Source organism: Vespa crabro, chromosome 7, assembly GCF_910589235.1.
Source record: "Vespa crabro chromosome 7, iyVesCrab1.2, whole genome shotgun sequence".
In the NCBI taxonomy this organism is placed as follows: Eukaryota; Metazoa; Arthropoda; class Insecta; order Hymenoptera; family Vespidae; genus Vespa; species Vespa crabro.
This window is the reverse complement of record NC_060961.1, coordinates 8,684,903-8,821,556: the sequence shown is the minus strand read 5'-3', so window position 1 is coordinate 8,821,556 and position 136,654 is coordinate 8,684,903. Positions and strand designations below refer to the sequence as shown.

Genomic DNA, 136,654 nt, shown 5'->3' with positions numbered 1-136,654 from the left:
AATATATATTTATTAATTAATATATATTTATAAAATATATATTTAATCTTCAAATATATACAATATAAAATATATTATATATATTTAATTTAAGAAAGTATTAGAACTATATAGATTTTTTTCTTACAATATTTTATTTAGAGCCCATTTATTTCTGTTTCTTGAACATCGGTTAACATAAAATACTAAAATACATGTATTTAATTTTTACGATAATTGGCACATTTAATCCGGCAAAATATTGGAATTATTTAAATTTTTCTTCGCGATATTTTCTTTCAAATATTTTCATCTCAATTTAAGCTTATATTCAAAAAGTAGTATTCTTAATTTTTAAACATCGAATAAAATAAAATATTAGAAATCGAGATGTATACATAAATCCTTATTTGTACAAAAATTAAGCATATTCATACAATCATTTAGTTTTTCAAATTCTTACATATCGATTCAGGTTTATACTCAACGAGTAACATTCCTAATCTCTAAATATCGAATAATACAAAACATTAGAAATAAACACATATACCTATATAAATCCTAATTGATACGATACCAGTTAGTTAATATAACAAAATGTGAAAATAACTTAGATTTTCATTCGAGATAAACGAAATTCATAGATATACGTAAATGATCTATAACGCTAGATCGATAGATAGATCATCCGTTTACGTTACCGACAAAAGAGAATAATTTCCATTCGATTTAATGAGAATAATGGGAAAATAAAAGTATATGGAAGTAATATTTCATGATAGATAGATCCAATAGATCGATATCGAAGATCCTGCTATTTTCCATAGCTTTATACTATCTCTGCGCCAATTAACAACAATATATCTCGACAAAGAATAATAAATGCAACCGGAACCTGGGTTCTCGTTAAAAGGGTGAAGAGAAATAAGAAGGAAAGAAAAAAAAAGAGAGTAAGAGAGAAAGAGAGAGAGAGAGAGAGAGAGAGAGAGAGAGAGAGAGAGAGAGAGAGAGAGAATATCGATCGCACGTGGTACACAGAGTCGAGCAACCAATCGGATAATGTATTTCGTAATTTCTTTGGCGCAACTTTTGCCTTATGTTAGGCATTGCATACGCACGACAATTCCCTGATTCACGCGTGTTTATGAAGGCGTAACGATAACGATAAATTACACTTGGATGTCTTTTGTATATATGTTCTATTATATTATCATCTTCCAATAGAATCTGCTTTAAAGTCATTAAATAAAAATGCCAATGGAAAATCAAATCAATTTAAGTACTAAGAATAAGAATCGTTTTTATTTTTCAAAAATATTTTATTAATGTTGCCGATGTTGAAGCAATAATAAGTAATTATAAAAAAAAAAAAAAAAAAAAAAGAAAACGAAACAAGAATAAAATATTTTTTTTGCTATTTATATTTATATATATATATGAATGTAAATATATATTCATCATATTTATTATTATTTTATATTATTTAATACATATAATTTAAAATGTATTATTATATTTTATATGAATATATTAGTTTTATATTATATATAATATTAGATATATTATTATATTTTATACAAATATGTTATTATTATACTATATATAATATTAAATACACTATTACATTTTATATGTTGTATTTTATATTTTTATACAATATGTTATATTATTTTTAGATAACTATATAATTATATGAAAATATATAGTTGTAAATGATTTAGATAAATAGTTATATTTTATATATATAAATATAAAAATGGACGCTAATTATTTATTTCTATAATATGATAAAAAAAGATCGACTTTCCTAAAAAAAAAAGCAAGTACTTACATTTTTCTACGTCAATCAACCTTATCAGGTATCATTATAAAAAAGAAAAATCAATATTTCGTCAATTATTTTTATTTGTCTTTTTAAATCGTACGATGGAATTTGAAGGTGACAAGAGATAGGACCAACGCCCACACGTTCCGAATAACGTTCCAGCTATCGATCATAACTCATAAAGCGCCAACGACACTGACGCAAGAGTTCCGCCTTTTTTTTCTATGAACAGATATTTCGAGTAGAGAATGAGATTGATATGAATCGCTTAGTGGCCTTACACCTTCCGTGAATACAAATGATTTATTTTAATTAACTTTATTTGATGATCAAGTTATTCTTAAGCTAACTAGATTTATATATAGCATAATGTTTTGAATGATTTAATATATATATATATATAAGTGCATTTATTTATTTAAAAATCTAAAAATCTACCAAAGAATAGTATGTTAGATAAAGATAACATTTTCATAAAAAAAATAATTATTTATACAATTAAGGAATTATTAAAAATTACACTATAATTTCGTAAATAATATAAGACATATTATCTGTTAAATGTCTTAAATGATTATAGCATACTATCTTAAATAATATAGTATACTATCATTAATTTAATTAAAAACCTAAGAAAACATTGCATGTTAGGTAAAAACAACACCGGACTCGATTTATTACGAGATCTATTATATTTTGATAACCGTAACCGAAAACAATCGTTAGGTAATGAACTTTACGGATCGGAATGTGTCCTTCGCTTTCTTAATTGGATCGTACATGATAACACATACAAAGATCCTAGCAAAGTATAAATAGAAACGAACAAAATATTTTCTTTTCTATATTTCCCTCCCTCTCCTCCTACCCCTCCCCATGTAATACTTTTAATATGATAATAATTATTTTTTTCTTTTTTCTTTCGTGTGGATCTTTTATATTCTTCTAAGTCCTTTTATCGAACGTTTGATACGTTTTCTAAGACAAAGACCACGCCCTCTTTGTAATAGACTACCCCCGATCTGTTGACCACCTCGTGTGAACGTATGTGTGTACCGATAGGCGTGTATATATTTTTCCATACACGTGAATCCACGTTTCTTCCACATTAATACCAAGGTTATCTTCGTTAACTTTGATGAATTGATAGTAATGAATAGATAATGATTATTGAATCAATTTTAAATTATTTTATTTTACAATACAATTTATTTGTCTAATCATTGTATTAAAAGTGATGTAAAATTATTTATATATTATTTATAAATTATTACACATTCATTGTATATAATAATAATATAACACTAACGAAGACAAGAATAAAAATATATAAATGTATTATATATTTTTATTGTAGATAATAATTGTTAAATAATTTCATCACTTATTGTAAATAAAAAATATAAAAATATATATTATCATATTTTATGCATAAGATTACTCTAAATATATAATCAAAACAATCTAAAAAAAAGAAACGTTATCAATAATTTATGTTTCTTATTTATAACGTCCATTAAACACATATATAATTGAACCTGATCTAGATCGTTTGTAAATTCAAGTGAATTTATAAGCTCCGTTAAGAAACTCGTAAGATAACGATTATGAAGATTGGTTTGATTAAAAGCAAACGAATTAGAGTGCGTGACGGTATGAATAGAAAGGGGGAGAGAGAGAAAAAGGCACGAATGTGCTAGCAGGTAACATTTCGTAGTAGAAACCGAGGTTTGCTATAACGATAAGACCAAACGCGCTCTTTTCATACATCTTAGCATTTCACTTCAGTTACCCTACTGTATTATGGAACTACATTGAAAATAGAATTACTTTTGATACTTTAAAAAAAAGGGAAAAAGATAGAACAATTCTTTTCATTTCATTAATTTTTTTTATATTATATTATTTTATAAAAGATGAGTGTATTATTAGTAAAAATTAATAATTAATTGTTAACCGATAACGCTATAAAGAAAAAAAAATACCACGATTTATTCTTATTGTACGTGTTTATACATTTTCTTTTTGTTTACGTTACAATAATATCAAAGAGTCAAATTCGCTCTTTTATTATCATTTCTTTGTTTCTTTAAATATACATTATGATAAAATTATATAAACATTCTTCTGGTCGACAAATTGAACACCTAGTATACATCATCATTTATAAAATAATTTCTCGTCGTTGATAAAGTTAGGTCGTGTGAGGGGGCAGGAGGGTCAGGGAGAAAATGAAATAATAAATCAAGATAAAATATTCCAAAGAGACACAGAGTGAGAAGGGGAGAGAGAGAATGAGAAAGAGAGAGAGATAGTTGATAGTTGTGGAAATAAGGAAAGAAATAGTAGCGGCACTTTAGGACCGAAGTGATAGCGGTTGGCCTTCGATCGCGGGGGAGTGTACATGTTGTATGTGTATCGCACATTAAATATACATATATCGGTGGCATTTACTCTTGCAAAAGCGTTCCGGGATTGACGTACATTAATTATAGCGGTTCGTTTCACACTGCCTGCCTGCTTGCTTGTTTGCTTGCTTGCTTGCTTGCTCGCTTGCTTGCTTGCCCAAGTTACTTACTTGCTGAAGTATATTTGTATATTGAGCACTCCGTTCTTCTTTCGTATTGATTCTATGAACACCTCTTCTTTTACGAAAGTTGCATTACTATTATGTATTGTACACGAACCAGCACCTATCCTTACGAAATACAAAAGGATGGAAGAATGAAATGAAATGAACGATTCATGCATAAGGTGCTTCGCTCGATCTTCAGTTTTAAATCAATAGATCTTAACGTTCGCTTCATTGCATTTCGAAAGAGATATTTAAATGATTTCGTATTTACATGATGAATGATAATTTATTTTGATGATTAAAATTTAGTTATTTTTGTCTATACTTACTTAAAAAATGTTACAATAACTTACGTAAATTTTAAATGGACATTAAATGAAATTGAATTTTTCATTGTAATTGTAAAGATTGCAAAACTATAGAATTGCAAAATGATATATTTTTTTATTTTTAATTTATTTTAAATTAAATAATGTATATATAAATTTAATTGAAGTTACTTATGACAGATTAAGAATAAGGTAATGATAAAACAACTATAAACAATTTAAAAAATAAACAATTTAGATATCTTGATTTATTAAATACAATTTAAGAAATAAATATATCTCAGCATATTAAGTGCAATTTAAAAACTAAACAACTTATCTTGATTATAAAAATATATTCAATGTTAATTTTTTATTAATATAAAAATTAATATAATTTGACTCATTTTTAACTAATAAAAAATCTTACGTTACTAATTATAACAGTATAATATTTATTCCATTATTTTGCATTCATCATCGTATTTTACTAATGTTTAATTTAAATTTAGACAGTTATAGACCGTATATGTATCTTTAAAGCGCATCAATCGTATTATGCAAACACTCAAGAGAGAACAAAGTAGATAGTCAATGCTTAATAAATCACCGACTCGAAGCGAGATGATCCGATTTCTTGCGCTTTATATAATCGATTTCTTTCTTTTTTAAAGTTGAAACTGTTAAATATGTGTATATGTCTGTATACAGATATCTTTTAAACATATATACCTACGTTATGTAGTAAGAATTAAGAGATAATGAATATACTCATGTCAAACAGAATATATGCAGCTATATATTAAATTGAATTAAATTATAAAGATATGTCAACTAGCTTTTTAAAAGATCAATAACTTTATTGCTCAAATTCATTGATATTATTAATGATACTTTAAGCAGTTAATTGTATTTAATGAATATACTCGTCATACGATAAAAAAAAATTACTTTTTACTCTTTATACGACAATTTTAGTGAAAACTAAAAAATATTCGTAAATTTAAGATTTATAAATATTTTGAGAAAACGAAATAAAAAACAAAGTAAAAGAAAATTAAAAGTTCACTTGAAGAATAACTGCACACAGTGTGAACAAGAAAATATTTACAAAGAAACTAATAGGATAAGCGTATACAAGTGGTCCTAGTACCAATTTTTGACACAGGATAGAATAGATCATGCCACAGAATGGACTAGATTATCCTGTACTCTCCCTTGTGAGTCACAATGTTGCATGATCCACCATTGATTCACGATATGAAAATTGCATTATATATGATAATTATGTATCAACTGATATTCAGAAGCACTTCATAATCATATTTCATTTTACATGAAATAATCACAATAATTTGAATAAAAAATCCAGCCAATAACCCACACGGTTATTGACACGTTTATACATTAATCTGTGAAACCATTAATCCTTTATTCTATGAGTACATTAATATATTATTCTGTGAATACATTGATATCTATTTTGAGATATGTTAATACTTTATTCTGTGAATCTATTAATCCACTATTCTATGAATATATTAATATATTATTTTGTGAATCTGTTAATTCATTATTCTGTACATCCATTAATTCAATATCCTGTGCATCCGTTAATTCATTATTCTGTCAATACATTAATCCATTATTCTCATAACTTATTTTATTAATCCATTAATTCATTATTTTGTGATTTTTCTGCATCACTAATAAACAATAACCATATTGATAATCATAAAAATTCATTTGTTTAACAAGTATAATATTCATACCATTACATATAGGATCAAATTTCCATCTCTTTTCTCCAAATGCAATTAATAGCTGTTCAATATATTATCGCTTTTAATAATATCGCTTTGTAGACGCATTATTTGAATGCTTCTTCTTTTGTTTTGTTCCACGCACCAAACATTTTGATAAATTAAATAGTACTCGCATGACTATTCCATCTGTAATTGTTGATCTACTACGTGTATACACTACGATTTACTGCATTCGTTTACGTAAGTAGTAATTTTATTATTTGTCTTTCAAGCTGCGGTTTTTCTTGAAACTGTTTTCCACTTTTTACTCATTTCTATAAAATATATTATCAGTCGGTAATACCATACTACTTTATCAGTCGGGATAAATAAGATTTAACTTACAGATACGGCACATAGGAGGTACGTATAAAACTTCAGCATCTAGATATTCCATCATTACCGCCAAATAAATTGACACTCCAGCTTCAACGCTTTAACCATAATTACATTTTTTTTTTTAAATATTGAAACTCCTCAAAAATATAAATTTATAGAATTGTAACAAAAACACTTTGCGAAATATTTTCTAAATTTTTAAAATAAAATTATCAATTGTTGCAGAATAAATAAATTTTTCATTATATTATCTTTGGATATGTATACAAATTTATTCATTCAATATTTTATGAATGCTAAAGAAATTTACCAATCAGAGTCGACTATTCCCTTTTATATTTTTCAATATAAGACGAAGCTCTGAAAATTTTCGTAAGGCTTGAAATTTATACGGTTTACGTTTTAAAAATCAATCATATGTCTTCCCGCATTTAAACTTGATATTTGAAATTTTATGAATGCACGTCACACTAACTCAGTACAGATTTTGAGGTTATGTATCTTACTACATTTCGATTGAAATTATCAAGAGCATGTGTTTTAATATAATAAGTGTTTTAATATAATATAAATATAATGCAAAAAAGAAGATGTAACAGCACTTGACACTTAAGAACTATGTTTTCGCGTAATTTCTCCGATGATGACCGTGATTGGTCAAAGCTTATAGCTACGCGATCGTATGTGATGGCGCTTAACATTATAACTTATAGTTTACGTCTTACGTCGATGCATATGTCGAAGTCTTTAGTTCCCTGAATTTAAAGTTGGTTACAATAACCGTAACCACTATATAGGAGTTTGTACTAACGTTTCGTAACACATTGTTACCATGACAACGTTACCACGACGGATTTGACTTCATTTGCTGCGATATATGTTATAGGAGTGAATTGTTCAAAATATTTAAAAAATATTTCGTAAATTTTAAGAGTAAATTTATCAATTGTGGAATAAATAAATTTTTCATTATATAATATTTGTCAATATCAAATTTCGCAATCTGATTGGCTCTCTATAAATACTGTAACATGAATTTTTTGACTGCTATTGTTATTGTCAGCGGTTAAATCGAGCAAGGCAATTAATCGAAATCTTATTATTCTAAAAAACATAAATGCCCAGCTAACTTGTGGCTCTATTCTATAAGTCATTTGCAATGTTATGTATGCGTATGATTTTAATAGAAAATGTGAATATGTATCTGATACGATAAGCTTGAACATAAATGTATAATATTCGTAACGAAGAACGTATATACTTTCCGTTTATATACTTTCATATTTAATTTTATACTAATTGATATTGTATATCAATCACGTTTTTTTATACGAATATTGTACTATATTGCAAATGTATAATCAATATAGAAAAAAAAGACGTACAAATATTACACATGAGTAAAGAACGTTGTTATTAAAATACGTGAATAAAAATTAAGAATTATTAAAAGGAAAGTTAAAATTTTTGTTTAAATAAACAGATTCTATATGTTAATATAATAACTGATATTTTAGATGCTGCAAATGGCATGAAAAAAGATTGGAAAGATTTGGCTTTTTATTAAGTCAAATAAAATAAGTTCATATAACACCAAATAAATAATCATAAACATAATTTGCATGTTTTTTTAACTGTAGAGAATCATTTATATATATATATATATATATATATATATATATATATATATATGTATATATATATATATATATACATAAATGTAACATTAAAAATAAAGAATATTTTCATAATCTATGCGTTTATTATATCTTCTGAATCCAGTTTTAAAAAGATTATATATTTTTATATGATATTTGATATTTATTTTTATGCATTTATTTTTGTTTTTTGTTATATTTATTCAATTATCATCACCGAACGTATGATATAAACCATCGTACATGAAAAATAGCATGTACGTTGCACTTGGGACTGTCAAGAATATTGTTTTAGGAATTTTTCATTGCGATTATTTGCAATTTTCTTCATTTTTCTTTTCATATACAACTATTTTAGGAACAAAATCGCAGAGACTCTGTTAGTGCAGAAATAGTAATCTTGATAACAATTGACAATAACTTTCAAAAACCTGAAGGTTTTTGTAGATTTTGAAAAACCTTCAAAAACTTCAGAAAGGGAAAATAATGCATTTCTTTATGTTTCCTAAAAAATATTCTTTTCGTAGTTCCTTAGGCTTTAGTTGCTCTGCAATTAGAGTCTAAGTTTCCAAAACCTACACTTATCCTAATAATAATTGTATGAACCCTCATGAAAAGTAATATGAATTTGTCTATGTACAGAATTAAACTTTAATAGAAGATTATGCAGAAAGTAATTTTCTAATACCTTAATGAATGAGCAAATTAATACGATTAAAATTTTATAAATTAGAGAAACTATATATAAATTAATGTGACTTGTTATTAATTTTATTTTAGCTACTATATATATATACAGTATATATAAATATACATATATATATGTATATATATATATATGAGGATTGTAAGATATCTGTTTGTTAAGGATAATTTTTGTAGGGTGCAATTTTTAGGAATTTGTTCTGAAATCTTTGAAGGGATTTGATATGTATTTGAACAGCGATTGCCCAGATTTATGAGGCATATTAACAGAAAAAGTTTTACACAAGCTTTGTAGAGATATAATTTGAATTGAATTTTTAGAGAGTTATTTCTGTTAATTAAAGAAGGTATAGGGTTTTGAATATTCCTTGACATTTGTTGATTCTTAATCATATTTCATAATATAATATGAAATCTTTAGATAAATCTTCTGTCGATCTAGATACCTGAATATTACATTTGAAGTGATCATAAGATGTGTGTTGTCTATGGAGATGTTTGGGGAGTTAGCTATTATCTTTTTTATTAATTAGGCTGTTTCAGTCTTGTCTATGTTCAATTTAAATTTCCAAAGGTCCAAATATTATTTTATGTCTATTAAACGTTCATTGATGTTTTTGATGACGTTATCCAAATCTAATAAGATGAAGTAGATGATTGTATCGTATGCATATAAGACCAAATTAGTTTTAGAATATATAAGGAAGTAATTTATACATATGTTGAATAAGATAGAAACTGGATGAAGCCTTGATCTCAATTAAGTTTGGCATTATTTTAGATGTAATCCTATCTACCTAGCCTTAATTATAAAGTTTCTATTGTTAAAATAGCTTTTTTATAATGTTGACTGTGTTGCGAAATTTTAGTTCGGTAGTTCATGGGAATGATCTGTGCGTCAAACATATCAGTAATTTTAAGTAAAGTATTTAATACCATTAATTTCATAAAATTTCGTTAAAAAAGAAATTGAAAACAATTCTACATATAAAAAATAAAATTCGTATATATCGAAGATATACTTTTGTTTATACAAAATTATTAGTAACGTAATAGAAACGAGATAATTCCTTAAGAAAAAACCATTCTGGTGGCCCTAAAAAGGACCGTTTTTTCTTTATAGATTTTTAATTATGCTTTCTTTTCTGTCTTCTTTGGGAGCAGAACAGCTTGTATGTTTGGCAAGACACCACCCTGAGCAATAGTCACACCAGACAATAGTTTATTCAATTCTTCATCATTTCGAATCGCTAATTGCAAATGTCTTGGAATAATTCTAGTTTTTTTGTTATCGCGAGCTGCATTTCCGGCCAATTCGAGAACTTCAGCAGCTAAATATTCCATCACTGCTGCCAAGTAAACTGGCGCTCCAGCTCCAACGCGTTCGGCATAATTACCTTTCCTTAAAAGCCGATGAATACGGCCAACTGGAAATTGTAATCCAGCTCTATTCGATCGTGACTTTACCTTTCCCTTCACTTTACCACCTTTTCCACGTCCAGACATATTTAAGTTCTTCGAAAGAGAAATATTTTAATTTATAAAATCGTAACACAAAGAAATCCTTCAAGTTCTGTATCAGAAATGATGCTTAACCGAATCGTATGTATTTATATAATTCTTCATACTAAGAAACAGACCAATAGGATTATTCGAAAGATTCTTGAGTTTCTGTAGTGCTCCAATTGGCCGAGGGGTGAGCCACGATGCACTATATAACGGGAGACAAGTTTTCACCGGACTATTACCCACAAAGTTATTCGTGAGAGTAGATATCAAGCTTCTGACTTCTTACGGAATATAATACGAAGAGAAAAAATTGTCTTTATATACAATCTGAGCATTATCTGCCGCATTTTGTCGGACAATTACTAGCTGTACATCTTTAAATTTATTTTTTATTTGATTTGCAATATTTACACTAAAGGGTATAATGGAAGATACGGCAACTAATAGTGTAAATACAACGATTGAAAGTAACACCGAGAACGTGAAGCCTACTCCGAAAAAGGATGCAAAAGCGAAAGCACAACGATCGAAATCGTCGCATCCTCCAACCTCTAAAATGGTTACTGCAGCTATTAAAGAATTAAAAGATCGTAAAGGCTCGTCGTTGCAAGCTATTAAAAAGTATATCGTTGCTACTTACAAAGTTGACGGTGAAAAAGTAGCACCGTTTATAAAACGATATTTAAAGACTGCAGTATCATCTGGTTTTGTTGTACAAACTAAAGGAAAAGGTGCATCAGGATCCTTTAAACTTTCAACTGAAATCGCCAAGCCGAAACCTCAAAGATCTCCTAAGAAGAAAAGAGCTACGGATAAATCTGTGGAGAAAAAGAATGCTGTAGCAAATAAACCAGTCAATAGTAACAAAAAAGCTAAAACGAAAAAGACCCCCGAGACTGCAAAGAAACCTGTAGATCAAAAGAAAGCTACTAAAGTAATGTCTCCTAAATCTGGTGCTACTAAAGCCGGTGTTAAGACCATTGTTAAAGCTGGTGTTAAAACAGCTGCAGCTGCTGCTAATGCCGCTGAAAAGAAAACAACGAAAAAGTCGGCGGCACAAGCCAAAACTATATCAAAAACAAAGAAAACTGCAAAGGCACCAGCCGCTAAAACTAAAACTCCAAAACCGAAAAAAGCTACAACCAACAAAGCTACTGTTAAGAAATAATTCTTCAGACATAAATACGGAAATGGTCCTTTTCAGGGCCACAAATATTTTTTTTGAACAGGAATAATTTCGATGTTTCACTTATTTTTATAAAATGTTTTTTATAAATTTCTCCTTAATTTTTAACAATTACCATACCTTCGTCAATAACATAATCATATTGCTGTTTAATTTTCAATTTAATTTCTAAAAATAACAATATATATATGTAAAATATTTGAAGCTATATCATGTTTAAGATATAATTTTAAAAAGTAGTTAAATGCTTTTGCATTAGATTAACATGACGTGATAAATTTCGGTATAAACTAAGACCTATTAAAAAAATATGTATAGTTTATTTTTGTTCATTTTACTTTGGTTTACGGTGGAACTTCAATTTATACGTTCAATGGATAAAAATTAATTACATTTGAACGTGAAAAAGCTATACAAATTACCTATTATTGTTCGTACACATTTCCACCTTTCCTTTTCTAATCAATGGTAGTATAGATTTTGTGAGGACTGTGCTATGTCTATAACTCACACGAACTCCTCAAACATGCTCTTTCGCTAATTCCTTTCTTTTTTTTTTTTCATCTTTCCCTACTTGACGATTTACAATTATCCTTGAGAAAATATACCGTAAATACATCTATAAAAACAAGAATCGAAAAGCAAAATTGAAGAGTAATCCTACTAATTCTCAAAATGACAAAAAATTAATTGAACATAATATGAATCCTCAGAATTTTTTTGATTTTTATTTTGCAAAAAATTATCAATCCATAGAAAAATTCTTACATCATTCGATTGTTGAAACTAATAAGCAACAGTTCCATTTCAGGTTTATAATTATTTTATAAATAATTACAGATTATTGTGATTAATATATGATTTATTTAGATTTTTTTTCGTGCAATCAATATTGAAAAAAAAATTGTTGATAAAAAAATATATCGATCAAAAGCGAAAAAAATTAATTAATGGCTAAAAAAATTAAGGATTGATAACTTTTCTATAACTTGATCAATTAATATAGTAATTAATACAGATATTTCTTAAAAAATTTTTCAGAAACGAACGTTTTAGCTACAGATATAGAATTAATAATTATATGACGATTCCAGGTAGAGATGCAAATCTAAACTCTTTCGCTGAACTTTTTTCAAATTTTCAATGTTTATTCTGGATTCTTACGTCTATTTATATTTCTTAAATATTTTACTTGTTATACAACATTTTTACTTGTGATCTCTGATGGAGATATTACAAGTAAATGGATGGATGGACGCTCAAAAAAATATAAGACAAATTTTTGTCAAAACCAGATTGGGATTTTGTTAAAATAGGATAAAGATGTGATAAAGACAGATTATATTCTATATTGCTGTATTTTTGTAAGTGCAAATAATAGTACAAATCTAATAGTACAAGTAAATTTCACTTCTTTCTTGCTCTTTTACTTTTACCTGAATATGTTCTGCGTTGCTGTCCTTTGCTTATGTTTGTATTAGTATTATACAAGCCTATTTAGTTTTCCCGTTCTTGTACTTACCTGGATATATCCTGGGTTGCTATCCTTTGCTTATGTATAATTATATTATACAAGCCAATTTCACTTTCTCGCTTTTTTACTTTCCTGGATGTATCCTCCACTATCGTCCTTTGATTATAGTTCTAATATTATCATATAAGTACATTTTACTTTCCTGCTTCTTTATTTGTTCGAATATATCCTGCATTGTCTTCCTTTGTTTATGGTTGTAATAGTATTATACAAGCCAATTTCACTTTCCTATTCTTTTATTTACCTAATTATATCCTGCGTTGCTACTCTTTGCTTATGGTTTTAATAATGTACAAATAAATTTAAATTCTTCCCTAGTTTTTGCCTACGTGAAATATTATTTAATCAAATGAATATGAATGAAACTGAAAATTTTTTGTTAAATTAATATATTCATTATTTTCAAAAGGAAAAAAAAGAATCTTATACTATTAAATGACTAATTCTTGTATATTTGTATAATTCTATATTTATTAATTTTATCTTGAAAACAAGTTTGAGAATTTTAATGAAATGTAGGCGAATCTACAGTTTGTAGATGCGAGAAAATAATTTAGCTAGCTCTCGACTTTGAGAAAATTCATTTAGGACAGTAGTTCCTAACTTGGGATACGTACTTGGTTTTTAGGAGTATTAGAAGAGTACGAAAAAAATTAAATAATACAGAATATAACTATTTTTTTAATGTTAAAGTAATATAACTTAGAAAAATTTGCTGTCAAGTAGTATGAAAGTCAATAATGGTCGGGAACCACTGATTTAGAAGATCAAATAACCGGATAAAATATAAGTGATTTTTTTATTTTCTTTACACACTCTTGTTGGTCTGACGTAGAAAACATTGATTATAACTTTGTTAATAAAACTGGTACCAAAATAATAATAACTTTTTAAAATCTCTTCTTACAATTATCTCGAAAATTGTAATAATAAAATAGGAAAAAAAAGTTCTCGAAAAAATTACCGTTAAGTGTAAATAAGATTAGCGATATTTTTCAAATATTTCAATTTTTACAACTATACAAAGGTACAATCGAAAAATAGCAATATAATATGGTAATCGAAAGAAACAAATACAATATTTTATATTTTGATAGGTGACTTTGTTTAGATCCCGTTATGTGAGTACATTGTTGCTCGAACAATAAAATTGACAAAAGACTCAAGACTTATCAAGACTTATGTCAATAATCTTAGTTTGAAATTCTCGCTCGTCACTTGTTTTAATTCGAAGAAATTCAAAATTTTTCATTTTTAATTTCTTACATTAAATATATTCATATATTGTTGCGATTTTTATATATTTGTTTGCTAATAATATAAGCACGGATCCAAAAGAAAGATGCCAAGCCTATTTAGTCAATCAATATGCATTATCGGTAAGTAATCTTATTAAAAATTTTTAGTTTATCCATGCAGTGTCTTTTTACAGTTTTGTGACGATGAATATACAATAACATACAAAATTTTTAATTCCAAAAACAAAAATATTCAAATTACGAAAGAAAATGGAAAAGATATTATCTCAATGTAAACTCATAATAATAATACTATGAACTTGTTAGAATAAATAACATAAAATAAATTAAACAGATATTATTAATATTATTAATCTTTTTATTTAGTTAATTTTAAATTAGCCAATAAATTTTTGAAATAATAATAATAATAATAAATAATAATAAAACAGATTTAACATAATATGATAAAAAAACAATACGTGGCAGAATGTATATTCGTTAAAATTTTATTTATTGTTTAGATTAGATTGTTAGGTTATTAGAAAAGATCATTTTCATGATAATTTTCGAACAATTTTGCTAAATGGAAATGTTTTTATCGTTAGTGAAATGTTTTTTAAATTATTGACCACAGAAAACGAATTCTGATTACAATATAGAATTCTTACTGGATTGCTACATTCTCTGATTGGTGCGTTGCATTTGGTGGGAGTAGACTAGTTGCCTAGTATAAATACGACGAGCAAGCAAAGGAAGTCATTCCAGTGCTCACTGCACAGTCGCGGTCGAACATTGGGACGAGTAAGACGTGTGTTATTATCCGTCATATTTGTTATGTGTAGATCGCAGCTACGGGGTGAATTTTCTCCACGTCACATGACGTCACATTACCCCCACTGCCAGATAGGTCTATGTGACATGAATTATGATACGTCGTCGCACCTACCTAACTTAACCTACTCTCTCCAATTTTGTGCTGATAATAATTTATATAATATAAATAATTTAAAAATAAAACAATAGTAGAATATTAAATAATATTTTATAATATATTTTTTTGCCAGATTTATTATTTAGAAGAAAATATTGATTTATCTGGCAGTATTTATACAAACATGAAACGTTATTTGTGAAATATGGCCATTATCTTCAGTCATGGTTTAGTTCTCGTAGAATATATTTCGTTCGCATTAAAGTCTTATATACATCTTTAAATATGGAATATCAAAGGAAGCATTTCCGGCATATAATGGTTCATTGTTTCAAAAAAGACTACAATGTTAAATATACCACAGCTGAGATTTGCATCGTATATTGTAGTGGTTCTATAAGTATTCAGACAGTTCGCTTTTGGTTTAAGAGGTTTGAAAAGGATAATTTTAATTTAGAAGATGAACGCAGCAGCCGTCCTAGCAATACGGATACTGAACTAATCAAGCCCGTTGTTAATGAAAATCTGCGATATAACATTCGTGAATTGCCAAATATTTCAAACATTTCGCGAACAACAGTGCATAATCATTTTTTAGAAATCGGCTAGTTCAATTTCTCTGAATTATGGATTCCGCCTCAGAGAACAATCTCGAGTGTGTTTTGAGCTGTGATTTTCTTCTTTAGTAAAATAAGATCGATTCATTTTTGGTTAGATTGGTTACTGAGGATGAGATGTGAATTACATATGAAAATATACGTAAATGACCTTCGTCCAGTGATAATTCTACGGTAACAAGATCTGATCTTCACCTGAAGAAAGTTTTGATGTTCATTTTGTGGGACTGCAAGGATGTCATTATGAACTGCTTTCACCAGGTGAAACAATTAATTCAATGAAATATTGTTCCTAATTGGACAAATTGAAGGAAACAATCACTACAAAAAGGTGAGAACGAACAAATGAAGCCGTTGTTTATCAGTAACGCCAGGCTTTATGTATCTTCAGTCATTAGAAACAAATTGTTATCATTTGATTGAGATGTTCTACCTCATCCGACATATTCTCCGGATACTGCCCCGTGTGATTATTGCTTATTTCTTACATTAAACCATTCTCTTTGCGCTAAACAATTGACTACAATAAATGACAAAAGTGTTCCTAGAACGATATTTTGATAGCAAACCTCAAAAGTTTTAGAAGAATGCCATTCTGCAGCTTCTAGAGAAATGGAGAAAGGTAATCAAGAAAAATGGAGAACACATAATGCAGATATAAAATAATATAAAACAAAAAAAAATTGGGACAACTTAATATTTCCAAACGTATCGAAGATTTAAAAGTTGCTAAGTTGAAAAGAGAATCAGCAAAGCTTTTGTGATTCTGAGCTTTTGAAGAAGATTATATTTGAAATAGAAAAATACAATAAAGTAGGTACCTGTAAAGTCAGCGAATATCATAGACCCTATTAATATATTTATTTATATGCATATATAACATTAAACAAGCATTTAGGAATGACTTTTCTATAGGATTATTACAGGATCTAGAAATTGTAATTTCTCAAGATGCAAAGAGAAAAAAAAGTGAAACCAATCGTAATTAATATTTTTCCAATATGGCTAGTTTCTTAAAAGCAAAGAAACTTTGATGAAAATGCTCAATATATTTATTATATATGAGACGTGAGCTCGCGTGTGTGTGTCTTACATTATATACGTATTTTTGCTACAATGGAAAAGAAACTACAAAAAAGGCAATGCAAGAACTATACTTATCAAAAACGAAGAAAATTCCAAAAGCACTAACCACTAAAATTAAAATTTCAAAACCGGAAGCTACGACTAACAAAGTCGCTACTGAAAAATAATTCTATTAGGTATTATATGAATATATTCAGGTTATATATAGTTATTTCAGGAAAACACATACAAATGGCTCTTTTCAGTGCCACACATTTTCTTTCTTCAAATAGGGATAATCTCGGTTCGCCATCTATTTTTACAAAAGTTTTATTTAATAAATTGCATATTAATTTCTATCATTTATCATACCTTCATTAATAACATTGCTGTTTAAATTGTAATGGGATTTCTCTCAAAGGAAAGTATTTTGTATAGTAATAAACGATCTTGAAAGAAAGGTCTAACGGATCATCAATGGAAGATATATACTATGCATGCCATATATTCAGGTATGGATATAAACCAGCGATTCTTAAATTTAATGAGTTCGAAAATTCCTTTCATATGATTTTGTCGGATTTCTAACTATTAAGTTTACACTTTTGCTAATTACAAAATAACACAATATTTTCATGTATGTAAGCTATTTATTTTTCAATATACAAATTATTATGATCACAAGTTTAGTTTAATAACTTTGAAAAAATTATTTATGTTCAAATAATAAACAAATTTAGAATTAAATATGTTTTATGAAATATAAAGTATATTTATTGTTGTTTCTTATGAAAAAAATGGTGCTGTTTTTTTCTACTAGATGTGCTTCAATGTCTAATTAAATGTTTGAAATATGTACGAGTTAATTTGGTTTGACATTCAATCAATTTCGATAAGTTTAGAAAAGACTAGTAAAACTAACATACTTAATTTTGTTTTATAAACGTTCTTTTTTGTTAAAATTAATTTTGATTGATTATATTTCGTATACACACTCTATCACTACACACAGTCTAACATCGCTTTTTTTATCTTTACTTTTTACATTACTAGTAAATTTATTTACAGCAAAGGTCTGATTAATGATGTATGATTCCAGGAAATAATGTTTTGAAAAATAAATCCGTACTTACGATTTAATTGACTTGTCCAATCTAGACAGATTTTGTGTTAAAATACAATTTTCCAGAAACGCTATTACAATTAATAGTTGAAGCAAATAAAAAAAAATTCTAAAATTCTGAAAGGGAAATTTTGGAACATAAAATTTGTTAAGAGGTCACATCCATCTAAAATTTTTTTTTTGAACTATCTAAATGGTTCAAAATGTTAAAAGTATATCGTCAAAATTGTACTTCAGTATCCATAAAGTTATAGAATTCCGAGTAAAACGTATTCGAGTGTTCAAACATTTGAGCTTTGTGCTACCAGGCTTTGTGTCTACGCAAAACTCACATTATCATTATTTTGAGTACTATCTGCCGTTTCAGAAATTGGTCAAGAAATATTCTTTTTATAACTTTGATTAATGTTCATAAAAATATGTGATATACGCCAATTGTTTCGAAAAATCTAGAACAGCAGTAGATTGATCATAAAAATTGCGACAAATATTGTTTTATGCATTTTCAATAAAAATGCCACGCTACATGTTTGCTACTGATGCAAACGTTAAATATTGATATTACAGTCGAAATTGTGTTACATGCTGTGAGTACACCAAGCCTGAAAGCGTATCGATGTGTAACTGATATTCAAACGTAAAAGATCACACTTGAAGGGAGATTTTTTTATAGATGTCAACAATTCCTTTCCATGAACATGCAATTGTTGCTGAACAATTGCATCAATTCCAGAATCCTACTCCATATATTTCTCAAAAGAAATAAAGTCAACATAGTCTTGAAATTGATGACCAGAGAAAGTTAAAAATTCTTTACTTACATAACAATAGTATCATATTTGAAATTTCAAATGCTCTATTTTCGGTGCGTTGTTTTCGAACTCGCTAGTCATGACATCTGAAAAATTACTCGATGGATCGTTTTCAAATTTACAAGATACATTTAGAAAGGTTTAGAAGTTTTACTTTTACAATTTTAACTTTTTCTGTTTTTAATAGATTTTCGTTTTTTAATAATTACGTAAAACATGACTTTTCTCATAAATATTTCATGTTTCAAATCGTCGCCATATCATAAAAAAGAATCAATTTTGAAAATTGCTGGTCGTCAAATATTCATTTTTAATTTAAATAAACCGTTTCGTTTTTCGATTTCAAATGAATCGTTTCAGCTAGAGTATTCAGCTCTGAACATCTCAAAATAAAAATTGTCGTTTACCTCTGGTCATATTTTTTTTGTTTTCCAATATTTTTAGATGATTTTTTTATAAAGTTTCGCAATGTATGTGCATTGAAATAAAAAATATTTCGTTCCATTTGTACTTTACGTTTCTGAGAACAAAAATTCCGAATTTCAACTTTTTTTTCGGATCTGTAAATGGATTTGTACAGAATTTTATATTAGATTTTATATGCATAGAAAAAAGACATTTGTAGTGAATATAATATAAAAAAACATGATTTAAGAATGAATAAGCTACCTTGTGCAAATAAGATTGGATAGATTTAAAAAGCCATGATACATTAAAAATATTGTAGAAAGTTTAAATACAATACCATTTCTATTTTTAGGCAAAGTGACATTTAATATTTATGTGAGTATGTATGAATGTTCCACGTTATGTAAAATTATACTGTATTATGCAAATACTGTGTACAATTTGTAAACTTTGTATCAAAACTGCATTTATAAATGTCGCATTAAGCAAGTGTTACATGTAAGATAAACATGATATCATACGTGGAGATAAAAAAAATTCAATAACTTGCAAAAATTATAATAATCCACCTGAATTCTGTAAGTAAATTTTTTTGAATTCATCTGTCGATGTTCTTGAAACGAATTAAATTATTTTTCATAACTAACTTATTTATTAATTGGATTATTTTCATCTTAGGTATGTAGAAGAGGATGTATATGCATACGGGGACATATATTTAACAACAAAAGAAAATGTGTTTTACCCAGTAAATGTTAATCTCTCATCTCAGTGAAAAATGTACTTGGAGAAGTTCTGTGAAAACATCTAATTTAACCAGGTGGAAAAACCCACATATGTGCTGGAATAAAATGTAATTATGGTATAATTCTTGAAATATCTTTTTCTTACATCTGAAATTTGTTTTATTTTCATAGATATATTACAATGTTGATAGTTTATCGATAAAATTGTCATTTATTTATATAATCAATTATTTTGATTGCACATTTTAATAATATATTATTTACAGTGATTTTTAATTCACAATTATTTAATTTGTTAATTTATATTATATTTACTAAAGTATATGTATGTGTATGTGTTTGTATAAGTTATATAGGATAATACCGAATGAGAAGGTTCTGTAGAAAATGACTTTATCTCATATATTTTAAATTTGGTCCGATTTTCAGATATTTATGGTGGTAAAAGATTATTACAAGATTCATTAATGGTACTCTTCATTTGTTTTCGATTGAGAAATTAGTTATTTTTCATATAGAAATTAAATGTTCTGAAAAATATTCTGATTATTCTTTAAATTATAATTTTGTATTAATAACTTATCAGAAAATAATTATTTTTTTGAATACAATACAGAGAAAAAAGGAAGAAATAAAGATAGAAGTAGAAGAAGTAATAGAATAACAAGAAGAAAAAGAGTTGGAGATATCGGAGAATCGATGCAAGGATAGATAAAAATGATTTCCAAGGTGGCAAGTTTTCAAAACTACGGATCTTCGTTACATATTGGCTTTTCTATCCATATCCCAATTCGCTGTTTGGTCTCTCAATAAACAAATTGTCGATTTCACGAAAGTTGTATCGGAGATTCTAGAAAACGAATGAGAGAAAACGAACATAAGGGAGGAGAAAGATCAAAAGAGACAATCAGAAATTGATAGAGAAACAGAAATAAATGAGGAGAAGAGGAAGAAACCAAAACGAAGCATTGCGATGTTACGAGCGATAACAAAATAATGTTCCTTTTGATTTACTCTCTCTCTCTCTCTCTCTCTCTCTCCTTCCTCCCCTCCTCTCTCTTTCTTTCTTTTTCTCTTCCCGCTCTCCTCTCTCTCTCAAGTTTATCTGCAATTCGTGCTATGAGTATATAAGGACCGATAGACGCTTTGTGCACTTAACCCTTTCGCTCCGACGGGCGTATATATACGCCTTCGAAGAATGACCATTCGTGTACGAAGAGCGTATATATACGCTCTGAAAAAGTGGGCGCTCGGTTACAAAGAGCATAAATATATGTTCATACCATATATACTTTGATTTCATACTTTACATGAGATACTTTTGTTAATCGAGTATTTGGCAACGCTGCATGCAAAAAGAAAGAGCCGTTGACAAAATTGATATGGTTTTAAAATCTGTTGAATGTATTCGTAAAAGTTTAAAATGGTACAAAAAGTATTTTTTTCAGGTACTAGACATGGTCGTGTGGAATGCATATTGTTTATTCCAATCAGCAACTGCGATAAAATTACCGTTTGCCAAATTTCATTTAACTCTTATACGACAATTATTGCAAACGTACGGGAAACATAAATCAGATATGAAATGTTCAATTGCACGAAATAATAATAATCCTAAAAGAGTTACTGAAAGGCATTTTCCGTCTATATATTCTAATGAGACGCCAGAAACAAATCCAGTTCGAAAATGTGTCGTCTGCAGTAAACAAGGAAAAAGATGTGAGTCGAGATACTATTATTCACAATGTAATGTTGGATTATTTGTGGTTCCATGCTTTAAAATTTACCATACCAAAGTTGATTATTAATATTATGTTCGGCTTTAAATACTTTAGTAATTTCGTTGTATTAAAAAATATTACATGAACATTATAATATAATAATAAAATATTAAAAAAAAATAAATTTTGATTATACATTTTTATATTTTAGAAAGTAAGATGATATTACTGAATATAATAAATGTCATTGTAAAATTTAGAGAACAAGAAACGACTTATAATTACTTCGTAGCATTCCGTATTTCAGTTTCAACTACTCAGTAATGCGGTCCGTTCACAGCGATCACATTGTGGCGCAAGCGCTCCATAGCGAAAGGGTTAACACGTTCGATATTACAATTGTTCAGCATTTATTTATGCAAGACGACTTCTTTGGTGGAAAGAGAAGAGATCCCTCTTTTTGAGGCAACGAATGAACAAACGATGACGAATAAAGAAAAAGATTTTTCTAAGAGCAATTCGTCCAGTTCCAAAGTAAAGATAGTCGTCCCCGATCCTGGCATAGATACGAGGTCGCTTACGGAGATTGTAATTCTGGAATCATTTGATATCAAATACCAAATAAATATAATAATACAAAATACACATAATAATAGTATATATACACAATAATACCATAATCGGTAGGATGGTTTTAGAGAGATAAGTTTGTTGACGCACATGTGCGTCTCTCCATTGTTCAGGGTAGTTCGTTTTAATGGTTATATATCACCATTGGAAATATTTATCCGCGGGAACCTATTGGATATTAACTAACAAAGCGCATAGGTAAAAACACGTGGCCACCTTCGTCTGGGCCTAGACATTCTTAGTAAAGTATCTAGGTTTTGATAATATCAATCCGCCCAATAAGTAAATAACGAAAGTAGACGCCTAGGCGCGATAAGCCAAGGGTTATCTGGCTTCTAGCTTTGTAATATCCATTGTCAATCTTTAATCACAAACCACTAGAACAAAGGGACACACATGGAATGTTTAACATGTTGATTGCCGCGCGAATTTTACGTGACTTGCGCAAGGTGCCACCATAAATTTTTTAGCATGCGATGCATATTATGTTCAAATATTATTTACAGCAGATAAGGTGTAAGGAGTTGTATAAATTTGCATGTCTTATGTAATTTTCGTGGTGGGGGTTACCGGTGACCCCCTAGGCACTGTGGACGATTTTGCTCGTATGAGAAACCAAAAATGGTATTAGATTATAATTTAGGGAAATCTTCAATTGATTTGTCTGATCAAATGACTGCTTATAGTTCACCATTGCGAAAAACTATAAAGTGGTATAGAAAATTGGTAATAGAGCTTTTGCTGAATACTTGTGTTGTAAATTCAATGATGTTATACAATCAAGCAACTTGAAAAAATATTTCAGTCACTAATTTTAGGATGAAGTTAGCGATGTATTTAGTGAAATGTTTTGATGATGAAGATTCTATTTCATCAACAAATTGCGTACAGAAAAAATGTCGTCATGAACTTAAAAGGGAACCGGGAAGTATGAGAAATGTAAGGCGATTTTGCAGAGTGCTACAAAAAAAATTTAAAACAGATGGGAAGAATGAGAGCAAAGAATTGCATTAAAAAAGTGGCGACATATTGTGCCGACTATCCTAGTTCACCTTTTCTTTGCCTACCGTGTTTCAATATGACTCATTGTTATGTGCACAAATAATATGTATATTTTTTTTGTATTAATAAAATTATAATTACATGTTCTGTACGGTATTAATTTCTTTGAACCACTGCGGAATCAATGGTATTATTTAAAAAATTTATTGGATCGATGTTTACCCTAATTATATATTTTCACTATTCGTCGCGTCGCCGGTCACCGGTGACCCTCACGGCAGTCAATATGTTAAACATTCCAATGAACTATCCGTGACCAATGGGCATTTATTCTTTTCCTTTCCATATTTCAAACTCCGCCTTTTACCAATCTTATTTAAGTTTATGTGGATTGTTCAAAATAGGCCAAAGGGCAGTCAAGTTACATTTTTTAGACTCACAACGTCTAAACTCTTAAGTCCCCTTCAGAATCAACTACTACAACTACACATCATATACGAGACACACAACAATTGTAACTTATCTGATTAAATACATGGTGAGATTTACATAGCGCGCATCATTTAATATCGCGCATTTACTTCTTCATTTCTCACGGGATCCTTTAAAAGAACGTGCGTACTCCCATTAATTTGTGGGAACGTGGCGAGCGGTATTTTGTTGACTGCCTACAACGGTATTCTAGCCTAGTGCCGCTGCCCTTATTCATCGCGACCAATGGGTCTATAGCTCGGACAACAAGGACAAGACGGGGACATTTCCTCCGTGTGAATCGACTATCATCGCTGGTCCGGTGCGAGATGCGCATTTAAAAACGCTCTCGTTAACAATCTACAAAGTTCATTATTGTAAGAAAATAAAGGATAAAAAGAACGACGACGACGGTGCTGAAGATAGCAATAGTTCATTCAGTGACGATGATGACAAGTATAAGAGTAAAGACGATGACGATGACAATGACGATGATAACGCTAAGAAGCGCAGAAATACAAGAAAAAAAATTGCAAAGACGATGACTACGATAACGATAGCAACGATCGAAAACATAAAAGAGAAGATCTTTTGAACTAAGGGCGGAAGAAAAAAATTTGTTATTCGAGATGGTAAAAGTATCCTCCTTGAAATGATTTCCGAAGCATCGTTGAGTGATTCGATATTCAAGGAAAAAGAAGAGCATACGCAACGGTTGCAGTCTTACTACAATCTTACACGAGAAGAATACAAAGAATTTCTTTATTATAAATTCTCTCCGTTTAACTTTATTCAAGATCGATAAAAACTATGAACCATTTTTTTCTTTTTTTTCTTTCTATGGAAAGAGAGCAACAAGTGAGTTAGTCGACGTATACGTATTGGATTTTTGGCCGATCGCCGCAAACGCGATGTGACATGGCACAGCATGGCACAGAACGTCATAGCCGAGCACTTGACTGTATTTTTGTTTCCTCAAGGTTATCTCATTTGAGATTACTCTATTCCGGTTGTTAAATTATTAAAATTTGTCTCGTTTTTGATTCCAGGATACGTTATCAACTCGTTTGCTCATTTTCATTTTCTCATTCTCTCCCCTTGATTTCTTCGGTCCATAAAAAGTAATCTTTCACCCTTTCTAAAATCGCCGCTTAACGCCTTCATTTATATATTTGTAGACCAAAGATAGGTCATTACAAATCTTTATTCCGACAATTTAAGGCTCATCTCAAGCAAATGTTATGCAGATAATGTAACAAAAATAGATCATTTTAACCGTCGTATTTTTTGGAAAAAATTGTCTTTAATAAGTCTCTGACCCGATAAGTAATATATATTAAGTATCAGAAGAAACATCATTAAAAAAAGACTAGGCCTATATTAATATGCAATGTGGGAATATGATGAGGTAGATCTAAAGATAAGATGAATGACTCATTAAAAATATTCTAGAAAATATAACATATTCCCTCACAAAAAAGTGACATTTAATATTTATGAATATACCGCGTTTTGTAAAATTGTAAAAATGCATATACTATGTACAACTTATGAACTACGTTTTATCAAAACTTCATTTATAACCATTATGTTATACAAGGGTTACATATAAAACAAATAAAATAAGCCATATGCAAAGATAAAAACAATTCGCAGATATAAATTGTAGCGCATGAACGACATTCGCAACAGTTTCAATTTTAAAATAGCTCTAGAATTTGGAATGGTTTTAAATCGTCATGTTTCGCGCTTCAACAATCATTTTTGCCTTCGCTCTTTACATCCAATGTAAGTTCTACAATATATCGATTTAACAATAAACAATGATAATTACACAATAATTCATATGATACTGCTATCATATACAGATTCGTTTGCGGACTAAATGCGGTTTCTACAAACTGTGCGAGCCCTTGTCCGTTAACTTGTGAAAATTACCAGAATCCTCCTGAAATCTGTCCTACTACTGTAAGTAAATTTTTCTGTATTTATCTATTCATCGATGTTCTTAAAATGAATTAAAATATTTTTATAACTTAACTAACTTATTTATCTATTTTGTTATTTTCACCTTAGTACTGCAGAGCAGGATGTTCATACGTAAACGAAACTGTACTAAATAGCAAAGGAGAATGTATTTTATCCTGTGAATGTTAATCTCATGATAGTAAGAAATGTGCCCGGAAAATTTCGTATAAATGTCTAATTTAACCGGGTCGAAGGACCCGCACATGTGCTTCAATAATAAAATATAGTTATACTGTATTTTTTGAATTATTTATTTTTTTCATCTGACATTAATACGATAATTTATTATAATGTTAATATTTTATTGACTAAGTAGTCATTTGACTAAGTATCAGAAAAATGTGACATTATAAAAATCGCGTTCAGATTACATACAAATAGTCGGCTATATATCAAAAACGATTTCTTAAAGAGAAAATAATTTATTTATTCATTTAATTAAGAAAAAATATATTTGTATTTATTTCAATTGTTTGCGTGTACCAAAATACGTATCATAAAATAACAGTATTAATAAAATTTAAAATTGCATATAAATTTAATTCATTGAACAAGAAAGTAATATATATATCTTAATTACTGTTGTCTTCAAAAATAACAATCTTCAAAAATGCCGATATTCTTTCCAAATCAGTGTCCAAATTCTTTGTTATTTGAAATTTCTTGAAAAGTCATGTTATAAACCGTCATGTTAAAGTGTTATTTTCAAGAATGTAATTATATAATAAACAATTGAAATAAAATAAAAAATTCTAAAAGGGAAATCTCGATACATAATATTAGTTAATACAACATTGTGTATGTGCACAGAAAAGAGATGTTTTTATTGCAATATCAGAAGAAACGTGACTAAAGGCTTAAAGCCGTTTATTAATCCTGGTTTTATAATGGTTTATACCGTCAATGAGGACTAATTCTTGACTGATTTTGATAAACCATTATTTTAAAGATTAAGGTTTAATCTAGGATACATCTTTTTCGAATTTTTGAAAAAGCTTTATTTTTTTTGGAAAAAGTCGTGTTAAAAAAGGATATTTTTTCGAGAATAGTTTATGCACAAATGAAAAATTTTTTCAGAAATTTGAAGAAGATGTATCCTAGATTAAACCTTCTTCTTTCAAATGAGATCTTATTCATGAAAATTGGTTAAGAATTACTCTTATTCTTATTGTTGGCATAAATGAAGTTTTTAACATTTTTCGTGAAGAAAAAGCTTTTTATTGTGGCGTCTCTCGAAATTTTGCAACAAAAGAGAAGAAACTCGTATCTCCATTATTAATTTTATATAAACATTTGAATGGTGTATGTTTTATATTTGTAAGTAGCGATTGCCTGCTTGTTTGTGTGCATGAATAGCTAATGCTCAGATTTCCTGATCTATGTCAAACATAAAGGAATACGTTTCACGATCCTTACACGGAGAAACTCACTCAGGTATTTTAATGAGTTTTGGACAGATAATTTTATGATAAAAATAAGGAAATACGAGAAATGCAGAAATTTTATAAACAATGAGTAGCATATTAGCAAGCATTTAGATTCAAGAATCGTAGATTCCAGATAGAATGATTTCGCCAGTTTTTTTTATTATTTCGATGTAAATGAATATAATTAACTAATTTATTTTTTGTCCTTATTTAATAGTTTATTAAAGCGTTATTATTTAATTTTGTATTTTTTTTTCCTCCACTGTTAGTTGACGTACAGATCTATGTTAGATAGGATACACTAACCGTACAATTTTGTTTGGTGATAAATGCATATAAAGTATATATGCATATATACATTTATTTATTATTTTATTAAAAATAATTAGCGAATGTATACTTACATATTACAGAAATCAAAACACGAGTTCGTTTCAACACTATCTACGAGGTCTTTTTTCCCAGTGCTATTTTTTATAGTATCCTTTATAGAAGTAATCCATTTTATATTATTACTATTACTATTACTATTACTATTATAATAATAATAAGAATAATAAAAAGAAATAGAAGAATATATTTATATTATATCTATCATGTACACATATAATGATGATAATTTATAATAATAAAAGAAAAAAAAAAATCATCTCACATAATGATTTCTCGTAGTTATCATATGCGTCAATTATATTTATTATTCTCTATAAATTTGTCGCAAAACAAATACATATCATTGTCGTATCTAGTATGGATCATTTGCTATTATCAGAAAAAGATATAAATACAAGAGACTGAAAAATGTGACTTTACAGTTTACTAATACTACCTATTTTAACTATCTGAACTTGATTGTTATATACAATAGAATTATAACAAACTTATACACCGATACAATAGGCGAATGATGAGGACAGTGTATCCCGCTTGCGCTTGTACTTCATATTTTGTCCATACATGTCACTGAAATCACACATGCGAAAAATGATGAATAGATTCAATGGCATCATTTAGTATATTTTTTACTTTGCAAATGGTTTTCGGTTTATCTTGATTGAATGTAAATATTCAGTTAACTGAAATATGTGTGGACAGACTGTTTCAAATAAAATTCATAAATGAACATTAACCAACAAATATTTGTCGAGTAATTGAATATTCATTTACGTATACGTGAAGCCGAGGTTATCGATTATTAGCTACCTAACAATGAGAATAAATATTCTCGAAGTTGCTTTCAAATGAATACAAGTACTCAATAAGAGTATTCTCGAGAACAACTATTGTAAAAAATTCAAATGGACATACTAATATACTCACAGCGTGGGAATAGGGTGAAATGGATTTAAAGAAACAATATAACATATTAAAAGTATTCTAATAAATATAAGTACAATGTATTTCTATTTTTTGATACGAACAATCAAAAAACAGATACTTTATATTTGTATAAGTTAATTAATGATCTGATCTAATCTGAAACTACTGATTGCGTTATGTAAATATTGAGTAGAATTTATAAACCTCGTTGTACTTAAATCACATTTATAAATATTGCGTTATACAAAGGATATTTAGATATAAAGTGAACATGATAGGCCATATGCGGAGATAGAAGTAATTAGTGAATATAAATTGAAGCGCATGAAAAATGTTTCCATTAATCTTAGTTTTAAATTTGAACTAGTTCTAAATTATTATATCTCGAGTTTCAATGATCATTTTGATCCTAGCTTCTTGCGTCGCATGTAAATACTACAACATATCGATTTAATTATAAACAATGATAATTACATAACAATTCGTATGATATAGCTATTGCATGCACGCTAAATTGCGGAACAAATGTAATTTTTACCAGATGTAGAAATGCTTATCCATTAACTTGTGAAAATTACAAGAAACTTCCTGAAGTCTATCCTGGTATAAGTAAATTTTTCTGTATTTATCAGTCTGTTGACACACACGTGCGTCTCTCTATTCTTCACGGTACTTTCTCTCAAGGATCATAAATATAATACCATTGAAAACAGTTATCCTTGGAAACCTATCGACTATTAACTAAACAAAACGCATAGATAAAAAACACATGGCCATCTTTGTCTGGGCTTAGGCATTCTTAGTCAAGTATCTGGGTTTCGATAATATGTCAACCCGGCCAATTAATAAATAGTAAAAATAGAAGCCTAGGCTCGATAAGCTAAAGGCTATCTGCGCTTAGACTTGAAATATCTATTGACACTCTATTATCATAAAGAGCACTAGAACAAAGGGGCACACATGGAATGTTTAAACATTCCAATGAACTATCTGTGACCAATGGGCATTTATTCTTTCCCTTTCCATAGGTTAAATTTCGCCCTTTACCAATCTCAGTTAAGTTTACGTGGATTGTTCAAAATAGGTCAAAGGGTAGTTAAGTTACATCTTTCGGGCTCACAACATCTAAGGAGTCTAGTTACACTTTCAGACTTACAACGTCTAAGCTCTCAAGTCTCCTTCAGAATTAACCAGTATAGCTAACTACACATCATATACGAGACACATAAATAATTGTAACTCATCCAATCAAATACACGGTGAGATTTACATATCACAATTACTTCTCCATTTCTCACAGGATCCTTTAAAGAACACGTGTTCTCCCATTAATTTGCGGGAATTCGGATAACAAGGACGAGACGGGGAATATTTCCTCCGTGCGAATCGACTGTCATCGCTGGTCCGGTGCGAGAAGCGCATTTTAAAAACGCTCTTGTCAACAATCAACACAGTCTATGCTTTTTAAACAAATCAAATTAATTTTCGTAACTAACTTATTTATTTAATTATTTTCATCTTAGGTCTGCGTAAAATGATGTAAATGCATAAATGGAAGTATATTCAATAGCTAAAGAGATTGTGTTTTATCCAGTGAATGTTAATCTCTCATGATAGTCAGAAATATGCTCGAAAAGTTTCGTACAGATGTCTGATTTAATCGAGTCTAAAGATCCGCATATGTGCTTTAACAACCATTCTGATTGATATAAACGAGGTAAGGAATTAATAAAATGACTTTCGACTATTCCACGCTATATTTCAATTATTCTTTATATGTAAACACGTGTTTATATTTGAAATTAATTCTAATTGATTAAGAAGATGTTTGGTAAAGTGTCTTTGGTAAAGAAATTTAATATGTTTCATATTAATTTAATTAAGAATACATTAATAGATACAATAAATATGCAAAAAATCGTTTAAAAGATTATTCAATTCACGTCAATCATTCATTGCAAATGTAATATCAAAAAATATAGCATTTTAAACAATTTTATTCGATTATATAGATACACATATACATATGTAATAACGTATGTGTTTTTAATACATCGTGATAATTAAAGTTCATAGAAAATGAACGATTCTTTTTAAACAATTCTTTTTTTGTTGTTGTGATTAGTACACGTTACAATTTCCGTAAAGGCCATAAATCGAAATATTTCAAAAGTATATAAATATTTACATGCGTACTTTCGTTTAATGAAAAAAAATGTGTTATACAAATGTTTGAAGTTATTAATATAATGAAGAAATTCTATTTCAATTTAAAACAGTGCTTAATAATGCAAAAACTTAGGTATACTTAAGGGTATTTCTATTCAGTTAAGAAATTACAAGCATAATATATAAAAATTCATTGAAAATGAATATTAGTATAATCGTTAATACTTTGTGAGTGCTCATTTATGATTAACGTATTCCTTTATAATATCTTTTAATACCGTCCTTTCTTTTTAATAAATATTGCAAAATTCTGACAATTCCATTGACTGGATGCAATCGGGATATTATCGACATTTTCTTCCTTTTACGAGCAAAAATATATCTTTCTACAATCAAAATTCAAATATTAAAAATGATACGAATTAAGATAAGGAAGATAAGGGTTATTACGCTAATTATGCGAACCGGTTAATGCTTGATCATATCATCAGATTTCTTTTCCATATCTCTTATTCATTCCATTGGTTGAGAAATTTCTTTAAGCTGGAATAAGCTTTATGATTTAACAAATGAATATTAACATTATTTTTTAATTGTGTACTCACTAAAAATTGATGAATGGATTGTGTTTAGATAAAATGATGCCAGCTGCATTTAAATGTCTTTTATCGACCAAAACAATATTACATGGCGGTTTACTAATTACAATATGTTTCACTAGCTTTGACGTGTAGATTGTAAATTTATGATTTTTATAAAGGAGTATTATTAATAAAACCATGTTTACATATGTATATGTATATATATATATATATAAATAAATTATTTATTTACTATTATTTATTTACTACATTTCATCATAAATCTTTTGGATATAGTTAGTGGCAATTTTTCATCGTACAAAATCAAGTTCATTTCCTTTTCAAGCGGATCATCCGAATTCTACAAATAAATATTATTATTCATAGGAACAACTTAATAGTAGGTATCATACTCACTGCAAACATGTCATAGTCAGCCGTACTGCGAAGGACGGAAAGTTGATAAATACCATCTTTAACGAAGCCTTCTAATGAGCGAAAAGGTAAGACGCTGATACGAATCGTAAAAAAGCTCAAAGATGCAGAATATGCGGCCAATAAGACCAACCGTACAGCCAAAAGCAATGTAGAAAAGTAAACTATTTTTAATGGAAATCTATCAGGAAAATTTAAATCAATGTTTATACTTTGTATAAATATAACTGTTAAAATAGAAATAAGAATAATCAAAAACAAAAATGAAGAAATATCGAATAATACCTGACAGTACCTATTGATAAAATATATCCTAAATCTTCAGAAAATTATTGAATAATAATTGTCCAATGCTATAATTGTTTTTATCCTTTATTTTTAGAGAAATCAGTAAAATCAATCCAACGATTAATAACCTAAATATAGCGATCCAAATAGATCTAGAGAAAGTCAAAGAAAAAAATTCATGTATGTTAACGTACGAAAAAAAGAAAGAAAAATAATTCGATTGAAAGTTATCGTATTATAAAAAAGATATCCATTTAATCTCAAAATAAGATATCCATTAAATCAGCATTTGTCATAATAAATGATGAAAAACAAATGTTTGCAGAATATAATTCACCCATTATACCAATCCAAGAGTTTTCTTCTGGGTTTCAAGATAACTTTAAATCTAAAATTCAAAGTAGCACAAAATTCTCTTAACACTCTACCTGTTAACCCGTCTAATTCATCAGCCTCGTTTATGTATTCGAACAATGATAATAAAAAATCTAATAATAATAATATATAATAATAATAATAATACGAATCCAATCGAATGGAAAATAGATAATATATTTAGATCGAAACAATATTTTACCTTAACTAAAATGGATCTCATGGTCAAACGCTTTAAATTATATCTTCTTTTGTAAAGAGGACCTGAAACTATTTTAATTTCATTACTTAATAATTGAATCATTAATTTAGTAATTCCTTTCTTTAGCTACTCCAAGTACATCATCGATCTCTGTTAATATATTCGTGTTAATAGAATATTACTCACATAAAATATTTTCCGTATTGCAATGTACCAACATTTCTGAATCAAATCTTAAATGAAATACATATGTATTCCTAGGGAATGTGACAATAATCGGGATCATGTCCCTCGTAAATGAATAAAACTAGCCACACTTCAAAGGATATGTCAGTTCCATCGATATCTTTTTCTTTTACGTGCAAAAATATATCTTTCTATAAATAGAATAGAAATATTGTATTTTAAATAATACCAATTAGAATGAAGAAAATACGGGTTATTACACTGGTTATGTCAATCGGTTGATGCTTGAGCATATCATTTGATTTATTTTGGAACAACTCGTTCTTTAAACGATTTATCATTCCATTGTTGATAAATTTCTGCAAACTTAGTTCGTACTTGAATATAGATTAAATTAAAAATAAATTTTATTGAATAAATTTGTACTTACTGAAAATTAATTACTTCGGTGAATTGATTTTTAAGATAAAATCATCGAAAATATGTCGACACATTCTGTTTCAACGGGGACAACGTAGCATGGTATTTTATCATCTACATTATCCTTTAGAATGTCAAACGTATAAAATGGTAGTTTATGATTTTTACAAATCTATAATTTAATAACTTGTATGTAACAATGAAATTATTATTTATTACATTCATATATAAATAGAAACGTTAAAATTCATTTTTAATGTATAACACTTTATTATACTTTTAAAAATTCTTCCAGTACATTTATTGTCAATTCTTTCTCCTCCAGCATCAACTTCATCAATTTCTTTGCAAGCAGATCTCCCAAATTCTAAAAATAAATATTCTCATTGAATAGGAACAACGTCGATAATACGTATCATACTTATTGCAAATAGATCATATTCAGCCGTATCACGAGTGACGAAAAGTTTAGTACTATCTTCAACGAAGTTCTCTAATGATCGAAAGGATAATTTACGAATAGTGGACGTCAAATAGCTTTTACTGGTCTGCAATGAAATCCTCCTTCAAATAAAAATTTTATGAATATGGAGATTTTAACCTGCTGAATGTACATTTGCTTTCTATTGTTTATTATCACGTATATATTCTTTTTAATGATTTTTTCTCATTTTTCAAAATTCAATATCTGTTGTGTTTCGTTTTTGTATTAATGCTACTTTAATCCATTTAAATCGTATTTGTACATACAAAAACGATTTGAACTGATGGAAAGATAAAAAAGGATATCGACTGACGTTATTTTTACACCAATGCGCATGAGCATTTCTTGCTGTGACTCCATGGCGCTTAGTACATTAAAAAGTTGTATAGTGATTGTTTCTATTTTAAACCGGATATTTTGGTAAGTTTTGCATAAAATTTATATTTATTCTCTATTACAGAGTAAAAAAAGTCGCATATTAAGAATGTTATGATTTGGATTAAGCAATAACGTATTAACCAATAAAAATAAAAAAAAAATAAAACTATGGAAATATGAAGTTGTTAGTTGAAAAAATTAAATATTCACAGTACTTATGGAACATTTGTACTGATCTAAAATTTGTAGCAATGTTAACCGGACTGCAAAGAGATTACACAAAATTTTGTTGTTTTTTATGCGAATTGGACAGTCGCGCAAGAGATGAACACTACGTAGTAAAAAACTGGCCACGAAGAGCGATCTTACTTAGATTTCTTTCCCCAAAACTTGGCGCAGTATCTGATGAACATGGACAAAGATATTATATTGCACATAGAGAGACGAAATAACGGGAAATGGTCAGAAGCAATGCCGGTAGATTTTTGTTAGTTGATTCACCGCGAAACTTCAATGGAAAATATGAAAAGGAAGAAAACTACAAAGTGAAATGCTATTAATATATAACTAGTTAGATTGTTTTAATGATTTGTAGTGTTTTGGAACGAATTATAACTTTTGTTGTAAATATTGTTGCTATCATTAAATTTATGATTATAATTTTAAATAAAATAAATTGTAATGGATTTATATAAAAAATCCATTACAAAAAAAAGTTTATGTGACACATAATTCTTATTACCATATTTCGATTTAGAAGTATTAAATTTATAATAATCAGCAATAAGCACAGAATTATTATAATCACATTGTATAATAATAAGAAAGTATGTTATTTTTAACGATGATCTATGTGAAAAGTCTAAAATATAAACGAATAATTTTGCGTAAAATATAATTATTAAACTATAATTATTCAATAAAAAAGAAACTAAATGAACCGAAATATCTAAGTAAAACCTTCTAGTCCCTGTTGACAGAATAAATCCAGAAAATTGTTGCATAAGAAATGTCCAATTAGTTTCAATTTTGATTGTAAAAATATCAATAATATCGTTACTATAACCAATATTCCAAATATAGCAATCAAACAGAATTAGAGAAGATCTAAGAAGAAGTAAGAAATTTTTTTAATTCGTTAAGTTTAACGCGTGAAAAAAGGAAAAAGAGAAATTTCGATTACGAATTATTGTACTAGGAAATAAGATGATCATTTATATGAAAAGAAAATGAATATAATGCCGATGTAAAAATGAAATTTATAAGAATTATTAATTACCTTTCATTGATTTGGAATATAACAAAATTATAGACTTCGTTCGATATAATTTGCAAATGTCGATGATGAGAGAAAAGTGTACATCGTCGATAAAGAAAATTCGTATATTTTTGCGATCTTCGGAAAAAAAAAGAGATAGAGTATCTTTAAACGTACAAGAAACGTCATTTCTTGTTAAATATGTCGGTTGATGATTAATCAAACATTTTAATCCAATTTTATGAATCGACGTGTACGACGTATGTAACGTAAGAGAGGATCATAAGAAACTAAATTTTTAAACTAATGAGATTAAGTTATTACCACTTCGTATATTGTGATTGTTGTACGAATACAAATATATGTATGTATGTGACATATGTGTATATGCATATTCTTGAAAATAATTTAATGAGTTCTGGCACTGGTCTATTAACATCGATTTTAATTTTCTATTTTTCTTTTCCCTTTTTTTCTTTTGCTATGTATGCAAATATATATATTAATGAATACACATACGCTTGTAACACATTTACACGCATATATACATATATGCAATTGTATTTTAAAAACCACATTATACATCCACATATACTTCCATTCCAATAATTTAATAGCGATTCTGATCGATATAAATGAGATAAGAGCACTTGATAAAATTATTTTCGATCAATACACGCTATATTCCAGTTATTCTTTATGCGCAAACATGATATTATAATAAAAAATTATTATAGTCGATAAAAAAGAAAGACGAGGTTTAAATATTTGGTTATAATGTTAAATTGATAATATATTTCGTATGATAATATTAATTCGGAATATACAATAAATGGATATAATAATGATGGAATAATATCGTTTATAAGAATGTTTAATTCAAGTCAATTATTTGTTGCAAATGTAATATCAGAAAATTTTTATTCGTGGCTGTTTTTATCGATATAATTTGACAATATGATTTCCAAAATTAAAGCGTTAGAATAAATATACTTAATCATTATATTCTAATTTAGAATTTCTTAGCACATGATCCGCGATCAAAATATTCAACAACGATTAAATAATTATAGGACGCTAAATAATAATTGCTACCTTAGAAAAGTTTTCGTCAAACGTTTTTACGAAAAATCTACACATTTCGAAAGAATTAAAATATGCGTACACGTGTAATCGATCAAAGAAAATTTGTCATATACACAGGTCCACACGTTTAATGTTAATGGAAAAAATTCTATTATTTATAATTTAAAACTGTGCTAAATAATGCAAAACCATAGATATGCTTACAAATGTTTCTGTATTCCATTCGAAGAATTACAATCAGAATATAAAGATTCATTAACAAAGAGAATTATCATTGTTGTGATTAATTCACGCGCGTACATGTACGACTTCTCTTGCCTTTTGCAATATTTTTTATACTTTTCTTCCTTTTCGCATAAAATCCTGACGATCTTTTCAATAATATACTATGTACAATCGACATCTTTTTTCTTTTACGAACGAAAATATACTTTTCTATGATTAGAACGTAAATACTCGTTATTATACCAATTAGAATGAAGAAAATGAGCGATACAACGCTGATTAAGTGGACCGGTTCGTGGTTCAACATAAAATAGTTCAATTTCTTTTTAAATGTCGTATCTTTTAAGCGATTCATCATTCCATTGTTAATAAATTTCTGCAAACTAGAATGATCTTATAGTTTAATGTACGACAAAAGTAACTTCGCATTTGTGTCTGTCTACTTACTGAAAATTGATGACGTCAGTGAATGGATTGTGCTTAGATAATATAATAGCTAAACTTTCTATACGTCCTGCACTAATAGGAACCACATTGCATGGCGTTTTAAATCTAATAGCTTCCTTTTTTGCAATTGACGTGTATAGTGCAATTTTTTGATTTTCACAAATCTGTAATTTAACATAACTGATATAAACAATAAAACTATATATATATACACACATATAAATTAGTTCTTTTTTGATTTTGTTTAATATTCCATCGTACGCTTCTAAACCCTTCCTTGATAGTGAATGGCAATTTTTTTTCTTCCGGCATTAATTTCATCAATTTCTTTGCAAGCGGATCTCTTGCATTCTACAAATAAAAATTTTTTAATTTATTTTCGTATAATTATTTTATACGATTGAACAACGCATATAAATATGTATCATACTCACTGCAACTATATCGTAATCAGCCGTACCACGAAGGACAACAAATTGATAAGTACCGTCTTCAACTAAGCTCTCTAACGAATGAAAGGGTAAGACGGGAATAGCGGATGTTAAAAAGCTTATCAAAGCGGCGGAATAAGCGGCCGATAAAACAACAGCCGAAAGAAACATAGAGAGGTATGCTAATCTCAACGATGATCTATCTGGAAAGTCTAAAATTCAAAGGAATTCTTGTAATGTACTTACATACTTAGGTAAATATATAATTATTGTATATATATTATATATTGTGTAAATATACAATTATTAAAAAAAATATATATATAATTATTAAATATAAATAATTATTAAATATATAAATATATAACTATTAAAAAATAAATATATAATTATTGTATATATATATTATATTGTGTAAATATATAATTATTAAAAAAAAACTAAATGAAAAAAGAAATAAAACTGAGTAAATAATACCTGCCAGTCCCTGTTGACAGAATATACCCCAAATCTCAAGAAAATTATCGGACAATAACTGTCCAATGTTACGATCAGTACCAATTTTTATTTTGAGAAAAACTAATACTATCATTGCAAAAACTAATATTCCAAACATGGCAATCCAAACGGAATGGGAGAAAGTCTGAATAGAAAGGAAAAAAAAAAAATAATAAACTACATCTTATTAATTCACATACTTGAATGAATGACAAAAGAAAACATAAAGAAAATCGATTTTATTTAGTAGTTTTATCTTACTTGAAAATAGGATGACCATTTGATTGCGAATTTGCTTGGTTCTTTAATGAAAATACAATTTTTCGAGAAAACAAGTGGAAAGGTGAAATCTACGACATTCAATCTTGCACTAGTCATAGAAAAATCTGATATAGAAATGTCAGCACGTCCGGCATATATTTCTCCGATTGCTCCTGACCAAGTATTATCATTAGGAATCCATCTTCCATACTCGTCTACTTTCGAGACAACCTTTAAACTAAAATTAAGACTTACGCAAAGTTCTTTTAATATTCTGCCGAACACTCCCTCTAATTCGTCATTCTCATTAATATTTACGAACGATGATTCCTGTGAATTTGAAAAGAGAAATAATAAAGTACTAAAGGAAATGCAAATCTTTTTTTTTCTTTTTTTAATAAAATAAAAAAAACATTATAACGAAAAATATCTCACCTTGACTATAACGGCCCTTATGGTCAAACCCTGCAAATTATATCTTCTGTCGTAAAGAGATTTCGGAACCACTTTAATGATTCCTTTCTCTAAACTCCAAGTTGCAAAATCATTGATCTCGGTTCGATTCTTATAGATCGAATACCATTCACGTAAAATATTTTCCGTACCGCAATGGACCAACATTTCCGTGTTGAATTTCAAATGGAATATGTTACCTGGTGGATTATAACAATAATCGAAACCATGTCCCTTGTAAATAAATAATACTAGCCAGGCAGCAAAAGTCATGTCGAATGTATTGGTCGCTAAGGAGAACTCATTGATAGCGTCATAATTAGATATAACTGCGATGTAATGCGGTCGAACGATTCGTTTTACGTAATACGATGATTCGTGCATTTGCGAAAAGTACATATTCGAGGTCGTAAAACCTTCACGAGAAAGTGCACGCGTCCATTTAAATATCATCATTGTCATTTCCATTTCTGTGTAAAAAAAATAGAATAAGAAAATGAAGATTAAATAAAAGGAAAGAAATTACATTGTGAAATAATTATCGTACCTTTTATCGATTCCCCATATAAGAATATTATCGATTTAGTTTCGTATGATTTACAAATGTCAATGATGAAAGGAACACTTTCGTCGCTGATAAACAATAATTCATACAATTTCCCAACTTTCGGAAGTAGCAAAAGAACGACAAGCGTCTTTAATCCCCCAACGAAAGTCATTTTTCTTTTTCTTTTTCTTTTTCTTTTTTTTTTTTCATATACGGTGAACTATTTTTGAGATTAAATAGATCTACACGTTTTAAAATTAATTTGTCGAAATATCTCACTCTGTGACGAAATACGTCTCTCACAAGATCAAATTTTTAAACAGTCGAGAGGAATTATTTTCATTGCGAATATTGCGATTGTCGCAACAGATCTGAATGCACGCTATGTTTCTGGGTTGTATACTCGTGTGAAGAATATGATTTTATGCCTATTAACATTGACTTGTCGTCGATCCATTAGTATATTTTATTTTGATGAATATTTCTTTTCTTCTTTTTTTTATTTTTTTTCTACCGCGATGTTTGATTGTATTATTGATAATTCTATAAAAATAGGAATAATTTCATACTGCTCTCTTTCACATTCCTTTCAATAATATATTTTACAATTGGCTTACGACAGAAAACAAGATGTGTTATTATTCTTGCAAAAAACATTATCAAATATCTTACAATTTCGTGAATATTTTTTCGTTGCTTGAAAAAATGTTTTTGGGGAACTGAGATGTAATTAGAAATTATTAAAAAATAAGTATTACAAACTTTAAATTTTTAAATAAGAACTAATATTTTTTTTATTAAAAAAAAAGAAAAAGGAGATGAAAAAATATTTTTGACAAATGTGGTCCAAAATTTACTTATTAATACTAATAAGAGTACTGAAAAGTTGATTGACCTAATTAACACGGGCTCAACATCAAATCATGTGAGATCAAGATCGAAGAAAAATGGCGGGTCATTAAACTTATTAACATACAACACGCGCTATCATCACTTCGGACTGATTCATTCAAACCAAAGTGAATATTTCGTTGAGATGGCATATGGCAAGCTAATAAAAATAATTTTAACTTCGTAGAATTGAGAGAATGAAAACTTGGGACAGAGTTTTTTTTAGAGAAATTTATCAATAAAATAAAATTAATAAAAATTAAATAAAATAAATAAAATAATTGTATCGGTTATTAATCGACGTATGTATGTAATGTAAATTGTTTGGTTATAATACATTAAAAATTGCATATAACTCTAAAACTATTTTCCTAATTTTGCGTTTTAATTTGAATCTTGGGCTTTTGACACGTCAAAAAACAGTGCATTTCTTAATAACGAAAATAATTTTTGGAAATAAATATATTACTTTGTCAGCATATTATTATATACTCACTATATGCTCAAAGTTATTATTATCTTTCTTTTTATCGAAAATATAATTCAAATTAATGTTAATAAAATCATAAAACATTAAGAATCATAAGAAAATTTCCTACTATTAAAGAATTACCCATATACATACATCTGTATTTTCGTTATTATATAAACACGTAACACGTTAATATCACGATTATAAAATGCAATATCTTAAAAACAACATAACACTTCGATTAAAATAATAAAATAGGCGCTCTAATCGATATAAACGAGGCCAAATATTTAAAAAAATGATTTCCAACCATCGCACGTTAGAATACGCACATATATATCTAATTATTTTTTATGCACATACGCGAACTTATTGTAGAAAATTATTTAATCGATTATATATATATATATATATATATATATATATATAAGTTAATATTTAACGAAGTATAAATATTTTATAATAACCTTCAAGTAAATAATATGTTTCATATGAATTTAATTTATAACCAATATAAATTGATACGATAAGAACGTAATAATATCAATTAAAAAGATTTTAATTTCACCTCAAATTATCCATTGCAAAATTAACTTTTAACGAGATCTATATATCTATTTCTATAAATAATTTCATTTTATAATATATACTATATATAATTGTTTATTCGAGCGATGATACATTGTGATTTCTATCAGGGGACAAATTTACGACGCTGGTACATGCAAAATTGATAGTTCTACATCGGAAAAAAATATATTCATTGAAAAAATTTCTTGTTCAATAATAATATTCTATCACAACTCATATATAAAAATGGCAAAATAATACTTTTTTTAAAACTATGGTAAATAATACAAAACCATAAATATGCGTACAGGTGTTTCTGTATTTAATACAGAAAATTAAAGCAGAATATTAAAATTCATTGACAATGATAATTAGCCTTGTCGTAAGTAATTCACGCGCGTATACGTGCGATTTCGCTTGTCTTTTGCAATATTTTTTATACTTTTTTTCTTTTTACGTAAAATTCTAACGAATTAAACGATGGTATACGATTGTATATACCATCAACATGTTTTTATTTTTACGAACGGAAATGAACTTTTCTATGATTAGAATGAATGTACTTAAAATGATACCAATTAAGATGAAAAGAATAAGCATTATATCAATGACTATCTGAACAGGTTGGTGTTGCATCATACTTTGGAAATTCTTCTTAAATATCGCATATTTTAAACGATTCATTATTCCGTTGTTGAAAAATGTCTGCAAGCTAGAACGAGATTGTACTTAAACGTACAATAAATGTAAAATTTAACAATATTTATTTCTTATTTACTGAAAATTGATAATAACGATGAATGGATTGTGCTTAAATGAAATTACAAATAAACTGTCTTTTCGTCCTGTTTCAATAGAAACCACATTACATGATATTATAATACTTAGAATCTTTTTTATTTCGTTGGACGTGTACATCGCTTGTTTCCGATTTTTACGAATCTGTAATATAACAACGGGCATTAACAACAAAACTACATGAGTATACAAAGTTTTCCTTCTCTTTTTTTTCTATAGTAGTAGTTTTTTTTTCTATTGTAGTTTTTTTTTCATTGTACATCACAGTTGCTGAGTTACGTAGTTTTCTAGGAATTCTATATACCTGGGACGCATATGAAGCGAGATCATTGAAAGCTTCTTATTTATGGTCGAAAAAATGGGAACCCGCTTACTTCGCAACCACAATGAGTAGAGATAAATTTACAGAAATTCTGAGTTTCATACACCTTGACAAAAAAAACCAACGATCTAAAAGATTACAAACAGATAAATTTGCGCTGATATCCGAAATATGGAACAGATATATAAGTAACAGCCAGGCTTGTTATAAGCCATATGAAAACATATCGATAGATGAACAATTATTTCCAACGAAAGCCCGATACAGGTTTACGCAATATATGCCAAATAAACCTTATAAATTTGGCATTAAGTTTTGGTTAGCAGTTATCCAAATAAAATATATTTTGAATGGTTTCCCTTATATGAGAAAAGATAAAACTCGATGCTCAAAATCGTTGGGCGAGTTTGTAACATTAAAATTAGCTGAATCATATCTAAAACAAGGCAGAAATATAACAACTGACAATTTCTTTACATGCATTCCGCTAGTAAAAATTGCTTGCAAAAAAAAACAATCTTGATTGGGACCATCCGGTCTAATAAAAAAGATCTGTCAAAACTAACGAAGGAAAAAAAGGACAAGATAACTTTATTTTCCTCACATTTATATAAGTGAGAAAACTGCACGCTTATCGTATATAAAAGTAAACCTAAGATAAAAGTCCTTCTTCTAAGCACCAAACATACAAGTGTACAAATAGAAAACAATTATAAATGTGTTTCAGAAACCATTACTTTTTATAATAATACAAAGTTTGGTGTGGACGTCATTGATCAGATGACACGCAAATATAGTGTGAAAGCAAGGAGTTTCCGATGGCCCCTTCAAATTTTTTTTGATATTTTAGATTTGGCAGCGATAAACGCGTGAATATTATATAAAGAATGCATCGGATCGAAAATATCCGGAAAAGAGTTCATATTTTGTTTAGCCGAGAAATTACATGAAAAAGACAAGAAAATTTATCAAAGATCAGACGCTTCATTTCTGTCACCTTCAACGTTAGAAGTGCAAAAAAGTTGCCAAGTGGGCTACTGTAAAAAAAATAGAAGCAATAATTATTGTATATATTCCAAAAAGATCGTATGCGGAAAATGCACACACAAAATTCAGTATATTTATAAAAAATGTGCTCAATAAATATAATTACTCTATACCGTTAATATTATTGTTATCATTTCCGTGATAATTAAAAAAAGAGGCTTTTTACTTATTAATAATTTATTTAAATGTGAAGCCTAATACTGTTCAATTCAGACTTAACTTGAATCTATCAATTTTTTGAAGGAAATGAGTATTTTCGTTTACCCGTCAAATTGACGGGTGCTCGTAGAGATAGGTATATAAGGAACACAAGTAAACCTAGTGCTAACGATGATTTTCGTGGAAAGTCTAAAATCCAAAAGCAATACTTTCTCTAAATATAATAATTAAAAAAAGAAAACTATATTGATCGAATATCATGAAACATTAAATTAAATATAGGAGTCCCAAATATATCCTAAATTTCAAAATAATTATCCGATAATAAATATCCTATATTACAATCGATTTCGTCTATTATTTTGGGAAAAATTAGTAAGACTGTTGTAAAAACTAATACTCCCAAAATAGCAATCTAAATGGAATGAGAGAAAGTCTTAAAAAAAAGATAACATTTTTTTATTTCTTTTTTCTGGTTTTGTTTTAATTCATATAATAAAAGAACGTATAACAAAGAAATAGAGAAAAATGACAAATTAGAAATTATGCGTACCAGAAAATAAGATGACCATTTAATCTCGAATTTCTTTGGTTCTTTAATGTATAGACAGTTTTGTGATAGCAAAAAAGGAAACATAACATCAAAGACATTCAGTTAGGCACTGATCATAGAAAATTCTAAAAAGGAAATGTCAGCCTATCCAGTATATTCGTAATTCTTTGATTGCTTCGAACCAATTATTTTTTTTTGAATTACATATTCCATACTCTTTTGCTTCCGAGACAATATCAAAACTAAAATAGAGAGTCACATAAAGTTCTTTTAACTTTCTATCGTATATGCCGTCCAATTCGCCATTCTCGTTTGAGTTTATGAATGATGAATCCTACATTGAAGAAAGAGAAATAATCAAAAATTAAACATATACGATCTTATTTTAAATTGAATATATAAAGAAAAAATATATTAGAACGAAAAAAACTTTATCTTAATTATAACAGTTGTCATAATTAAATCCTGTAAATTGCATCTTCTATTGTAAAGAGAACCTGGTGCAATATTAATAATTCCTTTCTCCAGACTCCAAGCTACAAAATCATTGATCTCCGTTCGATTCTTATAGATCGAATACAACTCTCGTAAAATATTTTCGTCACTACAACGGACTAGCATTTTCGTGTTGAAATAAAATATGTTGTCCATTGGACTGTGACAATAATTGGTAATATATCCTTTGTAAATGAATAACAAAAGCCACGCAGCGTAAGGCATGTCGAAGTTTCTGGTTGGTAGGGAGAACTGATTAATCAGATTGCAATTAGTTATAACTGCGACGTAATGCTGTAGTCCGATTCGTTTTAGATAGTACGATAATTTATACAATTCTGAAAAGTACATGGTCGAAGTCATGAAACCTTGGCGAAAAAGTGCATGCTTCTATTTGAATAACGTAGTTGCAACTTCCATTTCTGAGAAAAAAGGGAAAATAAAAATAGTAAAACTAGAGAAAAGATACATATCTTTGTGTATGTATATACATATCTTACGATCTTCTATCAATTGGGCGCATAAGAATATTATAGATTTTGTTCAATGTAACTTGGAAATGTCAATAATAAAATAAATGTATTCGTCGTTGTAAGAACATCATAATTCAAGCTCGTAAGATTTCGCCATTTTCGGGAAAAATGTATAAGAATAAGAACGAGAACGAGTATCTTTAATCGCACAAGGAACGTCATTTTGTCTTTTCTTCTTTCTTTTTTATTATTATTATTATTTATTTAATTTTTTTTAAATTTAATTCAATAGAGCGAACCAACGATAACCGTGGATGCAATAATATTGGCGGACAAATATTTTACGCCAATATCATTTTTTTCAACAAACAAAAGTACGTTCGGTTGTTCCGTATCTTTTTTGGAACGGAATGAAACCGATGGTTGTTTACATATTCATGCGAAAAATAAAAGAAGAAAACGAAAAAAGAAAACTAATGTTATATATTAGTATTGATTTATTTACGATCGATTAACGAACGTCCTTTTCATTTTTCCTTATGTTCTCTTTTCTTTGTTGATATAACGCATATATGTCAAAAGTATGTATATTTAAAAGTAGTATATGTAAAAGTATATTTACGTATCCACATAAACACGTTTATGTTATCGTTTGGTTCATCGTAAGGATTGTAAAATATAACATAATGTAAACAACATTGCAATTCCATTGAAATAATTTTAATAGACATTCTGATCGATATAGGCAAGATAATCATTTAACAAATTGATTTGCGGTCATGTGTCTGAACAAATATATACGAGGATCGTTTAAAACAGCGTTTCTCAACCTGTTGTATTCATTAAACGATAAGTAATAACTTAGGCAGAAGCGAAAAATGTGATTAATTTGAAAGAGATTTCTATAATTTCCTCGCGTTAAATAATCATATCTTTGAAATAATACATATCAATTTATCAATAAAAAATTTTAAAACATTTGAGCAAATGAGCTGGATTGCCGAGCCGGACATCCGAAAGATTGAGAAATGTTGATCTTGAAAGTAATAAGTCTTTACATAAAGAAGCTGTATAAAACATTTGTTTACCCGAGGATTATTTATTTATAGATTTGCTCATACGTTGACAAAAAACGGTTATTTATAAACCTTATCAGTTTGTGGATACTGTGAGATGTAATTACGGTCCGCATTATAAAGCACTGTTGTTTTACTGTTGTAATGAAAAATTCATTTTGATTGCATGATATTTTTATTATATTTCTTTTAAAAATAATTTAAATGAGAAATCAACTTTCAGTTAAAAAAAAGAAAAAAAATATTACTTACAGAGTTCTAATCATTAACTCGCGGAATACAAATGGTTTAAGAATTTAAATACGTAAATCATAATAAATTAAAAAAATAAATATTAAATTAATTAATATTGCCATCGCTTATTGTGTTTTCAAAATGCAGATAAAATCTGAAAATCCAGACGACAATGAGATGTTATATTTACCCTTTCCAGTTAGCTTGAAAAAAAAGGTCATCATCGACTTGCAGCTGCGTATAGAGGTTGCATATTACAAGGCACAAAGACAAACGACTCAGCCCTTTCTTCTGAAGTCGCAGTGTTCAATCGCAAAAATGCTTCGACTCGGCTGACTCCAATGATCGAAAATATTTTTATAATACTTAAATTGAACAATACCAGAACATCCTGTCCAAAATCTGAACTTGGTTTCGAGCGACCATTATGTTTTTCCAAAATAGAATGAATTCTCGACGTGACGTTGTTTCTCACGAAACGATGATTTAAAGTACGTTACAATGCAACAATGCTCACGCTGACATGCTGCAGAAGTATGTATGGACATATTGTATCAAACATAGGCGTACGCAGAAATTATATATTGAAATGTACCTGAGTGTGTATATGTATATATATGTATATGCTAGAGATAGAAACAAAAAGGAAACTTTTTTCAAATACACGTGCATTGTCAAAAATTTTAAAACGTGGTTAATGCTCTTTTTAAGAACCTTGTATTTATAAACATATGTGTGTGTGTGTAAATGTATTTATATATATAAATAAGTATATATTAACAATAATAATCGTAAATATATATATATAGGCATTATATTATAGTTATCATTGTTGAATATTACTAAAATCGATTAAAAACATATTTAAGGGAATATACGAAATTGTTTATAAGATTAAAAAAATAATATATTTCACGTAAATACATACATCGTACCTAGTTCGTGTAATGACGAAGAAATCGATACAATTCGAAAGAATTCATATATATGTATATATGGGTGTATTCGATAAAATAAAGAAAATGCATCATACACATGTCTGCAATTTAATTTTAAATGAAGAAATTTTATTTCTATTTAAAACCACAATAAATAATGCATGCACGTGCTATTATGCTCCAATAGAAAATTACAATATAAATATTCGTTTCGAACGAACATTGTCGTTATCGTTAATATTTTAACCGATGACATTAGGGATTCGCGTGATAGTTTACAATATTTTTCATACTTCTCTTCGCATTCAAATCAAATTCTAATGATTCGATAGGCGGAATACGACCAACAATCAACCTTTTCTTGTTTTTACGAGCAAATATACACTTTTCTATAATTAGAATAAAAATACTCAAAATGATTCCAATTTGAATGAAGAAAATAAGAGACATTATGCTTGTTAAGGAAACTGGCTGAAGATAGTTCGGCATATCGTTGAATGTCTTTTGAAATGTCCTATCTTTTAAACGCTGTACCATACCATTGTTGATAAATCTCTGCAAGCTGGATCTTTGCCATTAATCAACGATAAAATGAAAATTTACAATATTTAACTTGTACTTACTGAAAATTTATGACACCAGTAAATGGATTGTGTTTAGATAAAATTATAGATAAATTGTCTATGATTCCTGTGTCAACTGCAATCACTTTACATGGTATTTTAAAACTTAAGCTTTTTTTTATCCGGTTATACGTGTAGATAGCTAGTTTTTGATTTTCGCAAATCTATAATTTAATAACGATTATTAATAAAGAAAATATACACGCACACATATATATACATCAGAAAGTTATTTTATTTTTTCTATATTTTAATTTATTTTTTATAATATCTCAACGTACTTTCATAAATCCTTCCAATATAGATACTGGCAAATTTTCCTTTTTTATCATCAACTTCATTACTTTTTTTGAAACCAGATCATTTGAATTCTGCAAATAAATATTTCTCTTCGTATATCCTTATAATTAGTACATCGTAGATAATACGTTCAATACTCACTGCAAATATATCATAATCAGACGTACCACGAGAGACAGCTAATTGGTAAGTACCGTCTTCAGTGAAACCCTCTAATGAATTAAAGGGTAAAATATGGATACCGGACGTTAAAGAACTAATAAAAGCCGCAGAATAAGCGGACAATAAGATCAATGACATAAAGAATATGGATATATATGGTATTTTTAAAGATAATCTCTCAGGAAAGACTGAAAAGCAAATACGAAAATATGCTTTCTGTTTAAGTAACTACGAAAAAGAATAATAAAGAAAAAAAAATTGTGAAACGTTTTATCGGACCTGGTAGTCCCTGTTGACATAATATACCCCAAATTTCTAAAATAACATCAGACAATAAATGTCCTATGTTACGATTGGTTCCAATTTTTATTTTGACAAATATCAATAAGATCGTCACAAGAACCAATACTCCAAACATGGCTATCCAAACCGAACGAGAGAAAGCCTAAAAAAAGGTAGCTATTATTTAATTCATAAAGATAAAACGCAATAAAAATATATAATAACAAAATATATTGATAATAAAAAAGATATAAATAGAAAAAAGAAATAAATAAGCTGATTCTGTGATTATCACTTGATATTATACGACACAAAAGTGAAACTTCTTTAGTTATTTTAATTTAATTTAATTTAATTTAGTTCATCAAATTTAGTGTCCTCAAATTTCAATGAAAAAAAAAGAGATAAACAGATAAATATATTTCGAACAGCTATAGATAATATTGAAAATATTGAAAACAATTTATTTGTATAAATGTATTGTTTCATTCTATCTGAGATTTGGTCATTTTCTAATACGAAACATGAAAAAAGAAAATAATCGGTTCGAAATTATCGTACTAGAAAATAAGACGACCATCCAATCGCGAATGCCCGTGGTTCTTGGATGTATAGACTGTTTCTTGAGATCAAAAGTGGAAACGTGAAGTCGACGACGTTTAATCTGGCACTGGTCATAGCAAAATCTGAAATAGAAATGTCAGCACGACCAGCATATAATTCTCCCATTGCTCCGGACCAAGTTTTTTCTTTAGGATTCCAACTTCCATACTCTTCTACTTCGGAGACAATGTCGAAACTAAAATTGAGAGTTGCACATAGCTCTCTGAATATTTTACCGAATACGCCATCCAATTTGTCATCGTCCTTTACATTTATGAACGGTGAATCCTGCGTAATGCGAAAACCAATGTAATTGTGTTACCAAATGTATTGTGAATTATTCTCAAGTAGAAAAAAGGAAAAAAATAAAAAAAAAAAAAATATCTCGAACAATAATATTTTACCTGAACTATAACAGCCTTCATGATCAAACCCTGCAAATTATATCTTCTGTCGTAAAGGGATTTCGGAACCACTTTAATGATTCCTTTCTCTAAACTCCAAGTTGCAAAATCATTGATCTCGGTTCGATTCTTATAGATCGAATACCATTCACGTAAAATATTTTCCGTACCGCAATGGACCAACATTTCCGTGTTGAATTTCAAATGGAATATGTTACCTGGTGGATTATAACAATAATCGAAACCATGTCCCTTGTTAATGAATATCACAAGCCACACAGCGTAAGACATGTCGAAGTTATTAGTTGCTAAGGAGAACTGATTAATCGCTTTGTAATTAGATATAATAGATATGTAATGCGGTCGTACGATTCGTTTTACGTAGGACGATGATTTGTGCAATTCTGAAAAGTACAAGATCGAAGTCGTAAAACCTTCGCGAGAAAGTGTCCGCGTCCATTTGAATATCCTAGTTACAACTTCCATTTCTGAGAATAAAGGAATAAATGAAAATAGTAAAATTAAAGAAAAGATATATATATATATTTGTATGTGTATATACTTATTTTCCTACCTTCTATCGATGGAGCATATAAGAATATTATAGATTTCGTTCCATGTAATTTAGAAATGTCGATAATCAAAGAAATGTATTCGTCGTCGTAAGAAGATTGTAAATCAAGTTGGTACGATTTTGTCATCTTCGAGAGAAAAAGTATAAAAATAAGAACGAGAACGAGTATCTTTAATCTCACAAGGAACATCTTTTCTTTTTTCTTTTTTATTATTATTATTTTTTTTATTTCTTCATGCCTATCTATGTATTTCTCAATCAAATGAATCGTTGACAATCGCGTATGCAATGATATTAACAGAAAAACTTTTTTACACTACACAAAAATATGTTCAATTGTTCCGTATGTCGTTCGAAAAGAAATGAAGCTGGTGAATATTTAGATATTCGTGCGAAAAAAGAAGAATAAAAAGAAAAAAGAAAAAATAACGTTATACGTTAATATTGATTTATTTACGATAGATTAATGAACGTCCTTTTCATTTTTCCTTGTGTTTTCTTTTTTTCTTTGGTATAACGTGTACATGAATAAAATGTATAAGTGTAAGCATATTTAAGTATCTACGGGAATACATTTATGTCATTGTTCATTTAATAGTAATGATTGTTAAATATAACATCATGTATACAACGTTGCAATACCATCGGCATAATTTTAATAGATTCTGTTCTTGTGGATATAAGCAAGACATCCATCTGACAAATAGATTTGCGATCATCTAGTGTTTGAGAAAATATCTATGAGGGTCATTAAAACAGCGTTTCTCAACCTGTTATATTAGTTAAACGATAAGTAACGCGAAAGCGAGGAATGTGATTAATTTGTAAAAGATTTTTATAATTTCCTCGCGTTAATCAATAAGCGCGTATAACCATATCTTTGAAATGTAACTAAGTATGTGTATGTGTATAATTAACTATGTGTATATATGTACAGTTAGAAACAAAAAGGAAACTTTTTAATATACATGTGCATTATCGAAAATATTAAAACGTAGGCCATGCTTTTTTTAAGAATCTCGTATTTATATACATATGTATGTTTATTTACACGTGTAAATGTATATACATGTATATATACATTTAAAACATATTTAAGGGAATAATACGAAGTATTATATCTTATTGTTTATAAGATTAAAAAAATAATATATTTCACGTAAATACATACATCGTACCAAGTTCGTGTAATTACGAAGAAATCGATACAGTTCGAAAGGATTAAAATATATACACATATGCGTCTATTCAATAAAATAAAAAAAATGGATCATACACGTCTGCAATTTGATTTTAAATGAAGTGATTCTATTTCTATTTAAGACCATGCTAAATAATGCATACACGTGCTATAGAAAATTACAACATAAACATTCGTTTCGAACGAACATTGTTGTTATCGTTAATATTTTAACCGATGACATTAGAGAGTCGTGATAGTTTAGAATATTTTTCATACTTCTCTTCGCATTCAAATCAAATTCTAATGATTCGATAGGCGGAATACGACCAACAATCAACCTTTTCTTGTTTTTACGAGCAAATATACACTTTTCTATAATTAGAATAAAAATACTCAAAATGATTCCAATTTGAATGAAGAAAATAAGAGACATTATGCTTGTTAAGGAAACTGGCTGAAGATAGTTCGGCATATCGTTGAATGTCTTTTGAAATGTCCTATCTTTTAAACGCTGTACCATACCATTGTTGATAAATCTCTGCAAGCTGGATCTTTGCCATTAATCAACGATAAAATGAAAATTTACAATATTTAACTTGTACTTACTGAAAATTTATGACACCAGTAAATGGATTGTGTTTAGATAAAATTATAGATAAATTGTCTATGATTCCTGTGTCAACTGCAATCACTTTACATGGTATTTTAAAACTTAAGCTTTTTTTTATCCGGTTATACGTGTAGATAGCTAGTTTTTGATTTTCGCAAATCTATAATTTAATAACGATTATTAATAAAGAAAATATACACGCACACATATATATACATCAGAAAGTTATTTTATTTTTTCTATATTTTAATTTATTTTTTATAATATCTCAACGTACTTTCATAAATCCTTCCAATATAGATACTGGCAAATTTTCCTTTTTTATCATCAACTTCATTACTTTTTTTGAAACCAGATCATTTGAATTCTGCAAATAAATATTTCTCTTCGTATATCCTTATAATTAGTACATCGTAGATAATACGTTCAATACTCACTGCAAATATATCATAATCAGACGTACCACGAGAGACAGCTAATTGGTAAGTACCGTCTTCAGTGAAACCCTCTAATGAATTAAAGGGTAAAATATGGATACCGGACGTTAAAAAACTAATGAAAGCCGCAGAATAAGCGGACAATAAGATCAATGACATAAAGAATATGGATATATATGCTTTCTGTTTAAGTAACTACGAAAAAGAATAATAAAGACAAAAAAAATTGTGTACCGTTTTATCGGACCTGGTTGTCCCTGTTGACATAATATACCCCAAATTTTTAAAATAATATCAGACAATAAATATCCTATGTTACGATTGGTTTCATTTATTATTTTGACAAATATTAATAAGATCGTCCTAAGAACTAATACTCCAAGCATGACTATCCATTCCGAACGAGAGAAAGCCTAAAAAAAGTAACTATTTTTTAAGTCATGTAGATATAACGCAATAAAAATAAATAATAACAAAAGATATTGATAATAAAAAAGATATTAAAAGAAAAAAGAAATAAATAAACTGATTGTGTGCTTATCACTTGATATTATACGATACAGAAGTAAAACTTCTTTAGTTATTTTAATTTAATTTGATTTAGTTCATCCAATTTAGTGTTCTCAAATTTCAATGAAAAAAAAGAGATAAGTATATTTCGAACAGCTATAGATAATATTGAAAAAATTGAAGGCAATTTATTTGTATAAACGTATTGTGTCATTTTATCTGAGATTTGGTCATTGTCTAATACGAAACGAGAAAAAAGAAAATAATCGGTTGGAAATTATTGTACTAGAAAATAAAACGACCATCTAATCGCGAATGCCCGTGATTCTTGGATGTATAGAAAATATTTTACATTAACAGCCTTCATAATCAAACCCTGCAAATTATATTTTCTGTCATAAAGAGATTTCGGAACCATTTTAATGATTCCTTCCTCTAAACTTCAAGTTACAAAATCATTGATTTCGGTTCGATTCTTATAGATCAAATACCATTCATGTAAAATATTTTCCGTACCACAACGGACCAACATTTCCGTGTTGAATTTCAAATGGAATGTTACCTGTTGGATTATAACATTAATTCGAAGCCATCCTTTGTTAATGAATATCACTAATCAAGTGGCGAAAAACATGTCAAAGTTATTAATCGCTAAGGATAACTCATTGATCGCGTTGTACCTAGATAACACAACGATATAATGAGGACGTACATCTTGGTTTATATAGTACGACGAATCTTGCAATTCTGAATTATACACATTTAAGGACATATAATCTTTGCGATCAAGTTCACGAGTGTATTTGAATACCATCGTTGTCGTCTCGATTTCTGAGTGATAAGAAAAATTAAAGAATGTTGATTGATTGACGAGAGCGTTTTTTAAAATTTCACTTCTCGCACCGGACCAGCGATAGCAGTTGATTCGCACGAAGGAAATGTCCCCCGTCTTGTCCTTGTCCGAGCTATAGAATCACTGGTCGCGATGAATAAGGGCGCCGGCACTAGACTAGAATACCGTTGTAAGCAGTCAGCAGAATACCGCTCGCCACGTTCCCGCAAATTATGGGAGTACGCACGTTCTTTTAAAGGATCCCGTGAGAAATGAAAAAGTAAATGCACGATATTAAATGATGCGTACTATGTAAATCTCACCATGTATTTAATTAGATTAGTTACAATTGTTGTGTGTCTCGTATATGATGTAGAGTTAGTTGTAGTGGTTGTTTCTGAAGGGGACTTGAGAGTTTAGACGTTGTGAGTCTGAAAAATGTAACTTGATTGCCTTTTAGCCTATTTTAAACTATGCACGTACACTTAAATTAGATTGGTAAAAGGTGGAGTTTGAAATATGGAAAGGGAATGAATAAATGCCCATTGGTCACGGATAGTTCATTGTAATGTTTAAACATTTCATATGTGCCCCTTTGTTCTAGTGCTCTTAAAGATTATAGGGTATCGATGGATATTTCAAGGCTAAGCGCAGATAGCCCTTAGCTTATCGAGCCTAGTCTTCTATTTTTACTATTTATTTATTGGCCGGATTGACATATTATCGAAATCCAGATACTTTACTAAGTATGCCTAAGCCCAGACAAAGGTGGCCATGTGTTTTTTATCTATGCGTTTTGTTTAGCTAATAGTCGATAGGTTCCCAAGGATAACTGTTTTCAATTGTATTATATTTATGATCCTTGAGAGAAAGTACCGTGAACAATGGAGAGACGCACGTGTGCGTCAACAAAGATAATAGATATAAACGGGGGAAAAAGAATTAGAGATATCGTCGTACTTTTTAACGATTTGGAATATAAAAAAATTACACATTTGGTGCTATATTATTAATAAATATCTATGATAAAAAGAACTATGATAAAATCACCGATAAAAGGAAGTTCGTACGTTCTAACGATCTGCGATAAAAGAGAAAAAAGGATGAGTATTTTTAATCGTGCAACGAACGTCATTTTTCTAAATATATCGATCGATAAGCATATTAATCAAATTAAACGAATAGACGTAGACACTCCAAAGAAATAAATGGAATAAAATGTTCAGTGACAGAGCGACGGAAGATCGAACGAAACTAAATTTCAATATACTATGAGAGAATTATTATCGCTTCAATTGTTCCGATTGTCGTGCAAATTTGAATGCACGCGACGTTGTGTCTACATACTCCCATGAAGAGAAATAATTTTATTCGTGCTCGCACTGATTTATTATCGATAAATTAATAAACGTATTTTTCATTTTTCTCTTATTTCTTTTTTCCTTTTTTTAATCGATACGTTAATACATTTCCGTTTGCACGTATCGACAACATACAAATCAGTAAAAACAACGTAGCACTTTCATTAAAATAATTTAATAGTTGCTCTGATCGATATAAACGTATCAAGCACTTGACAAAATGATCTCCAATCATCCACACATTAGAAGAAATATACCTTTATATAACACTCTAGTTGTTTTTTATGCGCAAACGCGAGCTCATAGAAAAATATTATTATACTCAGTGTAAGAAAGTGTTAAGCGATGTATAAAAATTTCTTTATAAAATTCAAACGCACGAAATGTTTCGTGTAAATTTAATTTAAAATCTCCTGTACGAATAGATACTATGAAAACGCAATAATATCATATAATGCAATAAAATAATTTAAAGATATTCATTTCACGTTAATTCTTCACTATAAGTGTAAATATTAGAAGAATTTAATATTTCTTAAATAATTTCATTATATAATATACATATAGTTATATATATAATATAATAGTGTACATGAGTGATCACACATTGTGATATCTACCATTGGAAATTTCACACGTAGAAACAATTAAATTAACTAACTCTACATATATAAAAACGAATTCATACATAACAAATGGCGAACATCATTTTTTTTTTTTTATACCGTCTATAAAATACATATATAATACTTCGTGTAAGGAGGAAAAAATTTTTTTAATTTAAAAGAATTAAAATATGTAAACGTGACAAGTAAGAAAAAAGCTTTATACACGCGATTACATCAATAAATATTTCAATTTAAAACTGTGTTAAATAATGCAAAAGCATATAGAGTGTACGGTTGTTTTCATTTCATTAGAAAATTACAATAAGAGTATAAAAATTTGTTGAGAAAAAACATTAAATCGTTTTTAATATTTTACGCTTGAACATTTGCGATTCGTGTAATAATTTGTAATATTTTTTATACCTTTTTTTCTCTTCACATAAAAATCTAATTTTTTTAACGGCATACGTTCTACCATCAAATTTTTCTTACTTTCATGAGCAAAAAAAAATTTCTCCATGATCAAAATGCAAGTACTCAAAATAATCCCAATTAAGATGAAGAAAATAAGGGATATTACGTTGATTATACAAACCGGTTGATGCTTGATCATACCAAACGATTTCATTTTAGATGTCGTTTCCTTTAAATGATTCATCATTCCATTATTGATAAATTTCTGCAAGCTAAAATGATATTGTGATTTTAACACAAGATAAAAGATAGTTTACATTATAAATTATGTACTTACTGAAAATTAATAACATCTCTAAATGGATTGTTCTTAGATAAAATCATGGCTAAATTGTCCATTCGTCCTGTTTCAATAGGAAACATATCGCATGGCATTTTAAAATTTACAATCTTGTTTATTTCATCGGACGAGTAAAATGCTAGTTTCGGATTTTCACAAATCTATAATTAAACAAAAGATACTAAAAATAAAATTATATATATTTAGATAGATAAATTATTTTAGTATTTTTATATTTCTTTTATAATACCTCAACGTACCTTCTTAACTCCTTCTATTATATTTATTGGCAATTCCTCATCTTTCAGCATAAACTTCCTTAATTTTTTTCCAAGTGGATCTCCCGAATTCTACAAAAAAAAATACATTTCTTCATCCTCATATATTTATTGCTTTGAACGTATTTATATATATATATATATTTATATATATATATATGTTTATATTATATATATATATATATATATATATATATATATGTATATAAATAACATATGTAATACGTTTAATACTCACTACAAGAAGATCATAATCAGACGTACCGCGAAGTACGATAAGCTGATAAGTACCGTCTGCAATAAAACCCTCTAAGGAATGAAACGGTAAGATGGTGACATCTGATGTTAAAAAGCTTATCAAAGCTGCGGAATAGGCAGCCGATAAGACTACAGCCAAAAAAAATATAGAGAGATATGCTATTTTTAACGAAGATATTTCAGGAAAATCTAAAACAAACGAATACTTTCTGTTAATCTAATTATTAAAAAAAAAAAATCCAAAAATATTAAAACAAACCTACGAGTCCCTGTTGACAAAATATACCCCAAATCTCTAGAAAATTATCGATCAATAAATATCCTATATTACGATCCGTTTCATACCTTATTTTGAAAAAAGCTAGTAATATCGATGCAAAAATTAATATTCCAAACATAGCAATCCAAACGAAATTGGAGAAAACCTAAAAAAATAAACAATTATTTAATACATGATGATTAACGCTTGATAAAGTATGAAAAGAAAATTGAATACAAGTTATCATACTAGAAAATACGATGACCAATTAATCGCAAATAATTGTGGTTTTTTAATGTAAAGATAGTTTTTTGAAGTTAAAAGAGGAAGCGTGAAGTCAACAATGTTCAATCTTGCACTGGTCATAGAAAAATCTGAAAGGCAAATGTCAGCATGTCCAGCATATAATTCTCCCATTGCTCCGGACCAAGATTTTTCTTTTGGATTCCAACTTCCATACTCATCTAGTTCCGCGACAATATCGAAAGTAAAATTAAGCATCCCAATAAGTTCTTCTAATATTCTATCAAACTGACCGTCCAATTTGCTATCCTTATTTATTCTTATAAATAATGAATTCTGCGAATAAGAAAGTGAAATAAATAACGATCTATTTCGAGTTGAAAATATAGAAAATTTACATAATGAAAATATCATACCTTAATTATAATAGCTCTCATGATCAAACCCTGTAAATTGTATCTTCTTTCATAAAAAGAATTTGGTGAAATATTAATAATTCCTTTTTCCAAATTCCAAGTTGCTACATCGTCGATCTCAGTTCGATTTGGATCAATGGAATACCATTCTCGTAAAATATTTTCCGTACCGCAACGTACCAACATTTCCGAATTGAATTTCAAATGAAATATGTTACCTTGTGGACTGTGACAATAATCGTAATCGTTTGCCTTGTGAATGAACAATACTAACCAGGCAGCAAAGGACATGTCAAAATTACTGGTTGCCAAAGAGAATTCATTAATTGCATTGTAATTAGATATAACTGCGACGTAATGCGGTCGTACGATTCGATTTATATAATACGACGATTCGTGCAATTCTGAAAAGTATAAGTTCGAAGTCATAAAACCTTCGCGAGAAAGGGCACGCGTCCATTTGAACACCATCGTTGTCATTTCCATTTCTGAAAAAAAAAGAATATAAATATCAAAAATGATGAAAAGAAAATGAAAAATATTTTATTGCACCTTTTATCGATTCGGCGTATAAGAAGATCGTAGATTTTGTTCTGTATAATTTGAAAATTTCGATAATGAAAGTAACATATTCATCACCGATAGAAAGAAGTTCATGAGATCTTGCAACCTTCGGAAATAAAGGAACAATAAAAAGAAGTATGAGTATCGTAAATCTTACTAAAAACGTCATTTGTTTATATGTCGTTCAATGATTATAAGAATATTTTTTATATTGAATGAATCAAAGATTACATTATAAAGAAATTAATGGAAATATTTTTTACGTTATGCCAAGGGAAGATCGAGCGAGACTAAATTTCTAAACTATTGAGAGAATTATTGTCAGTTCGATTGTTCCGATTATCATGACGATTTGAATACACGCGATTTATATCTCTAGATTCGTGCGAAGAATATTATTTTATGACTACTGGCATTGATTTATTATCGATGGATTAATAAACAAACGTTTCCTTCCTCTCTTTTTTCTTTTTCATTATTTTTTTTTTCATAGAATGTATGAATATATTTCTATCTGTATTTATATATCCATATACACACGTTACATGTTTTTATTATTCCATTTACGATTATAAAATGCAATGTCTTATGAACAACGTTTTACTTCCATTAAAATAATTTAATAATATGTTTTGAACGTTATAAATAAGATAAGTACTCGAGAAAACGATTTCCAACTGTTACACTTTAGAAGAAATAACCCTAAACATTATATTCTAATTATTGTAATGCTCAAAAGCGAACTTGTCAGAAAAAATTATTATGCACGATTAAGAACATGTTAAGCAATATATAAAGATTTAGTTATACACGTAGAAAAAATTAGATAAATTTGCTCTACATATAAAAATATGTTTATTGAAGAACTCGTGAGAACCTGATTAAATTGCACCAGCCAATCGTTATTCTTGCATAAAAAATGACGAACGTAATTTTTTTTTCTATTATTCTAGAGAACTATAAAAAAATTACATACAATATATATATATATATATATATATATATAATTTATTTCAATATATATGTATATATAAATAAATTACAAACATACTTCCCGTAAGGAGAGATAAATTAACGTACATGCGACAAATAAAGAAGATGCGTTGTACACGCGATTACACCTATAACTATCTCAATTTAAAACTGTGCTAAATAATGCAAAAGCTTAGTGTAAAAGCTACGTGCAAGCTTGTTTCTATTCTATCAGAAAATTATCAATTAAAATAATATAAAAATTTAATATTTTATGCGTGCACATTTACAATTCGCGTAGTAATTTCCAATATTTTTTATACTTTCTTTCTCTTTACACAAAAATCTAATGATTTTTCAATGGCATACATTTTACCATCAAATCCTTCTTACTTTTAGCAAAAATATACTTCTCTATGATCAAAATGATACTAATCATGATAAAAAAAAATAAGTGATATTACGCTGGTTATTTCAACAGATTATGGCTTCATCATATTGGAATTCTTTTGAAGTTTTATATATGTTATTCAACGATTCATCATCTCATTTTTGATAAATTTCTACAAGCTAAATTATATTTGTGCTTCAATGTACAAATATACAAAATTTACATCATTGAATAATTGTTTTCTTACTGAAAATTGATGATTTCTATGAATGGATTGTGTTTAGATAAAATCATGACTAAAATCGTGTTTCAAATCGTGTTTCAATCGTCTACATATCGTGTTTCAAAAGAAATAATATTGCATGGTACTTTAAGATATACAGTATACTCTATTTCGTCGGATGAGTAGATTGTTAGTTTCTGATTTTCGCAAATCTGTAAATTAATGAAAGATACTAAAGATAAAACTATATATATATATATATATATATATATATATATATATATATATAAAGATAAATTATTTCAACATTTTTATATTTTTTTTATAATACCTCAACGTACTTTTCTAAAACCTTCCATTATATCTACTGACAATTCTTCCTCTTTTAGGATTAATTTCATTAAATCCTTTAAGTGGATGTTCCAAATTCTACAAATAAATACATTTGTTCCTCATGTTCATATAGGAATTCATTGCTTTATGTATATATATATATATATATATATATATATATCGAACAACATAGATAATGCATATAATATTCACTGTAAAGATATCATAGCCGTACCACGAAATACGGCAAGCTGATAAGTATCGTCTGCAACGAAATCCTCTAACGAATGAAACGGTAAGATAATAACAGCAGATTTTAAAAAGTTTATTAAAGCAACCGATAAGACTACACCCAGAAAAGATATAGACAAATATGCTATTCGTAACAATGATCTATAAAAAAATTCTAAAGTACAAACGAATAAATATGACTACTAACAAAAAAAGAGAAGTAAAAGTGAATGTCTGAAAGTATTGAATCAAACCTGCGAGTCCCTGTTCATAAAATGTACCCCAAATTTCCAAAAAATTATCGCCTAATATATGTCTTACGCTTCCATCCATTTTATCCCTTATTTTAATAAAAATTAATAATATCATTGTAAAAACAAATATTCCACATGTAGCAATCCAAATTTAATCGCAAAAACATTTGTGAAAGTACAAATTATTTTTGGAAAGCAAAAGAGGAAGAGTGAAATCAAACATTGAATGTTGTACTGGTAAAATAAAAATCTTTACACATTTACGTTATTCTAGATAAGATAGCAAAATACAATGTCTTAAAATAAAACGTTGCACTCATTAAAATTTACATAAATCAATTAATAAATAATATTAATAATTAATAAATAATATTAACATAACTCAATTAATACAAACGGGGCAATTATTTAACAAAATGATTTACTACTAGCAAACGTTATATTCTAATTTTTTCTATATACGCATGCACGAGGTTATCATAGACAATTATTACAATCGATTAAGAATATGTGCCATATTAAAATATTACGATCAAAATAAAAAAATTCGTTTAAAAGCGAGTTTTAGCGTTATTGTTAATAGTTCTCGCGTTGTCGTTTCCTTTTTACATTAACTCCGAACGATTTAATCGGAGTACGATTTACCATTGACACCTTCTTCATTTTGGAAGAAAATATACACTTTTCTATGATCAGAATAAAAATACTCAAAATGATACCAGTTTGAATGAAGAAAATAAGCGACATAACGCTGTTTATGCGAACCGGTTCATGTTTCTTCAAATCACTGGATTTCTTCTTAAATGTCGAATCTTTTAAACGATTCATCATACCATTATCGATAAATTTCTGCAAGCTAGAATGAGTTCGTGCTTTAACGTACGATAAATAAAATTTTATATTATTAATTGTGCTCTTACTGAAAATTGATAACGTCTGTGAATGGATTGTTTTTGGATAAAATCATGGCTAAACTGTCTACGCGTCCCGTCTCAATAGAAGCCAGATTACATGGTATTTTAAGATTTACAATCTTTTGTACTTCCTCAGATGAGTACATTGCTAGTTTCCGATTTTTACAAACCTGTGATTCAATAAAAAATATTGAAAATTAAATTATATATAACTATATGTTATTATGTTGCTTTTTTGTTTTGGTTTCTTATAATACTTCATCATACTCTCTTGAATCCTTCCTCTACATTTGTTGTCAATTTTTCTTCTTCTATCATCAACTTCATCAATTTCTTTTCAAGCGGATTTTTCGAATTCTACAAATAAATATTTTTGCTCATCTTCTCATCTTTATATGTATACATATACCTTACATGTCATCTTCATCTATATATATATATATATATATATATATATATATATATATATATATATATAAAACAACGTAGATAATAAATATAATACTCACTACAAACATATCATAATCAGACGTACCACGAAAGACAGATAATTGATAAGTGCCGTCTTCAACGAAACTTTCTAATGAACGAAAGGGTAAAATATGGACAGTAGACGTTAAAAAGCTTATCAAAGCCGCAGAATAAGCGGCCGATAAAACGACAGCCGAAAGAAGGATAGAGAAGTATGCTATTCTTAAAGAAGATCTATCAGAAAAATCTAAATCAAACGAATACTTTGTATAAATGTAACCATTAAAAAAAAAAGAATTTAAATGAAATTTAAGAAATATCGTATCATACCTGCTAATCCCTGTTGACAAAATATACCCCAAATCTCCAGAAAATTATCGGATAACAAATGTCCTACGTTACGATCCGTTCCATTCTGTATTTTGAGAAAAATCAGTAAAATCGATCCAACAATTAATATCACCAATATAGCTATCCAAATAGAATAGGAGAATGTCTGAGAAAAATAACAATTTTTTAATTCATAAAGGTTAACCAACGAAAAAAAAAAATTTCATTGCAAGTTATCATACTTGAAAAAAAGATGACCATTTAATCGCAAATATTTCTGGCTCGCGAATATAAAGACATTTTTTCGAAAGCAAAAGTGGAAGTGTAAAGTCAACAGCATTCAATCTAGCACTAGTAATAGAAAAATCTGAAATAGAAATGTCAGCACGTCCAGCATATAATTCTCCTACTGCTCCGGACCAAGTCTTTTCTTTAAGATTCCAACTTCCATATTCTTCTACTTCAGAAACAATATTGAAACTAAAATTGAGAGTCATAGAAAGTTCTCTTAATATTTTACCGAATATCCCGTCTAATTCACCATCCTCGTTTACAATTAGGAACGACGAATCCTAGTGCAAAATAAAATAATTAATGCGAATTTAAATAACTAGAAAATGGAAAATATATCCAGATTAGAGAATATTTTACCTTAATTATAACAGCTCTCATTATCAAACTCTCTAAATTATATCTTCTTTCATGAAGAAGAGAATCTGAAGCAATTTTAGTTATTCCTTTTTCTAAGCTCCATGTTGCTAAATCGACGATCTCGGTTCGATTCGTATCGATCGAATACCACTCTCGTAAATTATTTTCCATACCGCAACGTACCAACATTTTCGAGTTGAATTTTAAATGAAATATGTTACTTGGTGGACTGTAACAATAATCGGAACCATGTCCCTTGTAAATGAATAACACTAGCCAAGCAGCAAAAGACATGTCAAATGTACTGGTTGCTAAAGAGAACTCATTAATTGCATTGTAATTTGAAATCACAGTGATATAATGCGGTCGTTTGATTCGCCCTACATAATACGATGATTTATGCAATTGCGAAAAGTACAAATTCGTGGACGTAAATCCTTCTCGAGAAAGCGCACGCGTCCATTTCAAAATCATCGTTTCCATTTCCATTTCTAAGGAAGGGAAAAACAATAATAATTCAAATGAAGAAGTGAAAGTTAGAAATATTATGATAGCACCTTTCATTGATTCGGAGTACAAGAAAATTATTGATTTCGTTCCGTATAATTTGCAAATGTTGATGATAATAGGAATATATTCTTCGCCGATAGAAAGAAATTCGTAAGATCTTGCGATTTTCGAAGGAAGAAGAAGAAAAAGAGGAATGAGTATTGTTAATCGTACGAAGAATCTCATTTTTTCTTTCGTATTTCTCAAATTGAACGAATCGGACTATTTCTCAAATAGAACGAATCGACAGACTATTTTAATAAAATTCGTGGAAAAAATGTTTACACAATAACGAAAGAAGATCAGGCGTAACTAAATTTTTGAACTATTGAGATACTTATTACTTCTTCGAATATTGCGACTGTAGTGCTGATTGATATGAACGCGCGGCATATGTTTGTGTGTATGTGTTTTCATATGTATTCTTGTGACGATAATAATTTTATACGTTCCGGTATTGGTCTGTCATCGATCGATTAATAATCGGTTATTTTCATTTCCCCTTTTTTCTTTTTTGTTCTTTTCCTTTTCTTGTTTGGCAAATGTACGTGAATCCATCTGTGTTTATGTATCTACATAGACACACGTGGTTCGTTTTTATTCCATACAAATGTTAAATGCAATGTCTTAAAAACGACATCGTACTTCCATTAAAATAATTTAATAGACGTTCTAATCGATATAAACGATGCAAGAACTTGACAAAATTATTTTACGATCACCAAACGTTATATTCTAGTTTTTTTCCATATGCGCAAACAGTAGATTATTATGGAAAATTATTATGATTGAGGAAACTTTTGAGGAAGTACAAAAAACTGATTACAACATTAAATAAATAATATGTTTGTAAATAAATAATATTTAATTTAGAATTTATATCAATAGATACAATGAATTCATTTCATGTCAATTCTTGAAATCACAAAATCTAATTGTCTTTTTAAACACAATTTTTTAATTTTTTAAAAACATTTCAATACTTGAAATACTTTTTATTACAGTCTCAGGCCTAGTCACGTATTAGTTCTTTCTTTCCCTCTAAATTTTAAACGATTATGTCAAAATAATATATTATTTTCGTTTACAATTTATTTTCAACAAACAAAACAATAATTAATTTTCAAAAATCGATTCCATTAAACGTGGGTATATTTGACGTATTTCTTTATATCTCCAATTATTGTATGTTTAAGAATTTATTAATACTTTCTCCAATATCATAAAATATTCATAGAAATATGAATATTTGTATAATGTAATTAATATATATATATATATTATAATATAATATATATATATATTAATTACTTAATTAATTATTATAATATATATATATATATTAATATTAATATATATATATATATATATATATATATATATATATATATATATATACGTATACATTACTGTATTACGAAAAAGAAATTCATATTTCCTGAAATAGAAAAGAATTTCGTTTCGGTCTACCTGTATTATGATGCAATATAGCAATTCACTATCATGACTTTAAACTTTTACACTGTACAGTATGAGTTATTTCTTACGTGTAGATAAAGTCACATGACGAAGCTTCGAATTCTGCATCTCATTCAAAAATGGCGCTGAATGATACTTCCCGAATTGAATTGTTATGATTATTATGTCGTAGCTGTTATAAAGAAAAGTCGATAAAAAAAGAAAATCTTTTCCACGTTTGCGATAATATAAATAATATTTTAATTACCATCGATTTATTTCAACTATTCTCTCTTTGATATACACATTATAAGTATTCAATTTTACTTCGTCAGCAATACCCCGCCATTTTGATTTGACGCAGGCGCCGTTAACGCTGACGTGAATCAATATCCCACTTCGACTATAAAAGAATCATCAAAAGAATTCCAGGGACATATTGCGTCTTAATCGTGATCGTGATTTTACGTTGTCATTTTACAAGATTTTACGTTAAATATATATATATATATATATATATATATATTTATTTGATCGAAAAAAACATTTCTTTGGATCTCTATCTGTGATTTATTCAAATTTAAACGATAATTTCTTATTACGAAATGGAACATTTCAAAGCATATTTGATAATTCAAGGATCCTCGAAGGAAGAAGAGATTCGAAGATTTACAATTGAATCTGACGTTGTAAGAAGTTATATGTACTTGAGAGAAAAATTACAAACGGTTTTTCCAAATTTACAGGGGAAACAATTTACAATCACCTGGAACGGTAAATATCTAAAAATTTTAAATGATTGACTATTCATTAATTTATAATATATATTATATTAATGTTTATCACTTTCTTGATTTTGTATAAATTTTTAAGGAAATTTTAATTGTTAAATATTCCAGATGCCGAAAATGATCAGATAGCAATATCAACTGATGAAGAGTTACTTATTGCTTTAACTGAATCCCCAAGACTTAGACCTCGTAAATTATACATTACACAACATGTAGACCATGAGAAAAATGTATATGTTCAACCAGAAGAAATTGCAGGAGTGCTTCATTACAATATCATATGCGATGGTTGCAATAAGAACGTTAAAGGTTTTCGATATAAATGTATTGAATGTCCAGATTATGATTTATGTTTTGATTGTGAATCAAAAGGAATGCATCCTGAGCATTGCATGATTCGTATAGCAGTACCATTGCAATGGACATCACGGTATGGTAGACGTTTGGCTCATCATATGAAAAAATTTATTAGAAAAAGTGTTACATATAATACAAGAGCAGAGGATAGTAGAGAATGTCCAACTATGAATGAGAAACATTGCAGAAAATCTAGACCAAATTGCGATAATTCTTCATGGGTGGATACTTTTGCAGATTATTTTAATGATTGGACATATAATGCAGGTGAGTGTCCCATAAAGAATAATATTCAAAAACCGCCAGAAACGGCGACCGAAGCCATACCTTCATCTAATGAACCATTACCTAAAGAAGCTAAAAAAGAAGCAAAACCCCATATCGATCTTTTAAAAATGGTAGAAGACAATATTGCTCAATTTTTAAATCCTCTTGGAATTGACATCAGTATGAAAGTTAAAAATAATGAAAAATCTGATATGTCGCAAAAAAATGCTCCTACTAAACAAGCTGAATCAAAAGTATCATCAACTACAAATGAAAATGCTTCTGCAAAGTTTTCTGGAGAAGGCAGGAAATTGACAGAAGAACAAAATATTAATATTCCTGCTTCTAATGTTGAAACCTTAGCTAGTAAAAATGATTCACCTTCTGAAAAATCTGATAAATCCTCAGATGACGAAGATTGGACTATGTTGAATAAAGACGAACGGTCTTCTGCTGCTGCTGCTGCTACTTCTGTTACTGATCAAACTTTGTCTTATTCTTCTCAACCCATTAACGAAAATGTGCCAAACAAGGTAATGTTTATGCACCTTTGATACAGGAAAATATATATATCCATATATAAAATAATAAAATTTTTTTATGGAAAAATATATTATAATCAAAATATATTAAATAAGCTATATAAAACTTTTATATTTAGGTTATTACTCCATCAGCACCTACAAAAGAAGAGTCAAATGGAAATTTATATCCACAATTACCAAAACCAATTCAACAACAAATTATATATCATCGAAATCCAAAGATTCAAAATGCAGTTGAAATTATGATGACTATGGGATTTTCTAATGAAGGTGGTTGGCTTACTCAACTATTAGAAATCAAGGATGGTGATATTGGAAAAGTTTTGGATATGCTGTCACCCGTACGCGAATGATACAATCTATTTTGACTATATCTTATTAAAAAAACTTAAGGGGAATCTTATATAAAAATAAAGTTATATATCTTTGAATATTATAGTAACATTCCAACTTTAATAATCTATAATTCTATATACTTTTCTTTAGTATACATATAAATGTAGAAATGTAATATTTCTAGATTTTTTTGTTCTAAAATTTTTAGATTATAATGTAATAATCAATAAAGTAGTGCAGTGTGTAATTGTTCTCTATTTCTTTACATTTTATCCAAAATTAAAAAAGAGAAATTTATACATATGTATATAAATACATTTAATTACTCTTTTAGAAAGGTTTTATTAGATTGAAACGAACAAATTCTTTGTTTACTTTATTTAAAATATTTTTATAAGGATTTACAAATTTGCCTTATTTCGAGTGGATGACCAATAGTCAATGCCCATATTTCTGCTAATCCATCTGCATCAATATCCCTAATCCATTTTCGCTCCTTGTAATATTCCATTAATGATTCAAATTCAGCTTTATTGTAATTTTCTAATAAAATAGGTATAAAAGGATCTAAACATTCAAAGCCATCTTTACCAAGCAAGTATCTAGGATGGTCAGATTCTCTTCTATCCTAAAGGCAATTATGATAATACAATCGTTATCAATGTTACAAGCAAAGGCACATTACAGACATAGAATTGTTTTATAAATAGAAATATAGTTTGTAAATAGAAATTCAAATTTTAAATAATTGATTTTATTCCATATTATTACCTTGCATGCTTTAGCATCTAATGTTAAAACGGCAGCTCCATTGCACCAATCAGCTTTTATAAAATTTAGAAATGATAAAGTTAATGATATTTGTCGAGGGTTGACCCATACTTTAGCATCATTGCGTATTCCAGTCTGATCTGACCAAAACGCATTATAACCATCTACAGCTGTTAAAACTTTACACTTTCCTGCAATGCTAGCTTCTTTTAATTCCATCAATAATGCATCTATTACACTGGATGCATATCTTACTCTATTTATACCAAACTCTATCATTTCTAACAATGAAGTACCATTAGATGCTTTCTCTCTTATATTCCATTGATAATCTCTCGATATTTTAAGCTATAACACGACTTTTATTATTATAAAATTTCTATAAATGAACATTTGTAAATACTTACATCAAGTTTTGATAGAAGATCATTATTCTGACTTTTAAAATATAATAACCATTTCCCTGCATCAATTGGTAAGTCTATGATATCTGGACTTTTATACAAATTCGCAATTTCTTTTGGGAATCGAAACCAAATGTTAGCTAAAATTTATAAAACATATGTCATTTAATGGATATAAAATAATATGAACAATATAAAACGTGAAATAATTATTATGATAACTTTACATACGTGAAGGCACATGTACTATTATCATCTGCTTTATAAAAGCATAATGTAATATGTGCATTAATGTCATTGATTTTCCTGTACCAAATTTTCCATCTATATGTGCGGTTAAAGAAATGTCATCATTTTTATATATATATATATTTTAGATAGAATACTTTCTAAAGTAAAAAATTAATGAAAGGATACATAATACATATTTGTTTATAGGTCTATTATAATCTGCTTGTTCAAGATATGATATTACTTCTAAGGCAGGATTTCTAACTAATAGAGAACATTCATTGAAAGCAGTAGAAAGAGTAAGAAAATTTTTTGGAATTCCAATATTTTGATAAAGTGTCTTGACTATATGGCTTGGTATTGTATATATTCTATTCAAATGTTGTTCATTATGATTTACCGGATTTGATTCTATTGTACGAAAACTCTGAAATTGTTCATCTATTATATCCTTTGGAAATACATTCACCAAAGTACTATATTGTTTTTGCCATCTTAATCGATATGAATATTGTAATAATAATCCTAAAAATGTCTTAAATATTATAATCCATACATATGACATAACCAATAAAATTTACATAAACAATCATTAGAATATTAAGATATTCTGAATAAAAATAAAACTCACGAGATGTTAATGACATATTTGCAATATTCTATTTAAATATACAATTGTTTAATATATCGACAAATATGTTCAAGTTTTCATACTAAAATTAATACTGTAACATATTTTTCTCTTTTACAGCAAAATAATCATAAGTTATATATTAAGAAGAATATTCTCAGTGGTATAAGATTAATAGTGAGATATAACCAAAAATTATTTTATGGCATATGACTATCAACGCCATCTCGTGCTTCATAGATCGATATATAAACTTGACTTCAAATTTGAAATTTACTGATATTTATAGACATTTTTATTATTCATTTTATTATTCAATTAACGATGAATATATCTGAGATGATAAATGATAATAAATGAGAATCAGTTAGAATATATAAAAATAATAAAAAAATAAATTTTTCAGAGTCTTTCTCTAACTAAATATATTAGAATTCTATCTAATCTACAATATTCATCTACGAAAATATGATTAACAAAATAAAATGTAAATAATTTAATAGTTAATCAGAATTAGTTTGAAAACACCATTGAAACGCCTTGAAATATGCAACCATTCGCCCGATATAACTTCCGTCATATAATTTAGATTTAGATATTAATATATTGCAAGCACTATCTATCGAACCAAGTCTGAAAATTGCTGCATGTAAAAACCTACAGGCTAACTATTCTAAAATCCGCATCTGCGAACATACACGTGAGTGTTAGAATAACGGTGACTACGTTAAAATCCGAGGTGATATGAGCTAATCGAGAATTCTGGTTTCCAACGCTATCTGGAGGAGAGTCAGTTCACGCTTACGGTTAACAAGACTGTCGTAACATCGGTAGCTACATATACTCCACTACAAGGTAACACCGTTCAAGTATCCCCAATTTCATACAATACAACGAAATCCATGATAAGACTTTAATCGCGGCCGGACACCCACGCGAGTATTAGAAAAATGGATACGTGTATGAGTGTTCTCTCTATTCTTTCCGTATTCTCGCGTAAAAATCAATGATAAATCTATCCCTTGATAATCTTTGATGATTGATCCTTCGATGATTTCTGAAAAAGAAGAAGTGAAAGAAAAAAAATATGAGATAGAAAAAAGAGTTGGAGAAAGAAAATAAAAGAAAGCCAGAGAAAGAAAAGAAAAGAGCTGGAACGTGCATGCACGTGACAACGATAAAACGAAGAACAAAAGGTGGACATATTGAATATTGCTCCACCTGGCCAAAATCAATGTACCAAAATCGAGCTTAATTTTCCTTACTGAAAGAAGGATAACTTCCCAAGATCTCTCTTAAGAGTCCCATCTGATGATTCTTTTCTGTAATAGTCCTTTTCTGTGATGGTCTTTTTCTGTAATAATTCTCTTCTGTAATAGTCCTTGTCTTCGATGATACAGTCTGAAAAAGAAGGAGAAAGAGGAGATAGAAAAAAAATAATAAGAGATAAAATTTAGTAGGAAAGAAAAGAAAAAAAGAAGAGAAAAAGAAGTGGACATTTCGAAGATCATTCCATCAAGCAAAACTAGAATAAAAATGAATGAAATTGAGCTCGATATTCCTTGCTGAAAGAAGGAGACTCAAGGTTCCATCCCAAAGATCCCACACATGGATCCCACCTGAGATTTATAAATAATAATTAATAAGAGTTGATAAAAATAAATAGGAAAAATGGCGAGCATAAGTGGGATAAAAAAATTTGCTGTGCGTTTCTTTAAGAAATTATTTTAGAATTCTAGTATATCCAATTCATTTATCTTTTCAAGTATGATTAGCAATGTAAACCGTAAGTTTAATGTATTAAATTTATTTAACATGAATTAGATTGAAAAGATATTTTTGAAATATGAAACCATTCGTTCGATAGTACTTATATACTATAAGATTTCGATAAATCGCAAATACTAAGGATCTAGGTCTCACCACGTGAACCTATATCTGAAGATCCATTTATTGCCTCTAGTACAAAAATCTAAGCCAATGTGTATTTAATGCGGCCAATTTTAAATCGATAGTATATATATATATAATTTTGTTGAATGTTATTAAAAATGTTGTAGTGTTTAAATATAAGGTAATTATATATAGTTCATGTACCTCAGACATTGTTCGAATGTTAGTAAAATGTTAGTTTATATTTATTAAAAGATAAAATTTAATTTCTTTTATATTTAACGTGTCTTACAATTTTTATATTGTTGCTAATAATATCCTATTGTTTAAATATTCATTAGTTACACTTCATACATTATTTAAATGTTATTAAAATAATTTTATAAGCCCTAATTTAATGATTCCAATATAATTTGATAATATAGAAAAGAAAAGAAACAAGGAAAGAAAGTATATATATATATATATATATATATATATATATATATATATATATATATATATATATTATTAAAGTATATATATATGAAAAACAAAATTCTGAATTTAATTTAATTTAAATTTAAAAGAGAAAAGGAAAATAAGAAATTTTCAATCCTAATCTAAACAAATATTCTTTTCCCGTAACGCGTGGCGAAGTGAGAACTTGGCACATATCTTGGTGTGTTCGCTTCAGCTCCATGTGCACCTTTATTCAGAGCAGATTTAATGGTCTCCACTGAAAAAAAATAAAAAATTTGTGACTTCAACGTGGAATTTGATTTTATTAGAATAAAATTTTGAATTTTATTTAACATTAGAAAAGAATAAATGAAAAATCTATGACTCGACTTTAATATAGAACTTTAAAAAAAAAAGTAATTAATTAATGACTCAACTTTGATAATAAAAATGTATAAAATATAAAATGATCGTATTCGCGTACACGTGGCAATATGAAACCGGAAGCGGAATGTTACGTCGGCTCAGTTTCTTAAATCTATACCCCTACACCCATCATCATAAGAGCATTAAATGACAAAATGATAAAATTAAAATATGATCAAGAGCCATTCTTGAAAGATTCCGAAGACTTTCGAAAATAACTCAATAGCCTAATAGTTGTCCTTTTGAGCCACAGTGTGTGGAGGCTTCTTCGGCATATAGCCTCTTCTTTGCTTTGTGCTCTAACTACTACTATAGAGTAATCGATAACTACCGTTAGTGCCAAAGAATTAAAATCATCCCTTATTCTAAAACTTGGAAGAAAACTGATAAATCTAACGCAACTCTAACGCAACCCTGAAAAAAAGCGTGAAAGCATAGGAAGAGAAACGAGAATTAGTATATTAATTGTTGAAAATCTTATGCTAAAAATTGATTAATTTATTCTAGGGTCTACGAACTGTGATTCTATAAGTCTCTTCGTCTTTTATCAATGACTCTACTTTCCTCTTTCAAAAGCAATGATTCTATCGAGACTTTTCTTTTATTAACAAAATTGGTTAAATATTTGATTAATTTAACTTTAAAAATATAATAAAAAATCTTTAGACACTCCTTTTTACAAGCGATTACTGTAATTATTAGAAAACAAATCATATAATTTTGCTTATAATCCAGAGACTATCCATCACGAATGTTTTCTTTCTCATTTCTTATTAGAAACTGAATAACGATTCTTCGGAATTTTCGAGAGAGAAAAATATTTAATAATGCATTAAAATATTCAAAATTTGAAATAATTATAATTAACGCATTTAAACAAGAAGACCTTATCCTAATTTAATAAATAAATCAAAATATAAGAAACCGTTCACGAATAAATTTCTTAGGAAATTTCCTAAGAAATTTATTCGTAATCACTTAATGCTCTTCTACTAATTAATTACAACCGATCACTGGTGCAGATTCGGACCTTTCATCTCGACATGATTGAATGATCAGAGGATCTTAAAAATTCACTTACTACTTAAGAAGTTCTGCGATGGCTCCAAAACACTCGTCCGCGATTTAGATTGAAATTGAAGGTGGATGATTCGTAAATGATTGAAAATAAAGTAAGTTGAAGTTGTTCAAAATCCTCTTCAATGATGCATTGATTCTAACCATTACTAAAAGTAACTGCGATAGTTACTTTTTAATAAACGGTCACTGAAGTTAATTCGCGAAAATTTACTATCTTTTATAAATACAGTCTGTGCGACTGCTAAAAAAGCAAACTTTGCAAACAAACACTGATTGTAACTATTGCATTGCACGCAGTCGATGCAAAAACACTTGCTGTTTAAATCGCGAAACATGAACGAATAAACACTACTTTTTACTTGGCGATATTTTTATTTTAGCGATATAAACATTCGATTACATCATTGCTTCGCGCGCAATTGCAATGATATTCTGAAATAAAAAAATAACAACAAAATTATTAGTATTATTATTATAATAAGAAACTATATAAATTGAAGAAACGTGTGATATAAAAATTTACTTACTTTAAATATTCGTTGATACTTGCAGCAAACGCATCCTGAGGGATTTTCGATGTTTACTCGTCAGAGGACAAAGGAGAACTGATACGGTAATCGTCAAAGTCAATAAAAAAACTGAATATGTTTATATTATACAACATCAACTACACTGAGATTAAAATTTTTAAGTATAGGAATTTTATATTAAAATTATTTTAAATTTTACGCGCCTTTCCGTCATTTTAATATTTAAACGAATGTTAATACTATTGTTCAAATATTACATTACTGTACTTCATGTAGATTAAAGACTTTAAAAATTATCGGAAAAATATCAATAGTATGAATTTATAAGCTGTCACGTTTAATAAGAAAGAGTTTCTATAATCACGAGTCGGTATACAAAAAAAAACTAACTTGATAATTGTCAAAATTAATTAAAAAACCGAATATGTTTATATTACACAAGACCAACTATTTTACATGATCATGCTTACAAAGTTCTTTCAATATTATGTTTTAAAATATATTTATTAATACTTACGAGTTAATGTTCTTAGACAATTTTGAAGGTATTTGTAGTTTATTGTTCTTAGTATAATAAGTTTAATCAAAATTCTTTACTTTTTTATTATACATATGAAATCTAATGGTGATATTATTTACTGAAATTATTGACTTTATTGATAGTTCATATGAACGGCGGTTTTCTATTGGAAAAAAATAATCGGAACAGTTTTTAAAAGTCTTGGATCGATAAATTTTACGTTCAACATTTGTCGTCACACTCGACGATGTACGGTGGTGCACAAACACTATGCTTCATTCCAAAAGAAAACTTTGGTGATAGATCTAATAGTTTGGGATCATATTTAGGTCCTGGACTCTTACAGATATCTTTATCGGGATGAAGAAAACCTAAACTAAACATTGGTGACCTTGGTTTAATCACATCCAATGTATACATGCCAGAAGGTCCTGGTCCACCAATACATTTGAGATCCGGAAGACGTACTCCTCTATAAAAATAAAATAATATAGAATCAATGATCAATAAGACAAAAATAAATATATTAAAGTCTTACATGGTAAAGCTTGGTCCAGGAAAGATGTTCTTTATGTCATAAGGTCCAGGTGATGCGCAATCACTTCTGTATTTGGTACGCCATCCTAGAGAAAACATAGGACCGCTTGGAGGACTTGGTATAAAATATTTCGGACCAGGTCCACAAGTTTTATCTATAATACCAAAATAAATAATTTTATTATAATATCATAACATAATATATATGTCTATACTTTTTATAAGTAATGAAACTCGAATATCTATGAGATTAATTACCTGTGGTTTTTAACAAGAATCCATGAGTAAAACCTTTTAGTTTTTCTTCTGGAAGCATATATTTTGGTCCAGGACCTTTACATGTGTCTTCAGGCATACGTCTTATACCAAACGTGTATGCCGGATTTCGATACTTCGAAATACAATGATCTTCGTGACCAACGAGCGTTTTCAATTTGTATTTTGGTCCTGGAGCTTTTCAATCATAAAATTAGCAATCATTATGTATATCCTTCGGAATAGAAATAAAATATTATCTTTAAATTGAATCCTTACAGGGTATTCCGCAAATCGCTGCATTCGTAATTTTCTTAGATTCTATTGTATCACCACCGACATTAGCAGTTTTGGCTACCTTAGGAGGCATTGTAATCAAATTCTTATAAATTTAGATATCTGACAAGAAATTTTGTATTTATAAAACAAAAAATATTGTAATTTTTATCTCAATTCCATTTTGGTTACACGAGAAAAGAAACAATTGATAGTTCGATACAATATATCAATTTATATATATATATATATATATATATATATATATATATATATATATATGTATATGTATATATGTGTATAATTATTGAAAATATATATGTACATATAATTATATAGGCATATATATATATATATATATATATATATATATATATATATATATCTCTGATTGAAGACCACATTTATTAAATAAGATATTGGAATATATAAAGTTATTATACAATTTTTACAGAAGCTTGATAATGAAACACATCCATATTTTTCTAATCAATCTTCATCTAAACTCGTAATGGGATTTCCTGCACATATACTATGTCTAACGCCAAAGGAGTATTTTGGGGCACGTCTTCCAATATTATACGTAGGATTATAACGCGGACCAGGACTAATATATCCTTCAGAAAGATCATGACGCCATTTAAGACTATATGCTGGATTGCGTTTCTTTATAACATTTTGATTAAGATCCGCGTAAGCTGCTGGACCCGGACCTAAAGACTCTAATGGTGGTTCATAATAGGCACCACTGAAAAATAAAAAATATTGTATAAATGAGTAACATTAGGTTGGAAACTATGAAACGGGCGTTTTTGTTTAGTTATTTATTTTCATTCAACACCCGTTTCATAGTTTCCAACCTAATATATATTAGTTACTGAATTTAATTTAATAAATTATTATTAAATTAATAATAAAATTTACACACATGGTATAAGCAGCTTGTGTTCTCATATCTGGTATTTTAGGGCCTATACATGTTGGTATTGTGTAAGCATTTGGCCCAGGCCCTTCAATAATTTGTAAGGGTTGACCTTTTGATTTTATGGTATATGCAGGAGCTCTACGACTATGATTCATTGGGAGACATTGTTCAGGCGCATATGCACCAGGTCCTGGTCCTAAACTCAAAACTAAAAAATAATATAAATAGTTAGTCACAGAATTTAATGTTTTATATAATCTTATGGTTACAAAACATGTATATTTGCAAAATTCATATTTTTACTTGTATCAGGATATTTAATAGCTATCGTGTATGCTGGTGATTTATCTAATCCAAATTTTGTTAATTTATTGATGTTATAGCGTGGACCAGGACCAACGGTTTTGTCACTTAATCCTACACGAAACCGTATACTATATGCTGGACCCCTATGTTTAGATGGATCATGTCCAACATATCCAACTAATGGAGGTAATTTATAAACTGGTCCAGGTCCTAAGTTAAAATTTTCATTTTAATTATATCGGTATAATAAAAAATATTATGAGGTTACTGTTACAATGTATAAATATTTCCCTTATATACCTTTGGTTAGACAATCAACTTTTGGTTTATTTTCTACGTCTTCCATTTTCTAGATTAAAAAACAGTTTAAACAAAGTAAAATGATATAAAACTCATAAAAGTTCTCAAAAATTAAAGTAAAAAATTTATATATAAAGATACATTATAATAAATCATATAAAGATTATAATGAATCTAGTATAGATTTAATATATAACTACATTCACAACAATTATTGTCATTTATCAATCAGTTATCACAACAACTGTGTTGTAAAAAGAATGTAGTATTTTAATTATGTAATGAATAATGAGACATTAATAAAATACAAATGAAACATATTAATTTGGAGTATAACAATTTATGATCAAAAAAGATATATTTCGCATAGAAAATATTTACATAATAGAGTCTGAATCATTTTCTGAATCATCACTAAAATCATTATTAAAATCATTTTTTCCTTCCTTAATTACTAAAGCTTTCAGTTCATCTAATATATTTTCTTTATTTAAAGATAATTTTTCTGTACTCTTTTCGTTCTCTTCGTCAGCATCACTTTCTTCCAAGTCTCCTTTCTCATCACTATTACTTTCAGGATTAGATTTTTTTGTGTTACCTAAATAAAAAATATATATAATATAATCATACGTATAATCTGTAAATATTGAAATATATATTTAACAATTACGATTCATATATCTTATAAATGTTCTACGTTTCCTTTCTGGTAACTTTTTTAACAATGTCTGTAATTCTGCATCTAATTTAATACTTTCTTCTCTACTCGGTTTACCCTCAATTATTTCACGCTTTTCACCACATTTAGGACAAACTTGATGATTTTTTGCACAAGACAGGCACATGATGTGATAAGCATGCTTTACAGTTTTCTGTTCGCACTTAGTGCATTTAGCTGGTGCTTTAAGAGGTTTATATTTCTTGTATTTGATCTTCCACTCGATTATTTTTTTACATCTTTCACACACATTGGTTACCTCGATATTATTAATAAACTTTGTTTTATGAGAAGTATCATGTAAATCATTCTTGAAGGCAGTTTGATTTTTGTATTTTTGAGGCCTAGATCGATTTGCATTTCCCTTCTGACAACTCATATTTGTGCCGTTATTAATTTATTTGCGAAATATCTATATATATATTATTTTATAATGCATATTATTTTATAATAACAAAATGTTTACTTTGTATACTGTGTGTATTATGAATTATTTGAAATAAAATACTGAATAAATTAATGTTCGTGATTAATTCATTATTTAATGATAAAACTTCGATTAATTTATATATATATATATATACATATATGTATATAGATGTGTGTATATACCCACTTATTGAATGAAAATAAAATATATAAATAATCACGATAATGTCATATGTTTGATATTAGAACAAAGTTCCACCACTAGATGGCAAGTAGATCGAATAGACATCAAGGCCGTAACTATGTAATCGTCAGCCTAATTTAAAAAAAAATATGAACATACAAAAAGAAGACTTGTTCATCTGAAATACTTTCCTTAAGAAAATAAAATAACTTCTTTTTTATTTTCTTATATATATATATATATTTATATATAAATCAAATATTACGTACAGCAAAAATATAATATAAAGTTTGATATGCTATCAATTTAGTGTAATATTATAGTAATGTTAAACATATTATTTATATCTCACGTATTCAATGTTAATATGACACAATGATTTTGATAAAAAAAAATACTTTGTTGATTACATTGCTATTTTTTTTTCCTTTTTCGTTCGCTATACCTATTCCTCGTTTATTGTTTCCATGTAATAATAACATAAATCATGACCTTTAAATATGAGATTTTATCTTTTTCAAACGTATATATATATACACACAGATTGATTTCAAGTAAAACTGAAATCTATTAATAAATTGATTGATTTAATAAGAACTAAAATTAGGAAAATATTTTATAAAGATGTTGTACATACATACGTTTTATGTGTAAATCATAATATTTTCTTTTATCGTTCTTCGCTGGCTTTCGAAGAGTATTTAAAAAGAGTTCTTCTACAAAAAAAGAATGAATTTTATGATTTCGGAGTAGTTGATCGAACATATATTTCTTAAATACCTTTTAAATATACGTTGATCAGCGCTCTATCCTCTCCTGGCGACTTCTTTCAAACAATTACTTTGTTTCGTACGAATATATTAATATATTGGATATTGAAAAATTATTTATATAATTTTAATTATTATATTTACATTTCTTTAATACAATAAAATGAGAAAAATAATATACCAAATATATAAATTTTATTCTGTTATAAAATGAGTATAATTAATATTAAACGAGTACATAGCTAAGAGAAATTGTTAACGTATTAAATTTTTGTCGGCCCTTAAAAGGGCCATTTTTATTTGTTTTCGTAAATCTTTTTCTTTCTCTTCTTTTTTTTTCGTAAATTAAATGTTGTATTATGTAGTACTGGTATATTTGGTAACAGCTTTTGTTCCTTCACTAACAGCATGCTTGGCAAGTTCGCCAGGAATTAATAAACGTACAGCGGTTTGAATTTCTCGAGAGCTAATCGTAGCTCTTTTGTTGTGAATTGCCAATCGTGATGATTCAGCAGCTAATCTTTCAAATATATCAGTTACGAAACTGTTCATTATGCTCATGGCTCTACTAGAAATTCCAGTATCTGGATGTACTTGTTTTAATACTTTGTAAATATATATTGCGTAACTTTCCTTCCTTTTTCGTTTTCTTTTCTGATCAGTTTTCCTTACACTTTTTGGACTTTTCACTGCTTTAGACTTGATTTTTAAAGGCATTTTAAATAATACTTCGTACGGAACTTACAAATGATTGACAAATTATAACACAGAGATACTGATAATAATCGCCTTTGACGGTTCGTCAAATCTTGAGTACTACGGGCTCAGTAGACGAGTATATAAGAGATAGAGAACCAATCACCGTGGATCAGAGAAATTCTCGTAAGCCATTGGTTTACGATTGCAACAATTATGATATATAAAATTTCAAATTGTGGTGGCTTCTTAATTAACTTTAGAAAAGTAATTTCCATAAATACAGTACATCTATTGATAAATAGACCTTATCTATAAGAACAGTGAATAGGTAAGATGATTCTGACGTGTTTTCTTATCTACTTACTTGATTTATAAAAAAAAAGAAACACGAAAGAAAGAATCGATAAGAATGTATATAAGTTCTAAAATCTGACTTATGGTTTCTTTTATTTTCTTTATTAGCCTAGAATAAGTAGGCTTATTCAGGCTATCTATAAAAAAAAAGTGCTTTCATATAGTAAGAAAAGAAAATAATAAAGGAAAAGAACATGAGATAGAAAGTTGAAGAAAAAAAAAATAAAATAAATGTTTATTAGTACTTTCTTAAGTTATTCAAATTTTTAATACAAGTCATTATTTTTTAATCGTTATTTGCTATAATATTGAATGATTCATTACGTTTATTCCTTTAAAATTTGAGTCATAAAAATTTTTAATTCTCTTTTGTTTTATTTTTTATATCTCTTACAATTCCTTGGGACAATACAAAAGATATCTGGTACAGTTTTTTTCTTAGAAAGATACAAAGTTTATGGTAATTATGAGATTATCTGGAAAATGAAAAATGTATCTTTTACTTTTATATAGAAAACCGAAAGAATTTTTTAATCAAACCAATATATAGCAGATGTCTGAAACGTAGCAAAGAAGTCAAAGCAAAAGGAAAGGTAAAGTTACATTCTACAATAAGCAGTTCTTGAATTTTCTGTTGGTCATATATTAATAGGCTTTCATAAAAAAAGATTGAATTTATGCCGAACAAATTAGTGTTCAGTTATCGGATTTACTTGAAACCCTTTATGGAATATCTCACGACGGAAGTGTTGAAATTAGCAGGAAATATTATTTGAGATAAAAAAAGAACTAGAACTATCTCGTTACATCTTCAACTTACCATTCACAAAGATAAGAAATTGAATAAGTCAATATTTTGTGTTACAATTGTTTAGAAAGGTGAACTTAAATATTATAAAGTATCAAAGAATATCAATAATCGATAAGAGAAAGTTTACTTGTTACAGCAATGCTATATAATAATTTTTACAAAGAAACAAACTCACCCATGTTTACGTTTACGATTATGGTTGATTAAAATTCAAAGTTTATCCCTTTTATTTGAAACATGTTACGATATCAAGTTATTAATTAGTAGTAAGATATTTTCGTTTTGCTTGTATTTAATAAGTAGTAATATACAATGTATATAAGGAACTGAGAAAACATATATCTTTTATAATGGTATTAAATTAAAATTAAATAAATTATATTAAAGTATTAGATTTAAATTCAATTATTTTATTGCTATAGAATTTTGTCATAATTAAGGTTAGGTTTACGTTCAATTCATTTCTTTGTTTTGTAATGACCATCTCTATACACATGTATTTATTATTCTGATATTTATCTTTTGAATTCTTGAATTTGAATTTTATAAAATTCATTATAATTATAGAATTTTAAATTAACAGTAAATAAAGGCAAACATTTATTAATATTTTGCAAAATTTGTCGATTCCCATATTTTTTTTTATAATATTTAAATAACGATTATATTTATTTTATATAGCTTCATTCTTGCATTATCGACGTTCTTTTAATCTTTTTTACATCCTAAAGTTTTTACATCGTATGTAAAGATATCAATTTGGCGGGAAATAATTACGTCTGTCACGTATTACATAAATAAAAGATAAAATATAAAAATGTAACATAAAAGAAAAATTTACTTTTTTATCAAGTACAAAATACATTTCATTTATTTGTTGAAACACGCTGTAATAAAAGAATACTTTTATTAAGCTTTTTATGCTATATTTATGTACTGTATATCTAAAGAGGTTAAGTACATATGTATTTATTGATATTCGTAATCTTATAGATTATTATAGTAAATTATTATATAAATTTTTCAAATCTCTTTATGATTTACAAAATTTTGTCATAGAGACTGACAAAAATTTAATATTGCAAAAAAAAAAAAATAAATAAATATTAATATTCATAACTAGTTAAATAAAATCTGCAATATTACTTAAATATTACTATATGATATGTGATAGTTAATACCGTAAAGTTCTTCCTATGTAATTTAATTAATTTGGGCCCTAATAAGGGCCGTTTTTTTGGTGGTGAGGAAGGGAGGACTTGGTATTTAAGCTCTCTCTCCTCGAATTCTTCTAGCCAATTGAATATCCTTTGGCATTATTGTAACACGTTTGGCATGGATAGCACAAAGATTGGTATCTTCGAATAAACCAACAAGATACGCCTCGCTCGCTTCTTGTAAAGCCATTACAGCAGAACTTTGAAAACGAAGATCGGTTTTAAAATCTTGAGCTATTTCACGAACGAGCCGTTGGAATGGTAACTTTCGGATCAATAATTCGGTACTTTTCTGATATCTACGTATTTCACGAAGTGCAACGGTGCCTGGACGATAACGATGAGGCTTTTTAACCCCCCCTGTAGCGGGTGCACTTTTACGAGCAGCTTTAGTAGCCAATTGTTTTCGTGGAGCTTTTCCACCAGTCGATTTACGAGCAGTCTGTTTGGTACGAGCCATCTTCAAAAATGTAATATACAAAAAACGAATAGAAGATGGAGTACTACGTCAACGTGAACAAAGTGCAAAAGAGGAATATGATATTGCAAAGGAGAAAGTCTCCGTATATATATATCTATCTTCAAAGTGTCTTATTTCTGATTGGTTCATGGTAGACTAGTGGGGGTATAGTGCAAACTTGATCTATAAAAAGCGACGCTTCTGCTCGAGCAACGTATTCAAGTTATAAGCTTTGGCGTTGTGTGATCGTTTTTGTCTAGTTCTCTTTCTTTGCGAATAAAAATCAATTAATCATGACTGGCCGTGGTAAGGGAGGAAAAGGATTGGGAAAGGGAGGAGCAAAGCGTCATAGAAAGGTTCTGCGTGATAACATTCAAGGTATTACTAAACCAGCTATTCGTCGATTGGCTCGACGTGGTGGTGTAAAACGTATCTCAGGTCTGATATACGAAGAAACACGCGGTGTTCTTAAAGTTTTCCTTGAAAACGTCATTCGTGATGCTGTAACGTACACTGAACACGCTAAAAGAAAAACCGTCACCGCCATGGACGTCGTTTATGCTTTGAAAAGACAAGGCAGAACTCTTTACGGATTTGGAGGTTAAAAAGAAAATTGTTCGTTCAATCGGCCCTTTTCAGGGCCACAGATTTATTTTACAAAAGGAAAAACAATATATCGTTTCATAATGTTAAAACCATTTGAAAAATTACATTGATGACTATTTTTTCTTTTTTTATATAGAAACGTAGTTTTAATTGTAAATTTGATTTTGCATTCATTTGTTTTAATGCTGTACATTCGGTATAATTTAATTATTTCGTATCACATTTGTCATATATACATATATATATATATAAATGAAAATGAAAAAAAGTATTTTATTCCGAATTTGTCACATTATTTTATTAGATCGGATTCACGTTCTTCTAACGCGTCTACATATCGATGAGTATATTAGGTCGTCGATTGTTCGATAACCTTCGAGCGCCCTTCCTGCAGATGGTGCTGACGCGTGCAGAACTTATTACGTTTATTTTTCTTGATTTAATTATAAGAAATGTAAAAATATATATCTAAAGATATTAATATCAACTGTTGCCGTTGATAATAAATATTCAAAGTTCACTTCACTAATATCGTATAATTTAATTTTCAATTATCCATGAACAGTGCGTGAACGAAGAGATCGTAATTTTTCAAGACAGTGTATGTAAATGAGACTCATGCATTTTATAAATTCGTATCAAATCGAATCAGTCGCATTCCAAGTTGCATCGTGAACAGTAGTTATCATAATGAAGCAGAAATGCATCCTAATATTTTCCGTGATAATATTTTTCCTATCGCCATCGGCGTTACAGTTAAAATTATTGAATCGATTTCACATAGCGCAAATGAAAAAACGAAATCATATTAATGAAAATGGCGCGAAATATAAATACGAGATTAAAACGTTCGAAGTCCCGGTAAGTGATGAATTATCAATTAATTTTGTATACAGATAAATTATTGGATATGTATTTTCAACGAGAAAAAAAAATATATATATATTCATTTTTTATACGTTTCGCAGGTAGATCATTTTAGCTTTGCTGTGACAGATAAATTTAATATCAGATATCTCGTGAATGATACATGGCGACAGGGGAACAATGCACCTATTTTCTTTTATACAGGAAATGAAGGTGATATAGAAGTATTCGCCGAAAATACTGTAATTATGATACCTTATATTTCTCGATCGATCTTGTTTTTCTTTTTTTGACAAAATTGACAAAAAATGTTTTCTTTTTTCTTTTAGGGTTTTATGTGGGAAATAGCACCCGAATTCGGTGCTATGGTAATTTTTGCCGAACATCGATATTATGGGAAGTCAATGCCATTTGGAAATAAATCTCTGGTTGATCCTGCACATTCGGGATATTTGACGTCGCAACAAGCCATCGCGGATTATGTCGATCTAATCGAATATTTGAGATCAAATGAGATTAGAAAGCATAGTCCTGTTATTGTCTTCGGTGGTTCTTATGGCGGTATGCTTAGTGCATGGATGCGTATGAAATATCCGCACATTGTCCAAGGGTATGCTATCAAAGAAATAACAAGAAAATGTTTCATATTTACTTTAGATAGAGGAACAATATTTTCTAAAACATTATCTTACCTTGTAAACCTCATAGAGATAATTCTTTCACGGTAAAATCTTACGATTAACGTAAAAATTTTATTTGTAATTTGTAACCGAAGGATTGCGTTTATTGCATTAATGAAAAAGTAAAGTTTCTTATTATCCTTTCGTTATAAGCATTTAGTTTTAGAAATTATTCATTAGTTTTTACGAAAAATTTTTTAGTCACATTAACTGTATATAAATGCATATGTATGTATTTACAGAGCCATTGCAGCATCAGCTCCGATTTTGCAATTTACTGGTGTCTCTTCTTGCGAATCTTTTGCACGTATAACAACATCGAGTTATCGTGCGGTACATGATACATGTCCGAAATTAATACGAAGATCATGGAATGTAATAAAGAATCTCACATCGAACGGTAAGCTGATAAAGATATTTTTTCTTTTTTTTATTCTATTTTTTTTTGGGTCGAAAGGAATTATGGCTTCATGTTTTTATTAACAGACGAGGGCAAGAAATGGTTGTCAGAAAACTGGAAATTATGTCATCCGCTTACAAATTCAACACACGTTGAAGAATTACTGGCTTTCTTGGAAGATGTTTATGGAACTATTGCAATGGTTAATTATCCGTATGAAACCAATTTTATAGTACCATTACCTGCTAATCCTGTTAAAGTAAGAAGAGATATTTATGGCAGTGATTACAAAAATGATCTGACAAAAAATATAAGGCATAGATTAATATTATGATATTAATTTTCTGCTTCTACCTTCTTTCCAGGTTTTCTGTAGTCATTTATCAAATAAGACCCTAACTGGAAAACCGCTGTTAACAGCATTGTATAAAGCGTTAAATATTTTCACAAATTATACTGGCCAAATAAATTGCACAGATACAAAAGACGCTTCAGGAAACTTAGATGCACAGGCTTGGGTTTATCAAGCATGTAGCGAAATATTAATAAATATTTGTAGTGACGGAGTGAATGACATGTTTCGATTTGAACCTTGGGATATTAAAAAGATAAGCGAGGATTGTTTTAAAAAATGTGGTATACATTCTGATCCATACATGGTTTGTAAAGAATATGGGTGTAATGATCTTTCAACAGCGACCAATATTGTCTTTAGGTAAATTTAATGGTTAAATAGTGTAATTAATCTATACAAGAAACTAATCACTTTTTATTTAGCAACGGATTATTGGATCCATGGTCAGGTGGTGGTGTGTTATGGAATTTGTCTTCTTCTGCAACTGCTGTGATTATTCCAGAAGGTGCTCATCACATTGACTTAAGAGGTAGTGATCCTAGAGATCCTTATAGTGTTATACTAGCAAGAAAATATCATCGTTATTATATAAAACGGTGGATCAAGCAATACAAGCAACAGATATATAGAATACTGGTAACATAATTATATAATTTTTCTTTTCTTTTTAATACTATTTTATTGCGAGTGGCTTTATGAAATAAATTATAAATATATATATATATATATATATATATATATATATATATATATATATATATATATGTATATATGTATATATGTATATATACTTGTCATCATTAAATTTTATTTTTCAAATTATAAATACAAAGGCAGCATACGCAGATAATTATAATTGTTAAAGTCTAGTTGTTGTGATTCTTATATTATTTGTAAATAAAGTGCAAAAAAAAACATTCAAAATAATATAAGCGTTTCTTTATCACAGTACTTAATAAATGCATCATAAGTAACTACAAAAGATCAAAGAGCATAAAAAGTATGTAAGAATAAATCTAGTTAGTGTCTTAAAGCATTGACAATTCAGGTTTGATAATTGAATGGCTCTATAATTTTTCTTTTTTTATTTCTATTCGCGTTATTATTTCTTATTCGCTATCAGTATATTTTTTTTTGTTCGATCAAAAATATATATTACTTGTTAGAGCTTTGCTATAATTATATTATTTTTATCCAATGGTTTTATACGATACATTATATTAAGACAGAGATGAACATTGATTGATTAAGACACAGGGACAAGAGACAACTTTATACATTAAATTAATAAATTAATAAGAATCTGCATCAAGTTTACAATGAAATCTTGGTATTGTGGGATTAATATGTCTCAGAGTATTTTTCACATACACGCAGACTTTATCAAGACGTGTTGTTTATCAAAATCTCTATATGATGATAATGTAAAAACATGTAATAAATTTTTTAGCTGTTCTTAAATATCTTGACATGCATCAAATATCCTACTTGCCTTTGAGGCATGATATTTTAGTTTTTATTTCTAATAACACAGGTACTGTATGGTACATACTTTTCTTCTCTATAATTATTTTTCTTTTGGAAATTAACTGTGTCAAATACTATAATAAAAGGGAAAGATATTGCATATATTGAATTCAGTACTCATTTACGTTTCATTATTTGGTCTGCATCTTGCAATGTAGATTGCATCACAGAAGAAATATGTAACAATTTTATACTTACAATTGATGTACATACAAAAATTTAAAAAAAGTTAATTAAAATTGAAAAAATGTATAGAAATAACAAGGGATAATATAGAATGTGTTTGATCATTAATATCATATTCTAATAAAAAATTTTAATGTTAATTTGTAAAAGAATATTTAAAAAAATATTCATTATGCATTTATCAATAAATTTGATAAAAAATTCTTCAAAATAATTCTTCAAAAATAATTTGAAGAAAAGTATAATTATAATAATACATAAGAATATCACTGTACTATTGCATGAAGCACACATTGAGATGACTCTTTTCATGTATTCTATATAGCAATACCTCTGATTAAGTTGAAAAGCCACCTCATATATATGTGCTACAATGTGCATAAGTCCTCATTAGAAATTATCACATTTAATAAAAAATAAATAAATAAAATCACTACTACTTATTACAAAAAGTATTTTAGAAAGGCTAAGTAAGATTTGAAATATAGTTATTATTATTTCACAACCTAATATTCTTTTAATGTGGTATACGTCGATGAGCTGTAGTTGGTCGTGGTACACCCGAGCGACTTCTCACCTTTTTCGGTTGTATGAATGTACTATCTGTTCTTGTATTATATGTAAGATATATATTTGACATATCTGGTTGAATTTGCTATAAAAATAAAAATAAATTTAGATAAAACATCCAAAACAATTGTAATAAGAAATATCATTAAACAATTTACATCTCTGTTATTTCCAATAGGTGGTATTACTTGTGCTTTCCTCATATTATTACCGGTATATGCTACACACTTTAATTGCCATTCGCCGATATCATCGTTCCAATGAACATATCTTTCAATCATAGTCTGTGATATATAAAATCAACTCATTAAAATAATTACTTATACCTTTCAATTATTATATATTTTGTATTTATAACATTATATATACATACTTGATACTGCAAAGGTATATAATTATTCACAATTAATTCTTGAAGTTGTAATTCTCTTCCAATACCTCTAACTCCTTCTAAAAGACCTTCCATTTCTCTTTGGTGCTCCTGTTGTAAATCAGACAACTCAGCTTTAACAGACATTAGCATTGTATAAACTCTAGTTAATTTTTTAGTTTTTCCAGCTGCTTCCTCCTGTAAAGAGGAATACTTTTCTTCTATATCGATACGTTCTGCTTCTTTTTCTTCTATAGCTTTCTTTAATTGTTCTTCTCGACTTTTACGTTGGTCAAGCTCAATAGCTGCAGCAGCTAATAATTGCTCCTGAGCTTCAGCTTTTTCTAATAAATTTTCACCACCGACCAATATCTTATTTTGTAAATTCTGCATTTTTTCTCTTAAGGCTTCTTTTTCACTTCTATAAAATAGAAATTTTCATTAGCTAGTACATTATTCTATGCCTTTTCTATACTTACTGTGTCCTTTTTAATTCGATAACATCTTTATCATCTGGACTTTTGTCATCTCTTTCTGCTTTATCTACTTTTTCTGTATTTACATCTCTGTCACCTAATTCTTCCATTGTTAACATTTGACTTCTTCTGTGTTTTGCTTTTTTCTCACGTCGCGGTTCTCCTGTGTCTTCTGAATCTTCCGTTTCAGATTCTGTTTCTGATATTTCTGTTCCATTTTCTTCAAGCTGTTTTCGTAACTGTTCAATCTCAACTTGAAATTGACGAAGTAAAGCATCTTTAGGATCTTCATTTATTCTTGCTCTATTTTTTATATTCTTGGCACGATTAGCGTAACGTAGTGTGCTTATCGTTTCATCATAATTTATATCAGCAGGGCTTACATTCGCACACTAAAGAATTACAGAATTAGATTTTCACATGTATAATGTTATATGGAATTTTTCATTTATTTTAAGTGAAACAATTAATAAATACATACCATCAACGTTTTAGAATTACCACCCAAAGAGTCCTGAAGTAATCTTGTCAACTTTGAATTTCTGTAAGGCACATGAGAGCTTTGCCCATCAACAAGAGCAGATATTACATTACCCAATGTTGATAATGATAAATTAATTTTGGTAGCTTCTCTAAGTCTTACTCCACTTGCTTTTGTTTTACTTTGTCTTTCAGAACCCTACAATATAATTGCATTATTATATATTTTCTTAACAAGATATTAGATCAATTATAAAAGTTATGTACAGCTAAATCCACTAAATGAAGTTTTCCCATTTTAACATGTTGTTCTCCATCTTCACCAAGTTGACTAGATTCAACTGTTATTGTAAATATAGCATGAGATCTAGAGCTAGAGACATTCATGGCAGTTGCTCCTACGACACCTACAAAAAAATATTTCCATTTTGTTGTAATGTTTTATTCATATTTTAATGTTTTATTTTTCAGTTGAGAAACATCACACTCACGATTTTTATTGCCAAGTGACATGATACGATCTAAATCATCTGCATTATTTACGACATAACCACTAAGATCCTTTACAAATACTCCAATGTCTGGTCGTTCTTTGACCTCTAATCGACTGGTTTGATCCTTACCGAGAAGATCTCTTACTTCTTCATTATAAATTTCCAAATATGTTGCACGTACAAGGAATCTGTAAATACAGATACTGTAATATATTGAATACTATTATGCATGCAAACATTTTATGATTTAACTTACTTTTGATTTTCATCTGCTTTAGCTATGTGTCCAAATATATGTGCAAAGGTATTTGGGATAACACCTCTAAGCTGAGGAGGAGTTTTTGCACCTGACATAGTATATGTTTTACCGGTACCAGTTTGACCATATGCAAGTATAGTTCCATTATATCCTTGTAAAACTTTATCAACGATAGGTCTTGCAGTTTCATTATAAATATCAACTTGAGTAGAATCTGTGTCAAAGACAGCATCAAAGGAGAAAACTTTTGGTGGTTCACCTTGAAGTGCATTTGGATTTTCGATAGTTATTTCACTGTTTAACGCGTCCACTTGTATAATATTTTTGCAGTGTCCGTCCAACTCCTTTCCATTTAATGGTCGAACACGAACAACAACTCTGACATTTTCTATCTCTCCTAATTCTGTGATATTATCCTGAAAAAAAAAAATTGTATATTATATAAATTATATATTATAGCACAAAAAAATATCACAAAGAATGTGACATTTATGAGAAAATAAATTTGGTAATAGGTAAGACATAATATAATTTAATATTTTTAATATTAAAAAAGAAATAAAAAAAGAAAAATAAAAAAAGAAAAAATAAACTTATATATAAAACTTAGGAATGTGTGTGTAAATATTAATTGATCAGTTATATTTATCATCTTTTGTCTTTTTCCAGCCAGATTCGAGAATATCACTGCTGTCAAATTTTGACGCGACAAACGTCAAACGACAAACGCAATTATCTCTAGCTGAGAATATTCATTATTATTAATACGTATATGTGCATTATGAAGAAATATACTAACTCCCGTTCCCGTCATTGCAGTACGGTTGATTTACGTGGAATGATTACATAAAAAGAACAATTTAAAGCATGGTACTTTATTCTCAAAACACCGACGGACTAAGCGAAAAGACTAGCAGACAACCTCCGTAAACAAATGGATCGATCTGTGTGGTTACAGAGCCGCGAATATACGCATGACAGATGACGTCATGCTGTAAATTCCTAGAGAAAACACTGAATCCCCTAGATTGTTATATCGCTCATTTTATTTGAATGATATATTAAAAATAAAAAAAAAAGAGAAAGAAAGAGATAATAAAAATAATGAAAGAAATATATATTCGAGAGTTTAAAGAATTAAGGAATAAATCGATTTAATCAATCGTATAATTCAAGATTCTTTGATTAAAGGACACGTGGCATTCAATGTATTTTTCGATCATCTTATACCCCTTTCAATGAAAAATTTTTTCATTTTAAATTTAAATTGATTTTATTAAAAATGCAAACTTTAACGATAAACTTTTTTGTTTATTATTTTCAGGCTGTTATAAAATATGCTTTCCAATGCAAATATCAAAATGGTATTATTCTTCCTGAAGGATCTATAACTATCACGAGATACAGATTGTTAACTATTTTGATTGAATGATTACATTACATTACATTATATAAACAAATCCAAATGTAATCTCTTTACTTTTATAACAATTTTCGTTACTTATTAAGTTCGTAATAATTAACGAATAACATCGATGATACCCAATTTATAGAGGCAATTATAATCGAGTGAAACTAGTATGCAGACACACCCAGGACAATGGGGAGCACAAACCCTCTTTTTCTTTCTCTTACACTCTCCCTATTTCTCTCTCTCTCTCTCTCTTTCATTCTCTTTTTCTCTGTTTTTCTCTCTCTTTCTTTCCTCCCCTTTCCTGTTTCTTCTACGCAGTACAAGGCAACCCCCTTCCCCTGTTAGCTTCGACGTGCTCGTTTGAAGCGGTGCAGCTGACGATGGCAACAATACATTCCCCATGAACGAGAACACTATGCTTCCATGGGACTACAGAAGGATATTGCGAACCCCAACTAACGTGCAACGTTACTTGTTGTTGGATCATTCACGTCTCGTTGTTAACTAAAAGACACGACCTTGTTCTTTTTCTTCTTTTTTTTTTTATTTTTTCTATCGGAATAACGCGCGAAAGGTGAGATCGATGTTCTTTGGTATAATTCATTTTTATTTTATTTCATCTTAATTTTTTAACTTCTATAAATTTGAGACATTCGGCTACAATTTTATTTCTCCATTTTGGAATAAAACGAAATTTGTTCCTCAATTTCATTTCTCTGTTAGTAGTATCGATTTTAGTGATATATTCAAGATTGAATTAATCATTCTACGATCAAAATCGTAGCGGAAAAGATAAAGGAAAAGAAAACAATTAATTGACATTAAGAAAACGGTAGGTAAATCGATCAAATTCAATTTGATTTAATGAATATTTTCTGATATACATAATTTCGATGTGTTTCTTGTTTTATACAGAATATATAAAAAAATGTGTGAATGGAAAGCAAATGCATTGAACCATGCCACCACAACCGTTTCATATTCTCTTAATTCTTATGGCTTCTGACAGTATTTCCGTAACTTCGTCAACCCCTTCCGAAGATAGAGAATACTTCCTTCTTAGTAGTGCATCATGTATATTCATGAAACGTTTCATTAGTGCTACTTGAGTACTGAGTACAAGGAGAAATGAAAACCTTAAAGCTTAAGTAAGTATCTCGTGATTAGAAGTAACTAATTCCAAGACTCGACGGCCTTTGCGAGTACTTTCACGTACGTACGATATATAAATATTTTTAATATTTCATTTACATCGTTTCGAAAGTTTGTAACGATTTGTGAAATTCTATTTTTTTTCTCTTATCAAAATTTACGAATCTTATTTATTAATATAAAGTTATTTATCGTAACAAATTTATTAAATAACTGATTGGATACAGATCGATCATGAAATTGTTTATTAAGTAAAACAAAAAAATAAAGAAATAAAAAGGAAAAACCATGGAACGACACGAAACGAATATCTTATTTGTCGTTTTAAATATTTCTTCATTCTTCAATTTCAGATAATATTGTGAATATTGTGAATACATGATTCGAATACTCTATCTAGCGACACTAGGATTATTATATTGCGGTAATCATATCAGAAAAGTCGGAGAAGTACAAAAAGAAAGCAACTAGTGACATGAAGGGAACGAGTTAATCAAGCTATTTTGTGTGTGTGTATGTGCGCACGTACGTGTATATTTCAGTGGTGAAAAAGAGAAAGAAATAGATGTACAAGAAGGGGACACTGGAAGGTGAAGGAAAAGAGTTGTAAGAGTACAACGGCAAAGAAGAAGAAGAAGAAGAAGAAGAAAAAGAAGAAAAAGAAGAAGAAGAAGAGAAGAAAGAAGAAGAAGAAGAAGAAGAGGAGGAGAAGGAAAAAGAAGAAGAAGAAGAAGAGGAGAAGAAGAAGAAGAAGAAGAAGAAGAAAAAGAAGAAGAAGAAGAAGAAAAAGAAGAAGAAGAAGAAGAAGAAAAAGAAGAAGAAGGGAACGGTTTGGAACGGAGAAGTTCAGTTAGTCGGTTCTGTTTCCTCTCTCTTCGTAGTGGCAGGTCAGTGTTGCCGTGCTCGTGGCCAAGAACGGCCGTGTTTTCTGAACTCGCTCGTTATCTGTCTATCTATATATTTCTCTTTATCTCTATTTCTATTTCTATCTCTATCTCTATCTCTATCTCTATCTCTATCTCTTTCTTTCTCGATCTCTCTCTTTTTCTCTTTCTATCTGTTTCTCCCTCTCTCTATCTCTTTCTCTCTCTATCTATTTTTTATTTTATTTCGTTGTTTCAATAGAAAATACAAAAAGTGTGTCATGTAACAGCTCTTTGAACCGATACAAAGCTAATAACGATCGTGGAGATATGACTATTGGAAATTCAAAATCGGCGCTCAGCGCAAACATCGGAAATACACATTCACAAGGAGGAACATGAAGACGTGAGAGGACACGAGGTAGGTTTATGCGAGCGCGCACTTAGATTCACTCATTTTATTGGACAGTAAAAGTATCTCGAAAAATGAAAAAATGATCCGTGTATCTTTTTTTATTTCTTGTGAACAATTTGTTGTTTTTCTTTCTTTCTTTCTCTCTCGATTTTTTTTTATAGATTATGTCTTACATAAGGAAAATCTTTTTTTAATATCAACTTATTATTACTATTATTAATATGGAAGAAAGTGATTTATCGTCTATCTATCGAACATCTTAGACTCTTTGATCGAGAGATTGACGGTAGATGGAGAGGTAGAATGTCGGATCTGAAAGGGAATTCCGTGCTTTACGGTCGGCGCGATCCGCATCTCGCGGTTAACTTCTAAAGGATAACGTGTCAATCAATCTCTCGTAGTTCGTTTTCGTATTGTTTCTTTTTCATTTGTTGTTGTTGTTATCTTTTTTTGGCGACAAGTTTCATTCCTACAAAGATGATTATACGTTGATGATAAACGATTAAGATCTGTTTAATTTCATTCGATGAATTACAATTATTATATATATATATATTTTTTTTTTCTCTGTGATTATTTCTCTGCGTTATTATATTTTAGAACAGTTTATTGACAATTGATAAATAATACATAGATGCATTTATCTTAGAAATTTTCAAAGAGATGAGAAAAAAAATGTCGATGAGAAAAAAATCGTCGATAATTACGAGCGCTTTAAGTTTTAATACTTCTTCGATAATCTTCTTTTCAATATTCTCATCTATATATATTATTTCTACTATTATTAAATGAAGAGAAGCATGATGTTGATGAAACATCACGATGCATGCTGAAAATGAGGTTTATGATTTGCGCTAGTACACGTGCGGTTCAATAATAGATACGAGGGACCCATCAATATGGACAATCAATATGTTTCTCTTCTTTTCTCTCTCTCTTTCATTCCCCTCCTTCTCCTTTTTTCTCTCTCTTTCTCTTTCTCTCTCTGTCTCTCTCCCTCTTTCTTTCAAATTTATTTGATCTACGAAGTAACGAGATTTTGAAATGAAATGATTCGAGTACGAGGCTTGTTTGTTTTTGAAAAGCTCGTGTATATCTCGTTAATCCGGTGACACACGAATAATAATAATAAGAAGAAGAAGAACAAGAAAAAAAAGAAAAAGAAAAAGAGAAGCTTCATCGACTTCCTTCGAACTCGAACTCTGTGTAAATATGTTAATGAGAATAGAATAGGAAGCTGTCCGAAGGCTGTCGATTCTCTCTCGACAAAAGCGGAAACAGGTTCTCGAAAGGTTTACTAACGCGTTCCGGACTCCAAACTATCTTTTTCTTCTTTCTCTTTCTCTTTTTCCTTTTCTTTTTCTTCCTTTCTTTCTCTTTTTTTTTCTTAACATATATCTACCTGCATTTGAGAAAACACTTGGGATAGTTTTATTCACGAGAGCAGGAATATCTTTTCTCATCGTAGGTACTCTTGACGTTTTTAGTCGAACTAGGCACGTGTGAGGAGTTCAAAGAATTTAACGACATCGCTTGCATATTTAGTTTTTTCTAGGTATCCTCTCTCCCTCTATCTCCTAATGTATGTATGCATGTATATATGTATATATAGAATATATTCGTGTTACAAATTGTTCAGCGATCTTAAATATTCCAATAAAGTTTTTATTGACTTTTTTCTTGTTCGATAATATCAAGATAAAATCGGTACCGTATTCATTTTACGGATATGAATAAAAGGATGTATTTTTATCTAATTCATTTTACAAAACGTGATTTCGTTGTAATAGCTGTTGGTTTTATATGGTAAAATGTTATGAGAAAAAGAAAGAGAAAGAGAGGGAGAGGAGGGGGAGGCAAAGAGAGAAAGAGAGGGAGAAAAAGAGTGAAAAAAAATTAAATATTAATCGTACAAAACTATTTTATTTCAATGAATGAAACTTTTATCTGTCTCTCTATCTCTCTTTCTTTTTCTCTTTCTCTCTTTCTCTCTCTCTCTCTCTCTCTCTCTCTCCCTTTCTCTCTCACACACACACATTTTACACGGTTACAAATTTTTCTAGAAACGTGAGTTTTATAAAGAATTTGTTTAAATATCGTTAGATAAAACAATTCAAGTACGATTTAAAGTCGTACCTCGACGTCATCTTTTCTTCTTCGGACTGCTTCCAGTTGTTCTTGGACGATCAGTAACTCGCGGTGCAACGCGCGGTGGTTGGACTTTTTCCTCGAAGAATTTCTCTGAAATTCCCGAGGCGGGAAGAGCGTACACCTTGCACCATAAAGTCGATCTTCCTTCTCTTCTTCTTTCTCCTCCTTCTCCTCCTCTTTCTTTTCTTCTTCCTCCTCCTATTTCTCTTTCTCTTTCTCTTTCTCTTCCTTCTCTTCTTCCTCTTCTTCTTCTTTTTATTACTTCTTCGTCTCCTTCTTCTTCTTTCTACGGTCGTTGTGCGTACTGCAGAGTCGTGGCAGTTTGCAGCAAGCATGAACGTAGTAGGGCACGCCGCGTAAGACAGATGTTGGGTTGGTCAAAGAAATAAAAGAGTGAGAGAGAAAGGGAGAGGTCGACGACGACAAACTGGTAGTAGTTCGTAAGCAATGTGACCGACCGAACGAACGGGGCCCCGCTCCATTACATCGCTCATCTCACGGATATGTCTCCCTCTTACCATCTCTTTTTTCTCTTTCTCTCTTTCTCTCTCTTTTTCTTTTTTTATTTTTCTTTGTATTGTCTAAAAACTCAAAAGATTTTTCTCTTTCTTTCTCATTTTTTTCCCATAACGTTTTATCATATAAAATCAAGAGCCATTATTTCTTATGAAAATTTCCAAATTATCTTTCACTTATCGTATAGTAATTTTGTTATTTATGAAAAAAAAAAACAACAAAAAACAAATGATATCACTGTCGTTAATGCTTTAATTTATGTTCAGAAATATTGATTAGATAAAAAGCCGATAATATTTGTCTATAATTCGACAATATATTCTCCTTAGAATATATAATATAGAATAGAATATATTCTCTTATAAATAGATATCTAAGTACGTATATATATATATACATATATTTTCAATTTGATTTACATCTTTCTATCTCTATTTCTGGATAAATAGATTTAATATCGTTGAAGAACGGTTCATCGTTCGATACGATGCGGTATATTGAACGGTACATGGCGTCTAAAGCACCTCGATGTGCAGTATACCCGAGTCTTGATAAATTATCGTCGAAGCTTCCGCACTTCTGTAGTTAATATCGATCTAACAATGGGGTTCGTGTCTAGGGTGATACAAGAACAGGTTCACACACTTCAGATTTCTTTTATAATGATTTATAAGTTTGCGTACATTTTTATGATAGGATTTTAATTTCCATTCATATTTTATTATTAGGTCATACATCTCAATAATTTTATAATAATGATAATTTAGATCATACAAAATTTTACATTGGATAACGTTCAAAAGAGAAGCGTCTTATTCTTCTTTTTTTTTATTTTTTTTTTTTAGTACCCATTATCGATTCGAAACTCTTCTGAAATGTATTATACGTTTTTAATCGTATGATGATGATAACGGTCGAAGAGAAATAATAAAGTGTGTAATCTGCATATTTTCATCGTCGTCAGGTCGTTAATCAAATTATTTACCGTTGCGATTAATCGCATGAATGGACATCGCATGTATGTACATATGGTGTGGCGTTGGTAAGATACGATGAAGATATAATATTTTTTCTAGAATTTATTAAAGGGAAATATCAAAACGAAAGAAAGAAAGAGAGAGAGAGAGAGAGAGAGAGAGAGAGAGAGAGAGAGAGAGAGAGAGAAAGAGATTATTTCTTCTTCCTCATTATCGATGTAGTATGTACTTAACATACATCGATACTATGTACTATGTCAATCTTTTATTTCTTAATTATTAATTTATTTGAAAATATGTATTTATGTATTTTTTCTTACAAGTTAAAAATTATTGAAAAATAAATGTTGGTCTTCATAGATCTTTCAGATCTTTCATATCTTTCATAGAACTTTTGAGGCATAGCAATTGGTAAGGAAATCAAAGTGATCATGATTAATAAGCGTGGCATAGTTTATTGGTTGTGACTAAGGGTAATTCAACACCATAGCTATGACGTTATTTTTTCCTTTTCTTTTTCTTTTTGTATTACAGTAGTGTAATAGTGCAAACCGCATTCATATCTTAAAGTGCATAATCGCAGTACTTGTAATGGCATCATAGTATTACACCTTGCTGTTCGTAGTTACGATCGGCGTGTGTTAGATACGCTTCGATAACCGTGGAATTTGTTAAATTACGAAAGATCGACCACGAATACGAACGAATACGATAATGAGATGAATGAAACCAAACGGCGATGGCATGTGAAACTTTAAAAGAAATTTTCTTGTTGGTTTACGAGGGTCGTACGATCGATCGATTATCTCGATTATAGATCCTATGACATTCGGTTTTGTAACATAAATAATATATTTTATTGATCGGTAATATATTTTATTGTCTGTATATATATATATATATATATATATATATATATACAGACATATATATATATATATACACAGACATACCGATATCTTATTTTTTTTATGCTTTATTTTATTTAGAATAATTTTTAGAGATTGATATAGAGAATAATTTTGAGTATATAACATTAATTTTGTTTTTCTTTTTAATTTTTTCATATAAAAATAATATAAATTCAATATAATGTAAAAAAATTTGAGGTAAAAAAAATATTTCAAATGAAAAGATACTTGAATATGTACGGGATCGATTAATAAGGTGTATAGATATACTTTACTTTAGGATAAAGGATTTTAATCCTAGATTATGGTACGACAAGTTTTATTTTGCAATATACATATAGAAAAGATCGAAGTGGTTGACGGTTCCAGGAAAGGAAGGGTGGCGCAAGCGCGCAACAGATCCTTCCTTCTTACGCTACGAAATAAAAAGCTTATGGCTAGTTGATCCTAGCTCCTTCAGTACGAACGTGCTATTTATACCAAACGCGAAGTTTCAATATTTCCCGCCAAATTTTTTGGGATACAACACATGTAAAACAAAAAAATTTTTGGAAAACTCAAGAAACCATCCAGATTCGTTCATAATATTTTTATTTTTAAAAAAATGATAGTGGTCAAAGAATTTGACAGTATATTACGAATAACAAGAAACGATTATTGACATTTCTATTTCTTTTTTTTTTTATGTCGCGTATCCTTTTAATAATTAATTCCCAATAACGAGAATATTGTAATTGGTAACGCGCAGTTAGTTTCGTGTAATTTTTCTATTTTCTTTTTTTCCCTGGCTTACAATTCAATTGATAATCATCAATTGGTAACATTTGTTAAGTTATCAGGCAAAGATTTTAATACAAATAATACAAACAATAAAGCATTTGTCATTTGTATACGATATAGTAATACATAAATATGTGTATTCATTGTTTAGATTAAATCTATTACCGATGTATACTTACCAACAAAGAAACTCGAAGACATTGTCACATTGTCTATAGAGCTTTACTATAATATTAGAATCAATCGATTTAATAAAGCTAAAAGCTTATCGATCGATTTAGATATCTCTCAAGGCGATTAGAATCTTTCGCGATAAACTTTCCTGTTACTTTCGTATACGTAATCGAACGCTTTCTATTCGTTTTGACGTTTACAAAGCGTCACTATATATATATATATATATGCATGTATGTATATGTAGATTTTTTCGTATAGGAAAAATTAAAAAAAAAGAAAAAGAAAGGGTGTTGAAAATGAACGATCAATATTGAAGGTGTAACCTGTTTCTTAATTTTGTCGATCGATAAATCTCATAATGATTATGGCGAGAAATACAAGGAGAGAGTGACCAGCTGAAACGGGAAAAGTTTTGCTTATATGGAAAGAAAAAAAAAAGAATGCAACTACTTTCCACCTTCATGGCGAGGCATCTGAAGCGAGGAGCATCCCTGAAAAAAGGTAGTACAACATTGTTGAACGAGCACCGTTCTTATAAGATAAAAGTGACTCTACCGTAATTATCGTCGTTCCGTGTATGAGTATATGTATATGCTTACCTTTCTCTATGCTTGGGGATTTAATTGTGAGAGAAAAAGTGAGATGACCTCATTATCCTTTTAGTGTTGATACTTAACATAATATAATATAGTATTAGCAACGTGTAATAGTCTGCTAAAGAACGAACTTGGACAATTCACGATTTAATATCACATTTGATCGATATATATATATATATATATATATATATATATATATATACACATATATATTCATATATATGACGCACACATATACATAGATATAGGATATATAATCTATAGTATAGTGCTATTTACTATGAGTATAGGTTTACTCGATATCATTTATCATCACGCGATGTTATAGAATACGTTGAACGACTTGTATATCATGTAACGATTGTTCGCAATGTAATTTTGATGGAAATATGTTTCCATATAAATAAGAATTTTCATCGTTACTCTTGGTAGATGTTTCAAGAAACGAAGTGAGAGAAATAGAGAGAGAGAGAGAGAGAGAGAGAGAGAGAGAGAGAGAGAGAGAGAGAGAGAGAGAGAGAGAGAGAGAGAGAGAGAGAGAAAAGTACCGCAATATCGTAAGCCATGATTCTTAAACCACCTAATAACGCACGAGTCGTTACGAGTCACATATGTATGCATGTATGTACATATCATAAAAGTATACATAATCCAGCAGAATCGGCTCGTACGTAGCGGTATTTTTTATTAAATTATGACCGCCAACAATCTCGATAATGTTTTACACTAAATTTTTCTTTCCATTTCTTTTGTTCTTTGTTTCTTTTTCTTTTTTATTTTTTTTGTTCGCAATTTTCAACAAACAAAAGATCGTTATATCGTTTTAAATCATGAAAGGCGAAAAGGTTACGATATAAATTTCTGTCTAAGGCGTCTTCATAATGTCAAGGCCACGTCCTCGATTATCTTTCCTTGTTCCGTTTAGTGCATTACGCAGATAAATATCTTTTGGTATTTCATTTGACGTTGTCTATTAAATAACAATTAACGTTATAATTTCAATAAACGAGTTTTTTCTTTTCTTTCTTTTTTCTTTTTCTAATCCAACACTCAATTAAATTATCGTTGATATTATTGGAAATGGCATTTGAGAAAAGAAAGAAAATAATAAAAGATATAGTTATCGTTTTGATAACTATTATCGATTATATATTGAGTATAAACTTTAGTGTAACGTTTCGATCATTATTACATCAAAAAGTTGATCGTTAGTGAATATATCAAGCAAAAAAGTATCTATCTCCCTAGCGAAATCACCAAGTTCGGCCATGGGAATTTAGTTGGTTGTCTTAACAAACGAACAAACGTTTCATGACATTCCAAAGAACGAGGGTGAATTCATTACGTCCGCGGTTGCATCGTTAATGATTTAAAAATATACAAAACTATGTTCATAGTGAAATAACAATCATAAAATATATTAGCACTTGTAATTGTTTTTTTTATCATTAGAATCGTGAAATTGTAAATAATTATTTTAAATAAGAGGAAGTTAGTACAATTAATTTCACGATGTTCGCAAAATTATTGAATGAACTTTATTAACATCTTATGTTATTGTTTTCAGGGAAGCGCGAAATCATTGGAGGCGGAAGTCCTGTCAAAACTTCGTCAGCTTCCGCAGAGGCTTCGAACAAATCCCTGAACGGTGTTTCTGCATGCGGTACTGTAGGGGGAACCGCCAATATGCCGCTAAACGATCTTGCTCCCGACGAAGAGTTTGCATTGGCAATCGCACAGAAAACTCAGGTAAATAATAAACAAATATCATTGGTTAAATTTTTATTAAAAAAAATTGTATTATAATTGGATGCATTTAAGCTTAGTAAAATAAATAATTAAAGTAAAATAATAAAATAAATTATTCAATAAAAATATTCATATATATATATATATATGTATATGCTAATATATATATATATATATGAGCCGCTCACTTGCCGAATCGATTAATTCCATAAAACAAAAAGTGTAGAAATATAATGAAAAAATATAAATTGCTTTTTAAAATTCTCTTTAAAATATAAATTTAAATAAACATTATAGAATGTATAAAGATCTTGCTGCTGTTGCATTTGAATTGCATTATTGCAATGATTTACGCTAGAGTACGTAGTTAATAAGATTGGATTTTGAAATAAATTATATTTTTTTTCGATGGCAAAAAAATGTTGTTATTTAATGGTATTAAATAACGGAGATTAGAGAAATTTATTATGAATATAAAAAGTGAGGGACTTCATCGAGTGCTTTGACATTTTAATTTAAAAAAAATTCAGAAAGTATAGTCAATCGATTAGGCTTGTGAATGACTGTTCATACGTACGCATAATGCACGACATTTATCAAATACGATTGTTCTAATTCCTATTATATAGATATAATATATATATTTAATTATCTTTATCGAATAAAAACGAATGGGACTTGAGATACGTATTCCATAGATATCTATGGAATTCCGAGTAATAAGGAAACGCTCGTTAAGAATTTAGCACCAAACAATATCGTATTACGATATTAAAACTGCAATAGATTAGTAATGCGATATATAGTCACTGGATTATTTATTAATACAATGCGTCTTTTTACTGGCTCGTGCCTTTATCATGGTTTTTCGACCGTAAATTATTGCATCGTTCAGCAGTAATTTAATCGGACTGTATAAAGCTCGTAAAACTCGTTACAATTTTTTCTCTTTTATTTTTTTGTTTTCATGTTTATTTTTTGCCTTTTTTCTTTTTTTATAAATTACAATCAAATTAACTAATCAATAGATTTTATTTGTTATTCATTCACCCCCTTATACGAAACGAAGTGTTAGAGATAGATTCGTGAATAATCATAGATATTAAAACATTATAACGTGAGCGTTAGGTTGCACGTTCATCGTGCCTTAATAATGAATGCAGCTCGAAATGGATGCCACGTCGGAAAGTTGCATTTAAGGGTCGTTAAAAAAGAAAGAGAAAGAGAGAGAAAGAAAGAAAGAGAGAGAGAGAGAGAGAGAAAGAGGGAGAGGGAGAATTATTCTTTCACGTGTGGGAAGTACTGAAGACAATGCTTTTCGATACAAAGAGAGAGAGACTACCCGTGAGAGTTTCAGCTAATTTTTATCGTTAACTTCTTACCTCCTTCCTTATCCGTTGATTTAGCAAAAATCGGTTGTTACTCTTATATATCTTTAATATTTTTCCTTTAACTTGTCCTTTCTTTTATACCTTAACACCGTTTTTTCCCTACGTCATCTTTCATCTTTTCTTTTTTCTCTTTTTTCTGTAATTTTTTTTTGTTCTTTCATACGATAAAATTTATAAGACATTTTTGATACCTTATATATTGCTTTTCGCTATTATCGATCATGTGCGGAGATAATGTATGTATAAATAAGACATATTAACGAAATAATGGAAGAAGAAATACTTAATATCATTTAGTTGGACAACTTTCATGACCGATACGTCAATTTTTCCATGAAAGAACACTATTTTGCAATGATAATATTGGAATTCGTTTGCGGAAAGATTCGCAAACAAGATATTTATTCTGAGTACGAAGAGTACGAAGCGAGACTAGTTTAAAAATAGATATGTGCGCCAGTACAAGTAAGACCATTGGGCAGCGTAGGTGTGTGTGCTTTTGTGAATATTTCTGATAGAAATCGACGATAGAGTTCTTATATTGGAATAAAAGAAAAACATACAGACGTATACACGAATTTGAAAATAAAAAAGAAAAATATATAAGTCCGAAGTTCGATGATGATAGTGCAACCAATCAAAGTTTCGTAGAATGCTGGTATCTTGCCACGGTATTTCTTTGTTTGTTATTTCTTTTTTACAAATATTTTCGAAAAAAAAGAAATGAAGAAGAAAAAAAAGAACGAACAAATCACTTTCGTTATTGGATTTCTTTCGAATTGTTCATACAATTTGTGTGTCGCGTGTTAGAAAGTAACGTAAGCGAGTGTGTTATTAGTGTTATTAAAATAAAGTATCACACAAAGAAGACGTGGTCTATTTTTACAATTTCACGAGTTCTCTTAACATTGCTCGACTTTCTAATTAATGATACGTTGCATTCTTGACAGGACAGTTTGAATTACTATTGCGTAAAGTCGAACAAACGTGATGGGTACAACGATGATCGTGTGTACGAACTTTTATTTTTATTTCTCCCTCCCTCTCTTTCTTTCTCTCTTTTTTTCTCTTCTCTTCCTTCCCCTGTTCTGAGAAAACATGCGTATTGTTCTAAGACGTAAATAATGTTAGAAAAACCAAATTTGCAAAACGTTAATTATCATTATTTTTTTTATATATCATCGAACTTTATTTTTTATAAAAATATCTGTCAAATAAAATTTGCATCTAGTGTGAGAAAGCACGAGGGAGAGAGAGAGAGAGAGAGAGAGAGAGAGAGAGAGAGAGAGAGAGAGAGAGAGAGAGAGAGAGAGAGAGAGAGAGAGAGAGAGAGAGAGAAAGAGACAGAAAGAGAGAGAGATAATTCTTTCGTTTCTTTTTTTCTTCTTTTAAGACTGTATATATTAGCTTCGAATATATCAAGGTCATCGGTGTTTCTTAAAAAAAAAAAAAGAATATCGGCTCGAGTCACTTATTCATCGAAGAAAGACGCTGAAAAAAGTGTTAGATTATGATCACGATCGATAAGATTTTTGTTTTTATTTTTTTTCTCTTTCTCTCTCTTTTTTTTTCCTTTTCCATCATTTTTCACATTTGAAATCGAATTTCAGTGAAGTAACGCGATATATTTAACCTGTAGATCTCGATATCGTCAAGGGCAGAGATCTGTAAGCGTAAAGAATAAGGTAAGGTGTTATGATCAAGAGATCTCACCTTGGTCAAGTGGCGTTTGAGAGAAAACCGATCTCGAGTCAAGAAGACAAGTTCTACTTGCGGAGTGTACTTTCTCTCTCTTTCTCTTTTTCTCTCTCTCTCTTTCTCTCTCTCTCTCTCTCTTACTCTTTTTCTTTCTCTCTCTCTCTTTCCTCTCCTCAGTTATTCACGATGCACGCATAATTGCAAACTTTCACGAAATTTCAACGCGACATTCGTCATTGTGCCTGTCATTTGGATTTATGCGACTCGCTTGCCTGTATAAGAGAGCCCGTCCTTTTTGTGTCACTTTGCGAGTTACGCGTCCTCATTTTTGAGAAATAATCTCGCTTCATCGTTTACTCTCGTCGAAACAAAAAACAAAAAAAGAAGAAAGAAAAAGAAAAAAAAAGAAAAGATAATATTCAATTTAATGCCACTACGCGTTTATACGATTATAATTCACTTACATTAAATTCATGGATACGTGCGTATGTACACGCATACATATATACATAGGTACGTATTGAAGTTAACGAAAGGATTTACGATTTTAATTGTCCGACACAAACAATATTGTTCTTCTTGATTAAGCATACTATCATGATCTTTTTAACGATTCTTGTTTTTTATTATCATTATCATGATCTTCGTAACGGTTACGTTACGAAGGTGTACGATCTCTTTATTTCTCTCTTTTTTTCTGTCTCTCTCTCTCTTTTTTCATTTTTTTTACTTATTTCTTTCACTTTTTTTTTTTTTTTTCTTAAAATAGTAAGACTCGACTTTCAATAATTTGTCCTGATCACTGATAAATAGAGACTAACTTAGTCCGACAGTGCTCTAAGGTTAATGACGTTCTTTCTATGATATCATAGAATCCTTTTCGTGAGATAGCACGCAACGTTGCGTGTGACATGAATAAAAACGTGTCCTATATACTATGAAATAGAAAAAAAAAGAATTTTATATAGATGGTTATCAACGGTGTTTTGTATTTTTGATTTTTAACTATCTGTTATATTTTATTATACACGAATTTTTTTAATTGGATCCGGCGTCTTTTATCAATCAAGATTAAGCTACACAAAGTGTTTCATTCAACTGGACCACGAACGAATATATATATTCGTTATTTTCTATATCGTTTGAAAAAAATCTTAAAAAATATTTTCTAATTGGAACAAATCGCAAACTTGTATTTTTTATATTTACTTTTCAAATCTCATTTTATTCGATCACTATAAAATCACTGGTTACTTCGTACATACGAAGTTTTAAATATTTTCTTTTTTTTTTCATATAATAAATTTAAATTATACTCAACGTATGTGGTATGATAACAAAATATTATTAGAAAAAAATTTTTAAGATATATAATTTCAATGCTATGTAATTTTATTTTTAGTTAAAAACTCGTAATGAATTGACTCATAGAGGGGTAAAAAAAGTCGAGTTGTACCTTGAACCAAATGAAACACACTTCGTGCACGTAACAAATCCGTTTGTTTCTTCAAGCTTCATCAAGTGATTTTTAATTAATTTTAATTTTTTTCATTCTTTCTTTCTTTTTTTTCTCTTTCTCTTTTCTTTTTCAGAGAGATGCGGAAGCGATACGCGGTGCCCTGTATGTCGGCTTGGCTCTTACGATCGCCTGGATAATCGGCGCAGCTGGTCTGTCGTTAGCCTGGTTGGTCCTAATTCTGGCATTGGTTGGTACGATCATGAAGGCGAGAATATCGCGTCTACTTCAAATGGGTCTACAACACGAACTGTCGAGGTTAAGAAAAAGACGTGCCTTGTACAAAGACGAAACTGCCGAATGGCTTAGTTTGTTGATCAACAGATGGTAAATATCGATCGGTTGAATACATTAGAAAATGTCATTTCAATTTTCCACAATTGATATTACGTTCGTTTCTTTTTCTACCACAATTCAATGAACCGATATGACATTATTTCATATTGAAATGAATGTGTTTTCCGTTAACAGTGTGATCGTGATAGTGAGTTACGCTGTGTAATCGATATAACATATAGCTTGAGTATGCGTATTAGAGGATGGAGTCACATGACTTGTATCACAGTGTTTCTTGATGTTGATATCAATCAAGGCATCGAAAAGAAGAAAAAAAGAGAAAAAAAGAAAAATCGATCTAACAAAATTATCCTTCAAAATAGATAATCATTTCTTTTACAATTAAACGCTTTTAATGTTGTTTGTAAGGAAAAAGCAAAAAAACAAAAAAAAAAGAAAAAAAGAAAAAGAAAAACGCACATACATAGATATTTGCAAGGAGTTATGTAAGAAGGTGATTTCACTCCGTATAGAAAATTCACTGTTTTAGTAGTCTCTACTACTACGATTATGTTTTCCTACGACCGTATAAATCGTAATAGGAGTTCCCTACACGCGGTTAAAATAATTGCATATCATGATAATTGCAGACGATCCTGAACATCACAGATATAATATAGCTATACCGTGTGCTCCACCGGGTCCGCACTAACATAATCGCCATATATATATATATATATATATATATATATATATATATATATGTAGTCGGAGAATAGGTGAACGAACCTCTCGTTCGAGAATGAGTACTGTATAGGCATTTGTAAACATTCCACATTCCTCGCGCGTACACCCATTGCCTTTCACGTTTCTCCCACACATCGACGAGAAGAGAATCGGTGACCGCGACAGAGCTGGAGAGCAGTTGACAAAACGAAATGAAACTGCTCCTTGATGCTTGAAACTTATGGGACCGTTGAAAAATGATAAAGGTATATCTATTGCTTATGGAGGATAATACTAATCGATTTAAACGATTTGAATCAACACGAGAGAATACATACATATATATATATATATATATATATATATATATATATATATATATATATGTATGTATAACATATATATAACATATATATATATATATGTATGTATCTTATGTATAAATAAATAAATAATATATGGCACAAATATACATATATACGTGTTTACAATAAGTACACTTTTGTTACGTACGGTTGAACACTCGATAAATTAAATAGAAATTTATAGAAGATTAGAAATCGTTAGAAATCCTGTACTACATAATCATGCTCTATGATATTATTACACCTTTTATCTCGATGACTATTTATGGGAGGGGAGGGTAGATAAAATGAAAAATGTAACGTAATATAAGGATGATAAAGATCGTTGGGAATATTATTTAGATTTTAATTTCGATTTTGATTTTGATTGATTTAATTAGGTTCGTTGTATATACATACATACATACATACATACATATATACATACATACATATATACGTATATTGTTGAAAATGTACATACTTAATACACGGTTGATAGCAAGCAAGATTTTCTCGTTTCTTGGAGTGTCGAAGCAGCTAGAGCAGACCGCGAGGGAATGGGACTGGAAAGAGTACTACTTATTTGGATAGTTGATAGGCCTGTTCGTACATTCCTGGACACCCGTCCCTCGGTTCTCTTCTACTTGAGAAACATATACACACGAGAGAAAGTAGTAAATCGAAAGAGTACACACAAATGCAAGAAGAACGAATTTCCTGGCCGAGTCACGTCCAACAATGATGTATACAAGCTTGAATGGTTCGATCACGTGGCAGCATACAAAATGCATTTTCGTGGTTGGCCCTGCTTCTTAAGTTTTTGGTTTTTCTTATTCAAGTATCTTTTTAAAAAATTTATAAGATCATCATTTTTCGATCATTTAGATATATCACTGTTTTAATTTTCATCCTGAAAAGAAATAGGTTTCTTTGTATTCAGTTTGCAAGAACATTATGTACGTATACTATGATAATTTTATTGAATGTGACATTGTTTGCACAGTTTGTTGTTAACAGGAACGTTAATAAGACGAATTCATTATCGTAGAATAGTAAAGTGACCATGATTAGGGCAACGTACAACGTACTCTTACATCGGGTTTCCTCCTTCAAAATTTAATCCTTTCAAAATCTTTTATTAGATACTTTATATATTTTATCTTGGATAATCGTATCAAAAAATTTCATCAACATAATCTCATTTTTCCCCAACCCTATTTTTCGTTTCCATGCCTTCACGAACTGAAATAACCAAAGCCTTCCCTTCTCATTTTGATTTAATAATAGAATGCCGTTGATGCATTATAAATAATATTACGTAGCTACTTAATCGCGAAAGCCATCATGCTGAATTCTAATCGAAATATATATATATAGTTCGTTGAGGAAACACTTAAGAAATGAAATTGCGATGTTTTATGAATTAAATAAGTCAGAGTGTTGTAAAATTATTACGACTAGGTATGTATTGTCGTTAATCTCGTAATTGAAATTTTTATGCGGCACATTTTACGCCAGTTAATTGGAACCAGAATGTTTCAATAATTAAACATGTTTTCTTGTTCTATTTCAAGGTGGAGATTTAGCGCGGCAAGTATATTTTCATTAGCTAAAGAACATTTAGAGCCTTTGTTGAACGAAGCCAAACCTGGAATATTGGGTAAGTTGAGTTAAGTTTTTTTTTATTACCTTTTTTTATTTTTCTTTTTGCCTGTTTCTTTAAGAGAATATTTTTTCCATGAGGATTCGAACAGAGAATTACTTTTTTTTTTATCGAGTCGTTGATTATATTGTTTAAGGACCGTTAGAGTTACGGGAACTTACTCTTGGGGAGCAAACACCATATGTAACACGCGTGAGGACTCTGGAATATAGTTGCGAAGATGAAACGTTGGACGGTCATTCAAGAGAGAAAAAACTATCAATCAAGGCCGATGTACGATTGGACTGCGAGCAATTTCGCATGCTCATAGTATCCGGGAGTCTCTTTGGGTAAGGGTAAATTTACGATTACATACGTAAATCCCAATATAATTAATATTCTGAATGATTTGATTGGTGTAAATTTTCATTCTGATTTACGATACGATACGATTATAAAGTGATCATTTTTCTCCTTCTTTATATATATATATATACACATATATATCTTCTTATGCATGTTATGTGTATGTGTGGGTATATGTAATTTTTTTTTAAAGCGTTGGCATGGATGTCGATATAGCCGTGGAAAAGCTGACCCTCTCCGGAACGATTCTCATCACTCTGACCCTGAATTCTCTGGCACCGTTTCCACATGCGACTAGGCTTAGCGTGAGCTTCTTGGAGAAACCGGAAGTTTGGTTCAGCGTGAGAATCCTACGAACCGTGCAAATGATGGAAATACCTTTAATCAAGACCTGGATTCATGCTGTAGTTACCGATGCTTTGGCAAGTTGGCTCGTTGATCCGGGTCATCTCGAATTGAATTTAAGAGCTCAGGAAAGACCTGGCCCTGTATTGGATTCTTTGGCTAATTCAATACCGCAAGGTGTACTGACCGTTGTATTGAGTCAAGATGGTTCACCACGTATGTAAAATGCTAAATATGTTTTTTTATTAAATATATTTTTGAGAATCCGACACGTTCAACGTTCTTTTCATTATTTGACTTAGCTATCATAGGCGATGAAGTAAGATGGCTGGTAGTGACCATAGGGGATCAACGTCGTGTCACGTCACATCTGAATCCAACTTGGACGGAGGACGTTTCGTTTCTGGTCGGACCATTGGACAACGAAAGGATCACGATCAAATTGAAGACGAAGAGGCTCGTCAGTACTATCACTTTAGCCCAATTTGAATTGGCACTTGGCGTTTACAATTGGGAGAATTCTCAAATGTAAGTATACACGATGATTATCTAATAAAAATAATTAGATTAAATAATACATATTCATAATTATTAAAAATAATAATTATTGGCATTTTTAAACGTGACAGCATTGAAACCGCAATACAACAAAAAAAACCTTCTCGTAGCAGTTCAAACATTCCAAATATTAATGCTCGATTAGAATATACGCCCATTCCTAATTTGGAACCGGATTTGCCACGACCTGAATTAACCGAGGATATGTTACACAATGCAGGTGAATTTATAATCTATTTATATAATATTATAATCGATACATTTTGAAATTTATTGATATGAAGAAATTGATAAAAAAGAAAAAAGAAAAAGCAAAAGGAAAAAAAATACAAATACGTGTAAAACTGTCGTAGACCATGCTTAAAGTAATAGACGTACTACACTATCTGATATTTTCAGTGACACGAAAGTATATTTCTCGAGCACAGAAATCAGGTAAAAATAATGTGATGTTAAAATCGATCGTAATAAGTGTGGCTTTCGAGCATGGTCTTTTATACATTTCATTTTTTTCTTATTGACGCACGGCGCAAAAACTTATCACTCATTAGAAATAATTTGATAAAGAAAAAAAAGAAAGAAAGAAAGTGAGTGAGAGAGAGAGAGAGAGGGGAGAGAGAGAAAGAGAGAAAGAGAAAAAAAAGATATTAATAGTTCTTTTCTTTTTTTTTGTCAAATTTGACGATACCATAAATTCTTTGATATGATACATATTAAATATTTTTTAGGTGTCCTCGTGGTTTATATCCATTCTTCAGAAAATCTTAACTGTGATACTTCACAATGCAATCCTTACTGTATGTTGTTTAATAACCGAAAGAAGGTAATTGGTACACACACATACACACACACAATTAATTTTTTTATATTAAAAATAAAGCTGTCAGCAGATGATATATAGAAGAATTTACTTTGAAGGTGAAAACTACACACTACGTTCGTAATACTACCTCTCCGCGTTGGGAATGTAGAGCACAATTTCTCGTACAAGATTATACTCAAGTTTGTCTTAGCTTTGTTATATATTCTTGGAATATATCGAAGTCTTGTGATTCGGATATGCTTGGGCTTGCTATGATGTCATTAACCCAGGTAAATTTAGATTTATAATATACAACAAAATTACTTCAACAAAATTACAATGTCTATCATGTAGTTATTATCTATTATATTATATTATATATGTATGTATATATCAATGTTAATATTTTTTTAAGGAATCAACATGGGTACTTAGAAAAGAATTAACTCTGAATGGTACAAACAGTGTTTCCACTATGACGGTTTCCGTATTATTTTATCCCGTAAAGAGTGTACAACAAGTAGTTACCAGTCGTAGAAGCAGTATGGTTCCCGTTGCATCGGATGATGAACCGAAATTAAAGAGAAATAGTTTACCTTGGATGCAACAAGCTGTTAGTTCTTGAATGTTTATTGATACTATTATATTGATATATGATTACATTATAGAATACTAAATACATTTTTTTTTCATTAATATATTATTATTTCAAATTCAGATTCATATATTAATTATAGATTTATATATTAATATATATCAATACAATAATAAAATTGTATTAAATAATATATGAAAATCAGTTATGTATATATATATATATATATATATATATATATATATATATATATATATATATATATAATGATAAATTGAATGATTTTTCTTTTTATTTTGTTATGTTGTCTATTATGTTTTGTTGTGTTGTCCAAATACGATGTACGCATCCAACATTTGTTTCGAACATGATAATTTTTCGTTTTCAGTACTGCATATATTCTTTAGTACATACTTTCAATCAATCATTAACAATAATCTTGATTGATATATGAATATATTGGCACACAATGTTTTATTTATAACGTCTTCTATGTTTTCTTTAGAAATTATTATTAACTCACAAAGACATCGACCCTGCTTCTTCCGATATATCGAGTCTTCTATCCACTGGAAGTGGCTTAATGGAAGTGACATTATTACGCGCTAAGGATTTGGTTGCGAAAGATTTAAATGGCTTTAGCGATCCATTCTGTGAGCTTAAATTAAATAACGAAACAAAGTACAAAAGTAGTATAAAGAAGAAAACGTTGAATCCATGTTGGGATGAGAGCTCTATAATGGGTCTACCTCGGTCAGGAGAAAATTTAGATATTGTAATAATCATCATATTCATATTGATATATATATATTTTTATCATAATATCATAATTTATAATAATGATGAAATAAAAAAACTTTGATATTTTCTGTAGGTCCTATGGGATCATGATACTTTTGGTATGAAAGATTATTTGGGTAAAGTATCATTGACTCTCGACGATATAAGAAAACTTTCCAATAGTGATCAGTCTCATTGGTTCACGTTAAAGGGAACCAAAACGGGATCTGTTGAGCTAAAAATCAAAGTTCTCTCCGAGGAATATGAGGTAATTGATAATGTTAAAAACTTTATATATACCATGATATTTTTATTCGCCATTTTAACTTATCCATTTACTTCATTTTAGACTCAAAGCACATACGCAGCTAGTAATGCGAGCGAGGGTTCTTCTCGTTACAATATAGAAACCGAATCAATATCTAACATCATAAGAAGGCCATCAATGGAAAAATCTAAAATGAAGTTACATTTGGATCCTGTTATCCCACCACCACCACCTCCACGTACTGTTACTTTACTCAAACCCACGACGTCCAATCAGTCTGGTAATATGAACGTTTCTTTTAAAACAAATATTTGAAATGATGAATAAGCCTCCTATATAACCTTGACTTTCAGTCATTCAATATGTTTCAATCTATATAAATATTATGATGTTATGAATCAATGATATGGCAAGCTCTACAATACATGTATGTATGAGATTCAAGGTTATACATGATGTACCTACGGATTTACCTATATTATTAAATTCATTTATTATTATTATTATTTTTTTTTTAAATAGATAAAACCAATATAACAAGTAAAGAATCAAACGAAATGAACGGTAATCAAAATTCTTGGATGTCCAGAGTAGTGAATGAATCCATTACCGATGTAGTCGACATGGTAGAAGCTCCAAAAATAAGGGAAAGACGATCGTCTCATCATAGTTTAACACCCAGTCCTGAACAAAACTTTGGCAAGAAGCTACCACAGTACAATAGCTTCCGCGTTATGAAACAAAAGGTAAATTAGATATCCAACTCGATGTATCTAAATATATTGTTACATCTAATTATAGGTCAAGAGAGGATTGAAACTCCGCAGATTCCGTTCGGAAGTAAATATAGAAGATAATAAAAACGAAAGCAAGGGTATTACGTTGAGTTTAGAACCTAGGGGCGGTGGTGAAGCTGATGCTACGGAATTGTTACAAGGAGCTGGTTTAGCACATGCTGTTTCGCAACCTGATATGCTTGGTAGAATAAGACAGCCTAGTCCACGTTTACGAATAAGACCAAATGGTGAATCATATATATATATATATATATATATATATATATATATATATATGTATATATATATGCGTTATATTATAGCGATCATATTACATCAACAAAATCGAATGTAAACAGGAAGGAACGAAAACGTTTTTCTTATTATGCTCATTTAATGAGATGTTAAAATATGTTTTTTTAAGATATGTGAATGAAACGCAATACGATGAAACGTGTATTGGAATATAAATAATAACCAAAAAGAAGAGAAAAGAAAGAAAGAAAGAAAGAAAGAAAGAAAAAATATTTCGTTCGATCCTGTGTGCATATCTCTCTTGCCCCCATACCTAAGATATTATTTTCTTGTTATAGAATTGAAAATTGTTAATGGCACCAGAGAAAGATATTCGGGTGTGGAGGGCAAAGTTTTGCAAGCACAGGGACTTCACGTAGCTCACATTGCTCAGCTATATTGCCGAGTTAAATTTCAAACGTAAGTAACGATAGCTTATATCATATCATTCATGTTCGTAAGTAAATACCAAGTGCGATAAGGATATTGATATGAATGTGTGTGTTTTTTTCTCATCTCGTTTCCAGATGTAACAGTCCAGAGAAAATGTCATCCTCTGCTAATGCCGGCAAAACAATAGCGAAGTCACGACTATTACCGGCAATGCCAAATCCGCAATTCAGTATAGACTTTCATATAGAAAGTGACAGCGTTCCGAGGCAAGCTTTACTCATATTCGAAATTAGAGGTGCCAGTAAGGAATTACTGGCAAGTCGACGTATCACGTTGCACGAATTATTAGGTTTGTTACTTATTACACTTGATTATTGGTAAAATTCTTGAATCTACGTTATTTTTGAAACGTCTATTTATCATTTTATTTTTAGGCGTATCAGTTGCGAGCAACGAAGTGCATACCTGGTTGGCGTTGAACAATGGAGCTTCATTAGAAATTCAAATCGCTCATGGAAGAGAATTAAAAAACAAATCGTCGAAGAAATTATTTCGTTCATGGTCCGTACATCGGATAGGGAAAATATGAGGGTTGGCCAAAGTCAGAATTATCTGACAGTGTTTCCATTGAAATTCTTTTTCTTTCTTTTTTTCTAAATCTCTAATCAAAATCAATTGGGCATACGTATATTTCGAAAAAAGAAAAATCGATTTAATTCCATGACTAATCGCTAGGACAGAGTACCAATGCTTTTTTAATATTTCAACTCCCAGTTCTAACGTAACGAATCTCATTACGAATTATACTCAAGAGGATCATCTCAAATATTTGTTATTGTAATATCTCGTTTGTATTATAAAAAATATGCGCATAAATGTTTATACGTTAAGATAAGTTATAAAGAATATCTTATATATCGAAGCTCGAAGCTCATCTCTCTCTACATTTAAAATTTTAAACTAATTGTAATATATATATATATATATATATATGTATACTATATATATAATTGTTATATATATATATATACTATATATAATTGTAATATATATATATATATACTATATATATAATTGTTATATATATATATATACTATATATAATTGTAATATATATATATACTATATATATAATTGTAATATATATATATATATACACTATATATATAATTGTAATATATATAATTGTAATATATATATATATATATATATATATACTATATATATAATTGTAATATATATATATATTATATATATAATTGTAATATATATATATATATATATACTATATATATAATTGTAATATATATATATATATATATACTATATATATAATTGTAATATATATATATATATACTATATATATAATTGTAATATATATATATATATATATATATATATATATATATACATATACTAAAGAGAATGTAATTAATATACTAATAAGAACGATATCCGTACTTCCGAAATTTAATATAAATCATATTTTATAAATAAATCCCATTGCGTATTTTATCTCTGGTGCATCGATCCATTTTCAATCTCCTAAGAATAAAATATCTGCTGTGATATGCTTGGAATCAAAAAAAGAAAACACAAAAAAAAAAAGAAAAACAAAAAAGAAAAAAGGAAAACAAAAGTCTCTTGAATCTAAGTAAAAAAAAAAAAGAAAAAAAAATATAAAATAATATAAAATAAAATAATCGCAATAATGTGGAAAAAATTTGATTAAAAAAAAAAAAAGAAAAGAAGAATAACAAAGCGTGCGAATACTAATCAGCGTCGCGTATGAAAGCATGAATGAAGCAAGTTATGTCTCTACTGACTCTTTTCCACTTTTTCCCCCACTACTCGAGCAAACGTATCACGTGACTTACACACGGCCCTGCAGGTTGTTGCGCATGGCACGTCAGTAGTGCCGGTTGCACTTGCTGACGGCGTAAAGCGTTCAACACCCATATCAGGAGTGGGGGAGGATCAATATATTCAACAGCATCGACGCTACGTCAAGTCAGTATCTCGAACAACGACGGAGACGTTCTGAATACGTATAAAAATTTCGATTAAATTCAAAAGACAATAAATACATCGACAAGATGCCGGGACCATGCTGCGAGAAATGCAAAGGTGAGCATATCTTTTCGAAATTTCTTCACGAATTTTTTTAATGCGAAATCGCGAAATAGTTTTTTCTAAGGTTGCGATAGCACGACATTATTTTATTTTATTTTATTATTCTATTTATTATTTTATACAAGTAAAATAAAATAAAATTTCATTTAGATTGTAATTTGCTCTTAAAATAAAATCAATATTTGTTGTTATATTTTAATTTATTTATTATTAAAATCGTTTTTTTGTCTTTCTTTTTAATTTTTCTATTTGAATGAATTAATTGTTGAAACGAACGTTCTAACATTTCATTTGTATTGGAATGTATTGGAATTTCATTTTACTATTTTTCTCTTGGAGCTAATCAAATTACGTAAAATCTATGAATCATTATTTCTATTTGGCGAATGACTAAACAATCTTTCCCCATATGACGTGACTTTACAATAACTTGACGCAATGGTTTCTTGGTTGTAGAAAATACATTGTATTCGATTTTTAAATATACTTTATCATTTTTAAACACACAGTCGACAAATATGTTTTTACCAATATAAAATAAATTCTTATCTCGTAAAAAATATTTCACGAACGATATAATAATAAATGTTAAAGCTCACGTACACATCATGTTACCTTAATCGTATGTAAACAAAGATACGATTAACTACGTTTAATACTGCGATCGAGGTTTTTTTTCTGTAATAATAATTTTTTTCTTCGTTCTACGTATTACGTATGCATATGCAAGTGTATGCTGATATGTATATACAAATTTAAACGAGGTTAATGTACGACGAGTCACCGATACTATTTATATCTTTTATTTTTACGGTAGTTTTCCTCTTAGAATAATTTTAATCGTATCAACAAAATATTATCTTTGGACTGTGTATTTTGTTTCTAATTAAACTATAATTAAACTCATCGTCGTATTTCGTTAATTAATATGTGCGAAAGAAACGTATGAAAAATTTGCATTGGAAACAAGTTGATTTGAATTTTAACATTTTATGATGAAATCGTAAATCGAGGAATTTATTTATTATGTAAAGAAAAAAAAAATAGAAAAAAATAAATAAAATATTGAGAATCAATCGTGAGAGAGAAATTTAATAATAATTTTACTGTATAGACATGTGACACGTTATATACATCGAACGAGGGGGAATTCCAATGGGTATTAACATGTCCGCCGATGCATTTGCGTATCATCGAAGTCTTTTCATTAAGATCTATTACTCGATAAAGTAGTGAGGGCGGTCAACGATCGCTTCAATTAATTTTGAACTTGTTTTCTCATTTGACTTTTAACGAACGCGTGAATCTACTACTTCCGGATAGCCAACGACGACGACGACTGCGATACTTACTGCTGCTTAGACAATTTTGATCTAATCTCTACGATCTAATTAAACGATACCCATTCTATTATATTTATTCGAACAAAATTAATTTGACATTTGAGAAATATTAATTTACCATTGGGAAGGAAATCTTTGTCGTAGAGATTCAATAACTTTTCTTCCTTTTTTCGCTTGTTTTCTTTTGTCTGCTATTACATCAAAAATCTTATTGTTCGATAAAGTTAATGATAATTGATAGTACGATATACCTAATCAATTCTATCTCTGCGTTTATATAACGAAAAATGTTTAATGTTTTCGATACGTTTGATAATAGTAAAGTAAAACGATTGAGAATGATAACTTATTTTACTCGAAGAAGAATAAGAAAAAGACGTATATTTACGATTTATTTTGCTCACGTATGTAATATCTAAATTAATATTTATATTGCACGAACAATTTAATACGATCCATTTAAATATTTCAAGAATTTTTTTAAATATGTATATAAACGAGGTAAAAGAAAAGTATATTTTTACGAAAATACGTATTTTAAAAATCTTTATTTAACGTGTAATTGAAAATGATTTGTATGTTATGTTGTTACAGAGAAATGCCAGGACTGCAAATGCGGCAATAATTGTCAATGCTGTGAGACAAGTACCGGAGGTATTTTAAAATTGGAAATATTTTTTGTCGTTACTTTGTAGTCTTTGTTACGAAATTTCAACAATAAAATATTTCGTTATCGAAAATTTAGCTAGAACTTTCGGTTAAGTCCATCGGAGATACGAACTATCGGCTTTAAAAAAAATTACGTCACGCTCTACGCACAATAGGAATGCTGTGTTAAGACTTTGAAGGCGACTGTACGCTTCCTTTTCATCTCGAGCAATAACCGAGTAACCGTGACCGTTTCTAATGCGAGTTCGTTGTATTTCCATGAGATGTATTTTCTTCTTCTCTCGTAGCTTGTCTCTTTCTTTTTCTCTTTCTCTCTCCTTCTCCGTCATCGACATTTTACAATATTTTAAATTAAATTCAACAAAAAAAAATTGATTTGAAATTTAACATCGACTTGAATAGCAGATAGATTATTTGCATATCCTATTTAATAAAATTCATTTTCTTTTCTTCTTACAGAGAAATGTTGCTGTTGCAAGACAAACGGAAAATGCGTTTGCACGCCCTGCAAATGTTAATTACAATCTAACGCAATGCCTAGTAACTGCAGGACGGATATGATGGATGAAAATCGGAAAACGAAACAATTGAACGAATGAAGATAACAATTAATTTTGTTAATATTTATTCATCTGCAGCTTACACATATATATAAATTAGATATCGAAATAGTCATTCATTTACAATGATTATATTATTGTTACTTTTCGATTTGCTGGTACATTATATTGTATTTAAACATTTTAATATTCTTTAAGCATTTAAATAAACTTATAAAAATGTTCCTCTATTCCTTCAAAATGTTATAATTTCTAAGTGTTTTTAAATCGTCAAGTTTTATCACAATCACAGATTTTTGTCGTGAGTTATAACGCTAGTTTAATATTTTTTTTTGAACTATCATTGTTTTACGATCGGAGAAAGTTGATTTTATTTTTCTGCGGAACAACTCACAAAGAAATTCCTTCCTGTTTCTTTCTTTAATCGTATTACATGTACATTTCACAGAAAAAATATTATTTAGAAAGTGCATGAAAAGAATTTAGTAAATACAACGATCATAAATTCGTAGAAAATATTTTTCAAATAATAATATTGTTACGTAACTTCAATGAATTACTTTTTAATTACAATTAAAAAAAATACGCTAAAAACAGTAAGTATTATACACTGATTTATAGAGGGAAGCACTAATCAACTTGCAACAAATATCAAAAATGATAATGCAATATTGCTCATGAATAACAATAGTTGGTAAGAAAGAGTACGTTTTACCATCAATCGATAAAGGAAGTAAACTGCTTTAACAATTTGAAGTATGGTAGGAATCTTTAGAAGAAACGATAGTATTATATATCTACTATTTATACAGCCACGTATGTTTTTACTTCAGATGGAGTAGCTTTCACACTTGAAAATTTTTAATTTAAAAAATTGTTTTTTTTTTTTTGAATAATTTTAATTCAATTCTTCAAAGTGGCATATAAAATTGTCTAAGAATTTTTTCAATAGTCTATCAAATTATAAATTTCTTATTGAAGTAATTTTTTGTTGTCTTTAATTGTATACCTTTACGGGAAGTTTTTGTACATCAGAAAGGTAAACGTAGATAAACATGTAAAATTATTTTATCCAATATGTACCTTCAATTCCTCTCATTATCATTTCTTCAAGCAACAACAATCGTTCTGATATAAAAGAGGCGTTATTAACCGTGTTATAATTTTTTCTTTTTTTTGATAAATTCACGGAAACAATGTTCGAGGGATATACCTGGTATCTTGTAAACATCAAATGGACCCGCTCCGGCGAAGCATAAAATTGCGTACCAACGTTGTCGAAATATCAAACTCCAGTAGTGAAGTCTCGACCTTAAGATTGCTGTTTTTTTTCTTTTCTTTTTTTCTTTTAGATCGTCCCGATAAAGGAATGTGTCTTACGTTTTCGCTCGACACAGATAATTTCCTAGAGAAACGTTGCTGATTACTTATGCCGCCATTTGGTTGTAGTCAATTATCAAAGAAAGACGATCAAAATCAGTGAACAACTCGCTTGAAATTCTTACCCATTTAATCGTGAGATTTTTATCAGTTCTTTTTTCCTTTTATTTCTTTTTCTTTTTTTTGTTATTATTTTTTCTTCCTCCTCTTATTCTTTTCCTTTCTTTGTTTTTTTTCCCTTGTTCGAAAGGATACAGCGTACGACAAACATTGCTATTTGTAATTAGAACCTGCCTTTATGCAAGAGACGACGCTTCGTAATAATATGTAGATAGTTAACGAATTCATGCGATCTCACGAAGTAGAAGCACACCATTACGTTTGTAAAGCTACCATCTCTCGCTTTCTCCGTAGACCCGATCTAAATTACTAGGTACCCGTCCACGCTTTTGTCGTTAAACGGTGGTGTCCCATGGAAGGGGAATTCAGATGGGAAATCGCGATTTCCTCTGAGTTTAACCGCATCGTGAGAAGAAGTAGAAAAAGAAGAAGAAGACGAGGACGAAGACGAGGACGTAGAAGTAGAAGAGGTAGAAATGGAAGACGAGATGACGACGATGACGACGAAGACGACGACAACTAAACAGAAGGGGAGAAAGAATAAGAAGAGGTATGAGAGAGGGTTGGAGAGATAGGGGGAGAGGTCTAGGCGAGGTTGAAAAGACGGCGATTAGTCAAACGAAATCGTCCATCGCGTCTGAACATACGAAGAACACATGCTGACTCGCTCTCTTACGAGCACAACTCTCGAAATAGAGAAGGAGAAACGACAACGACAACGACGATGAGTTTGAAAGTACCGACTCTCGACATTCTTTTCGGCTAACCGCCTACTTAATTAAAACAACATTAAGCCGAGCCGGCTTATGCCGAGAAATGACGCTTGTCCATGGACCGTGCAAAGGCAAAGAGATGAGAAGATTTTGAAGAGAGAGAGAGAGAGACAGAGAGAGACAGAGAGAGACGGAGAGAGAGAGAGTGAGAGAGAGAGAGAGAGAGAGAGAGAGAGAGATAAAGTTTATTTCCATGGGCCGAAAGCTCAATACGAACAAGATCATAAGTAGGATTATATCATCTAATAGTAGATAGTAGGATCTATCATCTGCGGATTTAAAAAATTTTTTTTTTATTTACTTAAAACGAATGATGCAATATTTTTTGCAATTGTCATTACGGTCGTTTGAGCAAATTATGCATCGATTTAATTTTTTCCACAGAAAAATATAAGAACGAGAATGTAAACGTTATTATCGTTGATATGTCTACGGTGTATTCGAAATATATTTTCTTTGGATAAAGTGCGATAAATAAAAAATATGCAAAATTTATGATCGATGTATTTGTTACAAGCGTAAGACAAACTTGTAAGAGAATTCCAACGATCGCTTTCGTTCATGAGAAACAAAGGTCGGGATATCATCAAGAGTTTTCAACGACGCGAATTCGTCTGATTTGTTGGGATATCGAAAACTTTTTTAATCAAGATCGTTACGAGTTGTAATTGACAGCGATAAAAACAAACAAAATATCTTAAATCGAATGTGAATATTATTTTTTCTTTTTTCTTTTTTCGTGTTATTATAAAACTTGTCCTCAAAAAGAAATAGTATTACTCCTCCCAATGAAAGGGGCGGGAGTAGGAGATAAAATAATCGTATAGTGTATAGCGAGATAAATTAATGAAAATGATGTAATGATGGTAATAAAGAAAAAAGAAGAAAAAAGAGAAGAAGAAGAAGAAGGAAAAAGAAAATAATTTAAGCAGCTATAATAAAAGAAAAAATAAATGTACGCCGAGTATCGAGTGTTGTAATTATGTAAAAAAGAGAAGGGGAAGGAGAGAAAGAAAGAGAGAGAGAGAGAGAGAGACAGATAGTAGCAAGTGAAAGAAAATAAAGAGGAGAAAAGCAAAGGAAACGCACCCCGCAGAAGTCTACGTTAAATCTCGGCTCTAACTGCAGCTACACCGCCGGCTCGTAAACCACATCGCTTATTAAATTATGTACTTTCGGCCGGCTGCAAGAGCCGTGCAATTTGTTACACGGCGTTTGGCAACGTCCTTAGCTCTCTCAAATCACCGCGATGATTTTCATTCCCATTGCTACTAATGCCGCCGATTGTTATTTCCTGTCTTCGTTCATATTTACTTAGACATTCAACGAATAAGGATTTTAATCTCTCTTTCTTTTTTTCTTTTCTTCTTTTTTCTTCTTTTCTCTTTTTTTCTTTTTTACACGAACGAATTTTGTTCGCGCCGATTATATTTAATTAGATATATTTATCCGTGTTTTAATTAAACGCCGGCCCAAAAATATATATATATATTACATAACAGAGAGAGAGAGAGAGAGAGAGAGAGAGAGAGAGAGAGAGAGAGAGAGAGAGAGAGAAAGAGAGAGAGAGAGAGAAATAGATATTAGGATTAATATCTAATCGATAGAAATTAAAATGTATATTTTAAACGATAATAATTATTATCTATCCTTTATCTATATTATACATACGTATATGTATCTAATTCGTGAGTATAAATCTATGTGCGTGAGTATAATATTATCGTTAATATAAAATTAGCTAATTTCAAAAAAATTTTCTAAGAACGTTCTGATGGATGTGCATTTGCGTGAATGAAAATCTTTTAAGAAATCATTTTTCTTCCTTCGCGAAGAAATACAGTCTCAATCAGATAAACGAAGGGAAAATTTGGTATAGTCGGAAATCGTGGATAAATATAAGAGATTAGGTAGAACATACGAAATAGGGTTATTTAAGATTTGTTTGGATGTTCAGATAACTCAAGAATATCGTAGAAATCTTTCTAGGGATGTTTTGTCGTCCATGGTAATGGACTAATGACCGCTGCCTGGAAATAACTCTCTCTCTCTCTCTCTCTCTCTCTCTCTTTCTCTCTCTCTCTTTTTCTCTTCCCCTCTTTTTCTCGTTCTCATATGTCAGCCAATTAAATGCATATATGCATATGTGTGGCTATTAAAACGCGAGAAAGAGAAAGAAGGGAGTTATAGATAGAAGGGGATGAACCGTTTTCCTCTAAACGCGACCGTGACACTCCCAAGGAGACTCTAAGCAATGAGATTTAGGAGTGACAGGTGCGTCTTCCTGTCATTCTAGACCTTCTTCTCCAACTATCTCTTTCTCTTTCTTGCTCTCTCTCTCTCTCTCTCTCTCTCTCTCTCTCTCTCTCTCTCTCTCTCTCTCTCTCTCTTTTTCTCTTTCTTTCTCTTATTTTCCATCATTTGCTTTAACATTTCCATACTTTCAAGGCGTCTTACTTATTAATAATAAGTATTTGACTTTGAGCCAACTGAGTACAGACTCCTAACAGATCATAAAACAGAATTTGATGGAAAAAATCTATTAAGTAACTTAAGATAACATATAAAAAGTTAATTTTTGATATATACATATATATAACTTTCAAATTTTTCTTTTTACAAAAAGTTTCAATATAAAACGTCAGTTTCTATACGCGCAGATGTAAAATTTAAATTTTGTATTTCTTTTTTTTTTCTATCTCGTAATATGAGAGATTAATGAAGTAAAAAGGGACTACCTTTTAGTTCATGATAGAAACGAAAGAAGATGGCTAGAGAGGGAGGAAAAGTTAGATCTCGAAGGGAAAATAAAAACGTTCGCAAAGTGTATCCCTATCCTAGGTTTAATACTTACCGTGCTGTTAGTTTATTCAGCGGAGCGTAGCTCCTTCTCGGAGCTTGCGATGTTCGACGATATCAAGTAAGTATTTACTATCTATCTTCCCTTCTGTTTTTTTTTCTTTTTTAGGTATATATCGTATCAGATTGAAAAATATCTAGTCAAACTCGATATATAAAACTGATCTAAATTGGTTTAAAATCCGATTAATTAATATCGTTTTAAAGCGTATTTATACTTAAAAACTTGTTTGTTGATCTTTAAAAAACGATTTAATATAGGGATTGTGATACGGATAAGAAAGAGAATTTTCTTTTTTTTCTTTTTTCTTTTTTCCTTTTCTTTTTTTTCGGTATTCGCGAACGACGTGGGAAATGGCACATACATAAAACGCTCCTTACGCCGGTCTTTATAGATCCAACAACGAGCGTGAGCTTCAGCTCTAATAAGCGAACCGGCAAGCAGTTAAGAAGGAAGTATGTGACAGGTGGAATATTCCGCGGTAGGAACGAGTACGAATATCGTTATTATTAAGACACGGTACCTCTAACGAGCACCTTCTACCGTTCTCCAGCTAAGCGGCAATTCTGTTTAACAAAAAGACTACAATGTGTGGGACCCGGCCATGGAACGTTTTATACTTGACTTCCGAGTATCTTTCTTGAAAATTGGAAATTAGCCGCGGGGAGATTGTTTTTTCTTTTCTTTTCTTTTTCATCTTCCTTCTCTTCCTTTTTCTTCTTCTTCTTCTTCTTTTTCTTCTTCTTCTTCTTCTTTCTCCTCCTCTGAAGGTATTTTTTTTAATTTAATTTAATTAACGAAGGAGAAGAGGTTAGACAAACTAAAAAAAAAAGAGAAAACGATTTTATCGATATTTTTTTAAGAGACAGAAGGAATATGATTTTCTTTTACTTTTCTTTCTTTTTATATAAAATATTTGCATACAATGGCAAAGGATCTCGAAGTAAGTTCGATGAAAAGAAAGAGAGAGAGACAGAGAGAAAAGATCGTACAATTAAAACGTCGATGGTAATATACAAGGGAGTTAAATAAGATGCGCTTTAAACACATTGTTACTGTGCTACTTAGTGCAACTTTTATGCATCCGGAAAGGGACACGCCCTTTGCGTCTCTACGTTCATCACGGATGAGGAGTCTGACTCCTCATCTCGGTGGGTTCCGAGCACTCAACGCCGGGAATCGAATTTTATATGGAGATTGCCGTTGTTCCCAGGAGCACTAAAGAGTTAAGGGCCTCTTAAAATGGCCGTCGTTTGTTCGTAAGAGAGGCAGCGCAATTCCTTTCGCTTATCGTCTTCACCCCTCCCACTTCTTCTTCTTCTTCTTCGTCCCTTCTTTTTTTTCTCTCTTTCTCTTTCTCTCTTTCTCTTTCTTTCTCTCTCTCTCTCTCTCTCTCTCTCTCTTTTTCTCACTCTCTCTCTTTCTCTCTCATTTTCTTCTTCATCTTCGTCTTTCTTTCTCTGTCCTCTCTCTTCTTTCTCGAAGGCGTTTACTGGTTACTATTATTACAAAGAGTCCGTGGCATAAATAAACCGTAAATCACGTGACGCCGTAAACGTCGAAATGCTTCGAGACAGTTCGGACCGCGTGATCCACCGTACAATGGGCCACGCTATTCTGCAATTTTAACGCTTAGGTATAAACATTCACCCTCTACCGACACCGTCCATCTCCGGGCAACGTCATTGTCGCACATTCTTAGTATACGAACGATATCAAACTGCATTTCTTTTTGTCTCTCTCTCTCTCTCTCTCTCTCTCTCTCTCTCTCTCTCTCTCTCTCTCTCTCTCTCTCTTTCATACACACATATATATACACAACAGACAAATACAAACATTTTTATAAATAAATATACATGCATTCGATATTTCGAAAGAATAATAAATATCTATTATCAAGATAATATTATATTGATTTCATATTAATAAATCAGTCGGTAAAATAAATACGTGTTCATTTATATAAGTATTCTTTATTTAACAGATACTTGAATACTTTTTTTTTAATTTTATAATCGACGATATAAAAATTAATTTCACCGACTACAGTTACGAACATATGTACGTACATATATACTACGAAGTAAATGGAGATCACTTTTTTCTAATCGACAACAAACAACGAGGAGTAAACGTTGATCTAATAATCATCGTTCCATTTCAAATACTCTCTACCATTAATCGGGACTCGTTCGAAAAAGATTCAAAAAAAATGGACGATAGAAGAATTTCACGGATCTTCGAGAGAATATATAAAATATTGACGGATACAAGGAGTCGTCTTATCAAGATACGAAGTATGATGCTTCGTATATGTTTTTTTTCTTCTTATTTTTTTCTTTATTGTTTGTTTTTCTTTTTTTTTTTCATTCCTTTCTTTGCGATGGACTAACGATCTAACGGTCTAATGAAGTTGTTTCAAGCGACGTTGAACTCTTTCTTTAAAGCGTGAAGGCGATACAAAACGATAAGAAGAGAAACTATACGCAGAAAGAGTGAGTGAGAGAGATAGAGAAAAAGAGAGAGAGAGAGAGCGAGAGAGCGAGAAAGAGAGAGAGAGAATAGTCTCGCGAAGAAGAAGAAGAAGAAGAAGAAGAGAGACGAGGGAGGTGACGGTGATGGCGGGCCGTTGGCCAAGCCTCGAAACGAGAAGAGAATCGCTCGCGGCCGCAATTAATCACGCCGGAAAGAGAGCTCCCTTCCGGGGTTTTATTAACCAATTACCGAGGGTACGCAGTATATTTGATGATGCTCCAAATAAATAGCCGGCAAACAGTGCCGGGAATTCATTAGCGAATCGTTCGGCCATTAGCATCATCCTCGTAAGTTTATACAAGAGACGGATCGAAACTATTAAGAAAATTTTCTAATATCGTCATAGTCAATGATGATTTCGTCATTCTAATGGAAAGTAATCGATGTCGACGAGTAACCAATAAGACGTAATTAAACGTAATCGTTTACTTATCATTTATCATTATTGCTTTTTTTTTAATTTTTCGTTAAACTATCTTTATCATTTTTACTTGGATATATGATGTATTAATTTTTTTTTCTTCTTTTTTTTTTCATTCGTCGTAAAATTTTAGTGTGATCTAAAAAATATATTATTCGAAAGTTTTCGTTGCATCCTTTATAAATATAGTATAAGTACTTACATACTTATTCTGTGTATTTACATGTTGCGTTGTAGATCAAGTAGTGTCTAAAGGTAAAAATAAAATAAACGTGAGAAACATTTCGTTATTTCGTATGAAGACTCCCTCTCTCTCTCTCTTTCTTTCTCTTTTTCTCTTTCTCTCTCTGTACGACGTACATATTATGTAGTATGTAGTAAATACCATAGAGAACCGATTGGTTCGACGGCTTATATGGAATTGCATGAATAATTGAAAAAGAAAAGGAGGAACATTTCTATCCCTTCGTATCGTTTATCTATCGTTAATATTCGTAATGTTTTTTGTCTTCGACATTCGTATCTTGTTTTAAAATCAATTATTTTAAAATCAACCTATATATATAACAAAAATATATACCTTCGTTGAAAATTATATACATATATATATATATATATATATATACATAGGTGTTATTACGTAATACTATAATATCATACTTACAAACGTGTAAACGATAACTTTCGTTGACGATAACGAAATAAGATTTCAAGAGGATTTTCCTTTCACGTTACAAGATAGGAAGTTCCCTCGTTCATCAGAAAGGATTGTCGGATGATCAATTGGATATTGTCGGTGGTCTCTCTCTCTCTCATTCTCTTTTTCCCTCTCTTCTTCCCTCTTTGCCGACCCATTAGTCCGGAGACGCGGGGATCGGATAATTAGCGGAGCATTCGCCGGATTCTAACCTCCGTCTTCGTCTTCTTCTTCTTCTTCCTTCTTCCTGCACGAAGGCACGAAGAGTCCTTAATAATTGTAACTGGACACGGAGCCAGCAGCTTCACCTACAGCATAGCCTTTCTCCTTCCCCTGACGTCGTTCCTCTGCCGCTGTCTTCTACGGCGCGCTGCCCACTTTACAATACACTTTGTCCATCTGCCTTTTAAGGAGTGAAAAAATGAAAAAAGGGGGCGTGGTCAGAGAGATCAAAGGGTGCCGCCGCTGCTGCCTCCACCACCATCGGTCCAGCGAGCACGAGAGAAAGAGAGAGAGAAAGGAAGAAAGAGAAAAAGAGAGAGAAAGAGAAAATAAGAAAGACAGAGAAAGATATATATATCTTTATATATATATATATATATATATACAGTGGATCCAAGAGAAGCGAGATGAGAGGTACGAGAAGAGTGAGAGAGAGAGAGAGAGAGAGAGAGAGAGAGAGAGAGAGAAAAGGTGAGATGAGACCAGATGAGCCGCACAACCGCAGTGCTATCCCACCGCATGCTACGAACTCCGGCAGGCTCGACCCATTCTCCAAGACGTGTCCACGAGTCTCTTAACACGATCGTGATCCCGAGAGGATCGATTCACAACGATCTTCGATAAATTTCATTTCAACTTCGAATATCTTTTCAACTCTATTTCGCCGTGTTATTAGACAAAATTCTTGGAGAGAGAGAGAAAGAGGGAGAGAGAGAGAGAGGGAGAGAGAAACGACCGAGAAAGATCATTTGAAGAATTATTGTAGATGATCATATGGGATATGCGACAGTTCTAATTAAAAAAAATTAAAGAAATCTAATTAATTTTTTCTTTTCTTTTTATTATTTTATCTTAGTATCCACTACCACGAGTGTTCCCTCTGATGCATCCAATTGCTTCATTCGATTTTTTATTTATTTATTTATTTATTTATTTATTTATTTTTGTCTTTTTCTTTCGAATTCGTTCCTTCTCGAGGATGTCAAGTTCAATCGAATTTCTCTTTTTCTGTCTCGGACGAATTAAAATTTTGTTCGATCTACTCTAAACTAGAATTAGAGAGAAAGATAGAGACAGAGAGAGAAAGAGAGAGAGAAAGGAAAAAATTTTGGCACGATATTTGAACTCTCGAACCACGGTGGTCCAAGCTCTTCACTCCACTTCTCTCTTTTCTTTCTCTCTCTGTCCCTCTCTCCCTCCCTTTTCCTTTCTTTTTCTTTCTCTCTCTCTCTCTCTCTTTTTCTTTTCTTTCCGCCCCAGGCAGAGTGTTCTTCCAAATGGTCCCTTACTTTTACTACATAGCGTGCCAGCCACGCATACGAGAAAAGAGGGACGACGAGGTGGATCCCGAGGACGACCACAAGAGGTCCGTGAATGGGTGTCTCGTAGGTGAGGAAAGGTGAGTGGACTGTCGAAGCGATAGTCTATCTCCCTCTCTCCTCTCTCTTACGTACATATACATATATATATATATATATATATATATATATATATACACATATACATGCATACTATCGCACATATTGTAAGTATAAAGAACGAAGCTATAGAAACGCGCGGAGCCGCGGCGGCAACCCCTTAAGCCGGTTATTGATCCATTCTGTTCTCGCTAGCAAATTACTCGGTATTAGTAGTGATATACAAATTAGGACGTAGTAGAAGAAAGAACTCGTGGAATAGCATATGGGATACTTATTTCTCTGTTATTCGTGAAACGCGATTGGGAACGCGAAATTTCTTGTTTTCGCGGCACGAGACCGCAGATATCAAGGTGGACAAAAACAACGACGAAGACGATGACGAAGACGAAGCCGACGGTAGGACAAGATGCTCTGAATGGCCGATTCTTAAATGATCCCTAAACGTGTTTCCTTTCGGCTATCGGTCCCTTTTTCGCGGGAAGAAGAAGAAGTAGTAGTAGAAGAAGAGGAAGAAGATGAAGGCCAGTCTTTCATCTTGAGAGCATGCAAATTGAGACGCTCATCTCGCGATACTCATTCTTGACGTCTCGCCTTTCGCGTGTCGTCTGATCATTTCACATAGCTAATTTCATCTTAAACGCGCCGAAATTGCACCGAACCGAATTAGGAACTGAATTATTAACGAGATCGAGCTTTCACGTGTCCTTTTTCTTGGTTGGATTTTCTTGTTTTTATTTTCTTTTCTTTTCTTTCCCCTGTTTTTCTTTTTTTTTGTTTTCTTCTCTTCTTCTTTTTTTTTTCATCGAAAAGACCGAGCAAGATTCGTCGCGGAAAGAAAAATATTATGTGGATGTACGTACTTACTTACATACGGACATGTATACATTATATATATATATACATATATATATATGTATATATATATGTATGTAGATGTCTAGATAGACGAGATGGCTCGGTAAAATTAACGACGAACACGACACACGGAGAAAGTTTCGATGTCGTGTACTTACAAAGTTTGTTACCTGTTGTAGGAGGAGAGGGAGATCATATTTATTGCAGCAACAGCAGCCAGTAGCGATGCACCGACGGTAGCCGGTAAGCCGCGTAGAGGTAGGTAGGTAGGTTCGGCTACTCGTCGAGGCTCGCATACACCAGCATTATTTATTTATGCGTAACTGCGCCCGTTGGTACCAGCAATTTTCCATCGGACAGAGAACGACTACGAAAGTTGAAGCTGAAGCAGGGAGAAGAGGGTACTGATAGTAGTATTAGTAGTAATAGTAGTAGTAGTAGTAGTAGTAGTAGTAGTAGTAGTAGTAGTAATAGTAGTAGTAGTAGTAGAAGTAGTGGTAGTAATGTAATGGCGAGGATATAAAGGGACAGAACGCGGAGTACGATCAACTACGTTACCTTTTCTATAGTCATACTACCGGCGCCCAGTAATTAGTTCACAACTGCGAAGCTAACGACGATGTAGAACGATTCTCGTACCAATAGAAAAACAGCTCGATTAAACATCGATTGGAAAAAAAAGTTTCAAACAGCGCAAAAGACACGTTTATTAACCCCCGTAGTCGATTATCAATACGATAAGACGATTTAATTGGCTTCGTTGTTCGTTCATCGAGCAACGGGAAACTTTCTATTTAAGTATAAATATATAAATATATAAATATATATATATATATATATATATATATATATATCGCGTGCCGCAAATCGTTTATGCAGATCTTATCTCAGCTCGCGAAATCGATGAATCACGTTTGATCGTTCGTAGTAGCTCTGTCTTCTTCTTTTTCTTTTTGTGTCCCTTTTTTTTCTCTCGTTTCTTCCCTCCCATTCTTTTTTTTTATTTTCTTTCTTTTTCTCTTTTCATTCGAACGCAATTCTTATTCAAGGAGAGGAGAGGAGTAATTTATATCGTTATGATATAAATATTGTATGAAAGTGTACGACGATTTTATGGGATCGGGGTAAACTTTAAAATGTTTTTTCCCTTGAATGTATCGAGCGATTTCCGGTAAACGCATGGATAAATTATCGATCATCACCGAGAGAGAGAGAGAGAGAGAGAGAGAGAGAGAGAGAGAGAGAGAGAGAGAGAGAGAGAGAGAGAGAGAGAAAGAGAGAGAGAGGGAGAAGTTTTTCATTAAACATCTACGTTGAAAGTTTAGTTTTCCCTTTCGAATGTGAATTGTTTTAACCCTTACCGTTCGTCGAGAGAATGTCGATGAACTTTGAACGTTTCAATGACATTCGAGCATTATCTACATCGAATGATTTCTTTGCAGGAAATCGTACGATTAAATATTTATTCAGTCCCTTTCTGTTTTTTTTCTCATTTTTTTTGTGAATAAATTGTATTGGTTTTAACAATGTATATCTCCTAAATAAGATATATACATACATACATACACACATATATATTCAATGTATATTCAATGCGGATATCAGATTCTCGACAGATGATGCGTTTCGACAGTCAAGAACGGAAGATAGAAAATGCTTGTACTTACTTACTTACTTACTTACTTACTTACTTGTTATTCCGCGATGTAGAAAACAGGCTTACGTACTTAGCGAGTTATTCAACGATTACTACGTAATAAGATAAGTGATGTTGTGCGGATAACGTATAATAAGCCAAAGCATATATGTATGACTCGGCCGCTTCTGAAGCAGCACGAGTAACAGCTTCCGTAACTTGGGTCTTTTAATCCGCTCGCATGGACGAGAAGCGAGCTCATCCTACGATTGTCCTTAGAAAACATAAGCTTTAAAATAATGGGAGGTTTCTCTTATAAAGCTTGATGGATGGTTTAGCACGTAATTGGTTCCGCCGTGGCGATTGCGAGCGTGCACAACTGCAACCATTGCTACTACGAGTCACTAACACTAACGCAATCACTCCTACCAAGCTCACCATTGCCATCGCCATCGTCGTTGCCATCAAATGACAAGGACATGGTTTCTACGATAAGTAAGTACAAGATAGGCGTTCACGTTACGTTCGCGTCGATTTCCGATAACGCGCATCCGTGAATCGTCAATTCAAAGACTAACGGTTCTCTCCAAGAACATAACTGGCAATGACACGCTCGACGAATGGCGTTCTCCTTCCTGTTACCCACCTACCTATCCAACATCGGCAATTCGACGAATCTAAATCACATAAGAAATACGGTTATAGAATAATCGTTTTATTTAATAATATTATTAATTTCTTTGATATAATTATCATTAATTCTAATTAAAAGAACTAATCTTCGAAATAAATCTCGATTATTATTATTAATAACATTATTCTCTTAGATTGATAAACGTACGATTAATATATTCATTTTTATATGTACAAAATATATAAGTAAATAGACTAAAGAATAAGACTAATAGAAATAAAGAAAAATATCACGATGTAAAAAAGCAGTTTCGATCGAACTCGATTCGTGCGATTCAACAGTACAATGGCGTGTTACACGGAAGTGACATACGTGGAGACGTTGAAGAAAGGAGGTGGAAAGGAAAAGGAAGAGGAAAGAGGGGAGAGGAAGAGGGGAAGCAGAAGAAGAAGAAGAAGACGAAGACGAAGATGAAGACGAAGACGAAGACGAAGACGAAGACGAAGACGAAGAAGACGACGGGAACGAAGAAGATACGAAAGTGGTCGCGCCATGCGTTCTGAAACCGCCATCTTATCCAATGGCCGAAGGATGTGGTTATTAAAATTGCAGGGCAGAGGAGGAACGGACCGGACTTCCTCGAGGTAGTAACGAGTGTACGGAAGAGAAAGAGAAGATAGAAGGGAAAAGAGTAGAGAGTATGGGGATTAGGGGACAGGGTAAGAGGGAGTGTGTAAGAAACGTCCTGTCGTGAGAGAGACCTCGTTTCGTTTGCACGAAAAAAATATTTTTTATATATACATATGTGTCATATGTTTATCATTTATTTTTTTTCTACATTATATACGATATATTTACTATGTATGATATATTATGTTATATATTTTTTTTCTTTCGTATAGATAATATTTTATATTCGTATAAAACGATAAAAGAATCATTTGTTTCCAATATTTTTCATACAACGAAGTTCGTCAACAATATTTCTCTTTTCGATGTTTCAACAATTGACGTGACTCAGAGTATATAGGTATAGTTAGTTGCACGCACTGGAATCGCTCTCGTGTGTCATTAGCCCCCGAGACAAAATCGCGAGTGCAAAAGCGTTTTGCTCGCACAACGGAGAAAAGTCGTGAGAGAGTACGTTCTACTTGTTTCGGGTCCCCCCTCGAAGAATTTTGTCCTCTTTGAAATCCATCCTCTCGTATCTTTCTTTTTTCCTTTCTTTTCTTTTTTCTTTTTTTTCTTCATTTTTATTTTTTTCTTTTTTTCTTTTTTTTTAATGCGATGAATACACACCCGGTCTTTCGCTTCTTTCTACGTTTTTTACGTTTTTATAAGAAGAGAGAAAAAGAGAGAAAGAGAGAGAGAGAGAGAGAGAGAGGGAGAGAGGGAGGGAGAAAAAAAGTAAATTGCTCTCTGGTTCGCTTGTTTTTTTATTTAGTTTTCTTTTTTTTTTTTTAGTTTATTTTTCTTTCTTTTTTTTGTAGAAACGTGGAAGAAGGAACCGGAAGACGATGGCTGAAAATCTTTTGCCGATGAGTGTCGCCAAAAATAATCATCTTCTTCTTTCACGACTAAGGGAATGTGAACGTAGCGTGGCACACGCACGTTATTGTACATTTGTTAACATGCAAAAGTTTTATCGGCTCGTCTCGACTCGATTGCTGAAGTTCATTGTAATAAAACAGATGATACCTAAGATTCAGAAGAGAATTTGTATTATCCGACGAAGAGGTAACTTTGTCATTGTATCGATCGATAATAATACAACTACCCTCCCAACGATCTATAGACATCAGTTACTCATTATGCCAAGGGTATTAACCTTAAGCCAGACAGACTCGTCAGTTGCGAACACGCGAGCTCAGCGTTCGTCGCAGGGAGAGAGAGAATTTTAGCTTTACGAACGGTCGGCCATACTACGATCGAATATTCTCTTTTCCTTTCTCTCATTTCTATGATTAATTAATTTACTTTTACTTTCAATTTTTCTCTCTCGTCTGACTTTTCTCTCTTTCTCTCTCTTTCGACATGTAGGATAATAAGAAAAAGAAAAAGAAAAGTATTAACTGCTCGAACTTGCCTTCTTTTTTCTTTCTTTTCTCTTTTCTTTTTCAGATCTTTCTTTTATGATCATTCGTTGAAATGGTCGGATAATTTCCTCCCCCTTTTATCTTCTTCAAGAAAACTGAAAAAGTTTGGATATTATACCTTAGTTTCTTAATAAGTCCAACGAGAAAATCATTGACGTCTGATAATTATAAGATCAACGACATCGACGACGATGTCTTTTAGATAAACCTGCTTGACGTATCGAATTTACGGATTGTATAAAATTCGTTGGTAGGTACGCGCGCGCGATCGTTTGAAATCCAAATTTTTCCAAAGGAAAAAAATATCTTCAACGATCGACAATGAGACACGCGGTCATTATCGAATTAGTCAAAGCGATTACGACGGTACTTAACAGCCAAGAGAACGAAGTCAATGTGTGAACGAACTAACGGGCGGCCGTTTAATGATAGTTGAAAGATTAGACCTGTACACGCGAAATACTCGTAGTCTCGTAAATATTGCGAGCGGGGGGAGAGGTTGGTAGTGGTGGGGGGAAATCGATAAGCAAGCGTACCGTGCTGGTTTCCACCGTGATCAAGAGAGATAAAGCGAGAAGATCCTAGTGGCAAATAATTTAGCTGTTTAACGAGTTCGATCGAAGGACGGGTAAGCTTCGTGTCTAAGGATTTGTTGGGTTCCAAAGAAAATTTAAGATAAATGGAAGGAAAACAAAAAAAAAAGAAAATGAAAGAGAACGATCGATTCAATTTTACGATTTCCGTGGGATAGTTACGAGGATAAGTTTGAAATATTTTTCCCCTGTCTTTTGGTATATAAACAGTGGCAAAAGCATGGTTTGGCCGCAAGGCTTCCTGCCTTCCGAGCATGTCGTAGGCGTAAAGAAGAAAAAGAATGAGAAGTAATAGGTTACTACCTTACAGCCTGTAAGCCTCTCTCGTTTGGTAGTTCTTTGTCCGTCCAAAACAAACGACCGTTAAAACGTTTTTGCATGACGAAAAGTCGAAAAGAAAAGTGTCGAATCCGGCATGATACGTGGTCTTTTATGAAGAACAATGTATTGGGAGTGTAATAGGTATATATGTATGTTATATGTGTATTTGTGTATCGTCATACGTACGTACGTGTTTGTACAATATGTGTGATATGTAATACGGATATAAGAGAGAGAGAAAGAGAAAGAGAGAGAGAGAGAGAGAGAGAGAGAAAGAGAGAACAACCGGAAGTGTTTTATGGAAAAATGACAGTGTCCGTTTTATCCTCGAAGAGCGGTCGTCGGCCATATTGCACCCCCGCCGTGTCCCAACCCTCTCGATCGAGCGATGCACGGCCGACCGCCATCGTAGTTATTA

At 30.0% G+C, this 136,654-nt stretch overlaps 15 protein-coding genes, 5 long non-coding RNA genes and 1 pseudogene across 28 annotated transcripts; 9 read left to right on the top strand and 12 right to left on the bottom strand.

Moving 5' to 3' along the window:
• Positions 1 to 6,100: 6,100 nt before the first annotated feature.
• Positions 6,101 to 7,514, bottom strand: LOC124425599. Of its 2 annotated transcripts, XR_006942544.1 has the most exons (4): positions 7,142 to 7,514; positions 6,838 to 6,926; positions 6,460 to 6,767; positions 6,101 to 6,393 (listed from the first exon to the last, which is right to left on the bottom strand). It is a non-coding gene; the product is annotated as an uncharacterized LOC124425599 (long non-coding RNA). The 2 variants fall into 2 exon arrangements; XR_006942543.1 differs by lacking the exon at positions 7,142 to 7,514 and having other exon boundaries at positions 6,838 to 7,035.
• A 2,770-nt stretch (positions 7,515 to 10,284) lies between these two features.
• LOC124425558 (histone H2A-like) lies at positions 10,285 to 10,763 on the bottom strand. Its single transcript, XM_046966059.1, has one exon. The coding sequence runs from the start codon at positions 10,698 to 10,700 to the stop codon at positions 10,326 to 10,328; it is 375 nt and encodes a 124-aa protein (XP_046822015.1). The 5' UTR covers positions 10,701 to 10,763; the 3' UTR covers positions 10,285 to 10,325.
• Positions 10,764 to 10,954: 191 nt separating this feature from the next.
• Positions 10,955 to 11,916, top strand: LOC124425415 (histone H1-like). The gene has a single exon (XM_046965710.1). It carries the CDS (start codon positions 11,128 to 11,130, stop codon positions 11,869 to 11,871), a length of 744 nt encoding a protein of 247 aa, XP_046821666.1. The 5' UTR covers positions 10,955 to 11,127; the 3' UTR covers positions 11,872 to 11,916.
• Positions 11,917 to 15,453: 3,537 nt separating this feature from the next.
• LOC124425572 lies at positions 15,454 to 20,532 on the top strand. Its single transcript, XR_006942532.1, has 4 exons — positions 15,454 to 17,025; positions 17,128 to 17,474; positions 19,973 to 20,198; positions 20,299 to 20,532. It is a non-coding gene; the product is annotated as an uncharacterized LOC124425572 (long non-coding RNA).
• A 16,490-nt stretch (positions 20,533 to 37,022) lies between these two features.
• LOC124425452 (glutamate receptor 1-like) lies at positions 37,023 to 39,416 on the bottom strand. Its single transcript, XM_046965790.1, has 7 exons — positions 39,125 to 39,416; positions 38,690 to 39,019; positions 38,408 to 38,573; positions 37,934 to 38,142; positions 37,761 to 37,850; positions 37,500 to 37,663; positions 37,023 to 37,435 (listed from the first exon to the last, which is right to left on the bottom strand). Exons 1-7 carry the CDS (start codon positions 39,413 to 39,415, stop codon positions 37,111 to 37,113), a joined length of 1,575 nt encoding a protein of 524 aa, XP_046821746.1. The 5' UTR covers position 39,416; the 3' UTR covers positions 37,023 to 37,110.
• A 3,390-nt stretch (positions 39,417 to 42,806) lies between these two features.
• On the top strand, positions 42,807 to 47,115 carry LOC124425644 (annotated as a pseudogene).
• Positions 47,116 to 56,484: 9,369 nt separating this feature from the next.
• LOC124425438 (glutamate receptor ionotropic, kainate glr-3-like) lies at positions 56,485 to 66,136 on the bottom strand. 2 transcript variants are annotated; one of them, XM_046965767.1, is made up of 13 exons: positions 66,024 to 66,136; positions 65,768 to 65,948; positions 63,749 to 63,977; positions 63,618 to 63,669; positions 63,340 to 63,464; positions 63,098 to 63,263; positions 58,415 to 58,902; positions 58,005 to 58,334; positions 57,756 to 57,921; positions 57,477 to 57,685; positions 57,221 to 57,310; positions 56,958 to 57,121; positions 56,485 to 56,892 (listed from the first exon to the last, which is right to left on the bottom strand). In XM_046965767.1, the coding sequence occupies exons 3-13, from the start codon at positions 63,935 to 63,937 to the stop codon at positions 56,571 to 56,573; spliced, it is 2,301 nt and encodes a 766-aa protein (XP_046821723.1). In that variant the 5' UTR covers positions 63,938 to 63,977; positions 65,768 to 65,948; positions 66,024 to 66,136; the 3' UTR covers positions 56,485 to 56,570. The 2 variants fall into 2 exon arrangements, with proteins under 2 accessions (XP_046821723.1, XP_046821722.1); XM_046965766.1 differs by having other exon boundaries at positions 63,340 to 63,669.
• On the bottom strand, positions 61,788 to 62,921 carry LOC124425443. Its single transcript, XM_046965774.1, has 4 exons — positions 62,832 to 62,921; positions 62,564 to 62,653; positions 62,303 to 62,466; positions 61,788 to 62,238 (listed from the first exon to the last, which is right to left on the bottom strand). The coding sequence occupies exons 2-4, from the start codon at positions 62,621 to 62,623 to the stop codon at positions 61,959 to 61,961; spliced, it is 504 nt and encodes a 167-aa protein (XP_046821730.1). The 5' UTR covers positions 62,624 to 62,653; positions 62,832 to 62,921; the 3' UTR covers positions 61,788 to 61,958.
• A 71-nt stretch (positions 66,137 to 66,207) lies between the features above and the next one.
• LOC124425439 (sequestosome-1) lies at positions 66,208 to 68,146 on the top strand. The gene is made up of 3 exons (XM_046965768.1): positions 66,208 to 66,529; positions 66,655 to 67,703; positions 67,832 to 68,146. The coding sequence occupies exons 1-3, from the start codon at positions 66,361 to 66,363 to the stop codon at positions 68,066 to 68,068; spliced, it is 1,455 nt and encodes a 484-aa protein (XP_046821724.1). The 5' UTR covers positions 66,208 to 66,360; the 3' UTR covers positions 68,069 to 68,146.
• Positions 68,147 to 68,414: 268 nt separating this feature from the next.
• LOC124425441 (28S ribosomal protein S29, mitochondrial) lies at positions 68,415 to 70,248 on the bottom strand. Its single transcript, XM_046965772.1, has 6 exons — positions 70,089 to 70,248; positions 69,644 to 69,982; positions 69,458 to 69,550; positions 69,230 to 69,366; positions 68,823 to 69,170; positions 68,415 to 68,679 (listed from the first exon to the last, which is right to left on the bottom strand). The coding sequence occupies exons 1-6, from the start codon at positions 70,102 to 70,104 to the stop codon at positions 68,443 to 68,445; spliced, it is 1,170 nt and encodes a 389-aa protein (XP_046821728.1). The 5' UTR covers positions 70,105 to 70,248; the 3' UTR covers positions 68,415 to 68,442.
• A 2,652-nt stretch (positions 70,249 to 72,900) lies between these two features.
• On the top strand, positions 72,901 to 77,484 carry LOC124425444. Its single transcript, XR_006942508.1, has 4 exons — positions 72,901 to 73,304; positions 73,871 to 74,020; positions 74,481 to 74,541; positions 77,355 to 77,484. It is a non-coding gene; the product is annotated as an uncharacterized LOC124425444 (long non-coding RNA).
• Positions 75,090 to 76,273, bottom strand: LOC124425442 (outer dense fiber protein 3-like). The gene is made up of 4 exons (XM_046965773.1): positions 76,050 to 76,273; positions 75,774 to 75,968; positions 75,517 to 75,670; positions 75,090 to 75,450 (listed from the first exon to the last, which is right to left on the bottom strand). The coding sequence occupies exons 1-4, from the start codon at positions 76,138 to 76,140 to the stop codon at positions 75,201 to 75,203; spliced, it is 690 nt and encodes a 229-aa protein (XP_046821729.1). The 5' UTR covers positions 76,141 to 76,273; the 3' UTR covers positions 75,090 to 75,200.
• On the bottom strand, positions 76,438 to 78,918 carry LOC124425440 (outer dense fiber protein 3-like). Of its 2 annotated transcripts, XM_046965769.1 has the most exons (5): positions 78,248 to 78,918; positions 78,089 to 78,175; positions 77,275 to 77,487; positions 76,975 to 77,179; positions 76,438 to 76,794 (listed from the first exon to the last, which is right to left on the bottom strand). In XM_046965769.1, the coding sequence occupies exons 1-5, from the start codon at positions 78,672 to 78,674 to the stop codon at positions 76,536 to 76,538; spliced, it is 1,191 nt and encodes a 396-aa protein (XP_046821725.1). In that variant the 5' UTR covers positions 78,675 to 78,918; the 3' UTR covers positions 76,438 to 76,535. The 2 variants fall into 2 exon arrangements, with proteins under 2 accessions (XP_046821725.1, XP_046821726.1); XM_046965770.1 differs by lacking the exon at positions 77,275 to 77,487 and having other exon boundaries at positions 78,248 to 78,916.
• Positions 78,919 to 79,957: 1,039 nt separating this feature from the next.
• Positions 79,958 to 80,504, bottom strand: LOC124425340 (histone H2B-like). Its single transcript, XM_046965570.1, has one exon. It carries the CDS (start codon positions 80,393 to 80,395, stop codon positions 80,036 to 80,038), a length of 360 nt encoding a protein of 119 aa, XP_046821526.1. The 5' UTR covers positions 80,396 to 80,504; the 3' UTR covers positions 79,958 to 80,035.
• Positions 80,505 to 82,753: 2,249 nt separating this feature from the next.
• Positions 82,754 to 83,315, bottom strand: LOC124425339 (histone H3). The gene has a single exon (XM_046965569.1). It carries the CDS (start codon positions 83,217 to 83,219, stop codon positions 82,809 to 82,811), a length of 411 nt encoding a protein of 136 aa, XP_046821525.1. The 5' UTR covers positions 83,220 to 83,315; the 3' UTR covers positions 82,754 to 82,808.
• A 106-nt stretch (positions 83,316 to 83,421) lies between these two features.
• LOC124425341 (histone H4) lies at positions 83,422 to 83,865 on the top strand. Its single transcript, XM_046965571.1, has one exon. The coding sequence runs from the start codon at positions 83,513 to 83,515 to the stop codon at positions 83,822 to 83,824; it is 312 nt and encodes a 103-aa protein (XP_046821527.1). The 5' UTR covers positions 83,422 to 83,512; the 3' UTR covers positions 83,825 to 83,865.
• A 222-nt stretch (positions 83,866 to 84,087) lies between these two features.
• On the top strand, positions 84,088 to 86,846 carry LOC124425338 (lysosomal Pro-X carboxypeptidase). The gene is made up of 7 exons (XM_046965567.1): positions 84,088 to 84,686; positions 84,794 to 84,934; positions 85,022 to 85,302; positions 85,615 to 85,772; positions 85,859 to 86,031; positions 86,138 to 86,487; positions 86,550 to 86,846. Exons 1-7 carry the CDS (start codon positions 84,516 to 84,518, stop codon positions 86,770 to 86,772), a joined length of 1,497 nt encoding a protein of 498 aa, XP_046821523.1. The 5' UTR covers positions 84,088 to 84,515; the 3' UTR covers positions 86,773 to 86,846.
• A 440-nt stretch (positions 86,847 to 87,286) lies between these two features.
• LOC124425337 (kinesin-like protein KIF3A) lies at positions 87,287 to 91,509 on the bottom strand. The gene is made up of 9 exons (XM_046965566.1): positions 91,289 to 91,509; positions 90,487 to 90,905; positions 90,228 to 90,418; positions 90,004 to 90,143; positions 89,738 to 89,935; positions 89,260 to 89,648; positions 88,784 to 89,201; positions 88,569 to 88,694; positions 87,287 to 88,495 (listed from the first exon to the last, which is right to left on the bottom strand). The coding sequence occupies exons 1-9, from the start codon at positions 91,301 to 91,303 to the stop codon at positions 88,358 to 88,360; spliced, it is 2,034 nt and encodes a 677-aa protein (XP_046821522.1). The 5' UTR covers positions 91,304 to 91,509; the 3' UTR covers positions 87,287 to 88,357.
• Positions 91,510 to 94,056: 2,547 nt separating this feature from the next.
• LOC124425453 (tricalbin-1-like) lies at positions 94,057 to 115,926 on the top strand. 6 transcript variants are annotated; one of them, XM_046965792.1, is made up of 20 exons: positions 99,330 to 99,419; positions 100,104 to 100,346; positions 102,012 to 102,193; positions 106,875 to 107,125; positions 109,722 to 109,807; positions 109,947 to 110,139; positions 110,349 to 110,716; positions 110,803 to 111,028; positions 111,130 to 111,278; positions 111,787 to 111,881; positions 111,977 to 112,150; positions 112,276 to 112,473; positions 112,961 to 113,230; positions 113,330 to 113,503; positions 113,585 to 113,783; positions 114,026 to 114,249; positions 114,305 to 114,527; positions 114,873 to 114,993; positions 115,101 to 115,315; positions 115,401 to 115,926. In XM_046965792.1, exons 2-20 carry the CDS (start codon positions 100,286 to 100,288, stop codon positions 115,553 to 115,555), a joined length of 3,564 nt encoding a protein of 1,187 aa, XP_046821748.1. In that variant the 5' UTR covers positions 99,330 to 99,419; positions 100,104 to 100,285; the 3' UTR covers positions 115,556 to 115,926. The 6 variants fall into 6 exon arrangements, with proteins under 6 accessions (XP_046821750.1, XP_046821748.1, XP_046821747.1 ...); XM_046965791.1 differs by having other exon boundaries at positions 99,344 to 99,646; XM_046965794.1 differs by lacking the exons at positions 99,330 to 99,419; positions 100,104 to 100,346 and adding an exon at positions 94,057 to 94,339.
• Positions 105,385 to 106,837, bottom strand: LOC124425454. Its single transcript, XR_006942509.1, has 2 exons — positions 106,739 to 106,837; positions 105,385 to 106,217 (listed from the first exon to the last, which is right to left on the bottom strand). It is a non-coding gene; the product is annotated as an uncharacterized LOC124425454 (long non-coding RNA).
• Positions 115,927 to 116,936: 1,010 nt separating the features above from the next.
• On the top strand, positions 116,937 to 119,902 carry LOC124425571. Its single transcript, XR_006942531.1, has 3 exons — positions 116,937 to 117,094; positions 119,038 to 119,097; positions 119,572 to 119,902. It is a non-coding gene; the product is annotated as an uncharacterized LOC124425571 (long non-coding RNA).
• Positions 119,903 to 136,654: the final 16,752 nt, after the last annotated feature.

Coding starts and splice junctions, on each gene's coding strand:
- LOC124425558 (XM_046966059.1), bottom strand. CDS start 10,700: ATGTCTGGACGTGGAAAAGGTGGTAAAGTGAAGGGAAAGGTAAAGTCA.
- LOC124425415 (XM_046965710.1), top strand. CDS start 11,128: ATGGAAGATACGGCAACTAATAGTGTAAATACAACGATTGAAAGTAAC.
- LOC124425452 (XM_046965790.1), bottom strand. CDS start 39,415: ATGACTTTTGCTGCCTGGCTAGTATTATTTATTTACAAGGGACATGGT. Junction 38,574..38,689: donor AATGGTCATCCTATTTTCAA/GTAAGATAAAAC, acceptor CTTTCTATTCAG/ACTTTCTCCCATTCCGTTTG. Junction 37,851..37,933: donor CTGATTACGATATAGTTGCA/GTGAGTATGATA, acceptor TTTTATTTGTAG/AATGCAAGAGATCCGCTTGC.
- LOC124425443 (XM_046965774.1), bottom strand. CDS start 62,623: ATGAAGTTGATGATAGAAGAAGAAAAATTGACAACAAATGTAGAGGAA. Junction 62,467..62,563: donor TAGAGGAAGGATTCAAGAGA/GTATGATGAAGT, acceptor ATTGAATCACAG/GTTTGTAAAAATCGGAAACT. Junction 62,239..62,302: donor ACAGACGTTATCAATTTTCA/GTAAGAGCACAA, acceptor AACTCATTCTAG/CTTGCAGAAATTTATCGATA.
- LOC124425438 (XM_046965766.1), bottom strand. CDS start 63,937: ATGTTGGTACGTTGCGGTATGGAAAATAATTTACGAGAGTGGTATTCG. Junction 63,670..63,748: donor TGAGAGCTGTTATAATTAAG/GTAAAATATTCT, acceptor ATTTTGCACTAG/GATTCGTCGTTCCTAATTGT. Junction 57,686..57,755: donor TTGTCAACAGGGACTCGTAG/GTTTGTTTTAAT, acceptor CGTTTGTTTTAG/ATTTTCCTGAAATATCTTCG.
- LOC124425439 (XM_046965768.1), top strand. CDS start 66,361: ATGGAACATTTCAAAGCATATTTGATAATTCAAGGATCCTCGAAGGAA. Junction 66,530..66,654: donor ATTTACAATCACCTGGAACG/GTAAATATCTAA, acceptor TAAATATTCCAG/ATGCCGAAAATGATCAGATA. Junction 67,704..67,831: donor ACGAAAATGTGCCAAACAAG/GTAATGTTTATG, acceptor TTTTATATTTAG/GTTATTACTCCATCAGCACC.
- LOC124425441 (XM_046965772.1), bottom strand. Junction 69,551..69,643: donor TATAAACAAATATGTATTAT/GTATCCTTTCAT, acceptor CCGCACATATAG/ATGGAAAATTTGGTACAGGA. Junction 69,367..69,457: donor AATAGTACATGTGCCTTCAC/GTATGTAAAGTT, acceptor TATAAATTTTAG/CTAACATTTGGTTTCGATTC.
- LOC124425442 (XM_046965773.1), bottom strand. CDS start 76,140: ATGCCTCCTAAGGTAGCCAAAACTGCTAATGTCGGTGGTGATACAATA. Junction 75,969..76,049: donor AGCGATTTGCGGAATACCCT/GTAAGGATTCAA, acceptor ATGATTGAAAAG/CTCCAGGACCAAAATACAAA. Junction 75,451..75,516: donor CCTGGACCAAGCTTTACCAT/GTAAGACTTTAA, acceptor TTATTTTTATAG/AGGAGTACGTCTTCCGGATC.
- LOC124425440 (XM_046965769.1), bottom strand. CDS start 78,674: ATGAGTTGTCAGAAGGGAAATGCAAATCGATCTAGGCCTCAAAAATAC. Junction 78,176..78,247: donor ATTTATAAGATATATGAATC/GTAATTGTTAAA, acceptor TTTTTTATTTAG/GTAACACAAAAAAATCTAAT. Junction 76,795..76,974: donor ACACAAGCTGCTTATACCAT/GTGTGTAAATTT, acceptor TTTATTTTTCAG/TGGTGCCTATTATGAACCAC.
- LOC124425340 (XM_046965570.1), bottom strand. CDS start 80,395: ATGCCTTTAAAAATCAAGTCTAAAGCAGTGAAAAGTCCAAAAAGTGTA.
- LOC124425339 (XM_046965569.1), bottom strand. CDS start 83,219: ATGGCTCGTACCAAACAGACTGCTCGTAAATCGACTGGTGGAAAAGCT.
- LOC124425341 (XM_046965571.1), top strand. CDS start 83,513: ATGACTGGCCGTGGTAAGGGAGGAAAAGGATTGGGAAAGGGAGGAGCA.
- LOC124425338 (XM_046965567.1), top strand. CDS start 84,516: ATGAAGCAGAAATGCATCCTAATATTTTCCGTGATAATATTTTTCCTA. Junction 84,687..84,793: donor TTAAAACGTTCGAAGTCCCG/GTAAGTGATGAA, acceptor TACGTTTCGCAG/GTAGATCATTTTAGCTTTGC. Junction 84,935..85,021: donor AAGTATTCGCCGAAAATACT/GTAATTATGATA, acceptor TTTTTCTTTTAG/GGTTTTATGTGGGAAATAGC.
- LOC124425337 (XM_046965566.1), bottom strand. Junction 89,936..90,003: donor TTCATTTAGTGGATTTAGCT/GTACATAACTTT, acceptor ATTATATTGTAG/GGTTCTGAAAGACAAAGTAA. Junction 89,649..89,737: donor GTAATTCTAAAACGTTGATG/GTATGTATTTAT, acceptor GTAATTCTTTAG/TGTGCGAATGTAAGCCCTGC.
- LOC124425453 (XM_046965792.1), top strand. CDS start 100,286: ATGCAACTACTTTCCACCTTCATGGCGAGGCATCTGAAGCGAGGAGCA. Junction 107,126..109,721: donor AGTTTGTTGATCAACAGATG/GTAAATATCGAT, acceptor TTCTATTTCAAG/GTGGAGATTTAGCGCGGCAA. Junction 113,231..113,329: donor CAGGAGAAAATTTAGATATT/GTAATAATCATC, acceptor TATTTTCTGTAG/GTCCTATGGGATCATGATAC.